General features: G+C 44.6%; 1 protein-coding gene across 1 annotated transcript; it reads left to right on the top strand.

Annotated features, from left to right (window-relative positions):
* Positions 1–36096: 36096 nt before the first annotated feature.
* Positions 36097–110928, top strand: LOC111071648 (homeobox protein cut). The gene is made up of 8 exons (XM_041596171.1): positions 36097–36877; positions 77677–78999; positions 94477–94965; positions 95007–95032; positions 95133–95296; positions 97202–98224; positions 106950–107436; positions 107552–110928. Exons 1-8 carry the CDS (start codon positions 36755–36757, stop codon positions 110889–110891), a joined length of 6975 nt encoding a protein of 2324 aa, XP_041452105.1. The 5' UTR covers positions 36097–36754; the 3' UTR covers positions 110892–110928.
* The last annotated feature ends 33251 nt before the right edge of the window (positions 110929–144179 follow it).

Here is a 144179-nt window from a genome sequence, read left to right as displayed (position 1 = left end):
AAAGTAAAAAAAAAAAATGTAATTCCCACAGTTACTTACCTCAAGCCAATCACACTAATCACACAATCTTTTACCGATGCCATACGACGGATTCCCCCCTCAGTGAACAACAAAAACGGGGGAAAAAATCGCATGAAACCCTATAAGGAAATAGCCGAAACACCTCTACTGGTGCGCACCGACCGTTCCCCACATCCAATGATGGGCCCCGTTGCATTTGGGAAATTTCAATAATTGAGGCTCATTAAAAGTGGCCGGATAATGGGAGCCCCGAAACACTCGAAACACTTCAGACCACCTAACACTTCCGATTATGAAATTTATTCGTTTGACAAAATGCCATAAGATACACTCGAACATGTAGTTGTTGTTGTTGTTGTTGTTGGCACTGCTGGCAAACAACGGTAATCATAACATGGAAATATCTATAATGTAATTACGGCCGAGATCGAGGTGACTGCGAGTGCGACTGCGAGTAAAATTAACTGAACATCGCATCGCGTCTCCAGTGTTGTTGTTGCCGTCGTAGTTGGAAAATCAAGTAAAACGCCGAAACGATCAGAGCCAACAACGAAGACGACAACGACTACAACTACGACTACGACTACGACTCATTAAAACAATTTTAAAAAATAATACAAAATAATTACAATAAATTATGATTACGCTTGACAGTGACAGTGGCACTGGCCACGAATGCTGATGCGTTCCCCTACCCCCGTCTGCGTCTGTGGATACTTGGACGAGAAGCGACTCTCGACTTCGACTCCCGACTTCGACTCCCGACTCCGACATCGACATCGACTTCGATGGTGGTTGTGGCAGCACCGCAACACCGCTACAGGTGCAAGTGGGAGACGGCGTCACTGGCTGGTGACGATGAGCAGGGAACAACAACAGAAGTAGCAGAGCAGCAGCAGCAACACCAGAAGAAGACCAAAGACGACGACGACGATGACGATGATGACGACGACACCCAGGAATCACTCAACTGTGGCCAAAAAGTTCGTTGTTCATTTGCGCTCGACTCGGGCTTCATTATGCGGGGTAGTTTCAATTATCTAAGTGGGGTATATCAGACTGGACTAGGTGCTTAAAGGTGCTTAAAGTAGGTACCATCTGAAAGATGGAAGAGGCATCTGCTTCTACCATTTCGTTACCAGGGTTCTCGCTCACAGGGTAGCAACAAGTCGCCCCATTTCGCACTCAAACGTAACATTCTCTGATGGTTGCTGCCATTGCTCTCCGTGTGCACTTCACTTCTTCGCTTTAATTCAATTCAATTTGGCCACAAAAATAATTACAAACTGTCCAGGCTAACGCGCAGCGTGTGAGAGCGCCCACTGGTGTGTGCTTGTGGCGCCGCCCAGCGCTGATGACATGTACTACCCGGGGGCAAGGGCACGCACACACAAGACTATAGCTACTCTCTCACAGGTCACACAAATCTGCCGCAGAGCAGGAGGACGGAATTTATCAGAAGGCCATTAAAATCAAATTGAGGCGCAGACAAGCGACAAACAAGTCCATATATGAGGGAGTAGATGGAGATTGAAAATGGAGATGGAGATGGAGATGGTGATGAATGTCGCGGAGATGGAAGCGGAGGTGGAGGTGGGGTGTCAATGCTGTGTTGTCGAATGTGATGGAATGATGGACATGTGTATTGGGGGGCAATACATCAGCGGATGCTCGATGCTCTGTCAAATGCATTCCTGGCCACATAAAAATCTTCTCGAATCGTTAAAAATGCATCATCATCAATTTTTTATGCATATTTAATGTAACAAGAGGCTCGCGAAGCTTTTGTATCTTTGCATTTGTATCTGTATGTCTGTGTGTCTGTGTCTTTGTCTGTTCGGATGGGGGGGCCAGTTGATTCCCAGTTTAACTGCAAAGTGCGACATAAAAATTGATTTACTTTCAACGTAATGATTTGGGCCATATCGAAGACGACATTATGGCTCAATTAGAGGCGTTAAATCGGTGACCAGAATGCCCCGTGGCTAGCGAGTGGATGTGGCTTGCGAGTGGAGTGGAGTGGGGTGGGGGGGGGTGTAGCTTCATTCGGATATCCTTGCATTCGATGCCTTTGTCGGCACATGTCGGCGGCTGTACCTGTTTAGCATGTCGGTTAACCTCAACAGGTAATCCCTCGCCCTCTTTCTTCGACCGCAGCAACAAGTGAACGCGATATTTCACAAGCAAATAATAAAAAAAAAAAAAACGAGAGCACATCCATCCTCTTCCTGGAAGGCACATCCACATCCTTCGACTGTTCGGCGCTGCTTTGTCGGTGAAAGTTCTGATCGCATCTCGGCCTATCAGCGAACGCATTTCGATGGAAGTAATCTGCTATTTGCCTGCGACTCAAAGCGATTCTACTCCACACCCCACACCCCACCAGGCAGACAAACCGAGTGAACCACTTTGATTTCCGGTGTTACGAGTAGTCTGTAGTCCAGCGAAAAATCTGCTGCTGGAACAGGCGGCATAATAAGAGACAAGTGGGGCTCGGGCCAACTTTCATAAATTAGTCATTGAACCCGGCAAATGGCCAGGCAACAATGAAACAAAAGCAGCCAAAAATCATAAAAATAATAAGCTAAATGCGAGCGTAACAACAAAAGAAGGGGCACAACTAATTTTTTTTATAGTGTGAATCTAGCGCCAAAGCTTAAAACAATATACACGCATCCGAGCCGTCGAGTCTACGCTTTAATAACTTTGGAATCTCTTCGAGTGCGCTACACTTAAGTCCCTGGGGCATATGTGCATACAAAAATGTTACTTGAATTTCAGTCGGTAGGCAGCCACGTGGCCATAACTCAAATTCTTTTGATTTCAGCTGAATCTGTCCCGAAATTCGGACTCATTGCTCTAGATTTTTATGGGTATCTTTTTACACTAAAACGGATTCCTGGTAAACAGAATTCTTTTCAGATGAGCCCCCTCCCTGCCGCCGTTTTGGTGTGTACTTCATGTGAATATCTTTTGGAAATTTTTTAAATTTTTCCCCAAGGTATACGAGAATTAAATATTTCTGGCAAGATCATTGAACTATCCTGCTCCTCGTTTATTCTCTCCATTAGTGCACATATTTATATACTATCTTCTAGTGCTCTCTTATATCTGTGAAGTGAAATGCCAGCTACTCCCCTACGATTTACTCAAGACCCTCACTCGGCCAGTCCCCAGGCCCAGTCCCAGGCCCAGTCAAGTGGGCCAAGAGAAGCCACCCACCAGCAAATGGCGGCACTATGCCCAAAACCGAATAATATTTAATTTATGCAAAACAGCAGCAACATTAAGCGGCTATAACCGACCTGGATGTGGCATTATATATGCTGCCGCTGCCGCTGCCGCTTCAAGTGAAATTCAGTTCATGAGCTGCGGGTGCAGGGCGGGAACGGAGACGGGGAACGGGGCAGCACATTTCCCCATGTGTTTCCCAGGGGCTACGCTAATTAGCCAAAAACAAAAAACCCCAAAATAAAAAATACATAACTAACAATGAGCCTAAAAAAATTTGGATAAAAAAAAAATATTTTCATTTCTTTCCATTTTTCCTCTCTATGTTCTTGTTTTTTTTTTTGTTAGTTTTCTGTTAACTCATATTAGAGGCATTCGTCCAGAAAACGAAATTCCAAAATGGCGCACAGAGATATGTGATACAGAGGGGGAGGGCGGAATTATAGGGGAAGGAGGGCATGGTATGGTATGGTATACTACGTGAAGCAGGTGGAATTTGAGCAGAGCAGCCACTTGAGCAGAGCCTAGAGATAAGACAACTTGAACTCCGAGACTCCGAGAGTGCCACTGCCACTGCCACAGACCCGTGCGTGGCATGACGGCAGTGTGGGGAAGGTAAGGCCCTACGCTTGGCTGAATGACTGAACTGACAGACGAGTGACTGACTGACTGACTGACTGCCTGACTGACTGAGTCTCTGACTGATTCGGCTTATCCGCGGCAACTGTACGGCAGCAACCACACACAAAAGTCGCCAGCGTATTTAAATTCTTCGCCGTTTTTTTTTTCGGCTTTTCAGTTTTTCGGCTTTTGGGTTGCTGCTCTTTTTGGTTTCTGTTTGGAAGCCCAGTCGGTGCTGTGATCCATGACCAAGACAGCAGGGCGGCGTCATTTTAATGATTTGCCAAAATAAACTACAACTTTCTAAAGCGCCAGCCCCGTTGGGTCAAAGATCGAAGAGAAGATCAAGATCATGTGGCAAGGAAGCCCCCAGTATTGACACTATGGAGTACTTTAGGTGCTGCAAACAATCCAATCAATAAATTAACCCTATTGGCCAAGCTGTGTCTGTTCCAATGTTTAATGTTGTAATTCTGTAAATAATATTTATTATTTTTGTTTCGATTAAATTTTTGAGGGATTTATTTTTGGGGGGCGACAGAGCGAAGCGAACGGATGTCGCTCACAGGATGTCTTCAATAAGCAAATGATCTGCATCAGCAAACTGTAGCTGTGGCAGTTTCTGAATCTGAATCAGAATCAGAATCTGTATTTTTTTTATTTGTATTTGTGTATTGTATTTGCACGAGTGCAAAAGTGTATCTGCATCTGAAAGAGCATTAGCATCAACAAGAGGCTGGCTATTGCAACAGACAGCAAGAGCAATGCATTTTTAGTGTAAGCAATAAAATTTACTTTTATTAAAGAAAAACGAACCGAATTCAAAAGAATTTTCTCGCGACTTGTTTTGGCGCGTCGACGAGCGACAACGACAACCGACAACGACCGACCACATAAATTTCAAACCACCTACACATAAATTTTTGCTAGATACCGGTACAAAAAATAAACTGCAATAATCATAGCAGCAGCAACAACAGCAACAACAGCAACAACAACAACAGCAAGTGCAACTGTCAACTATTAAATGACATTTAACATGCCCCCGAAGTGGTGTGTGGATCCAACAGGGTGGAAGGAGGAGAGTGCAGTGCCACAGCCGAGGGTGGATAAGACACAAGACTCTGGCTCCCGCTGCCTCCCTCCCTGCTCTACCCGCTGTTTGTGCCTGTCATCGTCGAGATATGGCGGCATTAGTTTCTTAAAATATCATTTCAAATTTAAAATCAAGTCATCAACAGCCAGTGCTCTCCGTTCTGTTCTGTTCCGTTCGGTTCGGTTTTATTCCCCAGACATCCAGAGATTTGAGGCGATTGCAACGCTTTTTATCAGGGGACTAGAGAAATTTCAATTACAATTTATGTATATGCGATCATCTTTGTATTTTTAGACACATCTACTCGTACTCGTACTACAAATGTATGTAATCTGCACCGACTACAGACTAAAGCGGAGCTTTGAATGGGAGGAGAAATTCATTCCATCCCTGGAATGGCTGATTAGAATTGCAAAACTATGTCTCCCCTTAACCAATAAATAGTTTGCCAGATTTATTTGTTATTATTATAATTATAATTAACAAAAAAATTTAATTTTTACTTGTTGACCTTTCGCAAGATGAGCTTTGTACCATAAAGAAAAATTTAAAAAAAAATTAAGTTTTACGGACTTAAATTTAAAAACAACGGACCCCCCCTAACTAGCTGTACTGAACTAAAAGTCGTCTCATTCCGACCAATACGCATTTGACAGTGAACGAATTCGATTGAAATGTATGCTGATCCTGCACAGAAACCATATCTATCAAACGATGAAGAGAGAGAGAGTCGAGAGTCGAGAGTTGTGGCCATATGGAAGCAGCACGCCATATGAGCATTACCATCAGCCCCAGCCCCAACCCTAGACCCAGTCCCATTCCCAGTCCCCGATCCGGCGGCACATTATTCATTATTTCGAACAACTTCATCAGCGGCAGGACAGGGAAAACAAAAGGAAAGCCAACGAAATAAAAGGCAAGGAAATAAAAGGCCAAAGAAAAATGCTTGCATGAAGTATTTTCCACATATTCGATGAAAAATTAGATTTGTTTTGCATACTAGGGGATGTGTAGTGTGGTGTGGGGGCGGATGGGTGGCTTAGGGGTGATGCCAATCCCCTAACCGCCCAAAAATCGTTAGAAGTCGTCGTCGCCGTTGTCGCTGTCGTTGTCGTTGTTGTTCCTGCTGCTCTCTGGCCTCGTATTTTGATTGATTTGAATGTTACGTTGAGTGCGCTCTGCTGTGCTCTGCTCGGCTGAATGTGTGACTGATGATTGATGGACTTGGCCAGTACCCTGCACCCCAGCACCCAGCCCTAACCCCCGAGCGACACGACCCTCCAAGAACCCAAAAAAAAAATATCAAAAAAAAAACTGCACATACAAATACATTTTCTTGTAGCCCGAAAACAAAAAAAAAAATACTTCCGATTTCCACAAGAAAAAAAAGAAATGTAATTTCCAGGGTCTGACAGGCGTATGTCAAATTCGACGACATGCGAATTTTAATAAACAACAAATTGGCAGCAGCAAAAAAAACCCCAAACAGAAATCAAGAAAAAAATAGAAAAGAAATGGAAAATAAATGACGAGGTCTTAACACTCTAATTGAGAAAGTTTTTGGCTAGTTATTCAGTGAATCAGAACTCGTGACTATGTGCTTAATGGATTGAAAGGAGTAGACCGGTATTAAAGTATCGAAAGGCACACAAAATGTTACTTAATAAATTCAAGCATCAGGCATAGTTACTGTGTCAGATATAAATATGTAGGTACGAGCATACATAAGTATATGAAGTTTTCGGGTATGTTTAGTGATTATAGATTTAGTGTTAAGTTAAAAAATTGTATTCCATTTGTGAAACTGCAATCATTGGAAATGTATTGTATGTATTTGTAAGGACTCGAAGATTCTTAAAACTTTAATGGAAATCCAGTTTATTGATGGCGTTTTGATACAAAATTGTTCCAGTTTTCCAGGGATAAAGCTAAGAGTTATTCTATAATGATTACCTGCAGGATATTTTCAAGAAGATTAATTTTGGATATTTTTCACAGCTACTTGAATGTATGTGGGTAGGTTAATAGCTGTTAGATTTATATAAATAAAAATATGGGTAGGTTGGTTAACTTAGGCTGATTAATATAGTAAAAGTGCAAGCATAGCATAACATTGAGAGAAACAATTGAGAAAAGGTTTATGTCTTAGATTTGAGCTGTTTGCATATAATTTTTTAAATATTTACCAGCAGCTTTCACACTCGACAGCTCCCACTGCAGAAGTTCACGCTCTTCCCACAGTCGCCGCCTCCTTTCGAAAGTGGCAAAGGGAATGACCATAAAGTAAATGTTCTAAATAATATTTTGAAGTGATAACTCGCCCCAGCCCCCCCAACTGGCTTGACCCACTGAACTTTCTCACTGTCTTGCTTTATCCATCTCTGCCTCAAGTCTCTGGCTCTGTCTCTCTCTCTTTCTACAGTCTCCATCTTATATCTCACGTGTGGGAGCGCATTTCACACACACTCAGCTTGGCGGACACTTCCCCGCAAACGGACGAGTGCCGGATGTGGTTGCGTAGAAAGAGGTGACCCCCGTCTTCCGCCCCGCCACTCGAGTGTGCAGCCCTTGAGATTCACCGAAAAAAGTCAGTGGCAGTGGCAGTGGAAGTGGCAGTGGAAGTGGCAAAGGCAGCGACAGAGAGGCAGAGCAAAATGTCAGCGGCATGCAACGCTACTTTCTGTTTGTCTACGGCCGCTCCAAGCGACTAAAATAATAACAATAATAGTACATAATACTAAGTCAAAATGCCAACTTCCGAAAGACGAACTCCGTCATTACTCCATTTTTACCACAATTAAAAGGTAGCAGCAGCAGCAGCAGCAGCAGCAGCGAGGCAGCCGCACAGACAGACAGACAGACCGACCGACCGACCCCAGCGTCTTTCGAGTGTCTGGGTGAATGTCTTTTCTATCTTTTCCCCAGTTTATTCCATTTCATTTTATTTATTTTTTAATTTCCATGTGTAGACCTTTCCTCTCGCCACTTTTTGTGTGTTGTTTGCCTTCATTCGGTTTTATTTTTTGTTTTTTGTTTTCTGTTTCGGTTGTCTTCGGGTCTCTTTTTTAGCTAATGTCAACTTCCGTGGGGCAAGATGGGGGTCTGGTGCGACTGCTGGGAACGGGAAGAGTATCTGCAGGGTGGCAGAGGATGCATGGATAAATGGTGAGGTGTATGGAATACTCATTCAGATGATTGGGCATATTGATATAGCAGGTGTGTACTTTGTTCCAAGAACAGAAACATAAATAACTCGTAGATGGATGTACAAAAGGAACGATTCTTAGTTGCATTTTAATATGAATAGAATTAACTTAAAATAGGCTGCAGGAAACAATTACAAAGATGCAGGAGAATACCATTAAATTATGTTTAATTGATTTAATCAAAGAATTTATATATACACATTATAAGACCTGAGAGAAGATCAAACGATACAGGTGTATCGTATGTATGTATAATAAATAGATGAATTCGCTTAAATATAAAGTGGATACTTTTAAAAATTAAAAAAAAAATTAACTTTCACAAACAACAAGGAATTTGCCCCATCTGCTCGCACAGATTCAATGAACAATAAATACACCGATCCCTGCCTCCATATTTGCATATAATTATTGAAATATATATTTACGATTAGCGAGATAAATAGAGGGAAAGGCATCCATTATCATATCATTCGGTGCTTCCCCTTTTCCATTGCAAATTGTTAACCGCGATGGGAACCCAGACTCAATCCAATCCAATCCATTCCCGAGTTCAGCCCCAGTCCCAGCCCCAGCCCTAGCCCACGGTTCGTGCGTGTAAAGTTTTTTAGTTTTTGTCGAGGCATTGTATTTCGAAAGTCGCTTAACTGACAATTTAAACGAAAGATAGATGGAAATCGAGGAAAACGCGATGCGCAGCACGCAACGAAGGTTGAGGGGACAGCCGGGTGAACACGGGGAAAGGGAGTGCGAGGCCGTCTGGTGGAAAGTCTATAAAAAAAAAGGATTCAATATAGAAATTAATGTTGAGCCGCCTCCCAAGGAATCACCAGCCAGGATGGGGTAACAAGAATGCCAAATGAATTACGATAAGCAGCAGGCGGCCACCCACCAAGGATAAACAAGGAGAGCCCTCTAGAGGGGTGTGGAATGGGCGTGGGGGAAAGGGCGTGGGGGAGACCACCAGCGAAAGGGGAGAAAAATTGCACCAAAATTAATAAGAAGTCGAAAAAAAAAAAATAGCCCACACAGGAAAAGAAAACAGAAATTCTTGAAAATCTTCAACCAAAAGATATCCTGATTGGTTGACTTCAAAAATACTCTGCAATGAAGCCGGAAAATATTGAAATCAGGCAAAGTAACTAAATATAGTTTTGGGTGAATCTAAAAATTGAACAAAGATTGAGACTAAATCTAGAATTGGATTCCAATTGGAATCTGAGAATTTTATGGAGAAATTTGCAAAGTAATTTGCAAGAAATCGATTTAAAATTTAGACAAATTATTGCCAAATTTAAACTTGAATGCGAAAGTAAAGCCAAAGAATTTTGTGCGATCTACTAACCTATCTATCGGTACCTACCGATCACCCCTTTGGCATTTTCCTTGCCCATCTGCCATTAAAACTTTGTGCATATGCCCTACGCCTTCGATGATAGCGCACCCATCGCCCCAGCCAATGGGCAAAAGTAAAAAATTATTGAAAGTTTATGAAAATAACAAGGGAAGAAGGAGTGAAAAAAGAAAATAAAACAGCAGCGTAAAAGAAAAGAATAACCCAAAACACCCAACAACAATTGTTGCCGGTGTTGGTTGTGGCTTTCATTCTCTTCGGTTCCTTTCTTTTGCTTTTGCTTTTCTTTTCTTTACTTTTTTTTTTAACTACAGCAACAGACGGTGTTTGGGGGAGGGGTAGGGCAGTGGGGGATTGGAGCACAGGATGGCATATTGCAGCCTTTGATTCCTTTTCATTTATTTTCTCCTCCCTGCCATTCCTGGTAAAGGATACAAGCAACCAGTAACAAACCAAACCAAAAAAAAAAAACAAAAAACGAAAGAGAATGAGAAGGAAATTTTATTGTTACACCAGAAAAATAACAACAGCAAACGGGTGGCCAGTGCTGCTGGAGGGGGTGGGGTGGGGGGGGCCAGACCTGCAGGGCGTCGCATTTTGGCTACGTTTCCGTTTCCGTCGAAGACCGGAGTCAAAGTCCAAGTCGAAGCCAAAGTCGAGCCATATCGAAGGCGATTACCCAAGAAGCAAACCAGTTGAAGAGGGCTGGTGGGGGGCTTAAGCAATCCAAAAAAAATAAAAATAAAGACAGAGATGGCAGTAGGGAATTAGAAAGAGAGAACGCATATAACCAAATGGTTGAAAAGGAAATTATAATAACTTTTTCTTCGCTTTTTCTCTCTCTCTTACTGGACTGCTGGACAACGGCAGCTGGCGGCCAGGAGGGGTTAAGGAACATAGGCTATTGTCAGAAGGGTGAGGGGGAGGGAAAACGGGTACACGAGTTGCTGTTTACATTTTTAATAATGCAAAAGAAAAACCAAGGAAAAAAATGAAAGACGCCAAAGAAATCGAATTGACTTGAAGGAAATTTTGAAAGGAAACGCAAAAAATTAAAATTAATTATTGAACAGTGGCGGGCACGGGCAAAGGGGGTGGCATTCAAAGCGAACTACAGGCATAGAGTGAGATGCAAGCTTTTGATAGCCATGGGCGTAGTCCAAAGCGGCTAATTGGGTGTACCAAAAACCACTTTTAGAGAAGATTTTCTTGTTCCAATTGGCGCATCACAAGCCACTTTTTTTATTTGATTAATCCTGAACCATGAACGGCGTCTTAAACTGAGATCCACTTAAAGAAATCCTCCTTGAATTCCTCCCAATTCTAGGACAGAGATTTTCCTAAGAATAAACCATGGAGCTACTCCACATGTAGGCCCTTAGAATCCCCTTTTCGACCGCTGTAACTCCTCCAATGACCTCAAATAAAATAAAAGGTTACGAAAACGGCCGCCACCCCCTTTGATTGCCACACCCCAGCCTAGCCAGGGGCCGCCTGACTCTTTTTGCCTGCCTTTTTTTCAGTTTTTTTTTTTTTGCTATAATTTACCATTTTTATTACCCAATTTTCTGCGACTCAAATTAAAAATTAATTATATGCAACAACAACAACAACAGTCAAACGGGAAACTCAAAAAGGAACAGAAATAAATACAAAAATACAAAAAAAAAAGAACGCAAAAATCTTTTTTGATTTCTTGACGACGTTTTTTACGCTGCCCCCTTCCGCCGCATCATTACTGTTGTTGTTCGAAATAATTCAATTAAATGACGCCACACGATGATTGCTCTCCGAAAGAGAGAGATGGGGGTTGACGGAGGAGGGGATCTATGGGCGGAGGGGGCTGATATGGTTAGCTGCCAGTTAAAATTCACGACGCAATTAAAAACTTCCTGATTAAAGCCCCCGAAACAAAAGCCACACGAAAGAGCAGACAGACAGACAGACAGACAGAGAGAGAGAGGGAGAGAGAATCAGATCTGAAATGGAATCTGAATCCGAATCTGAATCGACTTGAGTACTCACACTCGTGCACTTACAAAAATATCAATTAAGTGAATGTGAATTTCAACTTTATTTGAATTTGAATTTATGATGCCATTTCCGAACATCCACTGACCAGACCCAGAACCAGAACGAAGCTGCCAAACCCAAGTCCCGCATTCTTATGTACATATGTATCTCCAAGTAGCAGCTACTAATTAATAATGGAGCGGTGTGGTGGTGGGGGGATATAACTTAATTGGATTGAAGGAAGTGACACTCGGTATGTGGCAAAGTGGAGCCACAACAAATCGAAAGACGTTAAATATCAAATCATATTTAAAATATGTCATCATGTTTGATAATTCTTAAACATTTAAATAACGAGCTCAAAAATGGCCTACAAAATAGATTCATAATAGACAGATCAGTGAACATGGCCAGTAAAAGCTCAAAAAAGAGTCCTGCTAGTAGCCCAAAGCCAAAACAAAATAATAAATTAAAGTAACAATCAAAATATCACTAAAATAAACAGGAAGTAATTGTGGGCACGCACTCCTTGCAGCTCAAAGGAGACTGGAAATTCAAAGGAACTTTAAGAAGCAGAAGGACTGCACACCAGATGAACCATATCCCCAAATAACAAAAATCACATGCTCGCTCAGTCTTTTTTTTTTGTCTTTGGGATTCGAGTTCGGGGGCCTGTGGCAACAATTTCGAATTAATCATTTAGCAGGTAATGCAATAACAATAAAATATTATTATTAACAACCAGTTTGCCCCCGGCTACTGCTTGGCTTGTCTTGAGTGGTTTCAACAGTACACCGAGGTACAGTCGGTGACAAATGTTGGATCGACTGTCTGGAAGTTTTTTGGGGGGGGGATTGGTCGAGAGCGGTCAGCCTACTGGCAGCACTCACTGTGGCCCAGTCATGACAATAAAGCAAATAAGAGTTGGTGGAAAAACAAAAAAGTCACCAGTTTATGGCAGCAATTAAGTAATTTTTTAAACACTCTCCGCACTTGGCCAACACTCCAACAGTCCACCACTCCCCGTCCTAAGTAAAACAAATATGAATCTCGTATCTGGTTATAATTTGTATCTGTATCTGTAAAGCTATCTGTATCTGTAGCTCATCTGTGTGTGTGTGTCTTACTTGAGCAACAGCAACAGCAGTAGCAGTAGCAGCAACAAAAGATTGTCATAAAACTGCCAAAAATATACGTTAATTACCTTTTAAAGGTTTTTCAAATTAAACTCGTTAAAATATGAATCTCTCTCTCTCCTCTCACTCTCTCTGTCCATCTCTGTCTCTCTTTCTCTCGCTGTGCTTGTCTTTTAAAAAAGAGATGGCACTATAGACAGAAAGCACCGTTCAGCCAGAGATCGACTGTGGGCACGTAGAGCGGTGGGGGGAGAGGAGGAGGGTCTGGTCAGGTCTGTCCATTGCATATATGGCAGTATGTACAATGTACATACATATATACATATGTACATATATAACGTGTGAAGTTAATTAAACCTGTGTACAGCTTTATTACAAAATATGATTTTGGTTCACACACACACAGCCACACAAGAGTGAGCGAGATGGACAGTACTGTCCAAGTGTTAATATGCCGCACAATATGGCGGTTTTTCATTATTTTTATTTTTATTGTTATTTTTTTGAGCATTTTGAACTGTTTCGAGTTTGGTTTTCATTTGTGGCCAAAATACAATTGTTATGTCAATTCGCTGGAATTTCGGCATAAGGAAATGCTTTGGGGCAAAAAGCCGGCAACATTTCTTGAACACAAAGTTACAATAAATGGAGGGGAAAAAACCACATTAAATATCTAGCCTCATAAGCATTTAGCCAAGAGCCAAATCTCAGCCAAAAGCCACTGTCAAAGGATTCATTTTGTTGCTTAATGTTTGGTATGAACAAATCTGCAGCACACTTAGCAGAAGGAACTTCCAGCAATACCTTTGACATATAAGAACCATTGGACCTCTGACCTTAGCAGAACCCTCTCAAGAGAGAGAGAGAGAGAGAGAGAACGGACTGAGAGCAGGCCATGGCATCATCACATGCACTGACATATGAATACGAATATAATTAATAAATGAATTGCATGTTAACAATAAAAGTTAAGAGCACCGACCAAAATGGAGCAAAACGAGCGCCAAACATGTGAAATGTGAAAAGCAGCTGAAAACCCATGAAAATGACGACGTCCTCAGTCACATGCATGGATGTAAATATACTATATACATATGTACATATTCCACAATATATATCCGAGTGTGAGTATGTGAAGGGAGCTTGCAGGTTCCGTTCAGTTTTCAGTTTCGGGTATCAGGTTAAAGCCACCAGCAACAACCGCGAATAGTTGGTAATAATAATGAACGAAACGAAACGAAACGATACCAAAACGATGTGAAACGCCTGGCTTTGACTCTGTGCTCTGGGCTCTGACTCTCTGGCTTTCCCTTTGCCTTTTGCCTTTGCCTGTTTGCTGGTGCAAACCGAGCAAACCAACGAAAAAAAAAAAACAAGAACTAGATTAATATCTCCCTCGAGTCCTTTTAGTCAAGTTTATATACATATGCCAACACACACCCACCACACACATATATATATTTTTATGTGTGGAAGTTGCTTTGCATATGAATTGTATGCGCTTCATGGGTCCAGCAATGGAAGGAATCCACTTTGGAGTGCCGCACAAGTCATGAAATCATGAGGAGCCATCTATCGAATTTTGGATATAGCTAAAGTTTTCGATAGATATCGATAGAGTGCTGTCAAAGACAAAGGGGGCAATGATTGATGCAAAACATTGTGGGGAAATATCTCAAGAATTATGCTCGTTTTTTTTCTGATCGATTTTCATATAAATAAAAATGATTTGCATGGAGGATGGATGCCAGCAATTCCAATAAATGCCTAATATTTCAAATGGCTTTTCTTTTTGTGCCTAAAAATAGCTAAAACCACTCCACTGTCCTCGTTTGTCGTCGCCGAAATTGGGCCCTCTTCAGTCCAAATGGCAACGAATGAGTTCTCGCATGCAATGTGTGTGGCGGCGGGGCCACATCGACTTCGTCCTCTATTGGCTCCACACATATGCAAACACAATACAACCGAACAATCGCATGTGTTTTGCGGGGCATAAGTATACACCCCACCATTAACGCCGATTACCAGTGACGGGGCTGTCCAAAGGGGTGCGCCAAGGCAAACTGCTGCACAAAAAGGTGACCCCCCAGCAGGCTGAAGATTGTTTCCAAGTTTGGGTAGAGTCCCCTTTGGGTCTACGCCACTGACAACAGCAACAGCAACAAGGCAACAGCAACGAAAAAGAAAGAACACAAAAAAAATGAGTGCCACAATGCCGTCGTTGACTTTATTCGTATTCGTTTTAAATGAAAATTAATTTATGCGAATCGATAAGCCGTCGGTTGGCCCAAGCATACACAAGGGCGGCGGGGCTCACAGGGTGGGCGGTGGAGGGGTAGACGGGTAGATTTATACGTAGGTAAAACCCATTTAGTGTCCCCTAAGCTGGCCTGTAGGTGGCGCCCGTGGTTCGATCATTCGGGTCGACTTTTACCTTTCGCGCCGCCTGCCAACATTTCACAGGAGACCTGTCAACCCTTCAACCCCTGGTCCCCCCCTCCCACCATCCGCCCCGTCCATGTGTGTGCGTGTCCCAATGTCGTGTCCCGTTTCGAGCAGCAACACCACCCCCTGCTAGAACACCCCCCTGCCGGACTCCTGACTAACCAAAAAATGGTTAGTCACTGGTCAGTCGAATGGTTAATTGAAGTCATTTTTCCTAGACCTCGTTTACCTGCGCCGTGGACTCGACTCGCCTCGACTCGACTCGCCTCGACTTGACTTTTACCACCAATTGGTCATGTGCATTTTATTATTGAAAGGTGATAACAGCCACAGCCACAGCCATAGTCCTGCGTTTGGGGGTGGCCCGAATGGTGTTAAATGGGGTTAAGTACAGCGGTGCGTTTGGGCATGTCCACCATCTACGAGACTCATGTCGGGGCATACCACAGACCTAATGGACAATGCCCAGTGGTTGGGGTCACCTTTTGCTGTTTTTTGTTTTCGGTTTAGGTTTTGCCCTTTAGGGATGAGAAATCTTCTTTAAAAGCAGTTCAATTGCTTAGATTTATTACATTTTAGTGTTTAGTCATGATTCAAGAGTGAATCATTAGGATTCTCGATGTGTACATCGATAAGGTAATTAATTTTTTTAATGAATTTGAAATATGCCACAGATCAGAATGTGTCATTAGTAATAATTAACAATAATTATGGATTATGATTATCATCGATTATAAATTAATTATTAATTGATTTATTATTATTCATTTTTTAATGAATATATAGCTTATAATGATTACGGTCCCTGGTTATAACTTCTTCATATATTTTTCTTTCACATAGTTAAAGAATTATGTTATTTTATGAAGTTTTTATTTGATCACCAAATATACTGTTTTCCAGATCGGATCGCTGTACCACGAGAGCTCTTCCTCGATGCTTCAATTCCAACAACAAAAATAGAAACAAAATGTTTTCTATCACAACGTTTTTTTTATGCCTATAGATCATATTTATTTCCTATAATTAAACTCCATTTAAAACCAAATTTTTCCCCGCTAAAGCTATAGCCGAAAAGAAAGTGTATACACCCTTCTGTCAATAAAGAGAAAAATAACCATTAAAATAGTTACACCATTCTCAAAAAAAAAAAACCCAAAAGTTTGCACTCAAAATAAACAAATTTATAGAAGTAAAAAAAAGGCAGCAATGTTGCTTCTCTTGATTATCGCACGTCGATCGGCCATAATGAGAATCGTTAACCCCGAATGGAGGCCCCGAAGAATCGATAGTCAAACCGATGCTGATCCCGAGGCCTGAGGGAATACCGACACGTGCCCCCGATGGCAAAAGCTTTTGACGGAGTGGCGGTGGAGGTTGGCGGTGGAGGTGGAGGTGGAGGGAATCGCGTGGATAGCCTCCGCCGCTCTCTGGATGGGCATCAGTCCAGTTCTGCGTAAAGATTCCCATCGTTGGCTTCGGGATGTGATCATGAGATCTGTCCGAATGCAGCGCACGCATAAGTCATAAGAGATATATGTATTTGAGTGGCTGTGTGTGTGTGTGTGTGTGTGTGGATCAGGAGGGAGCTGAACTTAATAAAAATTATTATACCTATATGGGTGATCACGTACGCCAAAAGAGGCACAGATAGGCATAGAGAGAGAGTGAGAAAGAGAGAGAGGGAGGATAGCGATAAATTTTAACTAGAAGAAGCACACAAAGCAAATAAGCTGATGACAAGAGAAAAAGAAGAGCAAAAGATGCACAGAGATGACTGAGAGATAAGAAATGGAGAGCCAAAGGCAAAGGAGAAGGAGAAGGCCTCTCCGACTTGTTTCAACTTTTTCCCTTAATTATACACGGCTCAGCTCTCAATGGATGTGGAAGTGGAAGTAGAAGCTCGACTTGGAGTTGGAGTTGGCGATGGCACTGGAGTGGGAGTGGGAGTGGGGGGCCTTATGTCACGTAATGAAAATCCTCCCCCTCGGGGGCTGGTCAGGCATATGTTAAGTCAGTAATAATGTAATAAATATTCAAATTACACTTTTCTCTCTCACATTCGAGTGGGCCATATTTCCATTTCCATTCCCATTTCGAATTTCCATTTTTCCACCTGGCCATCGAGTGGTCGGTCGTCCAGTGGCCAGTGGCCGAAACAAATAACCAAACGTCAACATTAACACAACTAAATGTATATATCAAGGTGGACAGCCCCACCTCGCGAGGGGAATGAATGCCAACTGAGGCGAGGCGAGGCCTGATAGGTCCGCCGCCTCAAAGCGCTCCTATGGGTTATACTCGCACATGAGTATATATGTATGTATGTATGTATATTTGTGTGCATGTATGTGGGTATAGGTATTGGTAAAACAGTAAGCTATGGCACATTTATAGTTGCATTATGCTAATCAAATGACACCCAATGGTGGCATATCGAGTCCCAAAGCCGCGAGCCGCGACCCGCGACCAGTCCAACCACCCACACCACCACCACCACCACCACCACCACCACTGGCCCTCGCTCTCCGTGTTCTTTGCTCTGTGTGTCCACTGAGCTGTGTCCCCGCACTCGGGGGTTGCTTTAGTCGCATTTATTTTGACATTCAAGTTAATAGATCGGTTTTGGCTATAAATTAGCATTTTATATAGGCATAGGTGTGTATAGTTCCACGAATATATACTATACTATACCATACTATATATATACACAATTACTATATTTGTAGATGTTCGTGTGAGGGTCAAGTGGCAGTGGCAGTCAAATGAGTTGCTTGGTGGCGGGTTTTTCGCCCTCAGAGAAAACTTTTCATGACTCTTTTGGGGGAGTCCATTTGGGAAGTTAACTATGGCTAAAACAACTCAACCAATTAACCTTAAATTTGGTTCAGATAAACCCAATCCAGCAGTGGAGATATTATTATTATAATATTATATATTATTTTATTATATATTAAAATTAAAACATATAATATTAAAATAAACTTTTATTATTTATTAAATTAAAAAATATATAATTAATGTTATTTTAAAATGAAATAAATAGTTAAAATAAAATAAAATAACTAATATAAAATATATAATAATATTAATATGAATTAATTTAAGTTATTTAATTATTTATTAAAATTAACTTTAAATTATTTTTTTTGGGTTGTGAAATAATACTCATGCTACTTTATTTTCTGTTCCTTTCCGACTCTCTATCATTCATTTTGCTTAAGAAAATGCAGAAATGTGCTTCAAAACCCACCCAAAGAAAAGTAAACCCTCCCCTATAAAGTGTTTAGATCTGCAGCAATTAAACTTGAACTTGACCACAACCAATCACCTCTCTGTCCCGCTTCAGCTGGCAAGCCACTCTAGTATCAGAAATATTTCACACATATTTTTAGTTACTTTGTGTAGCCATCAAGTGGCATTGATTCCCAGCGACCTTCTGGCCTTTGTTTGGGCTAACGAAACTCTGAACTTGAATATCAGCTGCTGGCATTAACATATGAAACAAACTCCAACACACAGGCAGCAGACAGCAGACAGGAAGGAAGCAAGGATCAATCAATAGGAATTTCGGTTATGTAAATGATGAGAGCCGTGGCCCAGAACTGCAGAACTTCATATTTCCATAAGCAAATTCCATCTGGAGGCCATCGAGATGGCGGCCTGTCAGTGAGTTATTGAAACATTGAGCCGCGTAGCCGCGCAGCCAGTGAATTGCACGGAGGTTCGCTTCTCGCAAGCAAAGAAAAGAAGAAGAAGACGACTGCATTTATAATTATGAGAAAAAATGCGCTGGCCATAGGCAACGGCAACGGCAACGGCAACACATCTGCACCCATTAGAGGAGACACGAGAGGAGGCTGGCAAAATGTTCTCGGTTCTCGGTGCTCGTTTGTCGTTTGTATTTTCGAACATGAACGGGGAAAATAATGAAAATAAATAATATCCGCTGACTGGCATTGATATGCAAATGATCCGCATCGAACCACACCGCACCGCACCACACCACCGGAAGTGTATTGAAATCAACACAACTCCGAAGGAAAAGGTTTCAAGATCGCATCAGCCTCAGCCATCAACCCCCGAAAGAAATAGCAAAAACCAAAATAAAAAAAAACAGGAGTCTCTCTTTCAACCTTTAAAGATTATGATTATGCAAATCGTTCAAAGAGAAGGCTGCACGATCATCAGGATCGAGGGTTCGAGCGCTTCGGTCTTCGGTGGAGGCAAAAAGGGATTTTGGTATTTGGCAAATTTGCCAAAATCAAATTGATTGTTCGCCTTTGTTTCTTTTTGCGACAATTTCGAGTGGCATTTTGTGGTAATTGATACGAGAGTTCGCATCCATAACCGAAACCATAACCCTATCGATTCGCTTAACCCTTCTCTATCTGTCTTTCTGCCGCTGGGCGAATGTTGTGCGAAACATTTGCCAGGCCAAAGAATAGAAAGTTGGCAAAACAGTGCTGCAAATTTCCCCCAAATCCAAATCGAAAGGGTGAAAGTAACCCCTTTTTGGCAACGACATTTGGCTTGTAATGAGATCAACTTTGCATCGTTTAACAGTTGTTTTCGCGGGCCATTGTCATTGTCTGAAAGTGATATGATTTTCCCAATATGTGACACAATAAATTCGCAGGGGATTGTGCGCTTGAATGGAAATAAATCTGGGGTTTCGTCAATGACTTTTGGTGTGCCCGAAGTTCGTTTAATATTGGATTGGGGTTTTTATTTGCGTAATTAGAGTGGGTTTGAGGCACCAATCCTTTGCTCTTTTGTATGTATATCAATTCTATGATAATGCCTAAAAGTTTTCCATGCAGCTCAAAGGGTCTATCAACCATCTAAGCTCTTCAACTGATCTGATATGAAGATAAATCGACGCTATCTTTCTCTGAAACGCATCTGACGAATCGCTTCTAATAATCACCAAAAGAAACTCTCAAGCATATAAAACTGTTTGGATAGTTGGGCCTTGTCAGTGTAGATTATCTCTGGCTTATTTCCATTTTGTGTGCATATCTAGTCTGCTATCATATCTGCTGATCCTCCCAGACCAAGTTTTTATGGCTGCTCTACTTCCACGTACATCCATCTCCGCCATCTCTGCCATCCATAATCATTCGCACTCGCATTCGCATTCACATTCCCAGCCCAGATCCACATCCAGATCCCGGCACAGATCAAGATCAGCTGTCGATGGCTTTCGTAGTTCCGCTCCCAATCCCGGACCAGAACACAAACCTCTTGTCGAGGCACTGGCACAGGCCGAGGCAGAGGCAGAGGCACGCGCACTCTCTGTGGCAAACGTGTGTGAATTTTTTGCCATTCAGTTTTATTGAGTGTATCCACAAGTAACCTTCCCCCCACCCAACAACAAAAACAACAACAAAAAGAGTGGGGTTCACGTAAGCTCTTGTGGTCGCAAATGTTTGTCTATTGTTCTAGACTCCGACTCCGACTCCAATTCCGACTGCGATTCCAACTCCAACTCCGACTACGACTACGACTCCGACTGTTGCACGAAAATTAATTTCCAACGGCAAGTGCATTGGGTCTGTGTGTGTAGGGGTGTGTACATATGTGTGTGTGTGTGTTGTGGCAGGGTTGTGGTGGGGTGGGTAGTGGAGGGGGGTGTTGCAGATTTGCCAAGCGCTGATAAAAACCAGACGCTAAGGCTTGAAAAGGTCGTCGCTTGTGGTTGTTGGCCCCTCTGCTCGCTGCTGTTGTTGTTGTTGTTGTTGCCATTGTTGGGGCACAAACCATTTTCGCGGGCCGCATAGCAAAATGCACCGTTATGCGAACAACCAGCCACGAACGGCGGATGGCGGATGGTGGATGGCGGATGGAGGCGAAGTGCAAACTGTGTGGCGCTGCATTCGGCCTGCGTACTCGTGTATCTATGAGATACAAATGTGCAAAAGGCAAGTTTGCATATGCCGCATCTCACTGTGCCGCCTGCTGCATGCCGCCTGCTGCATGCCTGCCTGCCTGCCTGCCTGACTGCTGCCTGTTGGCCAATGTTATTTAGTAGTTAATAATGAGCATGTTGCCGCTGTCGTTGTTGGTTTTTCGCCCCTCTGCCATTCGCACTGCCACTTACCCTTGCCCGCCCTGTGATGCCACCCTCTCTCACTCTGTGGCAAGGTATGAGCGGGGTATTTAGGCAAGTGCTTGAGGCACATAATAAGTTCATTTTTATATGGATTTCGAACTATTCTGATTGATCGAAATTAATTGTATTTTTAATGACTAAAACAGATGCTAAATGTAATATCGACTGGCTGTTAAATAGACAGATATTATCAGAAAAATTAAATGTTTTCAGAGCAGAAAATACCAAGAAAAAGACAATACTGAATATTCTTTACTCTTCTGAGAATATCTCTGAGAATTAGGAGAGAGTGACTTTAAGACATCTTTCAATCCCAGAATCTTCTTTCATTTATTTAGATCTTTAACAAATAATTTCACGCATTCGAAGGATCCTCGCTGGCAGTCAGATCTACTCAAATTAAGCTACTACAAACCACCAGTAAAATAAATATCGTTTAGAGCGAATAAATATAATTTTCTATAATTATTCTGTCAAATCATTTGGAACTATTTCCCTGAGCAATCTGTATCCTGTTCAGCAATAAATTATCCGTAGAATAAAAACTATCACCAATCACACTACATCGTGATCTATATTCCATCCAGGGGACCTCCTTCCACGCAACTCTGGCTCTGGGGACTAGAGCAAGTACTACAGAGTAGAGTATTCACCGAGTGAGACCCTCAAATGGAGCCTATTTTCACGCACTTGTTGCCCGCGTATCGGTGCGTGTATCTAGCCTGATTAACCCACCTCCCTGGTCGCCTACTCCTCCCCCATACCCATGAAGAGAGAGCCACGCTACCCATAAAAGGACAGACGTTGCCTGCTCCTGCATAATGGAATATTGCCTGCGTGTGTGTGTGTGTGTGTGTGTGTGTCTGTTGCACGATACAAAACTCAAGGACATGCCGCTTCTCACGGCGCGTTGCCCCGTGTATGGTTATGCAAATTTGGGGCAACAAACCGAATGAGATACAATAATAAAATGCATTTGGCGATGGGCCATTGTTCGGCAGAGTTCGTTCCCACAGGCCAGGCCAAGCAGGCGGACGGAGGGATATACATATAAAATGTATTTAAATGGAGATGGGAATTGGAGCTGACGGAAGGCAGGATGGCAGAATCGGGGTCACCTACGCATTGATTGGCTCACGCACTTGTTGTTTCGGCCATTAATCAATATTACAAATTGTCTGTGTGGCTTTGAAATGAAATGACTTTGGTTTTTATGCTAATGTGCCCTCTCCAGAGCAGGACTGAGTATTTCCCGGCTAAATGCCTGAAAATGCCAATAAATCACATACTCGTATACGAGAAATGCAGGACAGAACGGCACAGGACGGCACAGGACGACTGGCAGTTGTGCGGTTGTTTTTCTGGTGGGCCGCCACTCTTGTCTCTCTCTCTCCTGCTGACTCTGCTTCACTTCACTTGTCAGCGGCATCATTAATAATCCTTTACTTGTGCGCCATAGCCATAGCCTACTTAGCAGCGTCTTCGCTTGAGCAAATCAAGCAACACACAGGGGCAGGGCCCCATCCATGTACATGGACATGGACATGGAACAGGCTATGGATCTGCGATGGAACTTGGGTTTTTGTGGACAGCAACAGACGAAGGTAAATGATGCAAATAAACAAATGTCATATGCGACTCGGCGGAAACCCTTTTTCGACTGCTGCTGCTGCTGCTGCTGCTGCTGTCAACCTCAAAAATGTCATTAGGCAGGACGTGCTCTCCTTTCCACTTTCATATCCATTTTCTTGCTGCTTTCACATATGCTCGATTCATGTAATTCGATTCGAAGAGCGAGAGGGAACCCCAAAGACAGGCCTTCGCTCACATTCCTTGATTTGGAATTAATGCAAATTAATGATGCTCCTTGAAATCGGTCTTTGAGAGCTCTCTCTCTCTCTCTTTCTTTCTCTCTCTGTGTGTGTGCAATGAAATGGTGTGTCTGGGACGCTTGCAAATAGTTTTTTAATGATTTTCATTCTTTTTTTAGTGTGGTATATTTCCTGGCAAAACATTCGTGGGAATTCGTATGGAAAGCGGGCAGAGATTGATACATTTATGTGATCACATCTTCCACATACATATAGAGAGAGAGAAAGATCTCTTGAGCACACATGTATCCCTTGAGTAATTGTCGCAGAATTTTGATGACCCCTTCAGCCACTTTTTATCCTAGAAAGCAGCCCTAGAAAGCAGCGCTACACGAAAATTCTTTGCACATATATTTTTTTTGATATTCCTACCTTTTTTTCTGCCTACCCAATAGCATATTTTTCAATACCTTTAAGCCACATGCCCGACAGCCCAAAGTCCAATCACTCAAGCCAAATATGTAGAAAAACTGATCTCATCTGATATGTGAAATCTGAAATGCCATTCCCGACGCCAACTCAAGTACAATCCACGGGCAAGTGGCACTTTAGAGATATGGAAACCAAACAATCAAATCTGAATTATTATATAAGCCATAAATGGGAAGTGAAACAACAACAAAACAATACATACCAACAACAAAACAACAACAAAAATGTGCGAACGTATCAAAGTCTAAGCGGGGCAATTTATAGTTTCGACTCATACTCCTCTCCATAATAAAGGTGGTGAGCTGAAAGGGAAAAAAAAAATGTTTGTGTATCTGGGAAGCTGAAACGATTTCAAGAAGCCCCATTAACCTCAATTAGTGACTTTGGCTATGAACGAGATGCAAAACAATGGCAAACCAAAAACTGAAAACAGAAAACTGAAAACAGAAACTGGAGCTCCAACTGAAACAGAAACAGAAAATATACTACGAAACACAAAACTCGAACTGAAACTGCTAATTAAAATAATGTCAATAAAATTGTTGTCCATTATATGGCAGCCGAAAATTGCATCTGAGGCCCCCAGACAAGCGATTGCCAAATGGCGGGCCGAGAGGGCCAAAAGTCGAAAGAAACTGAACAAAAAATAATCACAACCTGGCCATAAAACTCAAAAACTCGAACTCAAAGTACAAAGCCAGCCATAAACGAAAAGCGAAATACAAAAAAAAAAATACAAAAAAATTGAAACAATAAGTAAAGAAGTTAACGTATAAGTATACAGTATACCCATATGGCAGTAGGTACAGTGCGTTTCACAATGCACATGGTATGACAGAGTCAAATATGAAGTGAAGGCCATTTACTCCACTCACATAGTAGATTGCATAAATGATTAATAAATGAAGTCTGAATGATTGGTCATATGTAGCAATTAAATGGATTTTATTTGTCATCGATAATTATCGATCGTAATCGAATGTGCGGCATGGGGTATCCAATTAGTCTTTAACAGATTAAAATATAGAAAATTATAGAGATACAACCAATACTTCCGCTTATCGAGAGGCTATGAATAGAATATTTTTTTTTTCGTTTCAAAGAAATTTATTGAATTAGCCAAAAGAAACCAAGGAACGAATCGAGTGAGTTATCGCTGAAACGCACTGTCCACAGTCACTCACATACATATGTATAATTTGATATGTCTGGTGCACACACATACACATATAAGCGAGTAAACTGAACAATCGAACAAGAAAATATTCCCACAAATTTCGTAAACTCAAGTCTGCAATTGCTGCTGCTGCTGCTGCTGCTGCTGGCAGAGCCAGGCTAATTATTAGTTAACTTGTATCTTTAAGATACGAGAGTCAGGTCGCAGCATTGCTTAATAGACCAGAACACACACTAGACTCTGCTGCCTCTGGTCTCCCTTCAAAGCAGGCCGCCCCCACCCTACCCCAGCCCAGCCCAGCCTTCTGCCTTCTGCCTTTCAGGCCCATCTGCATCGCGCCCAGTGTTGTCCATTGTCATAACACGTTTCCGTGCTGTTGTCGCTTAGAGTTTTGTTGTATCTCATGGATGCACACACAAAAACACAAACGCAGACACTCACAGATACTCAGACAGAGCTAGTCAGACAGTCAGAGAGTTTGTCAGTCCATCCAATAGTACAATTCATTGGCTTTCCCAGCGTTGTCAAATGCATGATTTTCACATGTATCTATTAGATACGTTTGTATCTTTTTTTTTTGGCATACTGAACAACCCCAGCAGCAGCCCCAGCAGCAGCCCCAGCAACAGCGTGTCAATGCGTAGCAAACGACACAGTTTACTTCGAGCCCCAGCCACGCCTACATTCGGACAAATTATATGTATGGACTGCAGCAAGTAGGTAATTTTCCAAGAAAGAAAATCTCTCTCTCTCTCTCTCGCTCTCTCGTTTTCTCTCTCTGTGAATCTGTGGGAAGCAACGTGCATCTCAATTCTCTAATGAGAGCAGGGCATGTGTTCGTTGGATAGGGGAGGGAGGTGGGCGCGGCGAACAGGTCAGAGGTGGGGTCTAAAAGCTGACAGCTTGCCCAAAAAAAAAAAGCAGAAAAAATAAAAAGGCAACAAAACTTCAAACGATCATCACTCGAATAGCAGAAATTTGCATATTTACAACTGATGCCAGGACGCAGATACAGATACAGATACACCAGCCACGCGCACAGTGGCTCAAGGGTCAGTCGAAACTGGGTGTGTGGCAAGAAAAGAAAGTGGCACAGTAAAATTTCTCTTAAGAAATTGCGTTTGAAGTGGTAAAATATCACAGAAATATTTCTCACATATTTTGGAAAAACTTCAAAAATCATTCAAGTAGTAGCCCCAACAATTCTGTAACTTTCCACTCATAGCTGAGGCATGCAATCAAATCTGAAGATATTCAATAAAACGCGAACTGTTGGAAATAATCTACACGTGTACAGCTTTAACAATTAGTCTGAAAATACTATGGCTAAATCGTTACAAAATATAAAGAAAACTTTACTTCAAATGGAATTTTTGCAGCAACGAATGTACAAATTTTTGCTCAATTCACAATTTTGTCTGTCTAGTGGCACTACCTGACACGTGCAACCACTGTGCATTGGGGAGGGTTTGGTGAGAGGTTATTGTAGTTGTTGTTGTGTTGTTGTTCACTCATTAGGGAAAGGTCAGAAGTGGGTTGGAAAAATCAAACATTTGTGCAGTTGATGTTCCCGCAGGACGCGCCACAGCTATCTGTAATGCGTTATGAGTATTTTTATTTGTTTTTGTATCTGTATCTGTATATTCCGGTGTATCTGCCATTGCTAGTTGTATCTCTGATGGTGTTTTGAGCCAGTGGCATATGCAAGAGTCATAAATCGTACCTCTGGTTGCTGGTTGCTGGCTGCTGGCGCATTCGACACCCGCTCTGATGATGAGCTATGCGTTTTCTATGCAAATCGCAGCAGGCAGCTCCGCTTTCCGCCTTTAATTGAAATGCAAATGCAGAGGGAGAGCGGAGAAGGAGAGCGAACTGCTTGATATACAGGAGATTGGTGACTTGCGTCCATTGTGGTGGATCCACGATGGATCACGCTCTCTCAAATCCACAAAAAAAAAGAAAAAAAAAACACGATCAAATGCAAGCGTAATCCAAAACCCAAAGCGGCCACAACTGCCAAGCGGATAGCTGACGTCGGTTCTATGCGCCTGCATCTGTATCTGTATCTGTATCTTTTGTTTGGCCAGATATCCAATAGCCACATCTATGCCCAGGTATCGGTGTCCATTAGACGTAATTAGAACGAAAAGCTCTAAAAATAAAAAAAATAAAAAAAAAAAAACGTTACAAAAAGGCAAAGATGAAGCAAAAATATTTGTATGTGTTTGTGTGCAACTGAAATGCATCTGGCGGATTCCAATTAAAGACGGATCCATGGAACGGCAATGGCAACGGCAACGCCAGCGGCAACGGCGCGGCAACGTCAACGGCGCTTACCCAGGCGTTGAAGGATGATGTTTACCAAAGCGAAATGCGATCTATATCTTATAACTTGGCCGCGTGATCGTGGCTCCCGATGATCGCGACGTTGCCAATTTTCATTGTAATCGAAACTTGAGGCAGCTGCTGCTGCCCTGTCGCTCCTGTCGCCCTGTCGCCCTGTCACCCTAGACTCAACAATATTTACCACCCCGTGCAGCGTCTTCGCCCTTCGATGATTATAATAATTTGGACGCGAAGAAACACAGCCATAAGAAATGAAAAAATGTTGCCTTTGCCTACTTAGGAAGTGGGACGGGCAGCCAGTTCCTCTTCTCCCCTCCACCTTCCTCGTGCACCTCCTCCTCCTCCTGCAATATGCAAATTAGCACGAGCCCCGGGTACACACACACAGACATACACACACCCGGTGGCCCTTAGGATCGAAATGAACCCCTCACGAACGAACACCACCCCTTGAATCGCATCACATCGCATCGAATCGAATCGAAAGGATCCCTTTCAGCCTTTCAGGCTCAAGTCGTCGGAGGCCTCCGCGAAGGTGAGTCCGAGTAATGAGCAAAGGTGTTTAATTGTCGCAGGACCCATTTGAGGGAATGAAATGGAATTGTTCCGCTCGCGGAGCAGCTGGAGAGCGATACACACGGGCGGCAGCAAGTGGGCAGTGCCACGCAGGGAGTCCATCAACCCTCTTGAACTTCATTTCCATTGCCGTTAATATCAATCGAAATGGGTTGAAGGGACTGTCTCGAGGCATCGGACAATGTATAAATAACTGAACAAAAAAAAACTGTATTTCTTTTGATCAGAACTTTGTCTGCTAAGATCCGTAGATGTACGAGAGTATCTGGCACGAAATTAACCCAAGGGGAAGCTACATTTGTATGTATCCTTTTGATCATAGCTTTGTCTTTCTCTTCCTCGATTTGTGGCACACAAAAAAAACTTAAAGAAACTTTTTATTCATATTAAGATTAATTTTAAATGGTTCTCTTTAATTTGTTTCCCACTCCCCACCCATCTCCACAGAATTTATGGGTACCAAAACATTTTGCACCCCTTTTTGCCACCTGTTGATTTTGCACAACCACCCCCAGCCCCCCCCCATCTCATCCACCAGTTTTGCATTGCGTTCGACCTGCGGCCATGTAAACCATTCTAGGGAATCATTTATCTATTACGCAATTACAACGTGCAACAAATGCCGCCTGTTGCTGCTGTTGCTGCTGCCGCTGCTGCTCTACCCCTCGCTCCCACCGTGTGTCCGTGCCACCACCACAAGGGTTAAGGTTGCGAAATTTTTGTGTAAATTTACCCTTGCATTGGTGTGGGGGTATTGCGATTTTTGAGAAGAGTTTGCCAGACACGAAGGTGGGCAAATCAGCATTAAAAGTTGCGTCGATATGTCCATCTTTTTATTTTCAGATTATTTCGCTGATTTATAGCTCCCAGGCTGACAAATCGTATAACTACATATGTCCAATGTGTGCCATAAGAACAATGGATCTGCAAGGGTATTTAATGCTTCGGAGTTTTAATATCTTTGTGTTTCTGTTGTGGCACGCACTGTTAGCACTCACCTCACGCAACACGTCCTTTATTTTGGGCACCCTTTCCAGCATTAAACACTCTTCAACACTTTTCATGGTCATGGTCTACGCCCCTCACTCACTTTCTCCACTCCTCTCCTCTTTTTTACACCATTCTACAACCTTCGGAACAATTCTTGAGGCTCATTTTTAGCTCATCCTTCAATCTCTTTCTTCGCTATTCTCGTTTAAGCCTCTCTGTCACAGTTCTGTATTCTTCTCTCTGTTCTCCGCTCTTTTCGCACGCCTTTCTACAGCTTGCTGTGCAGGCTCCTTTAACCACTCTTCGTTACATTTTCTAGCACCATTCTCTTCTAACCCCCTTCTGCTGACTCCGCTGTGCAGCAACTTTCCTCCTACTTCGTGCTGCTCTTTCCCTTTTCTACGCCACTGTCTCTCCTTCTGGCTGGGGTTCTTCACCCTTTGGACCACACGTACACACATCCCCTGCTATCATTAACCCTCTCCATTTCTCGCTTGCTCGTTCCCCTTATCAGTCTTCCCCGTCGAATCGTGCATTTTGCAACACCTTTCGCCTGGCCCTCGCTTCCACTCACTCGGCACCACACGCATTCCTGTTTCTTTCTCCCTTCCAAACGTACTCCACACTCTCACTCTCTCCTCCATCCGCCTCTCACTCACACTCTACTCTGCTCGCACGCACTCTACTGCATGTGTGTGTGTGTGTGTGTGTGTGCATTTGCAATTATCGTGCGTTTATTGCAAAACAATGCAAATACAAATACAAATACACAAGCAAAAGAGAGAAAAACCAAACACAACAAAAGGTCCAGCTTTATCAACTGTTGCTTCTTCTCTCTGCCTCTGCCTCTGCCTCTCCCTTCACCCTTCTCCTTCTTCCTTTTCGCACGCATGTCGTGTGCGTTTTCGTGTGCATGTGTTCCGTGTCCGTGTGTGTGTGCGTGTGTTATGCAATTTGCTTTTGTTTTTGCTGCTGTTGCCATTTCTCTCGTTCCTTCGCCTTTATTTTCGGCAAAAAAAAAAAGGTCAAAAGGCAGAGCCGCTCCTGCTTCCGTGGATGTCCTGCGGCGACGCAACGGCGCTTCTAACGCCGCTGCCGTTGCTGCTCCTGTTGCTGCCGTTGCTGCTGCTGCTGCCCTAACTGTAATTGCTGTCAATCTGCCACTGCCACTGTCGCCGCTCTTCCTATTGTTGTTGTTGTTTTTTTTGGTTTGCTGATTTTTATTTTTATTTTTTCGAAAGGGAAAGCAAAAATTTCGGGGTTTTTTTTCCTGTGCGATTTTTCATGTTTACGTCTAATTAACAGTAATTAACGCATTAAATGGGCGTGTGTACGATTTTCTTTTTGTTTTTTTTTTTAGTGAAAGTGTTTTTTTTTGTTAGAAGACAGGTGGACAGGGTGAACATGTGCACGCGGGTTAAGGGGTAGCATAGCCCTTTAACTAAAAGGAGAAATTTTTGACTATTTTTATAAAGTTAAATTAAATGTAAAAGATATTTTTGGTGCTCAGTTAAGAAATATTTTCTGGTCTGTATATGTTCTAATTCAGGAGCACGGTTTCGACTGTTGATAGAACAAAATAACAAGAAATAAATAAACATCGCAAAATTACTTTGCAGATAGAAAATGACATATTTAGTACGTTGCCAGTTGTTTGGGGCAAGACAAGAGCTGATAAATGTTGACAAGATACTGAATTAACTTTAAAGTTCCAATTTAGAAATGAATATGATTTCATTTTTTTCCTCTTTGCAGTAGATAATTGAAAATACTTAAAAAAAAATTAACAAAGATAAATGTTCCCCACTTAAAAGATTCACTGCAAGTCCCCAACCCTACCGTAGGCACCTATCAGATACCCCCACACAACCCCTTTTGGGCCCATCGCTTTGAAAACAAATCAAATCAATTTGCTGCACACACAGATACGCACACATACGGACACATGTGTCAGCGCGCTGTCGAATCAGCCAACCAAAAAGAACGCTAATATGACACTTTAACAGTTAGGCCCCATACACACACACACAAGCACGCACACACGAACAGCAGCACAACTAATCAAAAAACACGAAAAAATTTGTCAGCTTCGGAGAACGAAACTTTTTATACCCTGGATGGACCAATTGTTTCAATGGCAGTGATGGGATTTTGTATCTGCTTTGAAGGAATTTTATGATATGAGGAAAAAAATGAAAGCTTTTTTTTATATGTACATATGTACATATATATTTACTCGGTGTGGATCAACTTTGGATGAGTTTTGGGGCCACAAAGCAAAGCCTTCACAGGCCGCTGCTGATATTTAATTAAGCTATCGGACTATTTTAACATTTAAAGAGAAGAATCTGTGCTAGTAAGTCTTAGGGTTATATCTTCTAAAATATGAGACCAATGGGCCTGCTATATACTCCACAAAAAAATGATATGGCTCCGATGATGGTTTGTTTCAAACATGCGATCTCGCCAAACCCGTCATGCCCTCTCAGTGCAAGGGTACTAAAAAAATCATAATTTCAATCGGCTTCAAACAACAAAGATAACGAAAGAAAGAAAGAAGCAGAGAGGACGCAACAAGATGAGCTATAGAGTGGGAGGGAGAGGGAGGGAATGAGAAGAGCAGCCAAGAACACGCATCGGCACCTGCATAGCGCGCACTCTTTTACACCTATGCAGCCAGACCCCAAACGCAGCAGCAGAGCCAGTGGCAGTGGCAGTGGCAGCGCAGCAGCAGCCAAAAGAAATAAAGCAAAAATGTATGGTATAAAAAAAAAAGTAAAGAAAAAAAACCGAAAAGCTGAGCGCAGAAATCAAGAGCCGCACTCAAAACGAACTCAAGCCTCAGTCGCAGTCGCAGTCGAGCGCGTGCGCGCATCGAAAGAGAGACCAGCAGCAGAGCAGAGCAGCGCCAGCAGCAGCAAACAAAAAAAAAAAACTTAAAAGCAGAAGAAATCAAAGCCAAAAGCTGTTTGAAAAAAAAAAAACAACAAAAAAATAAGCCAAAGAGAAGCCAACACATGCAACCAGACGGACAGAGGGAGAGGCCGAGAGCCAGGGCCCAGAGCCCAGAGCGAGATGGAGCGAACTTAAGCTCAATTCAATGGCGTTTTGGTGCGAGCGAGTGAGCGTTTGCCTTAACTGATTACAACAACAGCAGTGGCAGGGGCGCTGGAGTAGAGAGAGGGTCGGGCCGGCCGGGCGCACCAGCTAGAAGTAGTAGAAAAACCTAAAGAGAGCGGGAGGTGGTGGGGGGGGGGGGTGGGCGGTCGGTCGGTCTCAGCAAATTTGTTGCGATGCTGCGTCGTCGTTGGCGTCGTTGACGCTTCGTCTTCGTTCGATGAATGATGTTGGGGCTCCACACTGCTTCTGCTACCTGCGCAGCGACAGCGACGACACACACACATGTCGTGTCGTCGCGTCGCTCGCCCCTCGTGTGTGTTGTCCATTGACGATGTCGTTGTCGTCGTCGTCGTCTGCTGCTCGCCAATCAAATGGGGCGGGGCCTAAATGGGTATTTCTTTTTTTTCTGCCTTTTTTCTTCCTCCTCTTCTTCTTTTTTCTGTTTCTTTTTCTCCTCAATTGGTGTTGGTGTCTGTCGTGGCGGCGCTGCCTTTGTGAGTGTGTGTGTGTTAGCAAGTGTACCTGTATGTGTGTGTGTCGTGCGATTTGGTTTTGGTTTTTATTATGGGAATTATCGGGAATTGAGCGAAACGACTTGCTTGGCCTGTCACACGAATGAGCGCGAGCGACACGAACGTCGCGCGACGTTGGGTGAGTGGAATGGGAGAGAGAGAGAGTGTGAGTGTGGGTGAGAGAGTGGCTGAGTGAGTGAGCTTTTTGCACCATCGACGGCTAACGGTTAGCACGATCTGAGGGGATTTAACTCTTCAGAATCTGTGATATCGGCGGCATAGTCTTTGAACTTTGGAGAATTTAGCAATTTCTTAACCCTCAAATAACATTCAATGAACGATGATATTCCAGGGTTGATACAATAAGTACATAAATACGACCAATAATCAAATTTTATCTTGGGGAGCTGAATATAAATACACAATGTGCATGTCTACAAATATACTACCCTGTACAATATCAAAGACAATATAAACAATAAGATAAGTAATGCCCATACATTTCAAAGATACAGGGTTTTTGTAAAGAATTTTTAATTTAAGAATTCTTCCCCTCCTTAACTTTATTAAACAAATTTAAGGCTCAACAAATTTGGGCAAACCGTTTTCGGGACTAAAATCAGTGTTTTGCATATTGTATTATATTTTTAGATAAACGACCTGTCGTTTAATGGTTTATTATCGTTTAATCGTTTTCAAAAAATCGAACATCATCATCGAAAGACATTTCAAAATATATCATATCAATATTACGAGACAAGAAAATATTCCAAACAATCAGGAATTGAAAAAACTTAAGGCCCAATCAGTTATGTGCTTCTATGTGGCTGGTGGATTTTCCACTCAACTCATGTTCGAAAGAGTGGCTCTCTTTCGAACTTGTTTCGGCTGCGACCCCTGTGACCGCTTGCAAATGCAATTCGAACTCAAACTCAAAAGGTTCTGTGGCGCGCTCTAGTGAGAGAGAAAGAGAGCGCTCTCCAGTTTTTGAGTGAGGTTTGGCCTTTAATGTTGTTTTTTTTTTTTGAGTGGTATTCGTCGGTGAGTGATTCGTCCGCAATCTTATCAGACACTTGTTCGAGGGAGTGTGGACCCGTATCCGTCCATCCATCCATCCATCCAGCTATCCATCCCATCGATTGTCAATCACATGTGCACAACTGAGAGGGAATGAAAGCTCTGCCGCTGCCCCCCAAATGGTTGGCTGAGAAAAAATGTAATAGCAGAGCGGAGGAGCAGCACAGCAGCAGAGCAGAGCAGCAAAGCCAGCGCTAGCGCCAAGAGCCGAGCATCGTGTTCTGTCTTCGTGTGGGTGGCTGCCCTTGCTCTCGGCTCCACGATGCGGGCACCGTCGCTCCTCTTGCAAAAACTGCAGCTCCGACTGCGAATAGGTGTAAGCTTCACCACCAGCCCCTCACCGCAATCCACTTATTGTTACTTCGCGGGCATGCAGGGTAGGGGAGGTAGATGCATAGGGTTAAGGTTGCATTTGGCCTTTGCTTTTAGCTTCGGCTGTGGGAGAGTATTTCTACTCCATCCATTGGAAATCGAAGGAGCAGAATTTTGGATTTAAAAGTATTATAAATAAATACGTATTACCTATTCTCTATTAGTATTAAAAAAGATCAAATCTTCGATCGAAATAGAGGTAGTAAAATGAAAAATGAATTTTTAATTACAAGAATCTCCTGTTCAAAAACTGGAATAAAAGTAATATAGTAATAATAGTTATAGTGGGGGATATATCAGGCATTTCTGGGAGCATGGAAAAAAGTTACAAAGAGCAATTATAAGATAACAGATATAGGGTATATGGAGCTCTCCGATCTATTTTCTCTAAAGAATTAGCTTAGAAATGGCTATGCGTGGATGAAACATTTTCTTATGGATGAAAAATGTAACTACTTTATTTAAAATATTATATATGAATGATTATGAAATCGATGATGGGAATTATAGAATCATATGATTCAAATGAAGAATAAATATATCTTATATCGGATATCTACCTAAAACAGAGCATTGTTTTTGTTGTTATTTGTGGAAAATTTTGCAGGAAAATAACAAGAAATGATATATCCCAAATTTCTGAACTAAATTATAAATACAAACCAAATATATAACTAAAAATACTTGCACATGGAATTCCAATTTCAGCTTCAGTTCCAAATTTAATCAAGATAATGGGAACCCGCAAAGATTCCTAATACAATTTTTTATTGACACCAAAAAGGTAAAGGAAAATACTGCAAGGTTTAGTTACATTTCTCGGGCTTAAGTCCAACAGAACTCCACAGCTTCCATTCCTTTGTCCTCCGACTCGTCGTTCCGCCATCGAGAAAATATCCGAGGAAATCCCAGACGCAATAATAATATCCCCCTCCACCCACAACACCCTCACCACAAACAGTACAAAAAAATACATAACGGTAATTCATAAGCAAAAACAAAAACAAAACGAAAAACAGTAAAAAGAAATCACTCACGAAAGTCAGCCACAAATCTCTTGCTCTCTCGCTTACACTCACTCACTCACTCAGAGAGAGCGCTCTCTCTCTCTCTCTGTCTCTCCGTTGCACTCAATCTGCGGCTCAATAAACAAGAACTACCAAAGAGGGCGGCGGTGGGAGTGGGAGGGAGCAAGTCCCTATAAGTTTTTCCCAATAAGAAAAAAGGCATTGCTCCACCAGCAGCAGCGACGGCGACAGAGGCCTGGCTGGGCTACAAATTGAATGCCAGAGCAGGGAGCAGAGGCGTCGCTGCTGCTGCTGCTGCTGCTGCCGCCACACATGCAAGAAGGGCTCGCTCCCCCTCACCGAGAGCGAGCGAGAGGAGAGTAGCGCCAAGAACGGGTCTTTTTGAATGAATTTCAATACATGCAGCTGACAGCAGTTATCAGTGGCAGTGGCAGCCAGCAGTGGCAGCGTGGCAGCGCAGCGCGGTGGGGCAGACAGCGACGGCGCAGAAAAATGCTCCAACAACAACAGCAACAAGCAGCAGCAGCAGCAGTCAGCAACACAGAAATCAAAAACCTATTGAAAGAAAAATCAAAAGCAGCAGGCAGCCAGCCAGCCAGCCCAGAAACTCATTGAGTGACTCTCGCTCTGGCTCTCTCTCTCTCTCATTCTCTATCTCTCTTGAGTGGAACCAGAGTCTGCCTCTGCCTCAGTGTCAGTGTGTGTGTGTGCGAGCTGCGACGCAGCGCCATGCCGCCGTTCGTTTGCCGTTCGAGGGTTGTCGCTGCTTCGTTGATTCTTTCCGTTTCATTCTTTCCGTGGTCGTCGCCTGCGCCGTGCGTGTGTGACTGAGACTGAGACCCCGTTGAGAAAAAAACGGAACGGAGACCCGTAGACCGTGGACCGTAGAGTTGTCGAGTTGTGTCGTACTACGCTCCACACAACCAGCAACAACAAATATTAAAAGAAAAGGCCGCCTCGCCCCCCCAACCATTCGCTCTATGCGTCAGTGTGTGTGCGTGTGTCCAAGGTGTGTGTGTGTGCGTGTGTGTGTTTTGGTCTCCGGTTGCACGGCACACACGGTATAAACAACAACAAAACGAAAACAAAAGAGAACGAAAACCCGGAACCGGACCCCAAAAAGGAGGATAGATCCCCCAAAACAACATCAACACAATTGGAAACCCTCCAAAAAAAAGATACGAAAATCTGTTATTTTTTTCAAGTGATTTTTCTGTTTTCTGTTCAACAAAAAAAAATCAGAAGAATGTGCGCGTGTATTAGTGTCGAGTATAAGCAACAACGACAACAACAGCAACAACCTGAAACATGTGCAAAATAATCAACAACAGCAACACGATCCACAACAACAACAACAACAGCAACACCAACAAACACCATCCACAACAACAGCCGCTTTTGGGTGTCTAGGATCAGCAACAACAAACAACAACAACAACCAACAGCCATGGCCTAAACTCAATAATCAACAACAAAACCCAATCATCAATCAACAATCAACAATCTTCCCCCCTAACACATTCACTCACTCACTCTCTCACACTCTCTTCTTGCAACAAAAAGCTCTTCCTCTCACAACAAAAAATTGCATTTTCTATGGAAATTGTTGGAAAATAATCAAAATCAACAACAACAACAGTTATTGAGCAACACAAATAAGAGAGGAAAAATCAAAAATAAAAAAGCTTTGGGTTTTTTCAAATGTATTTTATGAATTTTTTTGGGCACGTAAAAAGTAATTACAACAATACACCGACAAAAACAACAACAAATCAGGTGTCAAATGTGATGTGTGACTAAAACTTAATCAAAACTAACTCACTAACAAAACAAAGAAACAAAAAAACAAAACTGAAAAAACCAAGTGGAAAAAGTGGGAAAACAATTTGCGGCATTTAAATGCCAGGCCTTAGCCACAGATTTATTGGCAATACCAACACCAAAAACAACAACTGCAACACTTGCAACAACAACAACAAAAATTGACAATCGAATTTTTGGAGGAAAGCCCACGAATGCAGCCAACATTGCCACAAGCCGCTGGGACAGCCGATATGGATCTGACGGCTGTTCAATCAATCAACGATTGGTTTTTCAAAAAGGAGCAAATTTATTTATTGGCACAATTTTGGCAACAGGTAAGAAGAAACCACCAAACAAATCCCATCCAAAAAAAAAGTGCTTGTCCATGCCGAAGAAATTATGCAAAAATTAGGAAAAAGTGTCGTCGTTTTCCAAGATCTAACATCAAATCTCCGAAGAAATATTTTTTTATTGGGGCTATCTTGTGATAGGAGGTTTATCCAAATGATATCAAGCAATTCTGTAGTTGTGGGCCCCCCAAAAATAGTTCTTAATGAGCAATGAAATGTTATGTGTTTGGTAGATTTTTGTTGCAACAGAAGCCCTGACGCACAGCATTTAATTAACCGAAGTCTAACCATATCCATAGAGTCAAGCTACAAAAGTTCTCCTTAGTGAAATGATATCCAAAGTGTCAACAAGTTCTCCTGAGTGAAATGAGATTCCCCAAAAAAGCCATCAATGAAATCTGAAGAATGCTTCCATGTTTACGAATATCATTTTTTCTTTTGTTTTTGCTTCTTATTTTGGGAATTATTTTTGGGTGGAAAAATACACCAAATTAAACCCAAAACAAAAGGAATAATATGTCGCCAAATGTGTTCGATTGGTACAAAAAAAAAAGTATCTTTCAGCGAAAGCTGCTAACCTCAAGTAATGGATGCCATGGAAATTTCACCCATCAACAAATTATTGGAATTATATTTAGGGGGTTCAACTAGCCATGAAATTATTTAAAAGAAAACTCTGCTGCAAGATGCAAAATGTGTGGCAAGGTTCTCCCACAACCAGGCCTCCAGAGTGTGGGAGCCAGAGAGGGGCCTTAAGTTAACTTTTTTCACTAATTGAGTTTGCGTGTCTGTGGCAAATGTAAGTTTTATTGTGGCTAGCATTTGTTGCCTGCCTCTAATTTGTGTTGTAAATTTATTTATTTGCTGTTCCCTCGATTATTGATTTCTGTGTAAAAAATGAAATGCAAAATGCAACAAGCAAATAATTTAGTGAACAATTTATTGCATGAATAACTTCCTTTTTTTGTTTTTTGTTGTTGTTTTGTTTTGCTTTGTTTTTGAAGCAGACAAGATCGTCAGGCAGACAAACGGATACCCTCTAGGGAGGGGATTCCGGATTGTGAATAGTGGGGCGGGGGCGCGGGGTGGAGGATGCCCAGACGATGTTGAAAAATTCGCTGGCTTCATGCCAATGTCTGAACAAATAAGGCCCTGCCCCTTCAGGACCAGACATATGAATATTTCCCTTTGGATATACGAATATAGAATGAATATTCCTTAGATATACGAATGAATATTCTCTCGCTGCTGTGGCAAGTTAATTATGTTTTGAGGGGCACTTTTTAATTGGAAGAGAGAACTCCATCTCCACCCGATTGATCCTCCAAAAAAAAGTGAAAAGTGAGGGATTTCCCGTGAAAAATAATAATCTAGTGGGGGATTTTGCCGTCGGCAAATGCAAATATTTGTGTACACGATGAGTGGCATGTTGCAAACAGAAAAAAGCCCCCAAAACCATTGTCAGAACTCGTTAGTAAGAACTCCCTCCTCCAATCGTTCAATCTCCGCTTCTCTAACGATCTTTTGATGATCGATTGCCGCTCTATGAATCAATATTTGGGGCCTAAACAAAATTAGAACTCGATCCCCACATCCCACCACACACACACAAAAAAAAAAGGTAATTTGCTAATCCAAAAATAGAAGTTTTATTAAGTAAATTAAAGACAAATAGAAACAGAAAAGAATATTTGCTCCCCTCCATTCGACAGCTGTCCAAAGACATTCTTTTTTTTTTTTCTCTCTTTTTTTCTGTCGTGTTTTTGTGTGTGTGGTATTTGTGGGTATTTATTTATTTACATTTTGTCTGCAAAATTGACACAAATCGAAATCGAAAAAATGTGCTCGCATTGGCATTTAATATTTTTCGGATTTCGAATGTGGGGCAGCCCCAAAATAAAAAAGAAGCACAGAAATTAATTTCCGTAATGCAATCTATAAACTTGACCCAAAGACCCGAAAGACAGAAAAACGGAACGATGGAGGGTTCTACAATTACCAGCAAAAAAAAGAAAAGAAAAAAAAACAGAATTGCAGACTGAAAATTTGTCATTGATTTGTGCTGTGATCCGCAAACTGGAAAACGCGGGGAAAAACAGAAAAACTAATTGCCAAATGCAAACGAAACAGAAACCGAAACCAAACCATATACAAAAAAAAAGAAATATAAAAAATTATATATGATGATAGAAATTCAAGTTTTTTGGGTTCCGTTTTAATCAAATTTGAAACCGGTTCAGGGTTTAGCCACCACCACACCACACCACACAGCACACACACACACCATCCATATCCGAGAGATACAGATACAAACAGGAGGCGCCGCATTGATGATAGTTTATAAAAAGTTTTTAATTTTCAAAGATGGCCGATGGATGTGCAGGATGGCATTTGCATATGCCGAAAAAATCGAATCGAAATGAGCATCAGCCATGGCCAACCCTTGGGATGTCCACGCGGGCTTAAGCCGTTAGATACACACGGTTACAGATACACAGATACAGTAGATACGTAGATACAGATCGCTGCGTGTGTCGTGTATAATTTTTAGCGTTTTAAGTGCAATTTACCCCCGTTCTCGTTCTGTGTTTCGTGCTGTGAGAGAGCAAGCTAATGAGTCAGAGAACCCCCGAGTAGGAATCATTCAACCACCACGTCCACCCACACACACAGAAAATATACAAGATACAAACACAAAATATATACATACATTATTTGTGAGTTCTGTTCAATCGTTCGATCGCTGGAAAGATATGTTAATATAATTAAATTAATTTGTCAGCGCGGAAATTAAAACACAACGAAAAAAAAAAGACCCAAACAGAAAGACCGCTCACACAAAACACACACAGATGCATGGACACAAATTGTATCTATGGGATGCGACAAGCGATACGAATACGAAATGAAAATCGAACAATTAAAAGCTTGTGGTGGGTGTAGTCTGAACCCCCGAACCCCGAACCACGCTCTGAACCACGCCACAAATAATTCCAAATAAAAAATCATTTGAAAATTATTATTAAAAATTGAGTTCATGAACTGTGGCTCTCTATAGATGTATCTGTATCTGTGTGTGCGTTGATCAATTTTTATATGATGATCATTTGATGTTCTTTCTCTTTCCGGTTTATGGCATTAATTATGAATTTGTTGATGAAGCTAATTGAAGCTCTCACTCTCTTTGTCTCTCTGTCTCGCTCTCTCTCTCTGTGTGCGGCATGTGAAGAAGTGTCCTCACTGGAACTCTGCATTCCGAATGCATTCTCGGGAACTCGAAATTCCAGCCATCAAAACTCTGACCCCAAAAACTGTTGTAAACGCTTTGGCCAGTAATTAGTTAATTTGGCATCAAATTAGTGCCATTCGGAGTGCAACCATCTATGAAATGAGGCCTCTTGTAACTCTGATTTCAATCATTAAAATGGTCCACAAATTTCTTTCCCATTTCATCTATTAGAAAATTATTACATGATGGAATAGACTTATTCATGGAATATGTTTGAGTACCTAAAGAACCAACTATCACCAAATCTTTGTCACATTCAATTGTATACAAAAAATAAGTTAATTTAAATGGATTAGAGCACTTCCGATGCATCCGTTCATTGAAAAACCTCAAGTAACTAAGAAACTGCACAGCTTTTAGTCTCGAAACTTTTTTCAAATTCAATTTTCAATTTTCAATGAAAATCCTCAGCGAACTCAGCTTGGAACCATCCAATAGTCTTTAAACTTCGTGACCATTCAATCTATGCAAATATTAGAATATCGAAGTAGGTTCTAACCATTTCGAGGCTTCCGCTCATTGAAAACCTCACGGAACTCAGCTTTCAACTCTCGGATACTCGTGAAACTTCTCTCACATTCAATCCACACAGTAACGAGCACATTCCGAAAGATTTAGATGAGAAGCTCAAGTCTTCTGGCCATCAAATCAACCTAAAAAGCTTCACACATGCCAATGGCTGGGGATTTGGGGGGAGGAAGAGGCAGCCGAGACGGGGAGACACGACACTAATTGAGCATAAATATCATAAATATCATAAATGCTAAATGCGCGGTGTATTGCGTGGTGTGCATCAATTGTCATTGCATCATTAATTCCGCATCTAGACGAACCACCATTCATTCCCCGTTCCATGTTCCACAAAGGCATCGCATCTCTCTGGATGGAGATGCCAAAAAACCCAAAAGGAGGAAACGAAGAAAAGATTCGACGGCTTTTGTGTACAACTTAATAACAACTAATTGTCTTTTTATATGCATATACGCGAGTGCGAGTACACAGCACATACACATACGAGATACGATACGATACGATATAGGAGCTCTCTAAACCGAAAAGATCGAGCCAGAAAGAGCAAAGGAAAGGTAGGGGAAGGGAAGGGAGGATAGGATGGATGGGATGGGATGGATGGCAAACCTGTCTTGAAAATCTCTTTTGTTTTTTCTGTGTGTTGCTGCTGATGCTGCTGTTGCTGCTGCTGCTGCTGCTGCTGCCGCTGCTGTCTTTCATCTTTCAGTTGTCAGTAATTTGTGCAGCTCAATATATCAGTCGATATCTTATGAGTTTTTAATTTCAGGTTTCTCGTACTCTGGCGATCTATGTGTCTCTGTTGCTGTTGCTGTCTCTGTATCTGTCTCTGCCTCCAGTCTCTCCATCAATTTGATTTCCTACAACGGAGCACAGAGAGTTTTTCTTTGCTTGAAAAGGACAAATCGTTAAGAGAACCTGATGTTGGAGGATATTGAATAAAATATCATTTTGTGCACGCCCCTTTTTCGAGAACTTGACTCTGAAATGTCGGATGGGAGATGGGGCATGAGGCATGGGCATCGGGCATGGGGCATGATGATGATGAGTTTTGAAGTTGCTGTTTCGTTTGGGGTTGGGTTCCTTCTTCTTGTATTGGCAACATTTTGTGCTGTGATCGATACGGTTGAATGCAAAAAAACAAAACAAATACAAAAAAAGGAACGAGTGCCTCTGCTTGCATCTCGGCATTCTCAGAGATCTCTGTAGATCTCCTTCAAAGTTTGGTTTGTTTGAGTAATGACCAAACGCCTGGGGAGTGCACATTAAAAAGGAATCATCATTATTGGCAGATACAGCATGGGGCAGGAGCACGGAGCACGGGGAAAGGGGCAAGGGGCAAGGATTTTATTGGCAACATCCATTAAGAGATCTCTCCCCTGTCTTTCTCTGCTGTAATTTGTGGAATTTTGTGCTTTGCCTGCTTTGGTGTTTCAAATGTTTTTACAATTTTTTATTGATGCTTTAATTAAGTTGTTGGATTTTGCCAACGAAAACACCGACTGCACACACGCCCCCACACGTTAGACCCTGCTCCATTGCCCAATGCCCACTGCCCCCTGCCCCATGCACACCGCCCGTGTTGCAGTTCTGTCACCGTCTATGGGTCTGCCTCTTGCTCTCCTTTTTATTTCTTTTTTTTTTTTTATTATTTTTGGCACGACATGAAAATTAGTTTAGAATTTAATTCGCTTTGACTTTTGAGTGCTTGTTACCATTTGCATTCATTCCTTTACCCTGCCCTCCCGCTCTCTGGCCCACTGCCACGCCCCTTTTTTGTGAGTCGTTTTGTTGTTGCTTAATTTGATTTTATTGAAATACTATTTGATGTGGGGCATAACTTTTCCTATTTTTGCTGTTTATACGCGTAGATTTTTCAAACTAAAATCAACATTCGCTCGCGTCCCTCGCGTTTCTCTTTATTTGCTTAAGGAAACGTATCCAACAGACACAAATGGATATCTATGGCATGATATGTGTATATGTATACGTATATGGATATGGCCACAAATCATACGCCAGAGATTTTCTTGAGTGTGGAATTGTTGCTTTTCCACTAAATTTCATGCCTTTTGAGGTGTTTGATGGGCCGGTTTCCTCCTGGAAATGTTAATATTATGATCAGTTCTTGTTGTTCCTTGGGATTTCATACAAATTTGAAGAGATTTACACAATGTTTCCTTTTATTTTGTTTAAGAAAATTAAGGGTAGAATTGATGAGAAACGTCTGCCAATAACTAGTTTTCCACGGGGTTCAAAGACCCACCGAATTCATTGCGATTAATAGTTATTTTCTTTGGATGTGTTTTCCCTGATACTCGTATCCCACCAATCGCTGGACATATGTATAATAATCCTCTCTAGAAAAAGAAACTCGTTTGCATGTCTCTGGGTAATCCTTTGCTTTATCGTTCGATTAATTTAATGCGTGCCATCCCAGCCCATCCCATCCATCCATCCGATGGTTCCGTTCTGCTGTCTTCAAGAGAACTCTACGCTTCTTTTCGCTCTGACCCTCGGAAAGGGGAGATGTTTGACCCTTTCGAATTGGTGGTTGCACCACACACAGATCGTGTCATGCAGGAAGGGTTGCCTCCCGGGGGTTGGGATTGGCTTTGGGACCATCTCTCGAGGTCCTGTTTCCCAGTTCCTGCCTATAATTTATCAGTTGGTATGCAAATGAGTTTGATTTTGATTTATTCAATGAGCTGAAGCACAATTCCCAATTTTTTGATATGAAAAAAAAAATAAATAAAAAAAACGAATCAAACGAAAATTATTCGATGCGTTGTACGCGACCCTTTTTTTTGTGGACAGCTGGGATTAAATTCTCGATTTTTTAGGTCTTTTTTGCGCTGCATTTTCTAGTTTTCATGCCGCTGCCACTGCTGCGCCTGCTGCCCCGTTGCATGCCACAAAGGCAAATCAACGCTGCGCCTCATTGCAAGGCAACAGACGTCAAAAAAAGGAGAGAAAAAAGCCAACACACAAAAAAAAATATATCTGCGAGCGAGATCCACGCAGCGGCGGTGGCGATCCACGAGATGCGTTTTGTATCTGTATGTGTGTCTGTGTCTGTAGCTGTGTCTATGTGTGTGTGCCCCGTCTGCCCCACTCAATCATAAAGCATTGGCAGGCGTAAATCAAATCAAGTAGCAACGGTTGCAGTTGCACACACAGAGTGGAGTCGGGAGTCGGTAGATGCTTGCTGCATGTTGCACGCACAAGGCAGGCGGCAGGCGGCAGAGGCAGCGGCAGGCGGCAGCGGCAGACAATGATTAAGTAGGCAAAATACACACACTCTCTTGCCCCCGTCTTTCCGTTCTCCCGTTTCTCCAGTTCCCTCCATTCCCTTAACCGATTCCCGATTCCCTTGGTTTTTTTTTTTTTATGTTTTTAATTATTACCGTACGGTGCCTGACAAAAGTCTGCGGCCCAAAACAGTGACAAACAATGCACACATGTGGCTACCAGTCAGTCCCCCTCTCATTTTTTATCTATATAAAGTATATAAAAATGCATATGTGTGTATAGCCCATTGATCTGAAGATCTATGGAGAATCTGTAGAGTTGAAATGCATGTGTGCCATTCGCTTAGGGGATATTTAAACAGCAAATCATGCTATTGGATCTTCTAAATCATCTAGATTTTTATGTGTTGATATTTACTCGAATGCCATAACTTCTTATCGACTTGTGTTTTGTCCATCATCTTCTTCGCATATCGTTTTCATCTTTCCATTGAAATGCAACTTGAACGATTGATAGAAAAAAAAAAACTCAACAACTCAAGAACTAAAACCTACTCCAGAGCCAGAGTTCGTTGTTTTCAAGAGTTCGATTCTGTTGCTCAGAGATCTGATGGATTGATACGGGATATGGGTTGTATGATGAGCGAACGAATAAACGCCTACATATAAATGGGAAAAAATTCTCATCAAGCGAGCGAACCCTCTCCTGCTACTGTGTTGAAGCTTTCGATTGCAGTCTCTGTTCAAACTTCTTCTCTTCTCCTTCTCTGTCTCTGCGATGCCACCAATTCATAGGTTCACTGCTGACGATGCTTTTTCAAGTTCCATCTTCTGTTCCAGCTTCTGTTGTTCCCCAAATAATGCTTAAACATATGAATTATTATATAGATCAGCTGCAAATGTACACCACATGAGAGCGGTGGTGGTGGAGGAGGAGGAAGGAGGGGAGTAGGAGGACGACAGATCCCACAGATACTTGAAAATGTTCGCTGTTGTTCGGATCTCGTCTTCTGTCTTCTGTTTTACTAAATACTCTGGCTGTTTAGTGGCATAGAGTGGAGGGGGCTGGGAAGGGGCAGACCATCAACCGTCGACCGACCGTCTCTCAAGCGATCAATGTGATCAATCGTGCTTCAATTTTTCTTCTTTTGAAAATGAGATTTCATTTCGGTATCGTGCTGCTGCTGCTGCGCTGTTTCTGTTTTTGTCAGCGGAAATCTTTTGTTGCCTCTCAAGTGGCATGGACTCCTCCGCTTGTGTGTTGTGTTCGTTGTGTTGTATTATTAGCTATAGTTCAATTTTTTTTATATATATTTTTTTTTTTTGTGTGTTCCGTACGGGAGTGCGGGTGTCGAACTGGGACGGGGGTCTCCAACAAGTGGCAGTTGAACGGTTGCTAAGTAGCTCGGATAATGCCACAGCGTAATGCCCACACACCCCCGCCTTCAAATAATTGAGTGTCAATTATACACAGAAGTCGGAAAGGAGGGAGGCGGAAGGAGGAGAGCACCCGTCTCTCTTGAGAAGAGTTTTTCGATGTCAGCTGTTGAAAATATTAGGGAAAATTATGGGTGTAAATATTATGCATTTCAATGGCTGGCTGTTGGGATGGGGATATGCTTGGGGGGGAGGAGACAGTCCGTCTTTTAATGTATTTTCTCCTCTCTTTGGCGGAAAAACATCTTCATTTATTAATTTATGGCCTCTGCGTTTTCGGGGGGAATATGTGTGTGGAAATCTTGAGTATTTTTCAAATATTTTCCACTCTGGTCAACCGCAATAAAGGGGTGTCGAAAAATTGGAAACTCTACAAAGTCTACATGGTTCAAAAAACTCTACAAAAGTTGTCTGAAGCACTTCATTTCGTTAACTTTTTACCCACACACTTAATTTTAGGCATTTCGCGGTCTCTAAGCAATGTCTACAAACTCTCCAATGTGAGGGAGACTCCTCAAAATGGGAAACCGATGATCTCAGTGCAATCTTTCTTTTGATTTTATGCATTTTCCAGTAACTCTAAAAAGTCTACAAACTCTCCAAAGAAGAGAAGACTCCTCCACATGGCAAAAAGATGATCTCAGAGTAGTCTGCATTTGATTTTATGCATTCGCAGTAACTCTACAAGGTCTCCACAAAACTCTCCACAGCCAAAAAATGTGTCTGTTGGCCACAGACATGCCGCATGCACATATAGATATGCATAAAATCAAATTGCACTTGTTGGCAGCCATCGTCGGTCGTTGGTTGTCGGTCGCCGTCATCTCCGTCTCCGTCTCCGTGTCGTCTCTGTGTCGTGGGGGCACCCTCTCTGGGGAACATTGGTGGAAGAGGCTAATAAAAAGATACAATTTTCGCTGCTGCCATATCGAACGACATAAAAACTGATCGACAACGACAAATATAACTCGGTGAGGCGGTGCGGCGGTTGGGTTTTGGGGCGGCATCGCCAGCAAAAAAACAACAAAAACGAGGAAGAATATAATGTCCACAACAAGCGAATGGTATGACTCTGGTCTCATGGTCTGGTCTCTGGTGTTGTTGTAAATTTTAATGATCTGTCATTTCGATTTATTTTATTTTCAACCGAAACCGAAAAACCCCGAAAGAGATAGCAACAGAGAGACAAAAGAAGCGACTCTGATCACACAGAGTCGGATCGTAGAGCGCACGTCAGCTGCATATTAAATTAAAAGGTATTATATTGTACTAAATATATATATACCCGCTACCTCTACCACCACCATCAGGGGAGGGGGTTTGGGGACACATGCGACACATGACGAAGTGATCTGCTCCGGGTCTGTTGTTCGATAAAAATATCCACAACACATCGATAGAATTTGAATTTTTCAGTTTCGGTTTCAGTTCTGTTTTCAGAACCGAAGTGAACTGAACTGAACCCCTCCTCTAACCATTTGGCATAGTTTTTTTTTTCCGTCGGGGGGCCCCATTGTTGGGGAACTAATTCTTCGCCTGTGTATTTTCTGATTTGATTCGATGGGAACTAGAGCGCATTGCATGCCTTTGTTCTTCTCCTACCCCTCCCCCATCCCCACCGTTTGCTGTTTCCCACTGTCCCCGCTACATTATAATTTTTTTTTTTTTGATATTTTTCCGTTTATTTTATTTGTTTTTTTGATTTCACAATATTTCGATCGACCAAAGAAAATAAATTTTAAAAGAAACAAAATCAAAAAAAAATATAAACGATAATTTTCGAGGCTTTCAGAAGAAATGAAAATTTATTGAAAATTCGAAAATCACTGGCGCAAAAGACAAAGGAAAGCAAAGTTTTTGTCATAAAATTTTATAACTTTTGCGCTAAAGAATACACAGATATAAATATATGCATACATATGTATATATCTATAGATTATTTGTAGATACAATATGTATCTATAGATGCTGTATATCTGAAAGATTTCGTTTGCTCGTTGAGTAGGATATCAGTTGTGACAATTTATTGTGATTGCCAATACTCTGCTGCCTTCTGCTGCTTTTGCTTTGTGTGGGGGCGTGGGCCCATTGTTTGGGATTAGTGTGTGCCACACTGCCACTGTTAATTTGTTAAAATTTATTTCAAATATACTATTGTTTCTCTGGACCTTGTCTCTCACTCTCTATCTCTCTCCCTTTCTCTCTCTCAGTCTCAGTGTGTGGCATGTTGCTGCTTAGAGGGCCGGGGTAGGGGTCTGGCTGATAGTTTTGCTCATTTTGGCCCTCGCTATCTGGGCCCATAAATATTTAAGAGGTCATAAAACGTACCACCCCACCATTCTCATAATTGGCAAGCACTGATAAGCCCTCCCCCTTCCTATAATTATGATATAATATTTTTTTTTGGGTGAAAGTTTAGTCCCTTGCTTTCCAGCTTAATTGCCAAACGATTTTTGGTGTGGCATGTGTGGCTGGCTCATGAGGGTTGCATGGACATGGACATGGACTCTAGACTCTGCTGAAGTGTGTGTGTGAATTTCTATTGAATTCTGATGTTTGGGGTTCTGTTCTGTTTTTCTAGGGGGTTTCAGATAGATCTCTAAACCGTTTATGAAGTCATAATTTTCTGTCATATCATCATCCCAGAGATCGGTGGCACATTGATAAGCCCCCGCGCACAACAGTGGCAGGACCTGTCTCCTCTCTCCTTCTCCTTCTCTCCTTTCAAGTGTTTAATTTGTGTGTCTGTGTGTTTCAACGGAATCTTTGGCTTCGATGTGTCATTAACCCCCACTCAAGGAAGCAAAGGGAGGGGGAAGCAGCGGCATGCTGTGTGTGTGTGTGTGTGTGTGTGGCATTAACTGCTTTTTGGTGGCAGTGCCCCAAAAACTATGCCAAAAACTTTCAAGGACAACCATGCATCCACAGGGTGGGGGATGAGTGGAGGGTGTTGCGTTTGCGGCATTTCCTAGACACACTCACACACATGCTGCATGTTTCGCTCTCTCTCTCTCTGTCTGTCTCTTTCATTTGGTGGCGCCACCGCAAAACGTGCGTAATTAAAAGTGTTTCAGTGTGGGGCGGCTGTGTGTGTGTGTGTGCGTATGCTTATGCCCCCTCCCGTTTACCGTTCAAAACTTCACTCTATTCCACTCTCTTCCTCTCTTCTTGTGAGAGCTTTAACTGTTGCTTGGCTTTAAAGTTGTCTCAAACGGAGACATAGGCCTCCACACAACACTCTCCCACTCTCTGCCACCACCCTAGACAGGACTCTCTCCTGCTGCTGCTGCTACTGTTGTGGCATATTTGAAGCTCAAGGACGTGGCGGCTCCTAAGCTTAAGACACAAGCAACAACAACAACAACAACAACAAAACCAGCCACACAAACACTAATACAAAAGCCAGCATAAAGTGCCTCCCCCTCATCGTTTGCCTGCTTTTTTGCTACTAATTTTTCCTAGAGAGAGAGAGTGAGTGAGGTAGTGAGGGACGAAGAGGGAGACCTTAATTTACTTCTTGGGGGGACAGGCGCCTTACACTAGGCTACAGCTTTTTCGACTCTTTTTTTTGCCTGCTTTTCCTTTAAATTTAATTTCTTTTGCTAGTTTTTCAGCCAGGCAGCCAGCTGTCGGCTTTTGCTTAGAATTTTCGTTATTGTTTTGTTGTCTGAGGTTAGTTTTCACTGCCGCCATCGTCGTCGTCGTCATCATCGTCGTCGTCATCATCGTCGTCGTTGGCGTCGTCGTCGTCGTCGTTGGCGTCGTTGGCGTTGCCTCTTGGCACATTTTCCCTGCCAGCCAGCCTGCCTGCCTTTGCTGTCTGTCTGTCTGTCTGTCTGTGTGTTTGTGCGCCTTTTACTGTTGGCTTTAATTAGAACATTTCACTCTTTCGCCTGCCAGCCACTGGGGGGTGGCAACAGTTGGGCGACTTTAAGTTTTTAGAGACAGTCCGAAAAACACTCGCCCGACTCCCCGTTTCGACTCTCGTTCTCTCTCTCTCTCTTTAAAGCCGAAGCAAAAGTCAGGGCCACGAGAAATAACCCTTTTTTCAATGGCATTCTGGGGTTAATGTATGGAATGCCACAAGGGGCATGGCATGCGGGTGGTCAACGCTTTAGGGGGAATGGCGGGACATGCCACTTAATTCCGGTTTTAAATAAAATTTCAGAAAATAATATCCAACGATAATTAACCTTTTTTTTATGTTTTTATTTCATTGCAGGTATGTGAAAAAAAAAATTAAAAGTGATCGATAACAAATCGATAGGAAAACGATATTTGAATTGTAGAAAATATCGGTTTTAAAAGTAAGTCACATAATTAATCGATTGAAGTACGTTTATCGATGACATTTCGATTAATAATCGATATACCCCATTGAACTTTTGTTACACTTTTTTTTATTCCGAATACATATGGAATTTGTGAATGTTATTAATTTTGTGTGTGTGTGTGTGTGTTTTTGTGGCACTTAACGCGCACATCTGTTGGACATAACACATCCCCTGCCACACATGCCCCAGCCCAGCCCCCACGTACGCGAGAGCGCATCTCATTGAATTCGTTGCACCATGGCCCTCCCTCTCAAACACAATATGATGTGATATGATATGATATATGGCAAAAGGCATCAGCAGCAGCGGCAGTCACACACCTTTTCGGGGACACGGACCCCCAAAAAAAAAAAAAAAAAAAAAAAGACAATCTCCTGGGAGGAAACCGAAACTCCGAAAATAGAGACAGATCCCCGTAGCAGAGTTTCAGAAGTAGAGTTCTCGATGCTCGGTGCTCGATGCAGTTCTCTCCCTTAATTAGGGGAATTCCATATTTCATTGTGGAAGTAACATAAGTCCACATTCTGATTTATATGCACGCCCGCGCATTTACACTTTGTTTTTTCTTTCTTTCTTGTTGTTGAATCTTCGATCCACAGCAGAATGAATCTCTTGTACTATATGCAAATCTCCAGACCAAACAAAAAATGAAGGGAGAAATCAAATTAAAGGCAAAAGGCATCGTCGTTGCATGCCCCTCAATTTTTAATTTGAATTTCCGTTCGGCATAAAAACAGGCACAGGAAGAACACAGAGAGAGAGAGAGAGAGAGTGTGTGGAAGACAGGGACTGCTGCGCCTAATAAATCTATAAAGTGGCAAACGCAAGTACACGCATTATTACTTTGATTTTTTATGATGGAAGAGGCACACCACACAGGAAACAGACCCCGAGATCCCACACACCACACGCCAGTGGCAGTGGCAGTGGCAGAGTCGGAGAACAATAAAAAAAAAAAAATAGTAGATCTCTGGCTTCTGTGTGTTTCGACTTTTGTTTCATTTGCTGATTGCCTTTGATTTTTCGGTGTGTTGTGTAGCTTCCAGCCTCAGCCTCAGCCTCAGTCTCTGCCTCAGTCTCAGTCTGAGCCTCAGCTTTGCTTTCAATTTATTTTGGACCCCGCGACTTCCGTTTGTTCTACATTGACATGCCAAAGTCGGGCTCGTAGTCGGTCGTCATCGCTCGAGTCGTCAAATCGAATTCAATTAAGTGTCTTTCCGCCGCCAACGTCCGGCGCTCATCTCCAGCGACTCGCTCAGTGGATCGCTCAGTGGAGACCAAAAACTGATTTACCAGTTAAACGCAACACTTTTTCTGGCTGAGGCAATTGATCATACTAATGATTATTATCTGGCCGTAGGAAACCCAGACCCAAACCCAAACCGAGTCGCGTTCCGCGTCTCTCTCTCTCTCTCTCTCTCTCTCTGATAATTGAAGTCAACTTTAGGCTGAAGCTTAGGAGGCTGAAGCTCATTGTAAGATTGTTTAACTACCGGATGTTTTAAGCAGCGTCGATTGCCATGTGTGGTTGTGGATTTTCTTTGATTTTGAAATATCGTTATGGTTCATTCCCCATACAAAATTCAAGGTTCAATCGTATCAAATATGTTGAGTAATATAAGTTTATTTGCTAGAGATTTCGTTGGAATAATTCCATAAGCAAATAACCAGAGATTACGTCGTTTCCGTTAGAACTGAATTCATCATTGATTCGCTGTCAAAAAATGTTCCCATACATGAAATGACACATGTATCTGCCTTCCTCCAGTGACCACAATGGAGAGGAGGCTGAGTCGTAAGTCAAGTTAGCAATAGCCACTGAAGTAATCGAGTTACGTGAGAAGGACACACACACACAGATAGGGGAAAGGAGGAGCAGCCCGACCATGGAAAATCATCATCAGAAATAGCGACTGGCAAAGAGAGGGCCAATTTATTGCCCATGTACAGCGTACACAGCCACACACAGCAGCTCCCCATGCAGCCCCCTCCTGCCACCCTCCCTATATAGTAGTGCCATCATATATACAAATATCTATATCTACAATCCATGCATACATATGTATGTACGTACGTATCCCTCCCGTTCCTCCTGCTGCCTTCGATGGTTGTATATAGCAAAAATGGCAAAAATCCTGCGCGCGCTCTCGAAAAGAAATAAATTCCCTTATATTTTTCTTCCTTCTGTTTTTTATTTTTTTATTTTTATTCTTATGTGCCGCGATTGCTTCTTCTTCTTTTTCACCATCTTTTTTTCTTTGCTTTTCCTTTTGGTTTTTCTTGTTTTTTTTTTTTTTCTATATATATTTTCCTCCCGATTTTCATTTCTGCTAACGCGCGCAATCAAGAACAGGAGCTGCACACACACACACACACACATACAGAGAGAGAAGGAGAAGAAGAGAAAGAAAGAGAGTCGAGTCGAACTCCTAGAACCTCCCTCCTTCCCACCACACCAAAACCCATCACATTTCCTCCCATTCCCCTTTTATTTTTCTTGTCTTTTCTTTCGCTTCGAGTTTCCCCATTTTTTTTTTTGCCCTGTTCTTCCCACACATATCGGGAAATATCCTTGAATCGGAATGCACACGGGCTCCTCCCCCACAGAACCACCACACACTCCCACTCCCCCATCCCTTAACGGCCCCCACAACCCCCTTTTTCTGCTGGCAATCATCCCTACCGTACAAAAATCTATACACGTCAGAAAAGAAAGAAAGAAAACGAAACCCGAAAGTGAAGATGAAATGAAATAAAGCAGCAGCTGGAATGAGTGTTAGAGCAGGATATAGGGCTAGAAGGGGGTGGGTAGGGCAGGTCTAGGGGATGGCTTTAGGGGGGGGATACAAAAAAAGTATAGGGAGCGCATAAAAATTGGCAGCAGTTTGGGGGGCCAGCAGCAGCAGAAGCAGAGGCAGTAGCCGTTGTCGTTGGGTTCTCGGGGCAGACAGCATCGCAGACAAGTAAACTTTTTTGTGCCTCAAACCTTCATTCTTCCACACACACACACAACACAGTCCCTCCATTACACATACACACATACACAGAAAGAGAGACAGCCAGCGGAGGAGAAGCTCTAAAGCTGCCATCGTCTCGACCAAAACGACAAATGTGAAAGGACATTGTCGTCGTCGTCGTCGTCGTAGTCGTACTCGTCGTCGTCATCATCATCGTTGTAGTCCTCGGCTTTAGAGTCCCTGTCCTCAGGATCCTGCTGTACTCCTCCTTCTCCGCCTCGTCCTCCTGCCTGCTGCTTCCTTTCCAGCTCGTTATTACGACGAGGACGAGGACGACGCCTGCAATGACTCGCAGAGCTTGGGAGTCTCTGTGTCTCTGTGTTTGTGTCCATGTCCATGTCCGTTCGACGCTCTGAGTGCGTCGACACTGACTTCCCCTCACACCCCACCCCCTTCCACCCCTGGCGCCACCACACCTAAAAAAGACCTTGCGGCAATCCCTCCTCTCCCGTACAACGCCCCTTCCTTTTTGTATTGGCAGGACTTTTAGGGGATCTAAAGGGGATTTGTATTTGTCTGTGTGCAAGGACTCGCTGCATCCAGCAATCGGAAACCAATCGGAATCGGTAATCGGAAGACACTTGAGAAAGGGCTCAAGGCAAAATAGGAGCCCAACCCCCTAGAAAATGTCGAGTTCCTTTAAATCTTAAAGTATCCTTGGGATAGACATTGGGGCGTGCAGTTTACCAATCGGAATCGGTTGTCGATATTATGATATGATATTATGGGGGACCATTGATACCTCTAAGGAAATACCCCGGATAGACCTTCAGCAGAATCTGTAATCGCTTATGTGAAACCCTTTAGGATCTAGCGGACAGTCATATGCATGTGGGCGCCACAAACTCATAGACCGAAGGTCTTTCCTTTGCTTTTTCTGCCACACATGCCACATGCCACATGCCACATGCCACACTACGAAACTATCGAGAGACAACAACAACAACAATATGTACCTATATATACGATACGATATATAAGTAACTATAAACCAAAAGGACTACGAGGACGCCACAACGAGGAGGAACCGAACGACGTTGGGTCCTTTTTATTTTATTTCTTTTTTTTTTATCCCCCTGAATGACTATGTGTGTATGTGTGTGTGTGTGTGTGTGTTGAGCAGGGAGGACCCTCCTATGTACGTCCCCCATTTTAGTACGTTTCGTTTCGATTCGTTTGGCTCGGTATTTATCGACCAATGATATTGGAAATATGTCAGGGAGATGCGCACAAGGAGCCGGCATTTGCTGCGCTTCGGACCAGGACAGTGGAAGGGGGGGAGGGAAGCCCCCCCCTGGGGTTTCTGAAGTAGTGATTGGGTGGTGGTGGGGACCTAGGCTATCCATCGGTACGTATGCATCGATTCGGGCACCTTCCTACTGCCTTTTCGGGGCTACTTTTTTTCTGCTCCTTCGTCCTGCTGCCATTCCATGTGTGTGTGTGTGTGTGTGTGTGTGTGTGCAGAGAGGGATGCTTGCCCCCACACACACTCACACACACACACACACACACACACATGTCGTATCGCTGTCGAACGCCCCTTTTGCCGCTGCTGACTGCGACGCTGACAGCAGCAGCAGCAGCGCCAGGCGCCTGCCTGCCTGTCGTTTACCGTTTATTTTCCTTGTGTGCCATTTTGATTGGAAAATCGCTACGCAATTGGAAATTTTTGCTATTGGCTGTGCGTTCGATACACATACACAATACACACATACACACACCTATACAAGCAGCGCTGCCGCTGCCCTCTGCCGCTCTGTCGCTGCCTTGGGGTTGGCGCTTTTATGGAAAATCAATCAGCAGCAAAAAACAAAACAAAAATACAGCTGTAGTAAAAAAAAAAGCACTCAAGTGCGCTCTCTCTCACTCTACATCTCTCTCTCTAGCTTTTCATCTCCCTCCCTCTCTCTCGCTCTGGCTGCAAGCTTTCGTCCAAGAAACTGCAACAAAAATTATTTATTTGTGGTTTTTTTCTTTCTTCTTTTTTGTTGCCAGCGAGAGAGAGCGCGAGCGAGCGAAAGCACTCGAAATAAGGCTCAATACGAAACGAGCCATTGAGTGGAAAGTGTGAGAGAGAACCTGAGTGAAAGAGAGAGAGAGCGCCTGCTCGAGAGAGAGGGTCGTTTGTTGCAGCTGATAAGACACACACACACACACAGCATATCTGCGGAGTGGTTCAATGTGTGTTCGATAACCCAGAGCCAAATGAATGAAAGAGCAGCAGCAGCAGCAACAGCAGAGGGAGAGAGTCAGAGTGGAAAAGCAGGGTCGTCGTGTCTGCTGGCTAGATGAAGAGGGTGGGGAGCAGGGCGGAGCGTATCGAAGGGAGAGGCCGGCACACGCTGGCTGCTGGTGCTGGCTGCTGGTGCTGCTGCTGCTGCAGGTTTCGACACTGCATTGAGTTCGAGTCCGTTTTTTGGTGGAGGGGTCGCACTCGCATTCGCACTCTCTCTCTCTCTCTGTCGTTCACTCTCTCTCTTTCACTCTCTCTTGCTCTTGCCCGCATGTGTGCCTGTGTGCCTGTTCCGGTGTGGCTGTGTGTGTGTGTGTGTGTGCGGACATCGACTGCGTCGCCGTCATCATGAACATCATATATAGATAGATTTTTAACAAACCTGATTGGATGTTATTGACTGGCGCACACACACACGGCCACCCGGTCGATGATTCGTGCGCCCTGCCTGACTGGTTTCCACACATACTCGCACACACGTCTGTATCTATGTGTGTGGTCTATTGACAGGCGGCAGCGGCGGCGGCTGGTGCGAGTGTGTGCCTCGTGTGTGGAGGGGCCAATGGACAAGGCTCTTGCCTCCCACTGGCCCGCGTCCCGTCTCCCCCACCATCCTACATACATACATACATACATATGTACTCACATACATATAAACAATTCATGTACGGGCGATTGGTGGTGCTGCAGAGTGCCGATCTCTGTGATTCACTTGGCTCTTCGATCCATAACTGATTCATTCCACAAGATAATCACAGATAAGCAGTGCAGGCAGTGATTCATTTCAACTAAGAATTTTTTATTGGTTCGAACTTCGAATCATTACATATCTCGTATACTCGTATTTTGTGGTCAGATCTGTGTGTACTTTTCGGGGTTTGTATTGCAGGTATGATTTCGGGTCGATATATCATTTAGTTACTTGAGATCTATAACACTGATTGGTTAGGTCTAAGCTTTACATTTTCGCATACTCCTTAATTCTCTTTAAATTTGTACATAAATTGAGTTGAGTAAATCCCATCTCGAGTTATAGCAAAAAGTCGGAGAAAGTCTGCACTCTGGAGATTTACTGGCGATTGAGTTCCTTAAGGTTTTCTCTGCTTCTAACACGATAATCTTTTTGTTCTTTTCAAATATCTTTAATTAAGTTCCCAGCTTAATATTCCAAAAGTTTTCATCAGTTTATCTCCTCATACAACTGAGTTACTTGGGGGTTTTCTCAGCTCCTATTGTGCCAATATTTGTGTTCTTTTTAAATATCTCTGACTAAATCGCCAGCTAAACATTGCTTAAGTTTTTATCATATAATGTCCTCATTTAACTGAGTTCTTTGATATTTATACCTCCTAAAAGTTCCCATCCCAGAAATGGCTATGGCTTAAGCAAAAATTAACAACCATATCGATTGTTGTTTGCGATGCATTTCACATATTTAAAGCAATCAGTTCGTTAGTTTCCAGGGCTAGCTAACCAATTTACAAAATTCGTTAGCGGCAAACCCAACCCGAACCGAAGCTCATCTCTGCCAGAAGCTGAGTTACTTGAGGTCAACTTGTGGTGCCACAGCCTCGCTGTCGTTGCTGCCTGTGGCTGTTTCCTCGCCCCTCTGCACCGCCCTATGTACTTCGTGTGTGTGGTGGAAAAACCAATCACAAGTGGGGCCCGAAAGGCGTTGCCAATATTATTGAAAGCAATCCATATAAAGCGCACAGCTGTAAATACAGTTACAAGCACGGTATATCTCTCTGTGTGTGTGTGTGTATCTGTATCTTTGTGTGTGTGTGTTTATGTGCGAAAGGTTAACAGCTTTTCGTGCTCGTTTGGCGCTGGCAGCGCTGCTCGTTGCCTTTTTTTCCATTCTTTCTTATGCTCCCTACACACACACACACACACACACCGATACATGGCTACTTGGGGCTGGCGCTCGTGCTCGTCGCTCGGCGGGGTTCTCGTCCAATCGAATTCAATTGACGCACAAATTTTTATGTACGGGCGCAAAAAAATAAAATACCCAAAAGCAAATGGAAAAAGTAAGGGGGAAAAAGCAGAGAGGAAAATCCTGCATCCTCCTCTCCAGGCTCACTCTCAACCCTCTTCGGGCGCCCAATCACCCAAAAACCCACCACTCCCCCACCCCTACCTTCAGCGAAAAACCCCGCCATAAAAACCGAACCCAAAACCGAAACCAATCCAATTTGGTATTGTCCCCCCTATGGGTTCTTTTTTGTATTTTTTTTTTTTTTTACTTGTTTTCCCCCCAACCAATATTGCCTCTCTCTTTCGCTCTTCCTCTCTCTCTCTGTCACTCTCTCTCTGTCTGTGTGCTGCTGTCCTTGTCTGGCCAGTGGCACCCGAACCGAAGAACCGAAGCTTCAGTTCGAAAAAAAAAATGAGTGAAAAAAAGCAACACAAAAAACCAATGGAGTGGGATGGGGTGGGGGTCTACCGTGGAGGCAGACCAGACAGCCATAAAACAGAGGAAGAAGCAGCAGCAGCAACAGCAACAGGGGAGTGCAGAGGGGGGTGGCATCCTTCGGAGAGGAGGGGTGGCTGGGGTGAGAAAAAAGAATTTACAAGCCAAGGCGATGGCAGGGCAGAGGCACTTTCACTCGACTCAATGCCGAAGACGACGACGATGAGCATCGTTGAAGCCTTAAAGCTGCCCCAAGGAATTGTCAACCAAACTCCCCACAATCCCCCCTCTCCACACCCTTAGTACAGGGAAAGCGAGAGAAAGAGAGAGCAAAAGCGAGTGAAATTTCTATTTTAGGGTGGAAAAAAAATAAAAAAAGGAAACAAAAAAAAAACGAAACGAAACCGAGAAAAAGGAGCGAAATACATACGAACATCGATTTCGATTGGGAAGCCATCAAAACCTAGAACAACTATGGAATGGGGCAAGGGGTCGGGTGCGGGAGGGGGGGGGGGAGGTAGGATGTGGCAGAACACCCCCCCCTAAAGGAGCTTCGTTTCGTTTTCGAGCTCTTCGCTTCGTGTGTTTCGCCTGTCGATGTCGGGATGTCGTTTCTCTCTCTCTCTCTCTAGCGCCCTTTAAGCTTTGGTTTTTTTCCCCTCCTGCCCCCCTCCGCAGGACCCTCAGTGAATGCGTGTATGTGTGTGTGTGAGAGTTTCTTTTTCCTTTTCCTTTTTTTTTGTCGTGCGTTTTGGGGCATTGAATTGGGGGAGAGAGAGCGAGAGGTTGAGGCAGTGGGTGGGTGGCTGTGGGGATTGGGATTGGGTGTAGAAGGTTGACAAGTTTCATGCCAAAGGCGCCCAACCAGCGATGAGGAAACGTGGGGGAAGGCAAGGGGCTGTGGCACAGGGTGTTGGGGCGGAGGTTTGAGGGGATGTGGCGGCACGTCAATATATTATATACATGTGTAGGGAGGCGCTCCCCAAGAGCTGCTTCAAGAGCAGCAGAAGCAGCAGCAGCAGCAGTAGAAAAAAAAGAGAAGAAATTGTGTGTGGGGAACGGAGGAAGGACGAAGGATGAAATGTAATCAAGTGCACACATACAGAGACACTGCTCCTGCTGCTCCTCTCTCCTCTCGCTCTCCCTCCCTGTGTGGCAAGTGGAAAGCGCTCGACTGTAGAAAAATAGTAGCATGCTTTTAGGTGCTAAGCAGCGCACTCAACGATGAGAGGAGAAAGGAGAAAGGGGCTGCAAAATGTACGTGGGTGTGTGTGTGTGTGTGTGTGTGTGTGTTCGTTCGTTATTTATGTCATTATTGAATATGCGTTCGAGGCGCAGCCAACCCAAATCCAGGCAGGCCCTCTTTAGACATGTGTATCTTATGGATACACAGATACACATAGCCACACATCTTTAGCTACAGATACAGATACAGCTTATGTACCACACAAACACACACACACACACACACAGATAAAGTGAGAGAGAGAGAAAGGAGCAGACATATCTTTATGGCATGCGTTTTTATGCTTATTCGATTTTATTCGAGTGCTAGCAGGCAGCCACCGATATACAGATACACAGATACAGATACAGATACACACACACATATAGCACGCGGGCAGTGGGGGGGGGGGATACACAGATACATTTGTTGGAGCATCAGGATTTGCTGATGCTGAAGCCGATGCTTCCTTCCTCCTCCACTCCACTTCACTTTTCCATTTCCATTCATTCTGCATCGCATCGCATCGCATCGCATCGAAAGCACAGACTCCCTCCATCCCTCCCGTCACGATTTCTTTTCACTTGGTAGATTTTTCTTCTTTTCTGCTTTTCCATTTCTCGTTTCCTTTCATTTCTTTTTGTGCCACTTGTGCTCCGCCCCGTTTTATTGTAGGGATTTTGCCTTATACATATGTACATATGTATGTATTATATGCACATATATATTGTATATCTATCTATCGGTATGTGTATAGGTTTATATATCCCCCTCCACCCGATTGTATGTATAGATAGGATGCGATATATAGGAATTTTTTCGCTTTGCTACGTTTCCTTTCTGTATTTCATTTCATTTCGTTTCGTTTCGGATTCCTTCACTTCCTTTGCTGTTGTTATCATTTCGATACTGGGCGCTGGCCACTGGCCACTGGCTACTGGCCACTGGACCCTCTAAAAGGGCATGCAACAGGGGAGGGTCTTTTGTCTAAACTCTCCACAGGAGCATGGACTCGTTGGGAAGCTTTTAAGTTGCATTTTGGTGATGGAAATGCATTGAATTATGGATTTCAGTGAATGCCGAAACTATCCACAAAAAGTCTCCAATTCTCCACAGAAGGGAAATGTAGGTTTGACCATAAACTTGTCATCTTAAATGCGTAATTTTATTGTTTTTGTTGAAAACTATAGTCTCCAAACTCTCCACTTGAAGTCTCCAATTCTCCACATCAATAGTTTTTCATGAACCTTCAAATTATACAACTACCGATCGAATCTTATGGTTTTTCGATACATTTTACGAGTCTCCACTCTCCAATATCTCAATAGCACCCGCCTTTGTCCAACCCACGCCATGAAAACCTGTTCATCAGCTCCCCATCAGCCACCGAAACGAGCTCCAGGGCAATCTCTACACGAAACGAGAGCACGGCACACACAGAGTACACACAGAAAACTACGCACCAAAGTAGCTCAAGGCTTTCACACCCAACTAACTAGCCTGAGAGCTAACCTACGCCATTGCCTAATAACAGCGGGCCACATAGTAGAGCCACGGAGCCACAATGCCGTATACTTGTGCATATATCTGGCCGATTTCTTACAAATCATTATATGATCGCGTATAGCCCTCCCCATAAATCTTTCAACATGTTTAGCCAACAACTAAACAATTTATGACGATTGTCTCTCACTCGGAAAGAGTGTGTGCGTGTGTGGTGAGTGCGGGTATATGGCACGCCGATTAACTGATATCATGGCTATATCTATATATACGTATTATATCTCGTGCTCGTCAGCCAGATATGACTGCCACTTCTTGAATTGCCTTTTGGAGGCTCTCTTATCTGTGGATGTCTCTGCTCTTTTTTGTAATTCATTTTTTATTTATACACCTATTTGTTTGTCCACTAAGCAGGCGGTGGGGAGAGATATACACGTACATTTATATATGTATATCATGGGGCGATAAGCAACAGATCTTATCTGTATATACTATACATTATATGGAATATCTATAGCTATGGCTGTTTCTGTATCTGTATCTGTATCTAAAGACGGTTGCTGGTTGGGGCGCTTCGCTTCGTTGGCCGACCAATAGACGACATTCGAGGGTCTCCACTTGACTGACTTGATTACGTCTCTATATAAATATGGCAGCTGTATGTCTCTCTCTAGATATCTTAAGCACACATTCGACTCTAACTCTTCATCTTTATCTGCCTCCTGCAATGTTTCTGTTTCTCTGTATCTCTGTATATCTCTGGCTGTATTTGTATCTTTAGCAATATTTAAACATTGCCGGATTGCCACACACAAGAGAGTCTTTCCGAGTGTATTATTATGGCTATTATAACACCTGATTCCCCAACCCAACCCAAAGCCCCTCCCCTCTTGGGCGGATGGGGCTGCTGTTGGAAAATTGATAAAAAACCAACAAGAATTTAATTTTATAATTATGATGATGATGATGTATTTGTTTAGAAATGGTTGCTGCCGCTGCTGCTGCTCTGCTTCTGCCGCTGCTCTTCTTCTTTGGCTCCGTCTAATATTCGTTTCCCCTCCTCTTACTAATTCCACACACACACATAGATACTACTCGTACACACACACACTTAGAACTCTTAGAGAGAGAGAGAGAGAGGACTACAGCTTCAGTAGCTGCCTTGCGATTATTTTATTTCATTCGTTTCTTTTTTTTTTTGGGAGCTTTAGATTTGATTTTATTTTGCCGTTTATCACAAAATGCTGCGGCCATTGCGTGTGTTCATACACGTTCATATGTACATGCTGACATACATATGTATATATATATTAATCTGTGCATATATATTTGTGAAATATATTTGTTTGTCTGTGGCTGAAGTTATTTTCGCGCTCAGAATTTTTTGTCCAGTGATTATCTACATCAGTTGTTAATTGCTATTTGACGCGCTATATCGGCTACCGACGTATATTCCCTGCCAGACTTCTTTTTTATTTTCTGCTCCGCGAGCCAAGACCCACAATTTCCATTAGAAGTTCAAGTGCAACGGAAGCCCATAACTCGCGTCATTGATGAGGGCATTTCCCTTATTAATTTCCAGTTGACATTCGACCATCAAGGAACTGTCCAATCGACAGCTTCTCTGCAGTGACTGTACTGCCGAGGCAGAGCCAAAGCGGAAGTGTCTATAAGAATGTGATTTCGTAGTTATCTAGTAGTGCTACAACATTCATTTTAAATGTGAGATCTTTTTATTTTTTTTGTGTATGTGATTTGTGGTATTTTCTTGGAATTTATTCAGTATTTTGTGGCGCTAGTAAATCAATTTACACGATTACTGAACCAAAAGTGTTTCCATAATTCTGGTTGGGGTATTTTCCTTAGTATATAAGCTAACTGGGTATATTTCATTATTTATTTGTGGTATTTTATAGCATTTTTTGTTCTAATTTAACTCATTAAATTTCATAATTAACCAAATGTCTTTACTCTCTTTTGTCATTGCAGGTAATTTCAATCAACCAATACGCCTTCAACTACTTTGCACTCATTCAAAATTCGTAAGTTTATTATTTTGGTTTTTGTTTTTTGCTGTGTTTCCGTTCCCCCGAATCTCAATCAACGACAGACAACAAAACGACAACTTTTCTTGTGGCCAGACACTCTGCTCCACTTACTTTTAAGGTAGAGAGCAACTAATGATGTTTGTCGCGACTCGCGACCGAAAGGCTGTGATGCCTCAACGGGGCCTTATAATGATAACTACACACACACACACACACACAAAACACACATGAATCGGTGGTTTGGGTTCCTCCTGGTTCTGTTTTCAGATTCAGAATCGGTTTGGTTTTTCTTATTTTCCTTCTTTTTTTTCTTTTTTTTGCCGCACATTTCATTCATTTGCGTTTCATTCATGTTGTCGTCGTCGTCGTCGTGTGGCTGTTGCTGTTGCTGCTTGTCCTTTCCAGCCAACAGGCCTCCTCGCAACCTCGCATTCTCTTTATGCTGCTCTCCGGCAACAAAATATGTCAAAACTTGTCTCGTCTGTCTGCCATTAGCAGCAGCCCAGCCACAACAGGCAGAGGCGGCCAGCCCTTGGCACAGACAACAACGAAACACTACGGAACGCCCACACAAAAGTAGGCGCAACAACGTCATCATGCTCATTACCCAACCACATGATGATCCTCTCATTGTCATACCGCCGAAGAACCTCAATTTGCAGACCCGTTTTTTGGGTTTAAAGATTTTTACACTTCTTTTTTTTTTTTTGTTTTTTTTTTTCCTGTTCAAGGCTAAAAAGGTAGAGTACGACGAGCAAGGGGAAGACAGGAGAGCTTCGCCTTAAATGTAATTTATGTGCCATTTCACAATAGAGACGCGACGCCTGATCCTTGGGGGCACCAGCCGTTGCACACGACTTGATTGCAGCTACTGTGCAGACGAAAGAGGAGAGCGTTCCTTCATTCACAAAAAAAAAAGATCTACCTCTTAGCCCCCAATCTTTCTCTCTCTCTACTTCCCTCCCTCCCTCCCTCAATCTCTCTCTCTTTCTGGCATTGAACGCCCCCATATAATATACGAGTGTCTCCTTCATTATATGCAAATTTCAATTATTTGCACAAATCAGACGCTCAAGATCTCTTCAGGCCTCAACGACGACGACGACGACGACGACAACGATGCATTATTATCAACCCCTTCGGCACGGCATACCCCCGCCTGTTCGATCCCTCGCCCCCTATCCGATCCCCCACCAGAAGAAGCAGAAATATTGTTCAATTTCGAACATTTTTCTCTGTTCGGTCGCGCTTTATCGGAGCAAACAGGAAGAGGCCATAATATAATTTATTGTATTAATGCTTTCGGAGCAGCGTCCCGCATAACGCTTGCTGCCTGCCAGCATCGTCGTCATCATCATCATCGTCATCATGATGATGGAACCATCATCGTCAGAGTATTTTAAGAGTATTTGTGTGTGTTTGTCGTTCAATGGAGAGCCACACATTTCATTGATACCCGCCGAACAACAGCAGCAACAACAAGAACTAAAAAAATGCCAAACTTTTTTCTTATATTATATTTTGTGTGCTGTGTATTATTATTAATTTAAACATAAACATGGATTTCCTGTTTGCCCGCGTTTGTCGATATGCAAAACCCAGAACAAAACCCCGCGAGAGAGTGGAAATACAATCATTATTTTTGGGCAAGCGGATCGTCGAAGCTGTTGATACTCTTGCAGATCGCTAGAGTTATTCGATTTGGGCAGTGACATTTGAAGATAAATCTTTAGAAGATGTAGAAGAATCTTTTTCGTTGGGAGTATGATCAAATGTTCAATAAAACGCGATTTATATATTTCCAACTCTTCTGCAAATATTTCAACATTTATCTTTACCCTCGCGGCTTTTCTTCCAAATTAAAAAATCTTCACACACAGAAAGGGTATACAGAACAAAAAATAAATAAAATTTGCGCTTTGACTGATTCTTTGTGGGGATTTTTGTTCTGGTCTTTTTGCATACATAATTCATTCGATCGAATTTCACATTTTTGTGTCTGGAGGAAATTAAATGAAGCGTTCTTTCTCTTTTTATTGTTGTTGTTGGTGTTTTTGTTGTTTGCGGATTTCGTTTTTGATGATCATCAGGCAGAGGCAGGCAATTCCCTCATTGAATGCGTGGGAGCATTCAATTTTGATTTGCTTTCGGTTTATGGCCATATGAAGGTCACAGTTTCGACTGATGGAAAGGAGTGGTTGGGATGGTGGACCGTTAGGAAGCGGCGGGGGCATTCTTTGAACTTGTCTGCGGTTATTCTCTTCCCTCTGTTTCCTCTTCTTAACTGGTGTATTTTCTTTAAGCCAGTGGGCTGCATATTCCCTCAACCTCTACGCACCATTGTCCCTCTGCCCCCGGGCAGCACTGCTCTGCAGGTCTGGATCACTGGGCAGCATTGTTTTCTATGCAGATTGAATGGGCAGCACTCTCCAGCACAGATCGAAGTGTACTTTTTGATCTGCTTTCCCCTTTGACCTCTGTTTGACATTGAAAACTCTACTCTCACAGAAATTTACCCAAAACCGAAATGTTGCTGCTGCCCCCCTCCAGAAATTTTCGCGCAACCTGCGCATGTTGTTGACATTGCGGGCAAGGGGCATCTCCCAGTGGCAACTGCAATTGACACAATTTTGCACACATAGAGACAGAGGGAGGGTATGAGTGAGTGAGAGAGAGGGAGTGGGGAAGACAAGGCCGGCCGGCTGGCATTGACCAAATGCACAGCAGAGCACAGCACGTGGCCTGGTTTTTGGTCTCGACGCCAACAGCCAACACCCAACACCCCCCCCCATCTGTGTATCTGTATCTGTGTGTTTGTGTCACCGCAGCATACACATGCAATTGATTTGTACTTTGGGGTCAGGCCCCCAACAACAGCAGCAGCAGCAGCAGTAACAGCAGCAACAAGCGAAAAGAGCAAAGAGCGAGGGTATCAACAGTTTGTCGAAGGCCCTTCACTCTCTGCCTTCTGTTTGCCTCTGCAACATGAACACACACAAACGCACAGGGGGGCAACAGGGCACCCCCCCACACACACACACAATGTGGCATGGCATCCCTTTCTGCCTGTTTTTTTTGCCGGCTGTCATTCTGTTATTTCCCCCACAAAGAGGCGACAGGAGGAGAGAGGACAGCATTTGGTAGGCTTACAGCTACGAAATATCTATTACTTTACGGTTTTCTCTGGCTCTCTGGCTCCCTGCCTCCCTACCTCCCTACCTGTCTATCTTTTTGTCCCTCATTTTGCATCTGTAAGTACATATCTCAAAATACAGGTCAGAAGCAAAGGATTTCCATGGCTAAAAAATTGATATGAGTGAGTGCTTCCTTCAAAGAGAATCTCAATTCGATTTTCACTGCTCTTCATTCCATTCTACTCTGTCATTCATTGCCATTGCTTTCTCCACTCTGTTCACCACTGTCCTTTCCATCTTTTTCCACTATTTTGTGTATTTTGTCCTCTCCACTCTTCTGCTCCTCTGCTGTCTGCTGTTTTCAATTAGTGAAAATCGAATTAATATTGTAATACTTTAATGAAATAATGCATGCCATGCCAGACAGAGGGGCATGCCGCACGGGGCATGGCGCGTGGTGCGTGGAGTGCGAGTGCGAGTGGAGGCGACAGTTATTTATGCGCAAACGACAAGATGAATCTGAATATGCGAATGTCTCTTCTGTCTCTTCTGTCTGTCTGTCTGCCAGTCTGCCACTCCGCCAAAAAGTCCAAAAAAAAAATAAACAACTTAAGTTTATAAAAATAAACGAAGAGGCATCCACAGACAGCCACAGATAGAGAGAGCGAACGAGCGAGCGAGAGGAGTGAAGTGTAGAAATATGAAGAGAAGGAGTTGAAGATGCAACAGACTGAGGGGCGTAGGAATGGTGCGGGGCGACTGGGTGTAGCCCTTTTTGTGCGTGTGTGTGGTGTTGCAACATTGTCAATCGTTGGGGCGGTGGTGACACCCTCTCGAATGCTGTATGGTGGGGGGGGAGTGGCTGTGGCAAGGTGTGGAATGCGTCTGTTCTGACAAGAATGGATATGAATATGCTAATTATCCGGAAAATATAGATAGAATAGCTAGAACAATAGAGAGAAGATTGAAGGAATAAAGATTTTATCAGGATATTTATCGATATAATAAATGCTAAATCCATAGTTTAATCGATAAAATATAAAAGAAACGCGAGCTCTTAATTGGTTTTGTCGTATGAACTTTGAAATCAAAAACCTTGAATTTCCTAGTCTAAAATTCCACTCTAACTTCATCTCTTGTCCCCCCCCCCCCTCTTCTCGCTATCCATCTCTCTCTCTTGAATGAATCCTTATAGCCATCAATCAATCATGCCACCAGTGTAACAATTTGTTAGAACAATTACTTCCAAAATGCTCTTTACTTCTTGGCATGGCAGCGCATGGCAGAGATTCCTTGACAGATCGCTCTAGATTTCAGTTCTCTTCTTCTCGTTATTTATTTATCTCTTGCTCCATTTCTCTCTCTCTCTCTCTCTTTCTGTTTCTGTCTGTGGCATTTATATAAATTATTGGCATAAATGCATAACGGCTGAACAATTGAAAATGCAATCAAGTGTTGGCCAAAATGGCGCTGCTGCTGACTGCCTGCTGCCTGCCTGCTTCTACCACATCGTTGTTGTTGTTGTTGCATCTCTTGCCAACGACGGCGGCAACATTTGCATGCCCCAACCAGCAGCAACAACAACAATAACAACGTTGCCAATTAATCAAGAAATTCTTAAATAATTATTTGCCTATTTTTATAGTCGTGGCAGCGACACAAGAGGCAAGAGAGTGGGCACAGAGGGATGGATGCACCACCATATAGTGGGGTTGGCTGAAGGCGGCGTGGTGGGGTAAGAGTCTATCAGTGGTGGCAGTAGGGGTAGGGGTAGAGGAGGACGGGGGGCTGCCACATTATAGACAGCCGCTGCGGCTGACTGAGTGACTGGCACGACGACATCGTCTGTTGGAGTGTAAATTTGTTGTTTTGGATACAAAGTATATAGTATTTTGATTTACATATACAAACATATATGATGGTTCAGATCTGCTCACATGTATTTTTCTGTGTGTATATGTATGTATGTTTTTATGTTCATTTTTCTGATATTTTATATAGGGAGAAAAAAACACCATGCACTTTTCGATTTTCATTTTCTGTGATTTGTGGTCTCTGCCCCTGTCTCTCCCTCTCTGTTTCCATCTCTTTCTGTGCTCTGGTTCATTGTTGTTGCAAAAATAAGTTGCACAGCCACAGCCAGACCCCCCCCCCCCTCCTCTCTCTCTTCTGCCCACTCTCCCGATATGTGCCTCCGGGCATACAAACAAATTTCTATGAAGCATTGCAGTTAGATGAGCCGTTTAGTGACAGTCAAGTCGTTGGAAGGGGCACAGTGCGAATCAGTGGCATGCTTTTTTTTTTTTGTATATGTATGTATCGAGTGTTGCCCCCTCTTGTGGGCTGTGTGTGTGTGTCTGTCTTGAGTGCATTGCCATCGCCATTTGCGGGTCGACTAATAATAATAAATATTTTTACAGAAATTAATTAACAGCAACAGACACAGCAGCAGCAGCAACAACAGCAACAACAATGGGCAACAAAGTGTTGAAAGAAGTCTGCCCATATATCGGGTGTATATATCTACATATATGTTCGATCTTTGTGTGCTTAAAGGGTTGGATATTCCTAGAATTTCTTGGGCGGAATAATGCGCATTTCAAGTGTTGATTGAGGGAGAATGGATGAAGATCTATAGAGTAAATGTAGGATCTACGATGAGGAGTAGAAACAACTCAGGGGAAGAGCATATAGACCGAAGATGGGAGCCAAAGATGGGAGCCGAAGACGTTGCTCGCTCCCAGTGGATACCCTCTGAAGGATGCATTCTCAAGATTGTAACAGTGAACCTCCAGTTGCCACTGTTAACTCACTGTTAAATACTCTGTTAACCCACTGTCACACAACGAAACTCTCTCTCTCACTCACTCTCCCTGTGTGGCAATTACTAAAATTCAAATTAAGTGGCAGCACACACACACACATACCCACACATATGCACCCAATCATGCCCCTTGCCCCAAAAAAGCGAATGCCACCCCAAAACGAAATACCAAAATGCCGCAACTTGTCTCGTTTTGTAAATAACAAATCAGGCATTTATAAATGATGTGAGCATAAAATTTTCGGGGCACCCAGAACCACCAAACCCCCGCAGGACTGCCTGCCACAGGACTCTCGATGCTTAAGCCAGGACTCGGAGCACTTGAAACAAAAGCCAAGGCGAAACGGCAAAGGCAACTCTTTGGCAGCTGACACGCGCTGCTGCTTGTGTTGTGTTCCCAACAAAACTGTCTCTCAACTTAACTCAACTCAACCACCACCCACACTCCGCCCAATCATGCCCCATCAGAGCCAAAGGACAACCAACGTCTTCGTTCTCGTTCTCGTCCTCGTCCTCGTCTTTCGGTCCTTGTTTGTGCCGCGCCGTCTTCATACGTCTCTAATAAGACATGATTGTAATTAATTAAATTAATTCGTTTCGGTTTTAATACACGAAATGTTTTTCGATTTTGCCAAAGGACTCCCCGCGCCTCTAACTCTCCCTCCCTCCCTCACCCAACAAAGGGATGTGGCACAAAAGGATTGGGCAAATGAAAGCGAAGAAGAGATTTCTGATTTACGTTCTCAAATATTTGTTTGTCACACACTCTTCAATGGATGGATGGATGGATAGATGGTAGGTGAGGGTCTGAGGAGGAGGAGGTTCGACTATCTATCACTCCAACAGAATATCAACCCACTCAGCCACCTGCCACTCCCACTGGCGCTCCCCCTACCCGCCCCGCCTCGTGGTACCCTTGGCAAACTATAAAATGTTGTCGATTTTGATTAGGCAAACTTGACAGGCAACTTTCTGGGAGGACTTACTGTGGGGGCTGGCTGTGCGATGGCTTTTCATTAAAAATGCCAACTGAGTTTTCTCTGTCTTCAGGGGTTGCTCTGGCATCCTTCCAGCCCAGGCACTGGGTCCTTGGAGTTGCCTTGGTTTTTGATTGGAGCAGAAGCGGGAGCAGGAGTGGAGCTATGGCGCTATGGTGGAACTGGCAACTGGGAAGCATAATGAATTGACATTGATTGGAAATTTTGATTGAAAAAGGGTCGTCCTTCGTCGTCGCTGAAGACGAAAACTTGTGTTTAATAAATTGCTACAATTTTTGGTTTAATTAAGAGATTTTTAGATAGACCAGAAGAAAGAGAAATAGATCCCTCTTTGGGCGGTGGCCATGGGGGGCGGGCGGTGTAGGGAGTATTGATTCAAACATTAATTCGTTCATTTATATTAATGCTTTGGTCTGATTAAAATGGATAAAGGACAGCACAGACAGCTCCTAGAATGGCAGCTAATTTTCATATATTTTAATGAGATTTTTCATGGCACAACTGTACCTTGTTTTCCCTTCCCTTTCCTTTTTCTTTTTTTGGGGCTACTAAAAAATCATTAATTTCGTTTAGATTTTAAAATGTCAAAATTTATGTAGCACACACACACAACCCTTATGTGGCAGCACCCCCTCTCTCCGTCTCTTTACCCTTTGAGGCCCGCATAAAAATGTCAAAAATTACAAAAGAAGGAAAGCTTTTTGGGGGTTGGGGGGCAGGAGACTTCTAATCATTATTTGTATGGCCTGACCGCCACACATCCTCCCTTTATTTTGGGCAAGAGACCCACATATATGAGTTATATTTATTTGTATTTGTCTGGGGCATGCCACATGCCCCACTTCCCCAAACACCCTCCCACCCCCTCTGTGATATCCTAGTGCTATTTGGTCAGTGTAATGCTTAATTATTTACTTAACAACAACAAAAAACACACACACAGGAAAAATGCCAGCAGCCGAAAAAGGCCTACGAAACAAAGTGACCAAAAAATAAGGGTGTAGGGGTAAGGATGTTGGGGTTGGGCCAGAGGGTAGACAGAACAATGGATCCCACCCACACACACACCGAGACCATCATCATCATCCTCCAACAGAAAAAAAAGGGTCATCCACATATGTATGTGCGTTCATTTTTGATGTACGATTCGTCCATGTGCGGTGTGATGTGGAAGGGGGGTGGCAAAAAAAGGTATGCATACGTTATGTAATAATAAGGATAAGCCAAAAAATTATTATTACTTTTGGTCACTCATTGAGGGGCGGGGCATGGGGCGTGGGGGATTCGAAAGGAACAACAGAATTCGAAAAAAAAAAAGGGTTGACCAGAACCAGAGAACAAACCGTATGCCAAATGGCATACGAGAACTGCGGAAAACAGGGTTAGCAAATACAATGTATCGAAATCGATGATTAACAAATTTAAGCCAAAAATTTTCGAATTTTTAGGTGTTCCAAAAGTATTATGAGCATTGTTGAAGGACCCATCATTTCTGATCTAAGAGCTAAAAAAAGATGAAGAATTAAAATGATTTCTTAGGAATTTTTTGAGTATTCATTGGAATTGGACAATTTTTAATAAGTTTTAAGTTGTATTTGTTAGTTATTCTGCAAGGATCTTCGTCTAGGATGATTCCAGTTTTTTCTTGTATTTTTCTTTTATAGCTTTCTAGGTAACTTTCCCTTCCACTGATCCTTTGCTAAATTTAAAGATTTATTTTCCCTTAAAGATCGTGCAAGATCTATTTGTCAGCTTAAATGCTGCCTCAAGTGGCAAGCCTCCCCTGGGGGCCTCAGTCTGTCTGTCTGTCTGTCATGTACATAAGTCCAAAACTTTTGACAGAGCTCGAAGCGTTGGCCCCCATGCCACCAATGCCTTTAGCAATTAGAAATCGTCTAATTTGATGCACGAACACACACACACACACATACACATGAATTTGTAAATGTATTTTTTGGAGTGGCGAAACATACAAAAAAAAAAAAGGAGACGACTCCACACACACACGCACAAAAAGCGAGAGACAGACATGAAATTTTTCTTTGACACTTTTCCCAGAATATCCACCAAAAGCCTTTGCCTGCCCCTGCCCCTGCCCCTAACCCTTTCCCTTTTTGCCTGTCATATGACGCATTAAAAATCGAAGCCAACCCCTCTCCACAGTTTCTCACTCCTCCTTGTTGTGTGTCTCTCGCTCCAGGACGGGGGGGATTTTGTGTCTTCTTCTTTTGCTTCTCGTGTGCTTTTGGCGCACGCATTAATCCTTTTTTCCAGCATCTTTTCCCAACACACACACACACTCGTATGTGTATATGTATGTATGTGAGGCACGCGTGTATATAATCCTTTTTTACAGCGGCCCCCACTCCCACTACCCCCCCTCATTCATTCCTCATTCAACGCTTCATCTTCGTCAGCAGCTTCTCGCATATCAAAGCTAATTTATATTTTGTATAGCATACATTTGGGCGTGCACGCAGTTTTCTGTTACACACGCCCACACACGTCCCCCCCCTCTACCGGTATTACACTCTAAAACCCCCTCTCTAGCCCCACCCAAAACGCTCCTTTCCATCACACTCTTAGATCACCCCATCTCTTACCCTCTTGCTATCACACACCCAGTCGCTCTTTTGTTTCACTGCCTGATTTTTGATAAGTAAATAGAAAATTTTATAAAATTTACATACACATGTGTGTGGCAGAGTATTTGTGCGGGGTGGGGCAGGACAGTACATGTGGCGGTAGGGGGGAGGACTGCTTGTGTGGGGTGGAAAAAAAAAGAAACAGAATTTTAAATTAGAAAATATTAGTTAGCCAGAGCCAAAATAAAAAAACACACACACAGAGACAGAGAGAAAGAGACGAAAAAGCAACAACAACAAAATATGAGAGTAATAACGGTACACAGTCGAATGTACAGTTATGTATTTGCATGTGTGTCTGTCTGTCTGTCTGCCTGTGTGTCCTGTGGCCATCCTCCCCCCGCCCCACACACTCCTTCCTTCGCACTCAACTGTACTTTGACTTTATCTTGTGCTGCCTTACATCCCGCCTCCGCCTCCGCCTCCTCCTGCTGTCTGCCTGGCTGCCAACCTTTCTCCAGCTGCTTCTTATTTTTGCTTTGCTGTTGCTGCTGCTGCTGTGTGTGTGTGTGCCACTTGCCTCCTCTTTCAGAGGCAGGCAGCAGCATCAATACATCATTTTCGTTTCGTCTTTTCTGTTGCCCCCTTCTCTCTCTCTGCCCCCCTCTCCCCCTCTCTCTGTTGATTTTCATGCCACTCTTTTCAATCTTTTTTGCTGCTTTTTTGTTGCAGTTTTTTTACGTTGTGTTGGGGAAGGGTTTCTCTCTGTGTGTATTTTGGGTATTTTTTGTTTAATATTTAAATAAATAATTAGCAAAAAGGGATATATAATAGTATATGATATGTATATATACATACACATGTATGCATAAGCATGTGTGCGTTTGTGTGTGAGAGGCCCCCAGTTCCTTCTCTGTATACATGTGTGTGTGTGTGTGCGTTGCTAATGATGTTTGAAATTGTAAAGCAAATGCAAAGGCATGCCCCGAATCCAAAGAATAATACGCTGGCATGGGGGACATGGGGGACATGGGGCAGGGAGCGCACTTTCAGAGAAGGATTCGTATTAAGTGCAGAAGAAGCAGCAACAGCAGCAGTTGGGGGAGTAGCAGCAGCAGCTGCAGGAGGAACAGTAATTAATGGATAACAGTTGAGCAGCTTACCAGTAAATATGCAATGCAGGGAGGGGATTATTAATCAAGTGGTGGAATGGGAGCTTCAATGGAACGGTCCTAGCGGTAGGAGATTCACAAAGTGCATATGCCTTGTGGCATTCCTGTGCTTTTTCGCCCAAAATCCAAGCGAAAATTATCAGTAAACGAGTGAAATTAATTTATATCTTGAATATTTATCGATACAGAAGCAATAAATGTTGATAAAAATAAATAATAGTTACAGAAACAATAGAAAGATGATTTGATGCATAATAAATAAATAATGCTTATGAATTTGATACATACACATGTAAATAGATAAATTATTACCATTATGTAATTATCGATAAATATTGATAATAGTAATTAAGGAAACAAAACAACGATAGATGGATAGATACAAACTAAATAATAGATAGATGATAGTAATCTATAATAATCGCTAATTAATCGATAATTATCGATAGGTATCGATAAATGATTGCTCTCATTCATTCGTTTTTTATATCAATTATATCGGCTCTGTATCTGTTTTGTGCTCGCTCCCCCTGCTCCCATCTTATGGCTGCTCTCTTCCTCTCTCTCTCTCTCTCTCACTCTCTCTTCTTTTTCATATCTTCATTCCTCATGTTCTCTCTCATTCCACTCAGCTGTCATTTGCGTATCTATGTGTATTCTTCACAAACATAAAGATATATATCCTTCTACTCTTTGCATTTGTTGTTGCTGTCAGGGACATAAGCTCTTCTGCCACACACACTCACACACACACAGCTCACCTCCCTCCCTCATGCCACTTAAACGGTGGGCCATGCCACGGCTTTGTCTATGCGCCTAATGTCAGGGCTACAGATTTTTCATACACATACACACACGCACACATGGCCATATTGAAACCCCTTCTGTCACCCCCCCCAACCCTTAACTTTTAAACACTTTCCTCCTGCTGCCCTTCCACGCTTGTGCTGTGCTCTTTCTTTATATTTTTTTCCTTTCTTGCTCTCTGGCATTTTCTTATTCTTTTGGGGCCCCCGCTTTAATGTGTGTGTAATTGTGAAAATGCTTCCCACACCCCCCTTGCGATTGGGGCCAAACCAACCCCTTCCTTCCTTCCATGTCCCATCATGTCATGTCATGTAGGCGTTCAAGTGGCATTGCAGGGGAAACCCAAAACCCCACACTGCCACCGCCACTGCGCTTCAAAGGGAGTAAACCCCCCCCCATCCAGCCCCCTGTCATATCAAACACACAACCCCTGGCTGCATCAACATCATTTGTTGCAGCATTGATTTGCTTTGATTTATTGTCCAAAAACCGCACAATGCACTGCAATCGTCTTTGCCGCCGTTACCCCTTCGAATGTTGCTGCTGCACAGTGAAACAGAAAAGAAAAAAAAACACACACACAAACTGAAAAAGGGGTTGCCCCTGCGGCAACAAGAAGGCTCGCTGAGGCACTCGAGAGCTTAAGCTGAAGCACACAATTCATAACATTGCCTTCGTACTAATTACAAAAAGTGCTCTACCCCCTGAAGTCCTGACAGCTGCTGCTACTGCTGCTGGAAGTTCAAGCTCCTGGAGTCCTGGAGTCGCCCCTGAGCTAACGCGCGCGCGAGTCTTGAGGCAGCCACGTACACACACACGACAGAAAACTCACTTCAGACAAACAGCTTGAGACAATGCCGCATGCTGCAACTCCACATGTGGAAAGGGGCAGTGCAGAGAGGCAGCGCAAGAGTTGACATGTGCCAAGCACACGACAAACAGCTCGACGACAGCAACAACACAGCACAAAAAAATATAAAAAAAAAGGAACTAGCAACAGCAAACCGGGAGAGTCTCCCGTTGCCAGAGCCAATAGTTGATACAATTCCCATTGAAAGATCTCTGGCATTTACTCTTACTGCCAGTTAAAGTAATGCTAACTGGCGGTTAGCTAGCGTGCCGATGGGGTGGGGTGGGCCAGGCGTCCCAGCATTTCACTTAACATTTTTTGGGTTTGTGCGCGCGAGAGATTTTTGTGTGTGCGTGTGTGTGTGTGTGTGTGTGTGCCGCTCCTTTGAAGTGGCAACCAGGCCAAAAAATATTAAATGAAACCCAACAAAAAATGCTCCAGGAGTGGACGCTAAAAGGGTGCTCAATACGGGGAAAGCCTTTACTGCCATAAGCTGACCACACACACGAGGCATGGGTCATGGGGCATGGAGCACGAGAGCCATTGAAGTGAGCCCCAAAATACAAAAAAATACAAAAAAAGAACGGAACGCAACGGTTTGGTTCGGTTCGGTTCGGTTTGAGCCAAAGCCACCCGCATTTTAGTTAATTAACTCATTTGGTTGGCCGTACTGACTGCTAAGCCGAACGGACCTCTCGAATTCGGGGCACACAAAGGAGAGCTCCTGCCTCCTGCAAACCTTTCACCAAAGTTTCCATTAATTGATTTGCCAAAAAAAAAAAAACAGAGATAAAGAGAAACGAGTGGCTCCCAGACAAGAGAGCGAACTATTTTCCAAGAGACGGAATGTCCAGAACAAGTGTTGGCATTCCCACGGGGATTGCATTTCATTTGAGGCCAGGGCCAGGGCTTGGGCCAGGGCCCAGGACCGACCCGCAGTTTGAGAGTCGTCGCCTCAACCACGCAGTTGGACAGCCATTGATCGATTCCTCTACGGGCAAAAAGTCAACCCAAAAGAAATGTGAAAAAGTATCCTTCGCTTCGTCGTAGTCATCATCAGCCATTATGAAAACAATTTTCAAGCTTAAGCAGCTCATGGAATGGCAACAAACAAACAAGCCCAGAACTGCTACAACCACCGGGAAGGAAACCCCATGCCCATGCCCATGCCCATGCCCATGCCCAACCACAGGCACATTCACAGGCCCAGGGCCCGGGTGTCCTGTCTCTTCCCAGTCTGCTGTCTGTTGTCTGGGTTCTCGAATGTCTGGCATTTGAAAGGACACGAAAATGCAGCAGCTTCCATGAGAGGCAACCGCTTGTGTCTGTTGTTTGTACTTAAGAGCTTTTAAATATCATAAATATATATTTGCACTCCGCAGAGAATCACTCCCACCCACAGCCCACCGACATAATGATGATGACGATGACAAATACATGCCTGGAAGGGCATAAGAAAAATGATTTGCTTTTCCCAGGGATATTGTCATTAAGCGATAGGACAAAACCCCCTTCCCAGCCACCCACCGCCACAAGTGCATCGATTGTTTGGGTGGGAGCGCTGAGCAGGGTTTTTTTTTTTAATTTTGCTTAACTCTAGGATCAATATCCTCAAATATGCACACAACATGCATGTTGTTTTCGCGATTCTCGTGTATTCTCTTTGGCAGCTTTCGCTTGTGCGTCTCGAGCATCAACATGGAAGCGATGGGTGCAGCTGGGCGCGAAGAAGTCTAAGAAAATATTGGGCGTAGAATTCTACGTTTCTAGCTTAGAAATAGCCCTTAAAAGGCAGTCAAGAATCGGCATTAGATTTCCTCTTCCAACTCTAACTGCAAAACGATTACAGGGAATGGGGAATGGGAATGACTATCCTTACAGCCCCAGTCCCAAAAATAGTGAGGTCCTTACACCCTTTTCTATGTAACGACTTCCTGCTTAACTTCTTCATCGATATGGAATAGAACTTGTGCCCAAAGAACCGCTGTGGCAGTGCCAGTGCCAGTAGCAGTGCCAGAGTTGCAAGAGACAGCATTTTGTGGCGGGATGGGCTGCCATCGACTAATTTCCAAAGTTCTTTATTGCCTGCAACGCCCTGTTAGACCCCAAAAACTGTCCCTACCCCGCCGCTCGCCCATCCTATGTTGGTTTGTTTTTTGTTAGCTTCCGGTATTTATACAAATAAAATTGCACAAAAACCCCAACCTAACCCCAACTCCAGGGCCCATTCGAATGTGGGGTATGTGGGGCCCAACAGCAACAACAAGTACAAATCAACATGAAAATCGAAGCCAAAGAGCCGTAAAAGTCATTGCCATTTGTGGGGCTTAGATTCTGGCTTTGGGGTCTGCCCTGCCCAGCCCTGGAGGAAGCCTTAAAACTTGTCGGGTATGGTGTGGTGGGAGGGAGGGGGAGGGGAGGGTCCTGGAATCCCAGACTAATTTGCCAAAAAAGTTTACACCGCATATTTTTGTAACCTTCCTCCCTCCCTCTTTCTTTTCAACTGTGATTTTTTTTTTTTTTTTTTTTAATTTTCGATTGCTTCTGCGAGTATCCTTGATGGCAAAGGATTTCCTTCCCTTTCCCCGTGAATCTTTAATGCCAATGGTACCCCTCCTCCCCTCCTTCCCTTGCCGCATTGAAGGTCAGGTCTCCTGTTCTAATGTTCAAGTTCCAAAGGCTTATCGATACGAAGCGATAAACTATAAATTTGTTGCTTCTCTTGGTCCTGTTTTCTGGAGCTCCTGTTTCTGTTTCTGTTCCTTCCGCTTTTCCTAGTCCTCCTGTTTTCTGGAGCTCCTGCTGCTTGTTTTTTGGGTTGCTAATGCAGACGGCATTACCCATGGAATGTTTTTTAAGCCTCCCTTCCGTCTGAGTCCTTGGAGTGTGTATGTTTGTGTTGTGTGTGTGTCCTTTTTTTTTTTGCCACTTTTTGGGGCTTGAAACAAAAGTTTTTGCAACGTATTAATTTGGCTAAATTTAACCCGTAATGACTTTAAAAGTAAAATTAATGAGGGTCGATAGTTGTACGTACGGTGAAACTTTTTGCCCAATCGTTTCGTGCAACAACATATGTGTGGCAGCTCCATAACTAATCTCCGCATCCCCTCTCCCCCCTCTCTGTTCTTTGCAGCGCGCTACCCTTGCCGAGAAGGAAGTGAACACACTCAAGGAGCAACTGTCCACCAGCAATACGGATCCCGCCAGCGGCAGCATCCACAGCGACAGCGACAACCACAACCACAACACAGGAGCAGCAGCAGGCGGAGGAGCAGCAGCAGCAGAAGGGGAAGCAGGAGTGCAGGAGATCGACGATTCGGATCTGGAACTGGCCAGCGGTGGCGGAGGATCTGGATCTGGACATCAACTGAATAGCTCCATTGTTGCAGCGGCCATCACGCTGCAGCAGAACGGCGGCAATCTGCTGGCCAACACCAATACGCCGTCGCCCTCGCCGCCGTTGCTCAGCGCCGAGCAGCAGCAACAGTTGCAGAGCAGTCTGCAGCAGAACGGTGGTGGTGTCGGCGGCGCCTGCCTCAATCCGAAGCTCTTCTTTAATCACGCCCAGCAAATGATGATGGAAGCGGCGGCAGCTGCCGCAGCAGCAGCGGCGGCGGCGGCTGTCCAACAGCAGCAGCAGCATCAGCATTCGCCCCTGCATTCGCCAGCAGCAGAGGCAGCAGCCGCAGCGGCGGCTGTGGGACCCACAGATCATCAAACAGTGGCCGAGGCCACTGCAACCACCACCCACACAGCCACCACCACCAGCAGCAGCAGCAACACCACCAATAGCAGCGGCAGCAGAAGCCGTGGCAGCCTCCACCACAACGAGGACGAGGAGCAGGACGACGAAGACGATGAGGACGATGAGGAGGAGAACGCCTCCATGCAGTCGAATGCAGCGCATTTGGACGATGATGACGATGACATGGAGCTGGAGCCCCATCAGTCCCTGGAGGCCATCGAGTCTGCGGCAAGAACTGAACCACACCAACAACAACAGCAGCAGCAGCAGCGTCAGAGGCATGTGGCTGGCGATGCAGGAGATCTGGAGGAGGCGTCTGCTGTAGCGGCTGTTGCGTCTGCCACCGATCCAGATTCAGATCCAGTTGCAGATGATATGGAAGCTAGTTTAAATGTTAGCAATAATCACAATACCGATAGCAATAATAGTTGTAGTCGAAAGAACAGCAGCAACAACAGCGTCGGCACTGGTGTGGCACTGCGTGATAGCAATGATGATATGGATGATCCACATGTGGCCACATCGGTTCATAGTGCCGAGGATGATGACTGTACCAATAACAATACCAATACCAGCAACAACAACAACAACAAAAACAATGGGGGAAGCAGCAACAACAACAACAACGAGAAGCGCAAGAAGCGCAACAACAAAACAAACAGCAACAGCAACAATCAGCCCGCTGTACAAATAGCTGCCAAAGACAAAGAGGTAAGCTATAGTCCCCTAAATTATATTAAGTCCCATATTTATATTATTGGCAAGTTGTCAGTCCTCTGGCATCTTCTTTCTGCTGAGTTTTCATCTCAAACCTAAATGACAGCAAGACGAAGCTTCGTTTCACGCAGAGATCCCAACCGAGGGGTAATACTGCATGACGCGCGACACGTTAAATGACAAAAAAGATATTTTATTGAAAGATTTGAAAGATTTTAACAAGCTGAAGTCCATGAAGTGGCTTTAAGATCTAGGTTAGGCTTTCATATGATAAAAGATATATATTTGACTTAGGAATGACGCATTGTGGGCTTATAAACCTGTTCCAGTTCCACTGTTCCAAATTGATGCACTGTTTAAAGTGCCCATAAGTGAAAGGATGCCTTCATTTTGAGGGAAACGATGCGACTTCATCCTACTATACTGGAACCACATTCAACCCCAGGGATCTGCCTGAAACTGCAGCCATAATCCTTCCTCTGGCATGGCTATACCATGGAACCCCCTCCCCGCTCCGCTCACAGAGCGAATTTAAGTGACTTTTTAATTTAATAAACTAGAGGTCCGTCTGTGCCATGCAACCACCCCCGCTCCATCATCATCCGCCTCCGCCTCCTCCACCCACTGCAGACAATTACCCAGCGCAATGAAATGTAAAACCGTTAAGATTAGACAAACGTTGCCGCCCACAGCTGGAAAATTCCTGAAGGGAAAAGGATGCAAAAATGAAGAAGTGTAAAAGGGGGGGGGGATAAAGGGAAAGAAATTCCAACCGCAGACGACGACGCACGACTGACCCTCTCTCTCCCCTTTCCATTTCTCTTTCCATTGGCCTTGCTCCCCCTCTGACCAGCCAACACGCACAATTGAGAAAACACTTGCACAAATAAGCAAACACCCCCTTCAGGGAAACCAGGCCCCCTCCCCCACCCATCCCTTTGGGTGGAACACTTTTCTTGTAATTTTCTAGCCAAACAGTAAAAATGTTGCCCCCCAAAACAGAAACAGAAACAGAGAAACAGAAACCGAAACTGAAACCCAAACACAAAAAAGAAAAACAAAAAAAAACCAAAATACAAGGCAAACAAATGAGCGACAGAGAAACAGAGGACAGGAAGAGAGAGAGAGAGAGAGAAAAGTAACGGGACTTTTGACTTCTTCTTTACACGCCCAAGAACAAGCAGAAGAGAGCAGAGAAGGAGCAACAAAAAAAAGAGAGTAGGAAAAGGAAGGAAAAAAAAACAAGGGGCAAAAATACAGCCAGTCCGTGTGGATCTGGGAGTCAAAAACCAACAAACAAAAAAAAGGCAAAAAAAAGAAAAGTTAAAACGAAACTTTTTCACAGGGTTTAAGAGACGGATGGTGGCTATAGAGGGGGTTCCAGAGTGGATAGGATAGGGTAGGACATGGACAAGAAAAACGGACGACGAAGGACGAAGGACCAGTGACAATAGAAGGAGTGGGTTGGGTGTAAAGTGATATCATTAAAATATTGACAAGACAATTTTTACGCCTACAAATTTGTTGAATGCCTTTGTTTACACTGTCGGAAAGAGTGGAGGGGGAGAAGGAGAGACAGCAAGTGAGTGCAACAGAGAACGAGAGGGAAAAGCAGCGGCAAAGAGTGTTAGATGGATGGACCCCCAAGGGATGCCATAAGAATGGGTGTTGGGTGCACGAACAGAATGTTCAGAATGAGGGGTATCAATGGCAGCTCAGAAAAATCACCTTCCATAAGCGGACACCTTTGTATTTCTGCCCGCAACCGTGGACATTCTATCCAGCCATGGGCATTCCATGCAACTCTGGACATTCCCTGATGCTACTTTCAGTGCAGCCTTTTTTTAGCTTTAACCAAGAAGATACCACTCCAAAATGAAACCATCTCATAACAGCTCTTCCCTACCCCGGATGCACCCATTCCCTTTGCAAAACTCCAACCCCTAGCAGCCGCCCGCCCCGACAGAGTTTCCTTCTAATTTCTCTAATGCAAAACGTGTGGCATCCCGTTTCGGCGCGTTGCACTTGCCACACCGCATTGAATGATTGCTTATCGCCTTGAAAGAGCAACAACCCACATCCTCGCCGTGCTGCACCCCCCAAAGAAAGCTTCGACTTGAAGTGTTTTGTGTGGCTTTTTGTGTGCGGATTTGAAGGAGGATTTGAGGGAAGAGCTGAACTGAAGGAGGATGCATTTCAGCATCAATCATTATCATTTGCCATTAAATGCAGCAGCAGCAGGCAGCAGCTTCCATTAGCAACCCCTAGGTGTTGTTTGCTGCAACACAAATTAGAAGAAGAAAAAGAAGAAGCCCAAAGTCGAGTCGAAAGCCTCCAAAGACGAGCAGCAGCACAGCAGAGCATTTCTTTAATGTTTTATCACTTCACTTGGCCAGACACCCAAAAACCCAACCCCCACTCGTGACGCGGCTTTTGCTTTTAGCCTGCGTTTTGTTTGCGTTTTATGCGCGTTTTCTTATTTGAAATCCATTAAAAGCTATTTTTGCCGCTCTGTCGCTGGCTCCTGCTGCCTGCCTGCCTGCCTGCCTGCCTGCCTACCCGCCAGCCTGCCTGCCTGCCTGCTGGTGGGCCCAAGCTCATTAGTTTGATTACTGGCGCCCCGACCCCAACCCCTGGCAGTGCCACCGCCACTGCCACCTCTGGCATCCATCCCCTCGCCCTCGCCCTAGGCCTAGTCCTAGGTCCAATCCCCACCCAAACCACACCAGCAGCAACATTCACTCCCTCATTCACATGCAGGCTGTGATAAATGCACTCGCCTGACAACTAAATCACTTATGTGAGTGCATCAGCGGGTGTACGAGTGTGAGTGCATCCATGAGTGTTTGTCTGTCTATAAGCAACAGATTCAGATTCAGATTTATCTGTTACACATGTTCATAAATATGCGACAATATTTTCTGTGTCCTCGAGCGTCCAAAAAAGATGATCGACAGGAATGAGATGCTGCGGAGGAGAGGCGGCAGCAGAGCGGTGAGGTGCAGTGCAGTGATGTGCTTTGCTTTGCTTTTCTTTGCTGTGCGGCTGGCGTTGGCTGCCACAGAAATTATGTTAAATGGAATTGCAACAGTTGTTTGTTGTTAGAGTCACTAGAGTGCCACACTGCCACACCACCACCACCCCCCCCGGTTCGCTTTGGGGTTCCCATCTGGCCGGATCCCCAGTCTGCAGTCTCTGCTATAGACGGGGATCTCTCTGGTCTGGTCTGGCTTCTGGCTTCTCCGTTTGTTTTGGCTATGAGGCATGTGTTTATTTTTTCGCAGAAGTGCATTTTTATAGACAAAGTGCTCGCCTCCATTTGGCCAGGGCTAAAATTAAGCATCGCAAAAACATACACAAACAAAAAAATTAAACGCTTAAAAAAGCAGAACAACAAATTAGCAAAATAGCAAAACTTCCGCTTCGATTTGTGGGCTAATATATATATTATATGTATCTGGACTTGGTTTCCCCAGAAACTCCAATGACACGTTCGTGGGCCAAAAAAAAAAATACAAAAATAAAAAAACAAGATTGTTTTTATCACGCGGCAAACAAAAAACAAGCAACAAAATACGGAACCGCACACAAAAAAAACAAAAAAAAAAAGAAGAAAACTAGAGAAGGGAAACAGAGTAGAAAAAATGTATATGTATATTAAACATTTTGCAACCGCAGTTTCGATTTCCGTTTCTTTTTGTTCTTTTTTGTTTGTTTGTTATCTGCATATATGTACATATGTATTTATAGAAATTCTTTATCGACACATATTTTCAACATGTACGTATTTATTTTATGCACTAAATGAAAAAAAAAAATAACAACAGAAAAAAAGCCACCAACGAAATCAATTTTTTATGTTTCTGTTTTGTGGTTAGGATTTTTGTTGTTTATCCTAACACTACACCCAATGAAAACAACACACACTGATATACATAGTGAGATATATGTATGTATGTCATTCATATCCGATTAGCATTGAAAAAACCACAGCACACACATCCATCAAGTGGAGAGTCAGTCAGGCACATTCCTTCCTTTCATTGATAAGTCCAGAAAGCCCTGGGAAACGATTTTTAGCAAGTGGACAGTACTGACCAGTGCATAGATCTGCTTAGAGTCTCAATTTATTGTAACTTCTTGCGCAAAAGAATCTCTTGGACAAGTGGACAACACTCTGGGACAGAGTAGTGCCCACCCCATCGGTCGATCGGGCGATAAGCATCGCGAGGGTCGAGCACACACTTCCCGTCCCGTCCCGTCCCGCATCTCACACACAGATCTACCCCCACCACCGACATGGGTCCAGCGGACCAGCATAATTTTTCGACCCCTCCTTTACGCTCTACAGATAGATAGATAATCGTAATCATAATAATAATAGAAATATGAATAATTTCTCATGCACAAAATTCGATTTTGTGCTTATCATCGCGTGACGGCGGCGACGACTCCTCCATCGGAATATTCGTTTTGATTCGTTTCGATTCGATACCAATGATGAGCAGCTATCAAAATTAATATAACACGCATTGATGGATGGTTTTTGCCTCAACTAATTAGACTAGAATTTAAATAGAATTGATCTCTCGCACATATGTACATATTTATGTATGTATGGTATGGTAGATACGCGAGGAGAATGCATAAGTGAGTGTACTTGTACTTAAAAGATAGTTATTATTAACTCAGCTAATCTACGTCAGAGGCAAAACCCCACAGCAGGAATTTTTGGAAGACCGCAGCAACAGGCAGTTGGGCGTTGGCGTAAGGGGGAGTTTCTTCCGTACGTGTCACGGTTTTCGTTGACAGATCTGAATATTTGGACACACGCTCCATGCCCGACATGCCGAAAGACAATGGACCAAAGACAACAACATACACTCGGAGGGAGAATGAAATTTTATTTTTAAATGCAAATCAAGCGGAAAATCCATCAAATGTCTAAGGTCTAAAATTAAACCCACTCAAACAAACAGAGCCAAAAACCAGATCAGGTCTCTTTTTTTATTTTTTGCTGTTTGTTTCATACAGCAACTGTTAAAACATCTCATCGATCCGATCCCTATGCCTGTCTGAGAATTTCTCACTGGCTCTCTTTTATTGAGTTCTCTCTCTCTCTCTCTAGTCATAATCTTTGATTAGAAACCAAGGCAAGAGGCAAGGCCCACCAAATTATTTTAGGTTTCTATTAATTTAAATCTCATTATGATTAACCGCAAAAATAGAATAGATTTCATATTTTGATTCTCATATTTTTGTTGTTGTTTGTTGTTGTATGACTATGGTGGGTTTTTATTGTTTTTGTTTTTGTTTGTTTGCTGCTTGTTGAATGTCCGGAACTTGAATTGAAATTGAAATGAAGCCGAACCGAACCGAAATTATTGGCGATTATTCGAATTTAGTATGATTTTTTCCAATCGAAGCAAAAGTTCAATTTAATTTTTACTGTCTGGGGCTGTCTGTCGGATGTGCGGTTGTTTGCTGCCAAAATGAAGCGGGTAAGCCATGTTGCATGTTTAAGGGATATTTTGTTTTAAGTGGGGGGTACAGCCTGATTGACTTGTCCATCGAATCACTGATTCATTCCGCCCTACCGCCCCACCGCCCACTCCCCATTATCCCCAAAAGAGTAGCATTTTCTTGTCATTAGTTTCAATTCAAAGAGCAAATACATCATCAGTATGAATATAGCTCGTAATGTGTGTGTGTGCGCAAATACAAATAGAGGGAATACTGGAATACACAATTGCAATTATTCAATTCAAATCAATCAGCATACAGATACAGATACACACTTTTGCAGATAGATTACTGGAGACATTGAGCTTAGTTTAGGACTGGACTCGGGACTCTCTCTCTATCTCTCTCTCTCTCTCCTCCGGGGACTGTATGTCTATCTATCTTTCTGTCTGTCTGTCTGGCGTTGCCTGCAATGATTTCTGTTTTTTACATTCGCCTACTATTTTGTTGTTGTTGTATTTGTATTTGTATTTGCTTGCTGCCTGTCACAGCAATTTCTGATTAAAGGGGGAAAAAAAAACCAGTCATTATCATATTGTACAATACACAGTACAGTATAGTACCCCCCTCTCTGTATCGCCCATCTTTCTTCCCTCTCTCTCTCTCTCTCTCTTTCCGTGTGTATGTGTGTGTGTGCCCCACAAGTCAACAGCCCCCTGCCTCGTGGCCAGCTGCTGTTTTTTTTTTTTGACCAATTGCGGATAAATTCAATTTATTTATCGCATATGGATTCTGATCAGAGAAAGACAGAGCGAGAGAGCGACTGTAGATTACACTCTATATAGAGTGCCCTCTCTTTCTCCATGTACATTCGTCTGTGCCACTATCTAGCTCTCTTTCTGTTGAATGATTACTGCTGCTACTGCTGCTGCTGCTGCTGCTCTAGTGGATGGGATGCTGCTCCTCTCTCTCTCTCTGGCATTTGTGTTTTGAAAATGTGGGTAAATGTGTGATTTTGATTTTTTTAAATTGATTATTTCCTTATTTTCGTTTGCGGTCTCTGCCTCCCCTGCCGCCGCCGCTTGCCACTCTGTTGCCATTGTGTTGCGTGAGTTAGTTCAGTAGTCAATTTGAATTACGAGTATTTTCTGGTGCCATTGTCGCTCAGTGGACATCAGCGGATCAGCAATTGCTGATTGAGGCTGAATTGAAAAACTTTCCCCACGACAAGAAAGAAAAAGAAGAAAAAAAAAACAATCCTATGCCCCATGACACGGCACAACAGAGGCAGAGGCAGTAGTAGCTACTGACTGCTTAAAAATCCATTTGCCACCTCATAAATGTGCAACAAGAAATATGGATAAACATGAGTTTTGGCTGAGCACTGGGGGGGGGGCTTGGGGCGACTCCTATCTAATTAGAGGCCATTAAATCCCTGACAACCAGAGAAATGCAATTGGCAAAAAGTTCAAATTGGAAAACCCCCCCCCCGTATGGGGCATACGCCTGATTTATGGCCAACAAATAAGCAACAAACAGCCAAGCAGCACCTGGGGGAGGAAGGGGTGGGAGTGGACCTGCCTGCCTGCCTGCTAAATGAATAATCTACCAAGTCTTTGGGCCCCAAAATCTCATGTAGCCATCAATTTCCCTTAAATATATGTACATGCATATGTACATGCATGGCTGTATGTATGTATATGTAGGTGGAAATCTGTGAAAATTGTCAATTTCGATTTCATCTTGTGGCACCTCCGGACACTGAGGACTTCGTGACTCCGTGTCTCGGACTTCCAAGTCAATTACAGGCATGAGCGGAAATTCGAAAAATTTCAATTAGAAGAAGGAGAAGACATCTTCCAACAGACTGTCAATAAATCAAATTTAATTTTATACATTTTTATTTATATAGATATATATTTTTTTTTTATTAATTTACCATTAAATTGAGTTTGCAGATACTCCTACTCGCATACCCCGTATTCCCCGCGCACAGTCATGGCTAAAAGTATCTGCTGCTGTTGCTTGGCTGTTGCTATTTGATTAGCTTTTGTTTCGCTTTTCTTTTTGTGCGCGTTGTTTGCCCAACCTTCAGCCTTCCAGCCAGCATCGTGTGTTTGTACGTGTGACAGAGACGACCACAATCTCGTGATAAAGAATTTTGTACATCTTCCTTCCTTTCTATTTTTTTTTTGTTTTTTGTTTTTTGCTGTAAGATTTTGCTCAGATTAAGATTGGGGAAGAGCAATTACTTAGACAATTGATTTCAAATTAAAAAAGAGAGAGAGAGAGAGAGCGAGGGAGGAGATAGCCAAACGCTCATAAAAAAAAAACAGACTCGTAGAAAATGAGGAAAATATGTCATTATTGACGCCCTAAGGTCCTGCATTTAAGTTTCGGCCATCAAACGCAGGTCTTCAGACACCTCCCATCCCCACACCCGCCCCGCACCACCCCAAATTGAACAATTAAAAAAGGCTAAGGCATAAAAATCGTTCAATTTGGGGGGAACTGGAGATGATGTTGGAAATGGGCGGTGCAGGGTGGGGCCCTAAATGCCTTGACTTTAATTAGTTTGCTATGCTGTCGCTTCAATTTTGATGCAAGCTAACCGCGGACGTTGCCATCGTCATCAACCGCATCCTCCAGCCGCTGAGAAATCTCCAACTCAACGCAAATTAAGCGTCGTCAAAATAATTGCCGTTTGCTCGGTCAAAATGCGACCAGACCACCACAAAATGACAGTGGGGCGCATCGAACGTTAAGCGATTGAATGTTCTACCTTTGATTGATCATTTTATCAATGATTTATCTATCGATTTTAATATCGATTTTTGTGCCTTAAACATTAGTTATCTTATTTGTATGTATTGTAATAGATCCGAAATAATTTATTGCTCTTTACCTTCCGATTTGTTTATCCTTATCGATAGCTTATAAAAACCCGTCGATAGTTCTGTGCTTGACCCACTGTCCATTCCATTTCATACCATCCTTACCCTATTCCATTCCATCATTCCATTCCGTTTCCTGCTCGCCTTCCGAAGTACCAGCTCCAACCAGGCGGGCAATTAAAATAAGCTTTTGCCATATCTATGTATTTTTTTCCGACTTCTTTTTTCGGATGGTGGCTGGAGGTTGGCGGAGCAGCAGGGGAACGTGGCTGTGGGTTTTTGCATTTCCAGCGGCATTTTCCGCCCGCTTAATAGAAATGAAATTGTCATCAAATGAAGATTGAGCTTACAGCCCGAGACGCAGTCGAGTTAATCGATGCACAGACACAGCGATGACGATGACGATGGCGATGAGGGGCCAAATTCAATTAGAAGTTGACGCTGATGTTCAAATCAAATTAGAGTCCCCCCTCCCCTTTCCAACAGTCCTTCCTGTGTGCGGCTTTTCTTGTTGGTGTGGGTTCAGTACAGAATTTCTGTTGCTATTTGCTTGGCGGCTTTCATACAGAGACATCGATATGGGGAGGGCCTTCATTCTGTTTGCTCCGAGTTGCAGCTGTCGTCGGTGACTTTGTGCCCCCAGACCCCACTGCTTAAGTAGCTTTATGTGTTGCAGTTGCAGACACCTGCTTAACCCACCAATGAATCCGCACAACATTTCAGCAATACAAAAATACCAAAAAAAAAAAAGAACTCGCGAAAAAAAAGGACAACTGCAAGCGGAAGGAAGTTGAAACCATTAGAAACTGACAAACCCACGAAATGGTTGGAGGTTGGAGCATATTAAGGTGTTGTGCGGCACTCTCTCTTTTGTCTGCCGCACTGTCTCTGTGCCGCTGCCACTGCCACTGCCACTGTCCAACTTTCAACATGATGTGGCATATACCATCCCGAAACCCGAACATCCGTTCATATTTTTATATCCCCGAAAATACTAAACCCCCAAACAAGAGCAGAAAACAAAAACAAAAAAACAAATGCCACACAAAAGGCACACAACAATGACAGACCTGTAGCCGAAGGACGAGGACGACCAAGGACCAGGATCAGAACGGTACTGCTCTGCCTCTGCCTTACGAATGTTTGCTCGAGAGATGTTGATTGGCATTACGTGGATGGGGATCCAGGGGACCAGGATCCACAGTCCAGGGTCCATGTCTGCTCTGCTCTGCTGTGCAGTTGGAGTTGAAGCCCAGGATGTCAAGGAGGATGCGGGCACACACAAGAGCAATGCTCCGTGCTCATAAATTATTGTCTAGACTATTATTTTAACGTTTTTTGATTATGAAAGCACTCCCACCCAAGCCCCCACTCCTCAGTCCGTTCTCCCCTTTCCCTTCCTCCTCCTTAACCCTTGTCCGCAATATATAAAATAAAAATCGGTGTGTTATAACCTTTTTCTTTTTTTTTTTGTATATATCCTATTCCTGTTCCTGTGCTTTTTGCGTGTGTAGATATCATATCAATAAGCAAAAGGATTAGACATGTGACTGGGCTCCGAATACATCCCTCCATCCCACCCCCTCTCCACGCTCCGCAGGGGGGCACAACCCACTCAAGGGCCAACATTTTTTGGGTCGTCGTCGTCGTGGACGTCGTTGAGTGCTTATCGACAAAAAAACAAAAAAAAACAAAAAAAACCAGCCAAAAATTGAAACAAAATTTTGATATTTTTTTGGGGCAATATGAATAAAAGTCAAGTTCACATAGTAGAGCCGTGGAAGGGGCAGGGACAGCCAGACAATTATTAAGCAAAAGTTTAACGAATTAGAAACAAAAGTAAGCGAGTGAGTGGGTGGTGGCAGGGTGAATGGGTGGACGCTTTGATTAAAAATATACGCAAATGTGCCGTCATTCATGTATGATGGAAGGATGGATGAAAGGAAGAAAGGAACGATGGCGAGTGTTGGTAGGAAAAGAAGAAGCCCCCACTTAAGGGTTAAAGCGCAAAGCAACGGGCCGCCCATTCCCACGCGTTCCACTCGTTCCAATCTTGCTCCTTTCGCTGGGGAAAGACAATAAAATCGAAACATAAATCGAAAATTGTAAAATTCTAATAAGAAAATGTGCGCGGGACGCAATCACACGAAGGGGGTGGCGGGGAAGATGAGTTGGTGGTTCGCTGGAAGTTGTAGAGGGGGGATGGTCCTGGGAATTGTAAAGCTGTCAAATTTTAATTACAAAACTTTATAATCCAAAAAATACAACAACATCAAGCGGCAAAGGAGGCGAAAGAGGGCGGACCAACAATTGAGTGCGAGAGAGAGAGAGAGAGAGAGTGCGAGAGAGAGTGGAGACGCACAAAGACACAACGGAGTCAAACAAATTCGCGAATTGCGTGCCCCCCAGGGGGCACCACCACGAAAAACAGACATCCGAATCAATTCAATAACTCTACCGTCGTTCCCTGTGCGTGTGTGCGTAAATAACTGAATGACTGACTGACTGACTGACTGACTAAATGAATGACTGTTTGACTGACTGACAAACGAAGCAATCGGCAACGAACGGAAAACTTGACTGACCCCCTTCCACCCCTTTTTTTTGGTGGTTTTGGAGGGGCGCCTTTCCGTGCCAACTTCAACTTGCAAAATGTTTGATTTATGCCTTTGAATTGTTGTAAATTGGCATTGCCACCACCACCGCCGCCCCATCCATCCAACGTGCCCCCTACAGAACCCCACTACTTTTTTCCGCCCACCCTGAGGCAATTGACAAATAATGCGAAAATTCCGGGGGAAATTACCTGCGATTTAAGGTCTTTAAGCTGATGAATTGTCTGTCTGTCTCTGTCTGACTGTTCGGGGGGCGAATGAATAAATGAATGAATGGCTAAGTGAATAAATGAATCGGTGATTGAATTGGTGAGTGTATGGAGTAAAAGTTGCCTGCACTCGTAGATCACACTCACACGAGTGCACTCAGGGCGATCCATGCCACTTGAAGATCACTGCAAATGAATCATTTTTCGCTCTGACAGGACACACCCTTCCCCCACCCCAGATGTGACCTCTTTCGGGGGTCTTTTGTTTTTGCTTTCCTTTCGTTTGTGCTCTTTGTTATCGCTTGTTGCAAATTGCCAACTTGGGCATTGCCAGATGCAAAAGAAATGCAAGAGCCACGGCAGCAGCAGCAGCAACAGCAGCGACAGGCGACACAAAAGCCCCGGCGTCAAAGCTCTCTGGGGTGCACTTGGCAGACTTTAAAGCTTCCATCCTCCACCGCACCATTCCTGCTCCTTGGCAGAACAGCGACTTGAAACAATCAAAAATCAATGACAACAAAAAAAAGAAAGAAAAAAACCTAAAATTCCAAATATGGAAGCGATATGTGGCCAGCATTGTGAGCATGATCGAAACTTTGGATACCCTCGAGGATCAATTTTGTTTGTTTAAAGCAGCGTAGACCGATTGACAGATTATGCAAGGCTTAGAAGCAGTTCCTTTAGTTCCTTTCGCTTCTCAAATTCAGCAAACCTCAGAAAAGGGTATTTGTATGCCACAAAAAAAAAATAAGAAAAACATTTGACGACATTGAGACAATCGATGATGCTCTGGCTCTGCTTCCCACCGCCCCCGCCTTCTGCGCTGTGTTGTTGCTTTTTACTCATTTGTCTTTTGGCTTTTTGGAAATTAACAACACAACCCCCTCCGGTCACCCCACCTGCTGCTGCTGCTGTTACTGCCGCTGTTTCTTCTGCTGGCAAAAGTTACCCCTTTTTATATGCGCTATCTCTATCCATCACCCACTCTTCAACTTCCACTCTCCCACTCCGCCGCATACATCCACTCCCACTCGTATATCTACAATATATATATTTTAAAATTTTTATGCCCGAATGAATTTTAATTCCTTTGACGGTTTTTGCTGGCTGCCTGCCTGCCTGACTGCCTGGCAGCTGACGGCCTAAAAGTCTGATGATGCTTTTGCTGTTTGGTAGAAAAAAAAAAAGAAAAAAGGACACCCCCTTCTGAGGCGAGAGATGCTCTCTCTCTCTCTCTCTCTCTCTCTATCCCTCTGGCTGTGTCTTTGTGTGTGTGTGTCTTTGATTGCTTATTGTTAATTTGTATTTGTAGATTGGTGTATCTGTGTATCTCATTTGTGTGTGTGTGTGTGTGTGTGTGTAATGGTGCTGCTGCTGCTACTTCTGCTGTTCGCTGATTAAACCCTTTTTTTAGAGAGAGACCCCAATCCTTGAAGCGCTGTGTTGTGTGGAAAACCCTTTGCCTCATGTGGCACACACACACACACGCAAAGGGAGAGAGACAGACGCATAACCTTAATTCCTTTTGGCATTTTATGCTTCCTTCATCTCCTGCTTGCCTCCACCTGCTGCTGCTGCTGCTTCTTCCCACTGCCACTGCCACTGCTGCTGCTGCTGCTGTTGCCAATTGTGCGACGTTTCTCGTCTTTTGCCTTCGAGTGTTTGTTATTGTTCTGCCTGCCATGTGTGTGTGTGTATCTGTGTATTGACTGCTTTGTCAATTGTTATGCAAAGGGTAAAGCCAAAGGGTTGGGTGGGTTTTGGGTGCTTGGCAATTTTGTTAATTACAAATCGTTTGCTTTTCGCTCGATGCTAATGTTCACTTACTCTCTCTCTCTCCCTCTCTCTCTCTCCATCAATTTTTTAGCCCGATAAACTAAGTCAGAGAGACCTCACATATGACATCCACCCACCCCCACCCCTACCTTTATATGATCCACCTCTGGCTCTGCTCTGGCTCTGCTGCCTGTCCAGCCTTTGTCCGAGCCCATTGCTCATGGGTCGGTGGCAGGGGGCCATGAAAAATGTAAATTTTCATAATTTTACAGTCAATACGGAAGGGAAAACCAACCCCCTCCACCACCCATCTCTAGTTTACCCCTCACGAGTATTTGTTATAGTTTGTTTGATTGCTGGCTCCACTCTACGCCACTCCACTCCACACCACTACCCATTCCGATCCCTGTGCCCATCCAGCATCCAGGACTGGGACCATCCCACAGGCAGCCTCATCAACCACAGAGAGTTGCAAAAACTTTCTGCTTTTCAAGGGTTGAAAATGATTTCTGCTTTCTGTGAATTGGTGGGACAGGGGGCAGTAGAGAATCCATGTTGAAAATCCAAAAAGTTGATTTATCGTTTTAATATTTCTTTGGCGCCCAATAAGAGAGAGGGAGAGAGCGAGAACTCTGTGTGTCTAAATACAACAAATCGAAATGACAATTTTCACGAGATGGCAGCAGCCGTGCCCAGTCAGAACCCTTTCCCGCGCCTTTCCAGATGATTTTCCCATATGATTTGTGATCCCATGCGGGTACAGTTGCCAACACATGTGACTACATACACACACACACAAACACAGTTTATAGTATTGCCGGGTAGAACAGAAAGGATGAAGAGCCAGGAACTGCCGCTAATTACGTTTATTTAAGAAAAGCTGCAAAAATTCCGTTTACTTTTCTTCTTTTTTTGTTTTTTCTGAGCATGGCATGGCGGTTGTGTCTGTCGAGCAGTTGGCAATTAGAAGCCACCCCCTTCGAGCCGCCCAGCACCCGTCAACGAGAGCTCACCGCACCCAAAAGATTTTTATGCAATTAATTTGAGTCGTTTGTCGTCTTGTCATGTCTTCAGACCCAATGGCAGGGGGCAGCCTTTGGGGTTGCTGTCGCGTCTTTGTCCCGTATGCTAATGAAAAATCGAACACGCATGTGGCATGGGGGGGGGGGGAGGGCAGCTCATTGCCTGCCCTGCCACATACTCGACTCCGAACCCTTTCACGTGTTCATATGTGTCCGTGTGTGTGTGTGTGTGTGTGTGTCCTTTGATTGATAATAGAATTAACGGGGCCTGGCGGCTGTTTTGCATTTTTCGGCATGCCATCCATATCCATGGCATGAGGGAACATGTGGCATGGAACACACTCACACACACGCATGCATCCATGCATGCATGATGCTTTTTTAATGCCAATTATGTATTATTGCCTCTACCAAAAAAAAAAAAACAGGCCATTGTTTATGGCCAATAATCATCAGTGTTCAGTCCCTAAGCCCCCCCGGCCCAGCCCAGCTCACAGTGGTTACCAATCCACAATTATTGATAAAATAGACACGAATCCTCCACCTCCCTTTGATAGGTGCGGGGGACATAGCCACCGTGTGTGCTATGTGTTCCCATGTTGATGAAATTATTGTTTTATGCCTCTGTTCGACACAAATCACGCAGTGACACGCAAATTTGTTGTTAGAATTATGTTGATGGGGGGAGGGGGCATCCCGTCAGTCAACTTATTTGATTAACATATGGAACGGGAGAACACCCCCAACCCTGCTTCCTCGTTAAAGGCTCGATATTCGATGCCCGATGGCGGTACAGTTGCGCGCAAAAGTTGTTTTTCCCTTCCCACTGGCATATGCTTCAATTAAAAACCGCGCCATAAAATTAATTTTAATCACATAATAAGAAATACACACACACACACAGCATACACAGCATACACGTTGCCACGCCCACCTGGCTGTCATTAAAAAATTTCGTTGCATGCCACACGGCTGCTGCTGCTGCTGTTGCTGCTGCCGAAAAACTTTATCTTGTCAACTTTTGCCGAACAAGACGACGCAGGGGGTGGTGCGGAAAGGGGATGGGTACACACGCACACACATACACACACATCCATCGTATGTTGTCGCTCGACGCACTTAAGAAAAATTCCCTTGTCAAATTTGCCAATTATCATATTTTCATCAAACAAACAAAGTTCCTCCTGCAGAACAAAAAGGATGCAAGAGCGGGTGTGGGGTGGACTGTACCTGGCGGCGTTTGTTGGGTGGTTTTTACGTGGCTGGCGGGGCGGGGTCGGTTGGCAATCACCGCCAACCGACATTGACGTTGTTGTTAATTTTATTAAAAATTATTTTATAACTCTCTCAAAACTTTTACCCAAAAAGGGAGTGGGTGAGAGGGAGACATGTGTCTGCCATCTCGATAAAATTTAGAAATACAAACCCTTGAACCCAACACTAATCTTTGGCAATTCTTTTTGTTGTTTTTTTTTTTTCGTTTTTGCTCCAGATTAAAGCACTTCTCGACGAGCTGCAGCGCCTGCGTGCCCTGGAACAGACGCATCTGGTGCAGATCCAGCGCTTAGAGGAGCATCTGGAGGTGAAGCGGCAGCATATCATGCGCCTGGAGGCACGCCTCGACAAGCAGCAGATCAATGAGGCTTTGGCCGAGGCTACCGCCTTGGCTGCCGCTGTCAATGCGGCTGCCACCAATAACAACAACAACAACAGCCAGAGCAGCGACAACAACAAGGTGAATGCCGCCTCTCCATCATTGGAGGCAGCAGCATCAGCATCATCCAACGATCTGGATGCCACCCAGGCCTCAGTCCAGGCTGAGGACGATGAGGAGGAGGAAGAGGAGGATGACCACCATCAGGCCATGCTCGTGGACAATGACGAGGGAGAGGAGGCTGCCTCTACCACCCACCAGCACCAGCAGGTCGATGAGGAGGACGATGATGAGGAGGATGAAGATGCCGAGGATCAGGATCATCATGCGGTCATGTCAAACCAAACCACAGCCAACGCAGACAGCAGCGAGCTAAAATCAAAAAGGAACAGCAGTGAGTAACCATCAGCCCATTCCATCCATCCATACGCCCCATAGTCCCAGCAGTATTTTTATATCCTTGCTCTCTTTTTTGTTTCTTTCCCTTCCCGCAGCAGTCCTTTGGATCTGAATGTTCTGAGTCCCCAGTCGGCCATTGCGGCCGCGGCCGCTGCCGCAGCTGCCGCCGCCTGTGCCAACGATCCCAACAAATTCCAGGCCCTGCTCATGGAGCGGACCAAGGCCCTGGCCGCCGAGGCCATCAAGAATGGTGCTGCCAGTGCCAGCGGCAGCGGCGGTGACTCTGCCAATGCGATCAGCGAAGGTGAGTTCTCAAACTGTTTTTTTTTTTTTTTTTTTTTATCTGTATCTACATACTTGTATGTTTCGGTTTCTGTGTGTGCGTGTGCGCCTGTGTGGGACTGTACTTCCGGTGCAACGGCTGCTGTTTGCCTCCAGCGCCTGTCTGCCACACTCCTCTCTGTCTCTCTCTCTCTCTCTTGCTCTCTCGCCCTCTCTCGCCCTCTCTCTCGCTCTGTCTGCCTGTCGATCAATGGCCCTTCTTATCAATGGGGACCTCCCAGTCGAGCTTTGATTTTGATCCGACTGTTGGTCGTTCTTTTATGGTTTGTTTGAGGCAGCGTTATCGCAGGCCCCAGCAGGAGGAGGAGGAAGAACAGCCGCCAGAAGAGGTGGTAGAGGGCAGGGGGTAGAGGCAGCGGGGATCGGGAGGGTAGTCTGGCGCCAACATTTATGGCCCATTGGGGGCAAACACAGTCGGAGTTGCAGTTTTCTGTATATTTTTTTTTTCTTTTTTTTTTTTTTTTGTAAATATTTCAATTTATTTTCTTTGCCTTTCAACACACAAGTAAAATAATATTTTTACTTGCAACGAGCGATTGATGTGTTGTTCGATGTGGCTCTTCTTCTTATTGTTGTTGTTGTTGTTGTTGTTAACGTTGTTGTTGTTATCGTTATCGTTGTGCATGCTTATCGATAGATCCGACCACAAAAACGAAAGAAAGAAAGAAATCAAAAAAACGAAAAAGGCAAAAATCAAACAAACAGACAACACATTCTTCTCACTCTCTCTCTCTGTCACTGTCTCTCTCTCTCTTTGTCTCACACTCTGTCTGTCTCTCTCGCTCTCTATTTAAATATATATAATATAAACTACCTACATATATATATATATATCTATATAATCCATATATACACACACGATTCTTTGTTATTTTGTTGCACCAATTGGCGATAAAAGAACGATGCTTGAAAAGTGATGAACAAAAATAAGAAACCGAATTGAAAATCAAATCAAAAAATAATAAGAAAACAATAGAAAAGAAAAGAAAAAAGCAAAGAAATAAGAATATACAAATTTGGATTAATTTTTGGCGTTTTGTTCCATGGATGTTGTTGATAATATGAAAAAATAAAAATAAATAAAACCCCCTCATTATGATATTGCCACCAAAAAAAAACACAAAACAGCAGCAACAAATAGCACAATTTGTCTGTTGTTTCCCGCAGCGATGCCGCCGCCACCAGACGAGGCCACATCCTTCGCCGCCGCCGCCTCCTCGACAGGAGCAACACGCAGCACCTGCCCCAGGAGCAGGAGCAGGTGCCGCCACATCCCAAAACCAAAACGAAAACCAAAACGAAAGTGAAACGCATGAAACCGAAACGGAAACGGAAGCTGCAACTGAAACAGAAACTGAAACTGAGGCAAACGATGAGCAGGCGGCCATAGCGCGTCCAAAGCAAGAGCTCGAAGACGACAATGAGAATGAGAACGAAAACGAAAATGAGGATGAAGATGATGAGGATGAGGCAATCTTGCAGCCGCCCGCCACACTCGAAGAGCAGCTGGTCAACAGCTACTGGCGACGCGGCTTCGAGAGCCCCAATCCACCGCCGCCCAAGCCTGCCACAACAGTTGCCAACATGCCGCCACAGGCACAGCCACAGCCAGGGAGCAAAACGCCAACAATTTATCAAAATGTTAATGCGGGGCAGCAGCCACAGCTGCTGCCGCCACCGCCGCCGCCACCGCCAACCTTGCAACAACAACAACAACACTACCAGCAACAGCAGCACGGACCCTCGTCCACAGCGTTGCTCAGTCAATTGGTTAACTCCACTTTCTCACATGCCAATCACTCCTCCTCCTCCTCTCGCCTAGATGCCGGATCCCATCCGCACCACCACCACCAGCAGCAGCAGCAACAGTCGCATCACCAGCATCAGCACCACCAGCAGCAGCAGCAGCACCACCACCTCCAGCAACAGTCGCAACAACACAGCAGCGTCACCAACAGCAGCAGCAACAGCAGCAGCTGCAATTCGGGTCCAGGCAGCACCACCGACGGCGCCCTCAACCACCATCACTCGCTGGGGCATGGCCACCACCTGGTGGGCCACAATCCGCACGGCCTGCCCCACGGCCATCCGCACGGCCAGCTGCTGCATCCGGCAGCAGCCCACCACCTGCACCACGCCGACTCCAACTCCTCCAGCGCCAATAGCACACCCAGCAGCACCGCCCAACTGGCGGCCAGCCTGGCCAGCACCCTCAACGGCAGCAAGTCCCTGCTGCAGGCAGCCGCTGCCGCCAATGCCGCTGCGGTGGCAGCCGGTGCCGTGGCCGAGGACAACAACAACGGCTTGACGCCCAATGCTAATGCAGCGGCGGCAGCAGCGGCCATGGCCGCCCACGCCCAGCATGCGGCGGCCTTAGGACCGGGCTTCCTGCCCAGTCTGCCGGCCTTCCAGTTTGCTGCCGCGGCGGCCGCCAATCAGGATGGGCGCGGACACTATAGGTTCGCGGACGCGGAGATGAATCTGCCGCCCGGCGCCTCGATGGCCGGCCGACTGGGAGAGTCGCTGATACCCAAGGGCGATCCCATGGAGGCCAAGCTGCAGGAGATGCTGCGCTACAACATGGACAAGTATGCCAACCAGGCCCTGGACACGCTGCACATCTCGCGGCGCGTACGGGAGCTGCTCTCCGTGCACAATATCGGACAGCGGCTGTTCGCCAAATACATCCTCGGCCTGTCGCAGGGTACCGTCTCTGAGCTGCTGAGCAAACCAAAGCCCTGGGACAAGCTGACGGAGAAGGGACGCGACAGCTACCGCAAGATGCATGCCTGGGCCTGTGACGATAACGCCGTCATGCTGCTCAAGTCGCTGATACCCAAGAAAGGTGAGTGGATTAGCTATATCCTACCATGTTTATCCAGCAAAAACGGGCTGCAGTTGCAGGTTTAAGACAGGGGCTTAAGAAGTTTGACAGCCGCCACAGTGGCGGCCTCGGGGCGGGGGTAGGAAGGGTAGGGTTTTTGAAGGTTTATTTAAAGGTTATCTCATATCCATTCCAATCCATTCCAATTCATTCCATGTGCCGCGATCATTGGAACTAGTTCTCCAAAGATTGTTCCAATCCCAAATGTGTTGTTCCATTCGCATGAATCGCTTTAACTTCAGCTTCAAAATATTTTACTCTCTTTCTCTCATTCTCTTTAGCGCGTTCTCGCCCTGTCTCTATTTCTTACTCGCTCCTCTCTCTCTCTCTCTCTCACTCTCTCCGTTTGTGGCTTATGGCGTTTTTCATTTCATTTGGCCTGCGGCCAAAACATTAAATTGTGAAATTTTAATTATTTTTGATTTTTGCGTATAATCAACGTGCCAACAGCACAGCACTGCCACAGACACAGCCACACACGCCACACAGTCACACAGTCACAGTCATAGTCACAGCGACAAACTTGACGACGCGCAGAGTGGTGCAGTGTGGCGAAAGGGGGTGGGCGGTGCCAGTGCCACCGGTTGGGCCAGGCAGGGAGGCAAGCAGGCTGGCTGGCAGGCAGTAGAGACGGACGACACTCTGCAGACAAGAAAAGAGACATTATTTCAGTGCATTTCGAGCGGCCATTTGCCTGTCGCCATAAATTTTACCAAATTCGCACATTAGGCGTGAAAATGAACAGGAATTTTGTTTCGTTTTTGCATTCCATTTCATTTCATTTCATCTCGTTTCATTTCGTTTATGTATCGTTTTTTGTTTGTTTTTCCATTGTTCCCCTTTTGCCCAGCTCCGTTTCCATAATGGTACGATCATTCAGTCAGCCGTTTACTCGTGTTGTCTGTTGCCTTGGTTGCTGGCTATTCCGCCGTTTCCGCATATTGATTAGTCATCAATTTTATGGAACCCCCCAAACCCAAACGAAGCCCCCACACAAATACAAACGAGTATGTCAATGCAAAAGTATTTTTAAAGTGCCAGCAGGGCACGCATGCCATCCGTTCAAATACCCATTCCATTCATTCCGTTCGTATTCACACATTGCTGCAACCCACCCATTCCATTCGTTCCAACCCATCCACCTGGTGGCCAGGGATATGCGTGTGTGTATGTGTGTTTGTGTGGGTTGGAGGGTGGGGGGGGGGTCTAAGTGCAGGCAAATGTTGACAATTAATTTATGACGATTACTCATGGAAGCTAAACTAACTGTAGCCTATAACTGTAACGGTAACTGTAACTGTAAACTGTAACTCTGTTTATGGAGGGTGTGGCGTGGGGTAAATCCACTTTTTTCTCGTTATTTTTTTTTCCCCCCTTTTTTTTTTGCCTTTCCAGTCCCATGCTAATTATAAGCAAATATGGGGGTTTTAGCTATTAACAGATCTGTTCTTTGGATTATTCCACCCACCTACCGCACACAAAAACCGGGGACAGAAGACACCATTTAGCCTTGCCTACTGCTAGGGGCAGGAGCAGACCCACCTGCCACCCGCCACCCGCCGCCCGCCACCTGCACGTGGGGGGTGTTTTATCGTTGTGCCACTACTACCTTCTGTCAACTCTGTTGGTTAACAATACTTTGAAGTCATTGTGGCAAAAGTTAACCCAGGATCCGCGTCAATGAATTTTGAATTGTAATTGTTTAAAGCGCGTTATGAGCGAAACGGCAAAACGTGGGCGGTTGGATGGGGGAGGCGTGGAATGGTGGAGTAGTGGGTGGGCTAGTGGGCTATACGGCAGAGGGAGGAGAGTGGCAGACGACTGCCGTGACAATTGGTCTGTGAAAGGCTTGAAACAAAATACAACAGAAATAAAAAATCATAAAATAAAATTCCTATATATATATGTATATTTATGTACATAAATTCCCTATTGCATATATATATTTATATATATATAAATAACGTACCAGCAGCAACAAAAACAACAACAAGTTGCAACAGCCACCTCTGTTGCTGCCACTGCCTCAGTCGCTGCCTTCAACGAGGCATGCAAAACGTTGACGTGCCGAGCGTTTGAAGTCGTCTTTGTGGTCGGTCGAGGGTGGGGCGAGAGGCACTGCCAAGCGATGGGGCAGTGGCAGTGGCAGTGGCAGGATTGTGTGGCGGCAGGGGTTGAATGGTTATAACGTCTAGGGTTCTGTGTGTGTGTGTGTGTGTGTGTAGGGCCATGAAGGAGTGGGAAGCACCGCCCGCCCGCCCGGCTATGGGTTGACGCAAAAGTTTTTGCGTTTTCGGTTTGCTTTTCCTTTATTTTCCCTAGGTTCTTCATGTTTTTGTAACATTTAACGACAATTGTTGCATATTAAACTGTACAACTTTCGGGAGGGGGGGGGGGGTTGACAGCCATGGAAGTGGTGAGCGGTGCAGGGGTTGGGGCTAGTGCACTGCACTGATATCTGAGACATATCGATAGAATGGTAAGGAGAATACTTATCATTAATCATCCCCTTGCCTTGTCGATGGCTTACTTATCCACACAGTAATCGCTCTTATCGATATCATTTCGATTGCTTAATACACAACTCATTCCACTGTGCCTGCACTTCAGTGCAAAGTTCTAGTCAGAGTGCACAAAAAACCAGTTGACAGGACTTTTTCCGAATAAATACGATGTCAGAGGATTTGGGTGTGGCAGTGGATGGGAGATTTTTTTTCGGAATAGAGCGGCTGAGGGTAGGACTGTTGGACTGTTGAGGTAGCACCGGGTTAAGTGCTCAATTGAAACTCATTTAGCCTGGCCAACGCTCAAAGCCAAACAACACACAAAAAACTATAAAAAACAAAAACAAAAAGGGAAGAGGGAAAAATTACTCTGCGTATACGTAATGACAAAAGAGAAATGCTGAAAGAGTTGTGGGGGCGGGGGGGAGGTGCTGGTGCCATGGAGTGCTGTGGCGGAGGGCGGGCCGAGGGGGGCCAGCCAGCCATTATAGCAGCTAATAATACTAGCATATTAACACATAATTTCTGAGCAGACATCGCCGTTGTCGTCTATTTGTTTTAGCCAGGCCAACGCAGGCCAAAGCGGCGGAGAGTGCGAGTGGCCAAAAATAGAGCCGCAAGAAAGCAGCGCATGAAGCGCAGGGGAGGAAGCCATGTAGAAGCAGCAGGGGCAGGAGCAAGGGGCACGGGCAAAGTGAGAGACAAAACAAAAGCATTCCAAACGCCAGAAGATGCCGGTCCGACTGCCAGCCTGCCTGCCTGCCAGCCGCTTGCCTGCCACACATTTATTTGCGGCCGCTTCACAAATTATTTGTCACAAGCCATAAAGCGCGCCATGCATGAGTATATGTGTATGTGTATGTGTACGTGCGTGTGTGTATATCTTACCAATACTCTCACGTGCTACTGCTACTGCTGCTGCTGCTGCTGCTTCGATAGAGAGGAGACATAGGCATGCGATCTGGTCTGACTAAGTGACCAACGGGGCGTATCAATTCCTTTGCTTTTACACGATTTTTCGGCCTCATCTTTATTGTATTTTATTTTATTTGATTTTATTTATACACAAACACACTCACACGCCACGATGCGGCCATTAAAATTGTTCATTGAGTGGCATCGCATAAGTGTGGCGACTCATTGCGGTAACAGACAGACAGACACACAGACAGAACAGATAGGCAGGAGAGCAGCACTGTCAGCGGGAGTGGATGTGAATGTGGATGCAGATGGCCTGCGTGGGCAGGCAAAACAATACGCATAAATTAGCATAAAGCTCGCTCAACAATTCTCATAAATCTGGCGATCACCTACCAAAAACGTACAAAATACTAGAATGAAGAACTAGAATTCTTTAGAACGCGAATCATTGGATACCCTGGATTATGTAGGATACAACCACAAATTGTAGAAATTCCGACAAGTCTTTTATAACCAAATAAAACAAATCATCATGCCCCATCTCCTTCAAGGGGTATTTCACAGAATGAACACAAAAACAGAAAATGGGGAACAAAATTTTTGTGAAATTTATTTTATTTTTTCATTTCTTTGATATCTTTTGTGATCAACGAAATGGGGCAATCAGGCATATCACAGGGGTACGCGAATGAGGTGCGCTGGGGTGGGGTGGGTTGGGTTGGGTTGGGGCGAGAACTGTAGGGGCATCGAAGAGTAATGGCCTCCGATCAAGGAGTGCTAATTTGATGGGGTTGGCCAGAGGTGTGCGCGGAAGCAGCAGGCACAAAATAATACTATAAAGCAGAATAAAAAAAAATTTATACCTACTAGAGAGGCACCAGACACGCCTCATTGCCCCCCGCATATAGGGGGAGGTAAGTGGGGAAACTTTTGGGTTGCTACTGCCGGCCTTTGCTGCCGCAAATTAATGTTGCACATGTCGTGTTCGTGTTGCCAGTTCTTTTAATTCTTTTTTGCTTCTTGATTTTTGTATTTCTTATTTTGCATATAAGGCAGCTAATTACTTTGTAATGAACTTTGACAAGAGCCAAAGATGGAGAGAAGGAGTGAAAGAGAGAGGGGGAAAGAGATAGGGAGTGAGGAAGGGTTGGAGATGGAACAACAAAGCGAAATCATGACGAAAACAAATTAAAATGCAAGACAAAGTTACTTCTGCTGCTGCTGCTGCACGGGGCAAAATGTACCCCATACCATTCCCGGCATTCCAACCACGCGTTCCAGCCATTCCGCTCATTCCACCACCTGCACACACTCACTCACACAGCTGTTGCCTCATTCTCTCTCTCGCTCTCGCTTAAGCGCTCCTTCTTCTGTCCTTTCTTTCTGCTGCCTTCTACTCTCTCCTGTCATCGGCTCTGACTTCTTCTTTCCTCCCTCTCTCCTGCCATCACTCCACAGCCTTTTCTCATATTTTCTGCTTAATTGCAAGACAAACAATGTGTGAGTGCGACAGAGCCAAACAGTGAGAGACAGAGCTAGGGAGAGATAGAGATAGAGAGTGAGTGACGGGGGAATTTGAAGGTGAAACGTTTTTTGATAACAGGTGAGAGACTCTGCAGTGCAGTGCAGTCCCAACCCCCAACCCCAATCCCAACCCTGTCGAAGCTCTTCAATTTTCCATGCTACGTTTGCCCTCTGCTCATCCAGAATGAAAAGAAGCTACCAATTCATTCAGCTCCTGGTCCTCCAGCTACTGCTACTCCTACTGCTACACCTACTCCTCATCCTTTTGCTTCCCACTCATCAAGCTGCTTCTCCCAGCCCCCTTTCCTTTTCTTGATGTTTTCTCTCTGTGTCTCTGTGTTTTTTTTTTTTAATTGACACTTTTGCTAATACCAAGCAACAACAAATGGATAACTGACAACAGCAACGAGAAAGGAAAGGAGCAAGTGTGAGCATGGGGTTCTCACTCGCATGCGATGGGGTGGTGGGAGGAGGGAGAAAAGAAATACAAATGACTGGCATTTTAATTAGAAAATTTTTCTTGCAATTAATGCAAATTGCGTGCGTGTGCCAATTTCAATGTGCCGTTCAATTCCACCCATTCCCCACACTAACTGACTGTTCCTGGGGGGGCTGGGGGTTGGGTGTTTGGGGGGGGTAGTAGAACGGATGGGTAGAAACGAACCCTTTCGGTGCGACGCGACATGTTGAAGTATGATTACATATTTGTGTGCTGGCAAATATTTATTGTATTAGAATAAAAAACAAACGAATCAGCCCCACATGGCAACCCCCACCCCCTACACACACACACACACACACGGGAAAGCCAAAGACGACAGAGGAGGGGAATGAGACAGAACTGGATAGGAGTATCGTATCTCCTGTAGCTGAAGCATCCATCCACTCATATGTCTGGGCTTCTTGCCTCCTCTCTGATTTGTTATAAAAGGCAAATATTCATCAGGCAAATTGTTGGAGCGAGCGAGGGGGCCGCAAGACCGAGATGGGTTAGGATAGATTGTCATATAGAAAAATATACAAATACAAATATATCTTCTCTCTCCCCCATATAATATGTACAATCGTATTCGTATTTCGTATATATATTTCCATGCACGGATACATATTCTCATTCTCATTGGGAGGTAGACAAATATGATAGCTCATATCTGGGGTCCGGCACAAATCCGAAATCCCTTTGAATGACAATTTGGTCAACATGTTCCTCTCTAATAAATTACAAAAAAAAAAAAAAATACATTGAGGATTGGGGAACAAAGCAGAAAAAAAAACAGAATGTAAATTGCAGACAAAAAAGTGGCCATCCATATCTACATATATCTATATATATTTATATATGTATATATATATATATGTAGCTGTATCTGTAGAGTAAAAATTTGAATGATGGCCATAAAGGATGGCCGCGCAGAGGTAGCGAAAGTTGGGCCAAAAAAAAAAAAACTGCGGGCAATCCGAATCCGTTATGAAGGTTGGGCGCCCGCCCAGAGCTTTTGTCTGCGCCAAAATACGCCACACGAGACGCTTAAATTATGGATTAAAGTGCAGAGGCACCGAATAAAACTTAAAGATACAGCTACAGCGGAGCAGCAACAATCAATGCTGTATGCACAAAGAAAAGGCACAAACAATTGTCCTTTGGGGGCAGGAGGAGGGGGCTTAGGCTATCCAAAACTAAACTCAAAAGTGAGAGAGCAAGAGCGAACTTTAATCTATGAACTGCAAGCAATTCCTCTCTAACGGATGTCCCATCACCACAATCTTCCACTAAGACCGCTTAAGCTGTCTGTGTCTGTGTCTGTCCATACCCACATTCACATCCACATCCATTTCCATTTCACTCTATTCTTTTATATCCTGTTCCAATCTGTGGGCTCTGGCCCCGGATCTACTACGCAGCAGCCCCATGGTCTGGGTCATTCCAGGTGTCATCAATGTCATCTTCGACTTTATAACACAAAAACACTTTGTAATCCCCAAATGAAGCGACGACAAGGAGTCACATAAGGAAAAAATTCACACAAAAATCATTTTTCCAATTTTTATTCGACCAAAAAAAAAAAGCAGAAGTAGAGAACATGGCAACGAATCTCGATGATGATGGGTAGGGAACAGAACAGAACTGGACTGGACTGGAGCACGTTAAGAGTGCTCCGATCTATTGTAGTTGGCCATTTTATCGCCTTTATCCATCTATCTCTGGGTGTGTGTGTGTGTGTGTGTGTGGTCCTGTGGCTAGGGCTACCGCTCCCACTCTCTCCCTCACTTTGAATCTCTCGCTTCAATGGCTCTGTCCAGAGGGGCTGTGGTTTTACTTTTTTGTTTGTTTGAGTGGTGGCAGGTGGGGTGGCAGGGGGGGTGGTACATTTGTCATTCATGTGTTGATTTCCGTTTCCGCTTTTTGGAGCGATTCTTGCAGTTTTATTTGGGCATTCAAGTGTTTGCTCCTTTGGGCATCGATTATGCTTGGCAATTGTAAAGCGATTTTCAGTTATTTCATTTCGCAGTCCACAGCTCTCCATTTCGCCCAGCCCCTTGCCCCCCCGCCCCCACTGCACGTTGAACGTGTGCGGCTGATTGATGTTTGTGCTGTGTGGCAGCCACAAAACATGCCGCAGGACATCACACAGGAAATTCTATGGTCCCTTGTTTTGCGGGGCGAACCACTTGTGCGATTATTTTGCAATTTACCACTCGATTCTCTGTACTTCTCACTCTCTCCCACTCCCAGTCCCACTGCCACTCCAGCTCTCCCGCTCGCTCCCTCTGTCTCTGTGTCACGTGAAAAATGTAAAAAGCCAAAAAGCAAAACGCTTCTCCATTTCAATTGAATTTCCTGCAAAAACAATTTTTCAGTTTTCGTGCCGCATATGAAATAATTTTTTTTTTTTTTTGCTTGTTTTTTTTTGTGTGTGTGTTTTTTTTTGTTTGTAATTTTTTGCATCCTTTGCTCTCAATTGCAATTGAATTCATTCATTTATTCATTTCGTTTATTCAACTCCTGATGGTCGCTGCGACCAAACTCCCGCTTCGATGAGCAGCCTCCCCACCCCCACAGTGCGGGGACGGGAGACGGAGAACGGGGGGCCAGGCGCGTGCCAAATTAGCGCATGCTCTCCTGCATCAACAACTATTTCAGTGGTGGTAGGGGGGAATGGCAGGGAAGGGGGCTGGTAAGGGGCACAAATATTTGTTTTTTTTTTTGACCATTCATCGTTTGGCGTTTTGTGTTGCCTGAGAATATAATTGAGCACCCACACCCCAAGTCTCTCTGCCTTGTGGCAGCGACAAACCGCTTGCAAATTTCTGTCAGTGTGTGCATGTCCATGGGCCATGGATTTTCTCTCAGTGGTGGGACACTTGATGGGGCACGTTGGGGCCCTTTCAACTGCAGCGCCGCTTTATGGCCACAAATTCGCTTTGGCTTTTTGAACGCTTTATGGCTTAATTGGTTTTCGGTTTGGACTCGCAGTCGCAGTCGCAGTGGAGTGGGGAGGCTCTGGGCCTGTGCTTGGGTCTGGCTCTGAGTCTGAGTCTCAGTCCATGTTCATGTCCTGTCACAGCCAATAGAGCGAACCTTAATAAATGAGCTGAGAGCCCCCCAAAAGCCCGAAAAGCCCAAAGCCCAAGCGGAGCCCACATAAACTTTACAACCTTTAATGGGATGTATATCCCCCAGCAGCCTTTACGATCGCCCTCTCTAATCCTCTCTATCTCTCCATCTCTCTCTGCAGATTCGGGACTGCCTCAGTATGCGGGACGCGGCGCTGGCGGCGGCGGCGGTGGCGATGACTCCATGTCAGAGGACCGCATTGCCCACATCCTGAGCGAGGCCTCCTCGCTGATGAAGAGCACAGCCGCCCAGCAGCAGCGGGACCAGCAGGACCAGCAGCGGCGACACGCTGGCGAGGATACGCACAGCAACGAGGACAGCAAGTCGCCGCCACAGAGCTGCACATCGCCGTTCTTCAAGGTGGAACAGCAGCTGAAGCAGCATCAGCACCGGGAGCAGCAGCAGCAGCACATGGCCTCCGAGCAGCGGGACGCTGTGGTGGCCGCCGCCCAGCAGCAGCACCAACAGCACCAGCAGCAGCGGGAGCAGCGCGAACGGGAGCGCGAACAGCAGCAGCGACTCCGCCACGAAGATCTCGCCCAGGACAAGATGGCGCGACTCTACCAGGAGCTGATAGCCCGCACACCACGCGAGGCAGCCTTCCCCAGGTGAGTAACAGCCAGAGGAACCCACTCTGGGTTGTCTCTGCGGGGAACAAGGGACCAAGGGAACAAGGGAACAATCTCTGACCTGCGTCATCTCTTCTCTTCTCCGCAAAAACAGCTTCCTGTTGTCGCCGTTCTTTGGAGGAGCCGCCGGCATGCCCGGTGCGGCCAATGCATTCCCAGTTCCCGACGAGAACATGCGCCACGCCTTCGAGCGGGAGATCGCCAAGCTGCAGCAGCAGCACCAGCAGCAGCAGGCGGCCCAGGCCCAGGCCCAAGCCCAGGCGGTGTCCGGCTTCCCCAACTTCTCCAGCCTGATGGCCCTGCAGCAGCAGGTGCTCAATGGCGCCCAGGACCTCTCGCTGGCCGCCGTCAAGGACATCAAGCTGAACGGACAGCGCGGCTCGCTGGAGCACAGCAGCAGCAGCTCCAAGGACGGTGACCGCGACGATCCACGCGACTATCCACAGTCGCTGCACGGCCGCAAGTCCGACACCCCGGCCCCGCCCGCACCGCCAGCCCCGCCCTCGGGCAGTGCCGGCAGCGTGCCCGGCTCGGCCAACAGCCTCGCCAGCGCCAGAGACGGCGTTGGGGCCGGAGCAGGATCCGGTGGAGCCGGCAGCCATGCCAGCAACTCGGCCGCCCCCAGTCCGTTGAGCAACTCGATCCTGCCGCCGGCACTGAGCAACCAAGGGGAGGAGTTTGCGGCCACCGCCAGCCCACTGCAGCGGATGGCGTCCATCACCAATTCGCTGATCACCCAGCCGCCGGTGACGCCGCACCACAGCACACCGCAGCGGCCCACCAAGGCGGTGCTGCCGCCCATCACCCAGCAGCAGTTCGATATGTTCAACAACCTGAACACGGAGGACATTGTGCGCCGCGTGAAGGAGGCTCTCTCCCAGTATAGCATCTCGCAGCGCCTCTTCGGTGAGTCGGTGCTGGGCCTGTCGCAGGGCTCCGTCTCCGACCTGCTGGCCCGCCCCAAGCCCTGGCACATGCTCACCCAGAAGGGCCGCGAGCCCTTCATCCGCATGAAGATGTTCCTCGAGGACGACAATGCCGTGCACAAGCTGGTCGCCAGCCAGTACAAGATCGCGCCCGAGAAGCTGATGCGCACCGGCAGCTACTCCGGCAGCCCCCAGATGCCACAGGGGCTGGCCAGCAAGATGCAGGCCGCCGCCCTGCCCATGCAGAAGATGATGAACGAGCTGAAGCTGCAGGAGCCCGCCCAGGCGCAGCACATCATGCAGCAGATGCAGGCCGTGGCCATGTCCGCGGCCATGCAGCAGCAGCAGCAGCAGGCGGCCGCCGCGGCCGCTGCCGTTGCCGCCCAGCAGCAGAGCCAGCACCAGCATCCCCACCAGCACCCCCATCCCCACGCACATCCGCACCAGCAGCACCAGCAGCATCAGCAGCACCAGCAGGCCGCTGCAGCCGCCCAGGCAGCCGCCGCCCTGCACCACCAGAACATGCTGCTCACCTCGCCCGGCCTGCCGCCCCAGCATGCCATCAGTCTGCCCGCCTCGGGCGGCGGTGCTGTCACCTCCGTGGGCGGTGGCTCCAATGCCGGCGGCCAGGGCAATGCCGGCGGACCCGTTGGGCCACCGTCGGGCCCGGCTGGCGAGAAGAAGCCGATGCTGATGCCGGTGCATGGGGGCGCACATGCGCCCAATGCGATGCGCAGCCTGCACCAGCACATGTCGCCCACCGTCTACGAGATGGCCGCCCTCACCCAGGACCTGGACACGCACGACATCACCACCAAGATCAAGGAGGCGCTGCTGGCGAACAACATCGGGCAGAAGATCTTCGGCGAGGCGGTGCTGGGCCTGTCGCAGGGCTCCGTGTCGGAGCTGCTCAGCAAACCGAAGCCCTGGCACATGCTCTCGATCAAGGGCCGGGAGCCGTTCATCCGGATGCAGCTGTGGCTGAGCGACGCCAACAATGTGGAGCGGCTGCAGCTGCTCAAGAACGAGCGGCGGGAGGCGAGCAAGCGGCGCCGCAGCACCGGCCCCAATCAGCAGGACAACAGCAGCGACACCTCCAGCAACGACACCAACGACTTCTACACCAGCAGCCCCGGACCCGGCTCTGTGGGCTCCGTGGGCGGTGCGCCGCCCAGCAAGAAGCAGCGCGTCCTCTTCTCCGAGGAGCAGAAGGAGGCGCTGCGGCTGGCGTTCGCCCTCGACCCGTACCCCAATGTGGGCACCATCGAGTTCCTGGCCAACGAGCTCAGCCTGGCCACACGGACGATCACCAACTGGTTCCACAACCACCGCATGCGGCTCAAGCAGCAGGTGCCACACGGCCAGCCCGGCCAGGACAACCCCATACCGAGTCGGGAGAACACCAATGCGACGCCCTTCGATCCCGTCCAGTTCCGCATCCTCCTCCAGCAGCGGCTCGTCGAGCTGCACAAGGAGCGCATGGGCCTGGGCGGTGCGCCCATACCCTACCCACCGTACTTCGCGGCGGCCGCTCTCCTCGGCCGCAGTCTGGCGGGAATACCGGGCGCCGCTGCTGCTGCAGGGGCAGCCGCCGCCGCGGCGGCTGTTGGTGCGGCCGGTGTCGGCGTTGGTGATGAGCTGCAGCTGCAGGCCCTCAACCAGGCGTTCAAGGAGCAGATGAGCGGCCTGGATCTGTCCATGCCGACGCTGAAGCGCGAGCGCAGCGACGACTACCAGGACGACCTGGAGATGGACGCCAGTGGCCACAACATGAGCGACAACGAGTCGCTGGAGGGCCAGGAGGCGGAGGACAAGGCCGTCTCCGAGTACGAGAAGGTCCTGCAGAAGTCCGCCCTCGCCTCGGCGGCTGCCGCCTACATGAGCAACGCGGTGCGCAGCTCCCGCCGCAAGCCGGCAGCCCCCCAGTGGGTGAACCCCGCTGGCACCACCACCCCCAATGCGGGACTGGCAGCGGCAGCCGTCGCAGCGGCAGCAGCTGCAGCCGCTGTAGCGGCACAGTCCGGCGCCGGGAGCGAGAGCGAGCGCATCATCAACGGCGTCTGTGTGATGCAGCAGGGCTCCTCCGACTACGGTCGGGACGAGGCTGATGGCAAGTCCGTGGAGGCTGGCGGCGGCGACTCGGAGCACGAGCACGCCCAGCTGGAGATCGACCAGCGGTTCATGGAGCCCGAGGTGCGCATCAAGCAGGAGGAGGACGACGATGAGGAGGAGGACCAGCAGCACCAGCAGCTGCAGCAGCAGCTGCAGCAGCAGCTGGATGGTGGCCTCGACTGCGAGGCGGAGAAGAAGCTGAAGGTGATCAACGAGGAGAAGCTGCGTCTGGTGCGCGTCAGCCGCCTGAGCAGCAACGGCGCCCCCGGCCAGGTTGACGCCGAGGAATCGTCAGCGGCCTGTGTCGCCGCCACAGGAGGAGCTGCTGGCAGCGGGGCTGTGGCAGCTGCCCAGGCGGTGGCCAGTGTCGCGCCAGCAGCCGCGTGGAACTACTAGGACAGTGCAATGATCAACGATGGAGAGGCAGAGGCAGAGGCAGATGCAGAGGCGGAGGCAGATGCAGTTGGCGATGGAGATGACCGTTTACTTGTGATTAAGTTTGGATGTTTAGACCTAGACGTAGACCTAGACCCAGGACTCGCCTCGAGCGAGCTAGATATATCGATACATACATAGCACCTAGAACGTAGCGAACTCTATATATACATATATATTTTTTTTTGTTTTTTTTTTTAAATCATATTACGTACAATATAATACAATACAATACAATACCTATGGGACTTAGGATAGGATAGCCTTAGGTCTGGTTGCCCCGGAGTTGTAATAATTGTAGCTAAAAGTTTAGAGACGCTATGCGAGGAGCGCAAAAGTATTAAAAGCACCCCCATCCTCCACCACCCTATATCCCCTATCTATACCCCCAAAAAAAAAAAAAAAAGGCCCCCCCCCACTGACTTGCCCAAGAACTTTAACCAAAAGCCAAGATCCAATGATAGCGAAAGAGATCTTGCAAAGATTTTTTTTGATTTGTTTCTACTTGAAGACTGTAAGCGAAGGCGGTAGGATGGATAACTATATACACATATATATATATATATATTTTTTTTGTTTGTCGATCTATTATTACCACGATTATGATTAATTAATTAATTATAATGAATTATAAACTATGAATAATGATGATGATGATAATATCGATTTCGGAACTAGGGCTACGCACATTATTCAATGGTTGAGTGTACATACAGACTAAAAGCGAACCGGATATGCCGTTCTGTACATAGACTCCTCGCGAGGCATGATCTTACTTTCGTTATTTCGTTCTTCCTTCGTACTCCACCAGATCCTCCTGATACCCCCTTAGTCCCGGACTTGTTAAACTATCTTTTGATCTCAAGCAAAAACACATACACACCACACACCACACACACACACACACACACACACAAAACGAATGGAGAGACGAGAAGCGATTAAACAGAAGCAGAAGCAAAAGCAATTAAGAAACGAAAACCCAAAGTAAAAGATAGTTGAAAGCAAGGAAAATGCTGCGAGGAAAATGTTTGCCCCTTTCCACATTTTTTTTTCTTTTTTTTTATATATAGATATATATATATAAATATATTTGTTGAATCAAAGATCATTGAGAAGCTGGTAAGAGAAACGGAGGAAAGATATAGTAAAGAAGAGCAGCGACGCGATGCGATGCGAGAGCAAAACGAAACGTAAAATATATAACAATAAATTTTGTAAATTTTGAATTTACATAAAAATCACACAAACACAAACACACACACACCCCCCACACACATACACACACACACACAATGATAAAAAAAATTGAATAATTCATAATTATAGCAAAAGTAAAACCGCAAAATGCACTAAATTATTATTTATAATCTACTTACTCTATAAATAATTAATGCATAAAAACATACATATACATACATATACACATATATATAGACATATATGAATATATGAAAAATCATATGCGTAGAGGGAGAATCGAGGAGTTTATCAACGTAGCCTAACGATAATTTAAATTCGCATTAAACTCTAGCATAAATACCAACAATTTCTTCTGTGACACTCAAATATTTCGAGATGGAAGCGTAAACAAAATACACACACACACACATACAAAAAAAAACTTTAAAACACAAACCGCATATCGTACTAAAGAAATTATATAAAAAAGAAAAATAAGAAAATTCAAAAAAAAAAACAACAACAAACAACATAAAAACCCTAATCTAAGAGAGCCAATTTTTTTTTTGCCTAGCACCTAAGTTTACAGATTAATCGTAAAATTAAACAAATTTCAAAAATAAAAACCAAAAGCAAGAAAAAACCACAAAAAAATATATGAATCTGTTTTCCTAAAAACGAACAAGAACAACAAGAAAAAAAAAACCAAACCAATTTTTAAGGAATATTTAATGCAACCTTTTTTTTCCTAGGCTAAATATTTAAGCGTAAAAATCAATTTCTCAAAACCAAAAAGAACATATACAAAATAAAAGCAACAACTAACTAAATTAAAGCTACACGAAAAGAAACATTTTTGCATAGGCCCGAAATTTGCCGCGTTATTATTATTATTATTATTATTACATACATATATATGAAAAGTAAATGAAAAGGGTGAAGACGAGAGGTGAAGAAGGAAACGAAAAAAAATTACCAACATATACCAAACACATTTCAAATACCTAAAAAAAAATACAATTTGCGTCTTCAAAAAAAATTTATTCAAGAATAAAACAAAACAAAAACAAAACGTAAAGCAAAAATATTAAGCCAATATTTAAAAAAATATGCAAAAGACAAGTGTGTCAGCAAATCTGTTGAGATCTTCTTTAATTTATATATATACATATTTTTATATTTTTTTTGTATATATAGTTTTTCCAATCGACATTTCCTTTCCTCCTGTTTGTGTTTAAGTTAATGTGTTAAATACTTTGCATTTTCATACGCTTTAGCTAATGGATAAATTACACCTAATATGGATATGATAAACGATACATATATATAGAAAGTAAATATATATATATATATTAAATATATATACAAAATATATGGAATACAATGATGATGGTGGGACCGGGCACACCCCTGAGAAGACCCCACCCCAAGATAACCCACACGACACGATGAAATTGTTCGCAACTTTTAGTTTTAATTATTTCGTAATACACAATTTTTTTGTCTTCGTATTTTTATTATTATTATTATTGTAATTATTATAGTATATATATATATATATATGATATATATGATATGATATATATATATATATTGGAAGGAACGAAGTGAAGAAAAACAAACAAAAAACAAAAGCAAACAACATACCAATAATACATGAACATGAACGAAACTTTATCAAATAAAAATGTTTTATTAAACGAAAAAAAAAACCCATCGAGAATCCTTTTTTTATTTCCCACAAATTTTCCACAAGAAAAAAAACCAACGAATCCTTGCTCCGAATCCAAATGGCCTTTTGATTTCACTTAGCAAATCGGATGCCGCTGAGGAACGAAAGTACTCGCAATCTCTTATAAATCTCGTATCCCTTCCTGACCCCCCCGCCCACAGCCCACCCAAATACACACACACTCACACACACACACACTCACACACACACACAGACACAGGTACACGCAGAGGTTGGCTCAGATGTAGCATACTTTAAGGGGAGCTGGAAATGAGAGAGCCCTGCTCTACGAGTATATACTTACATACATACATATGTTTATATATATATAGCATTTTTATACATACAACATATATATATAGTCACATATATATACATACATAATACGCGGTGCTAGCCAAGTAAATTAAAGCAAACAGATAACTTCAAATAAAGCAAAATATATTGAAGCAAAAAACACACACAGATATTGTATACAGATAGATACATATATGGTATATATAGTCACGTAGGCAGATGAAATTTTTTGCATAGGTATCCGTAGATCCTTAGGCAGGCAGAACAGAGAGGGAGAAACATACGTAATTAATTTTAAACTCAATCAAGCAAAGAAGCAAAAAAAAATTAAAAGAAACACACACACACAGACACACATAATTGATAAAATCAAAACTTGAGCTGTAAATATATACAACATAATTATGGAATCGATCTTAGTAATTATGATATTATGAAAAATATCCTTCCAGTTTAAACACACAACAACAAAGAACAGGAGAGAAATATACTCAACTTTTTATACTCCAAATGAAAAGGTACTAAGTAATGTATTGAGTAATGCAGTTTTTTTTAACTCAACTTTTGTAGAAAGTTCTAAGGAGAGTTACATACATGCATCTACATATATATGGATATGAATATGAATGAATTTAAGCCCATGGTGATATACACACACAAAAACACATACACAAAAATAGACACACACACCACACACATACTGATACGATTATACAATTTTTAATCAATGCCAAGTATCCTCCCCCCTCTCGTTGAAACGTTTAGCCATCCTGTAGCTGTACATATGACAAAGAAAAAAAAAAAAACATAGTCAAACTTGAAATTTCACGACCAGGAAAAGGAGTGGAACCTAAGAAACAAAAAAGGAAAACAGAACAACCAGACCATATCAATATTATGTTTAAACAAAAATACGAATAATATGCGAGTTATTTTAGCAGACACGAAACCGAAGCCGAAAAACAGAACCCAACCCAAGGGGGGGCACCATGTCTTGATATAACCAGATAATGTTAACCAACTGATAAACCGATATAGTATATACATACATATATATATATATACGAAAATAGTTGAAAGATAATGAAAATGAAAATGAGAAGAAGAAGAAAACCCGTACGTAGTTAACACACAGCGATTCTCCGACAGTCGGCTAAAAAACCCCTCAGTTTTCCACCAACAATGAAATGATCTTAACGAGAACCAGCTCCGTTTTTCAGTTTGAAATCCGCCCAAAACAAAACAAAAATAAGAGCAATACAAAATGATGATGAGAGAATGAAATTTAACAGCAATTAAGATTCTTAAGCAAATTAGCAAAATGTGCCCAAACAAAAAAAAACACCAAATACAAAAAAAAAAAAACAATTAAAACCAAAAAAAAGCAGCAAAAATATCAAAAATATACATATAAATGAAATTAAATGCAAGAAAACCATACATAGATATATATATTATATATATATAAATATACATACATACATACATAGATACTTAACTTAAGCACATACAATTTTTGGCAAACCTCGAAACCATTTTCTAAGCTCTAAGAAAATCCAACAAGAAGAAAATTAACCCCAAAATAAGCAAAAATTACACATACACACACACACAGCCACACATACTCACACATTTTTTTTAGCATTTCTTGAATAAATGCACACGAAGCATTGAATAAATAAAAGGCATATTTTTTTTTAAACCTAAGCTAAATCGTAATTGATCTTTGATTTAAATCATTGAAAGTACGAGTACTCCATACGCATACAGCTGTGTACTCCCGGAAACGAGCATTTTGCAAATAAAATCAAATGAAAACAGAAACCGACACTGCTGCAAAAACAATTATCAAAAACAAAAAAACCAAAACAAAAAATAATTATATTATACAAAGTGGCAAAGGAAGAGACGGAAACGGAGACGAATAATGAAGAGACGCACGAAATAATGCAAATATAAATAATAATAATATGATTAATAAATTAGTTTATATAGCATGTAATACTGAACAGAGAAATCAAATTCAATAAAGACGAATCTACTGTATTCCAATCGGATGGCTGGTATTAGTGATACGTCAGGGGTTGGGTGGTGTTAGGATCTGGAAGAACATATAACAGGATGGAATTTTTTAGATCTAGCCCATTTTCAAATACGATTCTTCCGAATGATTCTAAGATCATAATACGTATGGCGAGAACTCATCAGAACCGTTTTAAAACAGGATCTCGTATGCATCCTGGGAACCCCTTGCAAAGCTTTGCACACTGTTACAAAATAAAAGAAATATCAAAGCAAAGCTTAATATACATATGTATATTTTTAACAGTTTATTTTTAAAGGGAATTTGCAAATTTTTTCTAGACATCGAACTTAAACGAAAAGGAACGTGTTAGTCGCTTCTGGGGACGCGGCTCTTCTTATACCCATACTCAGTCAGTATATACATTTTAGAGCTTATGATTTTTTAGAATTAAAAAAATAGTTTTACATATTTTTGTTACATCTGTTATTTACATCTCCTCCTACATAGTTATTCTCTACGATACTGCATTTTCAGTTTAATCGTATCTTTGTAAGTGTGCTTGCCACAGATTTTCGTTCTTTGTGAGGGCGGAAGGGGGCAAGAAGAAATTTTGAAATACACTTGTAGCAGTGTGATATTACATGAGTCTGGAAACCAAATTTGGTTACCCTAACTCTTATAGTCTCTGAGCTCTAGGCGCTCATCAAGACGGACAGACGGACAGACAGACTAGGCTATATCGACTCTGCTATTGATGCTGATCAAGAAACTATATATTCTTTATGGGGTCGGAAACGTTTCCTTCTCTGCGTTACACACATCAACTTTTACCACAAATCTAATATACCCCTTAACCCTTTTTTGAGTACGGGTATAAAAATAGCCAGAATTCGCTATAAAATAGCTGAATTGGCAACAGTGATACAGTAGCGCCATCTGACGAGACTATTGTGTACTTTTCTTCTTTTTGTTTTCTATTAGAAAATTTTCTTGCACTGCTTTCAAGCAGTTTTTATTTCATAGCATACAGCCCTTGTCAGTGCGTAACAAGGCAAAACCAAAGCTGGCTGCTATGAAACGGGGAAAAGGAATCATTGTTTCATTTTTGCATGAAACTACCAATGAAATAATGAAACGCAGTTATCGGTATCAATGAAAGAACAAAGAAACTATCAATAAAACGAGAAGGAACGTGTGAGTCGCTTCTGGGGACGCGACTCTACTTATACCCGTACTCAGTCAGTATATACATTTTTGAGCTTATGATTTTTAAGAATTTTAGAAAAAAAAAAAATTTTACATTTTACATTTTTTTGCTACATATGATATCTACATCTACATATACAATGTATATTCTACATCTAACATGTAGATTTTACATGTTCCAATTAGATTCTACATCTCCTCCGCAGGGGTTGCTCGCGCACTGAACGCGGCAGAGTGTGCGAGCGAGAAGGAAAATGAGATGCGTTGTCGTCGGCGGGAGGGGGGGAAGCAACTGAAAATTAATTTCTTCATTCTGGCTATAATTATGATCCGATCTGATTCAGATTCGGCAATCTGGTAGATATGGGCATTTTCTACGATACTGCGTTTTAGTGTTTATCGTATCTTTAAAACTGTGCCTGCCACAGATTTTCGTCCTTTGTGTGGGCGGAAGGGGGCGGGGCGAAATTTTGAAATACACTTGTAGCAGTGTGATAACACCCCTGAGATCCAGGCGCTCATCAAGACGACGGACGAGACAGACGGACAGACGGACGGACAGACGGACATGGCTATATAGACTCGGCTATTGATGCTGATCAAGTATATATACTTTATGGGGTCGGAAACGTTTCCTTCTCTGCGTTGCACACATCCACTTTTACCAACAATCTAATATCCCCTTAACTCTTTTTTGAGTACGGGTATAATAATGAAACTGTTATACATAATTTATGTCTAACACAATTTGGAACAATTTGCCAACATTGCAATGCAGAAAAGGAGGTTTTCCGCCCGAAAAGCAACAAATGACAGCCATCGGACAGGGGAGTAACAATTACAATACCAACCTGCAAGTAAATCGCAACCCGTGAAAAGGTATTCAGCGTGTCCTTGCGAGTACCGTGCACTGGAATTAACTTTTTTCTTCCTGCGCATTTTCCTGCCCGAACACACTTTAGCTCGACTCCTCGTAGCTCGCTCCCCTGTTTGGCCTGGCAGGTGAAGCCAAGCAGCAGAAGCAGCAGCAGTATCGATATGGCCTTGTCCCAGCAGGCGCCCATTCAAAATTCCCATTGTCACAGATTCGTATTGGTGTTTCCCTTCAGTTTTTCGATATCGATTCAGTCTCACGGCTTTTAGAAAAATTTTTTGATCAAAATTGCTTAATGAAAACATAAACTTTTTGGTTCCTAATCTCTCTCACATCACTTCTGCAGCGCAATGAGCAACGGGAGTCACGCGTTGCCGCCAAACGGCGATGGCGATCACGAGGGGTCGTCCCCCTGGCTCGCCCTCATGGACACGGATGCGATAGAGGACAACTTCACGGAGCACTATGGCGCTGATGATGTGCCGATGAGCTGCGCCAGATAATGGCGCGCTACAACGACGCTCCCCCAGGTGCCCAGGATGTCAATGCAGAGGTAAGCAGATGGCAGTCCCTCGCTCAGGATGATAACAATTCGGCGGCCTCACTGTCGGATACCGGCTCCGTGCTGACGCTTAACCCGTCGCCGGCCAGCACCAACATTGCCGAGCAGTATGAACGACAGGATCGTGATCGTGATCGCGGGGAGGCCAGACGCCACCTGCACTCGGCACACAGCATATCGAGGGTGAACCTAAATGGGTTGCCGTCTGCATCCCATAATCTGAGGACCATTGACTCGTTACCCTATCTGCTGGCACGGCCACCCATAGCTGGCCATTTGCGTGAAATAGTCAACGCGCCGGACGCCAGATCCGTCCTCGCCCGGCCCACCGCTCGATAGATCGCCTCGCCACATGGGGCTGATGGGCAGACTGAACAAGGTGCGGCTGCTGGGCGAGCTGGTGGAAGTGGTGGAGTCCGTGCAGGGCGAGGAGGAGTTCTGTGAACAGCTCCACCGCCGACTGATGGAGTTCCGGCGAACGGGCTTTCGCGACATGGAGCCGCTGATCTTTAGCAGCGATGAGCAGGCCGAACTGGTGGGACAACCACTGGAGCGATACCACTTCGCGGAGGCCATTGCCTACCTGGACCAGAATATGCGCCTCGACAGGGATCTCTATCAGCTGGCTGAGGACTCCCTCAAGCGGTTCAAGAACCAACGGGCCGTGATGCACACGCGGGCCAGTGAGGCACAGAACAAGTTCTATGATCTGCTCGATCAGCTCGTTGAGGGCGAGAACTGCAGCGATATGAACATTGTAAGTGTATTGTTGTCCAGTCGCTTCCAGTCCAGTCTATACCGTATATACTACAATGCTATCCCATCCCATCCTCCGCAGAGGGTACGCAGCGAGCTGCACGAGTTGTCTGGAGCCCGAAAATGTCTGCGCAGGGTGGTCAATCAGATGATAATCCATGCCCTCTCGGAGCGAACCTACAGCGAGGTGAGTCCAGTCCACATGTCCACATGCCCACTCCCTGCAGCTCTAGCTGATCCGCAACGTACACTTTCCAGACGATGCGTATGATCAAGTGCCTGGTGGGCAAGCTCTGCGTCCTAATGACATTCAAGAAGGAAGCTAAGCACCTAATTGACTTGCTAACCGACCAGCTGTTATTCCTGAAGGTGGGACTCTATCGCCAGGGGGAGGAAGTCTTTCTCGATAGCAGCATAGAGCAGGAGCGAATCAGCGGCCATCTGCTGGAGCACGTTGGGCAGCGCACCGAGGGCCAGCGAGGGACTGGACGCAGCTCCACCACGGACCAGCCGGTCCAGCAGAGCGTGGGCGAGAAGGCGACACGCCGGCACCTGAACCTATGTAGCATTAGTTAAATAAAAAGAACCAACATAAGCTAAATCGTAATTGATCTTTGATTTAAATCATTGAAAGTACGAGTACTCCATACGCATACAGCTGTGTACTCCCGGAAACGAGTATTTTGCAAGATAAAATCAAATCAAGGAACAGAAACCGACACTGCTGCAAAAACAATTATCAAAACGAAACAAGCACCAAAATAATTATATTATACAAAGTGGCAAAGGAAGAGACGGAAACGGAGACGAGTAATGAAGAGACGCACGAAATAATGCAAGTATAAATAGTAATAACATGATTAATAATTTAGTTTATATAGCATGTTTAGGCCTAAAAGTAGGCAGCGAGCAAGGAGCCGAAATTCACCACTCTTTGGCAACATCCCATAGCTAAGGTTCTTTGTAATAGTTCTAAGCAACATGAAATCAATTGGAAAATATAAGTGAAAGACAGAAGACGCCCACGAGTTTTTGTTCTACCCACCGACTGGTTTTTTTCGCGGAACAAGCCAACCTCTACCAGGAAAGCCAACCCACCCCAGAACATTGGTCCTTCGAGCCGGATCTGCTCTAAACCAAATTACCAAGCTCGCCCCAGCACGCATCGTTGGATTTCCTAAGCCAAAAGACCAGATAAGTTATATTGTTCCATATTCATGCACATTGCCAAGTGGCAACTCCTGTGCAAATATATACTTACCGTACTGGGGCCCTCCGAACACTCCGTTCGATTACACTACTCGACAAAATCGAACTTTTTTTTCCTCAAGGATCCAAGCCGACTTTTTCTGATAGATATGGGGCTTAGAAATGGTTTGATGATATTTTTTTTTTCTATGGCAGAACTTTTTATACCCGTACTCAAAAAAGAGTTAAGGGGTATATTAGATTTGTGGTAAAAGTTGATGTGTGTAACGCAGAGAAGGAAACGTTTCCGACCCCATAAAGTATATGTATATATTCTTGATCAGCATCAATAGCCGAGTCGATATACCCGTTTGGCTATCTTTGCTCTCCTCTACCTTTTTTCCACTGACCTTAACCGTTTCGTTGTTCGATGATTTCAGAGCACAATTCTAACTCTTGATTTGGTTTTTAGCAATGCCACGCGGCATGCGCGCAAAGCCCTCGCTTAACCGCTTACCACCCGCTAAATGCTACCCGATACACAGCTTACCCGCATATACCCGCTACCCGCTATCCCCTATCCGTAGCTTACACAGCTTACCCGATACCAAAGTAAAAGGCGGTGTGTTCCCGACGAACAGGAACGGGTCCCAAATATTAAGCAAATGGTTATTCAAATAAAAAAAGAAACGGCTATGGTTTTCAAACACACAAAAAAAAAATTTAACACACGTACATAGTTATTTACTTACATAAAATATCTTGAATAAACTTAATACATACATATATAATATTCCCAACATCGCCCCTCAAACACATAAAATTTATAGATCTTGGCCACGTAACCGAGGGGCAATCCGCATCCGGAATGCACAGGGCAATGCTCATCCCGACGAACAGGAATACCTGCACTGTTGCCACCAGGATTTTCTTGAGCATGCCCCACTCTGATTCGTCCACTCGCGGTGCCGCTCTGACCTTCGGTGGCGGTTCCTCTTCCTGGGTGCCGCATGGCACCTGTGGGGGATGGCGAGGAAATGGCTGTCAACAGTAGCTTTTCCACCATCGGCGTCCATCATCCAGTGTCGGCGAAGTCCATCCATTTCGGGATTCCGTTTTATCGGGAATTCCGTTTTCGGGCATTTCAGGTTCCACCGGGTGGCCATCGGAGGTCAGGCATGTCACCATCGAGTGCGTCGACTGGGCCGAGAGGATAGGGGGACTCAGGCAGGACTTCATCGACGGCGTTGCAGTGTCATTGAGGCTCAAGCAGGACCCCATCGACGGCGTTGCGGTAGCATCGGAGCTCAAGCAGGGCATCGTTGGCAGCCCGTTGGCGTTCGAGAAGCGGCCGAAACTCTGCAACCTGGGACGAGGCGTTACTCTCGAAACGTGCTCAACGTTCCGGAATCCGACCTGGCTGACGGTCTGCCGGTTCTGCTTGCGCTTGCGCCTGCAGTTGACACAGTAGCAAGGCTGCATGGAGGGACTGATGGATGTGAGGCTGTCGCATGACGTTGGTGCCGTTGGCGGGCCCCCTCCTTCAGTGCGGTCCCCCGGATTGATAATGGCCCGTATTTTGGCCTGCATCCGTTCGTTCATCAATCTCAAATTCTCCATCTTCCTTTTCAGAAATCTCTTCCTGTGCTCCTTTTTAGCAGCGGAGGACTCCGAGGGCCCCAGCTGCTTTGTCGTGGCCTCTTTTCGGCTTGGCCTGACCGTCTCAATGCCAACGACCGTCTCGTTCAGCAGCTGGTAGCTATCGTTTAACGCCTCCACGTCCCCTTGGTCCCAGGATAGTGCGCTCCAGCTCGCGACAGCGGACATCTGATTTTCATTCTGATTGATGAGAACATCGTAGGTCAGCTCGGTGATATGGGTGGCACGACTGTTCGTCGCCGACAGGTACACGAAGCTGGAAAGGTGCACCTCCCCCCTGCGCTGGGCATGTGCCAGACCGATCTGAGCGACCAGTTCGCCGGTCTCCCCACTGCCAATGGTGCTGGGATTTGCGCTGCCCAGCACCACCAGACTCGGCCCTTCGTGAGGATGAGGCGACGCCTTCTTGTTGGGCACTGGCCGAGCCAGTGGCGTCTTCAATTTGTTCACCTTTGGTGGGGGGGGCCTGACCTCGGCTGAGTCCTGCGACGCGAGGCAGAAAATTCCTCTTTGGCTGGCCAGCGGGTGGATGTGAAGCCAGTGCCGGAGAGGGCGCAGCCGCAGCAGATTGGGCTGCTGCCATGGTCGGAGGATGGGAATTGCCAGGCCTACTGCGAGTGGCCATTTGAGATAATAGTCAGACTTAAATTTTTTTAACAGACCGAAATTTTTTTTTACGCTAAGTCAAATAAAAAAAAATAAATAAAAACTACCGAAATTTTGTTTTACACTAAGTCAAATAACAAAAAAAAAATATAAACTACCGTACAGGCCAAAATGAAAGAATGAAATATTGCCCAGCCTCAAATCAAACGATACGAACAGAAAAGTAAATGCTAACTAGATGAAATACTTTTCCAAGCAAGTAAAACACATGCAAAATCTATTGATTTTTGTCAGTTTATGTTTTGGGAGAATGTTTTGTATTATCCTTCAAATTGAAAGCAGCAGAACGCCACACTTCTGACTTCGAAGTCCCAGCAACTTCTGATAGATACGCCTAAAGGTAATCCCTTGACGGTATTTCACTCATATGCCTCAGAAAGCAGCACAGAAAAGCTCTAAAACAACTCATAGAGAGTGTGAAATTATCTACCTATAATACCTTTAATACATAATCCCATATTCAGAACACTCCCCGCTCTGCTCTGCTCTGATCCGATCTGATGAGCGGAGGAAAACCTCTGAAAATTAAACTGCTTTTTGATTTTTCCAGTGGATGCTTTTATTGGTTTATTGGATTGCATTTCTTTTCTTGGCGACTTCTTGGCGACTTCTTGGCGGTCTTCTTCTTGTGCTGTTCTTCTCTAGGTCTTGCTCTGGTCCTTGGGCTTGCCCTTCAGCTTGGACTTTAGCTTGGACTTAAGCTTCTGGATGATGGGATACTTCTTGCGGGGCGGCGTCTTTGGCAGTGCCTCACAGACGATGGGCTCAAATCGATCCCGATCTCGCCCGCCCACGGGCAATGACAAGTCCTGGGGCATCTGTCCGGAACCAATCGGCTTCATGTGCGAGGGCGAGAGAAAGCGTCTGTCCAGATGGTAGCCGTAGCCGCTGTACATCGGCAGACCGCGGTCCATTCCGCTAATGGGATTGGCGATGCGATGCCTCGTCACGATGTCGGTGCCGGGTATTTGGATCTTCACCGTGGGCCTGGAGCCGCGCATGTTCATGGCGGACGGGGCATTGCCGTAGTTGATGCGCAACTCTGCACTTCGGCGTCGCTCCTCAAGGTCCTTGCGTCCCCGTCCCTGCTGCATCTCACAGGACATCCAAAAAGCCAACCGCAATGCCAAAGGTTTAATTTGCTTTTTTTATACCCGTACTCAAAAAAGAGTTAAGGGGTATATTAGATTTGTGGTAAAAGTGGATGTGTGTAACGCAGAGAAGGAAACGTTTCCGACCCCATAAAGTATATATATTCTTGATCAGCATCAATAGCCGAGTCGATATAGCCATGTCTGTCTGTCCGTCTGTCCGTCTGTCTGTCCGTCTGTCTGTCTGTCCGTCTTGTTGAGCGCCTAGATCTCAGAGACTATAAGAGCTAGAGAAACCAAATTTGGTTTCCAGCCTCATGTGATATCACACTGCTACAAGTGTATTTCAAAATTTCGCCCCGCCCCCTTCCGCCCCCACAAAGAACGAAAATCTGTGGCAGGCACAGTTTTAAAGATACGATAAAACTAAAAACGCAGTATCGTAGAGAATGACCATATCTACCAGACTGCCGAATCTGAATCAGATCGGATTATAATTATAGCCAGAATGAAGAAATTAATTTTCAGTTGCTTCCCCTGTCCCCCCTCCCGCAAACGACAACACAAGTCATTTTCCTTCTCGCTCGCACACTCTGCCGCGTTCAGTGCGCGAGCAACCCCTAGCGGAGGAGATGTAGAATCTAAATGGTACATGTATAATCCACATGTTAGATGTAGAATATACATAATATATGTAATAAATGTAAATGTAAAATTTTGTTTAATTCTCAAATTTAAAAAAATCAGCGGCATGGCACATCCGTAAAGAACAGTGCAATAGTCATCCCGACGAACAGGAATCCCACCACCGTCCCCATCATGATTTTCTTGAACATTTGCGGTGCCGCGCTGAGCTTTCTGGCAGACTTTGCCCGTCCCCCGGCCAAACGTGTCGTCCGCTTCTTGGTCTTGAACCGAGGCCCACGGGTACTTGTCGTTGGCTGTTCCTCTGTCTGTGTGCCGCATGGCACCTATGAAAGGGGAACAGCCATCAACAAGTGCCCGTGGGCCTCGGTTCAAGACCAAGAAGCGGACGACACGTTTGGCCGGGGGACGGGCAAAGTCTGCCAGAAAGCTCACCAGTCACCACCATCGGCGAAGTCCATCCAGTGTCGGGAATTCCGTTTTCGGGCATTTCAGGTTCCACCGGGTGGCCATCGGAGGTCAGGCATGTCACCATCGAGTGCGTCGACTGGGCCGAGAGGATAGGGGGACTCAGGCAGGACTTCATCGACGGCGTTGCAGTGTCATTGAGGCTCAAGCAGGACCCCATCGACGGCGTTGCGGTAGCATCGGAGCTCAAGCAGGGCATCGTTGGCAGCCCGTTGGCGTTCGAGAAGCGGCCGAAACTCTGCAACCTGGGACGAGGCGTTACTCTCGAAACGTGCTCAACGTTCCGGAATCCGACCTGGCTGACGGTCTGCCGGTTCTGCTTGCGCTTGCGCCTGCAGTTGACACAGTAGCAAGGCTGCATGGAGGGACTGATGGATGTGAGGCTGTCGCATGACGTTGGTGCCGTTGGCGGGCCCCCTCCTTCAGTGCGGTCCCCCGGATTGATAATGGCCCGTATTTTGGCCTGCATCCGTTCGTTCATCAATCTCAAATTCTCCATCTTCCTTTTCAGAAATCTCTTCCTGTGTCTCCTTTTTAGCAGCGGAGGACTCCGAGGGCCCCAGCTGCTTTGTCGTGGCCTCTTTTCGGCTTGGCCTGACCGTCTCAATGCCAACGACCGTCTCGTTCAGCAGCTGGTAGCTATCGTTTAACGCCTCCACGTCCCCTTCGTCCCAGGATAGTGCGCTCCAGCTCGCGACAGCGGACATCTGATTTTCATTCTGATTGATGAGAACATCGTAGGTCAGCTCGGTGATATGGGTGGCACGACTGTTCGTCGCCGACAGGTACACGAAGCTGGAAAGGTGCACCTCCCCCCTGCGCTGGGCATGTGCCAGACCGATCTGAGCGACCAGTTCGCCGGTCTCCCCACTGCCAATGGTGCTGGGATTTGCGCTGCCCAGCACCACCAGACTCGGCCCTTCGTGAGGATGAGGCGACGCCTTCTTGTTGGGCACTGGCCGAGCCAGTGGCGTCTTCAATTTGTTCACCTTTGGTGGGGGGGGCCTGACCTCGGCTGAGTCCTGCGACGCGAGGCAGAAAATTCCTCTTTGGCTGGCCAGCGGGTGGATGTGAAGCCAGTGCCGGAGAGGGCGCAGCCGCAGCAGATTGGGCTGCTGCCATGGTCGGAGGATGGGAATTGCCAGGCCTACTGCGAGTGGCCATTTGAGATAATAGTCAGACTTAAATTTTTTTAACAGACCGAAATTTTTTTTACGCTAAGTCAAATAAAAAAAAAAATAAATAAAAACTACCGAAATTTTGTTTTACACTAAGTCAAATAACAAAAAAAAAATATAAACTACCGTACAGGCCAAAATGAAAGAATGAAATATTGCCCAGCCTCAAATCAAACGATACGAACAGAAAAGTAAATGCTAACTAGATGAAATACTTTTCCAAGCAAGTAAAACACATGCAAAATCTATTGATTTTTGTCAGTTTATGTTTTGGGAGAATGTTTTGTATTATCCTTCAAATTGAAAGCAGCAGAACGCCACACTTCTGACTTCGAAGTCCCAGCAACTTCTGATAGATACGCCTAAAGGTAATCCCTTGACGGTATTTCACTCATATGCCTCAGAAAGCAGCACAGAAAAGCTCTAAAACAACTCATAGAGAGTGTGAAATTATCTACCTATAATACCTTTAATACATAATCCCATATTCAGAACACTCCCCGCTCTGCTCTGCTCTGATCCGATCTGATGAGCGGAGGAAAACCTCTGAAAATTAAACTGCTTTTTGATTTTTCCAGTGGATGCTTTTATTGGTTTATTGGATTGCATTTCTTTTCTTGGCGACTTCTTGGCGACTTCTTGGCGGTCTTCTTCTTGTGCTGTTCTTCTCTAGGTCTTGCTCTGGTCCTTGGGCTTGCCCTTCAGCTTGGACTTTAGCTTGGACTTAAGCTTCTGGATGATGGGATACTTCTTGCGGGGCGGCGTCTTTGGCAGTGCCTCACAGACGATGGGCTCAAATCGATCCCGATCTCGCCCGCCCACGGGCAATGACAAGTCCTGGGGCATCTGTCCGGAACCAATCGGCTTCATGTGCGAGGGCGAGAGAAAGCGTCTGTCCAGATGGTAGCCGTAGCCGCTGTACATCGGCAGACCGCGGTCCATTCCGCTAATGGGATTGGCGATGCGATGCCTCGTCACGATGTCGGTGCCGGGTATTTGGATCTTCACCGTGGGCCTGGAGCCGCGCATGTTCATGGCGGACGGGGCATTGCCGTAGTTGATGCGCAACTCTGCACTTCGGCGTCGCTCCTCAAGGTCCTTGCGTCCCCGTCCCTGCTGCATCTCACAGGACATCCAAAAAGCCAACCGCAATGCCAAAGGTTTAATTTGCTTTTTTTATACCCGTACTCAAAAAAGAGTTAAGGGGTATATAAGATTTGTGGTAAAAGTGGATGTGTGTAACGCTGAGAAGGAAACGTTTCCGACCCCATAAAGTATATATATTCTTGATCAGCATCAATAGCCGAGTCGATAGAGCCATATCTGTCTGTCCGTCTGTCCGTCTGTCTGTCCGTCTGTCTGTCTGTCCGTCTTGTTGAGCGCCTAGATCTCAGAGACTATAAGAGCTAGAGAAACCAAATTTGGTTTCCAGCCTCATGTGATATCACACTGCTACAAGTGTATTTCAAAATTTCGCCCCGCCCCCTTCCGCCCCCACAAAGAACGAAAATCTGTGGCAGGCACAGTTTTAAAGATACGATAAAACTAAAAACGCAGTATCGTAGAGAATGACCATATCTACCAGACTGCCGAATCTGAATCAGATCGGATTATAATTATAGCCAGAATGAAGAAATTAATTTTCAGTTGCTTCCCCTGTCCCCCCTCCCGCAAACGACAACACAAGTCATTTTCCTTCTCGCTCGCACACTCTGCCGCGTTCAGTGCGCGAGCAACCCCTAGCGGAGGAGATGTAGAATCTAAATGGTACATGTATAATCCACATGTTAGATGTAGAATATACATAATATATGTAATAAATGTAAATGTAAAATTTTGTTTAATTCTCAAATTTAAAAAAATCAGCGGCATGGCACATCCGTAAAGAACAGTGCAATAGTCATCCCGACGAACAGGAATCCCACCACCGTCCCCATCATGATTTTCTTGAACATTTGCGGTGCCGCGCTGAGCTTTCTGGATGACTTTTCCCGTCCCCCGGCCAAAGGTGTCGTCCGCTTCTTGGTCTTGAACCGAGGCCCACGGGTACTTGTCGTTGGCTGTTCCTCTGTCTGTGTGCCGCATGGCACCTATGAAAGGGGAACAGCCATCAACAAGTGCCCGTGGGCCTCGGTTCAAGACCAAGAAGCGGACGACACGTTTGGCCGGGGGACGGGCAAAGTCTGCCAGAAAGCTCACCAGTCACCACCATCGGCGAAGTCCATCCAGTGTCGGGAATTCCGTTTTCGGGCATTTCAGGTTCCACTGGGTGGCCATCGGAGGTCAGGCATGTCACCATCGAGTGCGTCGACTGGGCCGAGAGGATAGGGGGACTCAGGCAGGACTTCATCGACGGCGTTGCAGTGTCATTGAGGCTCAAGCAGGACCCCATCGACGGCGTTGCGGTAGCATCGGAGCTCAAGCAGGGCATCGTTGGCAGCCCGTTGGCGTTCGAGAAGCGGCCGAAACTCTGCAACCTGGGACGAGGCGTTACTCTCGAAACGTGCTCAACGTTCCGGAATCCGACCTGGCTGACGGTCTGCCGGTTCTGCTTGCGCTTGCGCCTGCAGTTGACACAGTAGCAAGGCTGCATGGAGGGACTGATGGATGTGAGGCTGTCGCATGACGTTGGTGCCGTTGGCGGGCCCCCTCCTTCAGTGCGGTCCCCCGGATTGATAATGGCCCGTATTTTGGCCTGCATCCGTTCGTTCATCAATCTCAAATTCTCCATCTTCCTTTTCAGAAATCTCTTCCTGTGCTCCTTTTTAGCAGCGGAGGACTCCGAGGGCCCCAGCTGCTTTGTCGTGGCCTCTTTTCGGCTTGGCCTGACCGTCTCAATGCCAACGACCGTCTCGTTCAGCAGCTGGTAGCTATCGTTTAACGCCTCCACGTCCCCTTGGTCCCAGGATAGTGCGCTCCAGCTCGCGACAGCGGACATCTGATTTTCATTCTGATTGATGAGAACATCGTAGGTCAGCTCGGTGATATGGGTGGCACGACTGTTCGTCGCCGACAGGTACACGAAGCTGGAAAGGTGCACCTCCCCCCTGCGCTGGGCATGTGCCAGACCGATCTGAGCGACCAGTTCGCCGGTCTCCCCACTGCCAATGGTGCTGGGATTTGCGCTGCCCAGCACCACCAGACTCGGCCCTTCGTGAGGATGAGGCGACGCCTTCTTGTTGGGCACTGGCCGAGCCAGTGGCGTCTTCAATTTGTTCACCTTTGGTGGGGGGGGCCTGACCTCGGCTGAGTCCTGCGACGCGAGGCAGAAAATTCCTCTTTGGCTGGCCAGCGGGTGGATGTGAAGCCAGTGCCGGAGAGGGCGCAGCCGCAGCAGATTGGGCTGCTGCCATGGTCGGAGGATGGGAATTGCCAGGCCTACTGCGAGTGGCCATTTGAGATAATAGTCAGACTTAAATTTTTTTAACAGACCGAAATTTTTTTTACGCTAAGTCAAATAAAAAAAAAATAAATAAAAACTACCGAAATTTTGTTTTACACTAAGTCAAATAACAAAAAAAAAATATAAACTACCGTACAGGCCAAAATGAAAGAATGAAATATTGCCCAGCCTCAAATCAAACGATACGAACAGAAAAGTAAATGCTAACTAGATGAAATACTTTTCCAAGCAAGTAAAACACATGCAAAATCTATTGATTTTTGTCAGTTTATGTTTTGGGAGAATGTTTTGTATTATCCTTCAAATTGAAAGCAGCAGAACGCCACACTTCTGACTTCGAAGTCCCAGCAACTTCTGATAGATACGCCTAAAGGTAATCCCTTGACGGTATTTCACTCATATGCCTCAGAAAGCAGCACAGAAAAGCTCTAAAACAACTCATAGAGAGTGTGAAATTATCTACCTATAATACCTTTAATACATAATCCCATATTCAGAACACTCCCCCTCTTGCTCTGCTCTGATCCGATCTGATGAGCGGAGGAAAACCTCTGAAAATTAAACTGCTTTTTGCTGAAAAACTAAAACCTGATCGGATCATAATTATAGCCAGAATGACGAAATTAATTTTCAGTTGCTTCCCCTGCCCCCCCTCCAGCAAACGACAGCGCAACTCATTTTCCTTCTCGCTCGCACACTCTGCCGCGTTCAGTGCGCGAGGAACCCCGAGGGAAAAAAAGTAAAATCTAAATGGTACATGTACATTGTACAATCTACATGTTATAATGTATAATATATATAGATGACCCGGCAAACTTCGTACCGCCTAACAGTCAATGAATGTCGTGTTACTTTTTAGCTGAACTAATTTAGGCTTTGATGAACGTAAAACAATGATACAAAATAATATATTTATATAGGAGTACCTACGATTTGATTTTGAATTATAATATTGAGGTCATATACATCTTTATTTTTAGCGTCCAAAATTGCTCGCTCACTTAACCATTTAGTATTTTTGTGGTTAGCAATGATATCCGGGAATACTTTGTTGATAAGCTCGTCTTTTGATACGAAATTGCAAAAATTTGGAGGAAATGAAATCAACCGCTCGATTTGTCAACAGGAACACGGCCATTACCGATAGTCAGCAATTGATTCGAGAAATCATCAGCAGATAGATCGTTCAACAATGCAACTCTCATATTTACAGACAGTTGAAGTTTCTTTACATATCGCCACAGATTTGATGCTTTGAGGCAAGCGTTTATTTCGTCGGCAGCAGTAGATCTTGGAATGACTGGTAGTGTTTGTCGGAAATCGCCAAATAATAAAATCATTGCACCACCAAAACATCTGGAGTCATTGCGCTGTTCCGTGCACAGAGTTTGATGCTTGCACAGGATATTTAGAGATAATTCAATCTTTCCAATTGTTTGATATTTCCACGAAATAGCTGACACGGCAAACTTCGTACCGCCTAATAGTCAATGAATGTCGTGTTACTTTTTAGCTGAACTAATTTAGGCTTTATTTTCATTCAAGCACTTTGTGGTAAACGACATTCTTTGTTTTTTGGTCAGGCGCAAGAACAAATAAAGCGGATGGTTTGCCGACACGTGAGCATGCCACGTACAATTGACCATGAGAAAAACATTCATTTTCTAGATTGAGGCCACAAATAGTCAAGGATTGGCCCTGTGATTTGTTGATCGTCATGGCGAAGGCAAGACGAATCGGGAATTGAATTCGTTTAAACTCAAAGGGCATCTCCGTTTGGATCATCGGAATCCTTGGAATAAGAACTTCCTCATCTTTAAATTTTCCTTTAAGTATCGACGCGTGAATAACATTACTCATCAGTTTTCTTATCACCAAACGCGTTCCATTACACAGTTTTGGTTGGTTTAAATTTCTAAGCATGATGATTACCGAGCCAACTTTAAGTTTTAAATTGTGCGGTGGTAAACCAGGCACATCCAAGGAGTTTAAAAATTCAGTTGGATAATTAGTGGCTTCTTCTTCGTTTGTTACACAGTCGATAGATTTTAATGAATACAGAGAACCTGCGATTTGATTTTGAATTATAATATTGAGGTCATCTACATCTTTATTTTTAGCGGCCAAAATTGCTCGCTCACTTAACCATTTAGTATTTTTGTGGTTAGCAATGATATCCGGGAATACTTTGTTGATAAGCTCGTCTTTTGATGATACGAAATTGCAAAAATTTTTAGAGGAAATGAAATCAAACCGCTCGATTTGTCAACAGGAACACGGCCATTACCGATAGTCAGCAATTGCTTCGAGAAATCATCAGCAGATAGATCGTTCAACAATGCAACTCTCATATTTACAGACAGTTGAAGTTTCTTTACATATCGCCACAGATTTGATGCTTTGAGGCAAGCGTTTATTTCGTCGGCAGCAGTAGATCTTCGAATGACTGGTAGTGTTTGTCGGAAATCGCCAGATAATAAAATCATTGCACCTCCAAAACATCTCGAGTCATTTCGCAGATCTTTTAATGTTCGGTCTAGTGCTTCCAATGCGCGTTTGTGCGCCATTGTGCATTCGTCCCATATGATGATTTTTGATGCTACTAAAACTTTGGCCATTGCGGAGTGTTTCGAAATGTTACATGTCGGTTGTTCAGTAGTTTGAAGGTTTAATGGCAATTTTAACGCTGAGTGAGCCGTACGGCATCCGTCTTACAATGTGGCCGCTATTCCAGAAGAAGCAATTGCTACCGCAATTTCGGATCTAGCACGTACAGTGGCCAAAATCAATGACATGAGGAATGTCTTCCCAGTTCCACCGGGGGCATCCAAAAAAAATAAGCCGCCATTTCCATCATCAATTGCATTAATCAGTGTATCATAGACTTCCCTCTGCTTAGGATTCAACAGAGGTACATTCGTTTGAACTGATTGGATTAGTTCATGTGGATCATATTTACGTTCACGTTCCAATTCTCTATTAAATGCGTCATTCATTCCGCGACTAAGGCAGCACAAACCAGGCGTTTCACCAGCAAACTTCAATGCTCCACAATGCTGGCAAACAACGTCCATTGGACCAATGCAAACTAAACGATGCAAGCTGTAGTCGTTGGTGCAATCATACAGAAACGCTGCTCGATTCAAATCAATACTTCTTGCACTGCGAAGATTGTTCCTTTGTTCATCTGTACGATAAGCTCGACGATTTCTCCTTTCTAACCTAGCCGTTTCAAGGGCTGCCTCTCTTTGCTCTTGTCTTTGAGAAGCACTAATTAAGGCCCTTCTTTGCTCCATACTAACACGTCGCTGTTCTCCATCATATAATTGACTCACGATATTCCGTTGCCTAATTGCATTACGGCTTCGCTGGGAAAGATTAGATCTTCTAGGACGCGGCATTGTTATTAAAATGTGCACTCGCATAAAACCACCAAACTGATTTTTTATTCCCTAAATTCCGTTCCTTTCCGATGATTTTATGTAGAATACTGTAGAATAAATCTTAGGTATTATTTTCGGGAATTTGACTATTTGACAGATTGGACAGCAAATGTTTGACATGGCGAAAGAAAATCAATGAAAACTCGATATTTGTAATAAAAAAATCAAAATCTATTGAAATGCATCTATTCATTGCGCATATCGAGTTTTTAAGATGTATTCTGCTATTCGGGACGGAAACAAATCCAACAAATCAAAAACCATGGCAACCGGTCCAGCCGTTCTCGAGTTATAAGTGTTGTAACAGACACGACTTTCTTTTATATATAGGTTAGGTTAGGTTGTCCCGGACGGCCCTCACGGGGCCACGCATAGGCCAATATGGCCCTTAGTTGTCCGGATTGGTGCGTATGGACCTTCTGAGTGTTTTTACGCGGTTTTGAAATCCGTGAGGATCGAGGAGAGTTTTGCAAAGGCAAGGAGTTTCGCTGGCGTCCTCTTGGATGCATCTTCCAGCGATGCCAGTACCGGGCTGCCAAGATGTATGTTTCTTGCCCTTGTGAGGGCCGGGCATTGGCAGATTAGATGTTCCAGGGTTTCGATAGCCCCAGGTTCATCACATTTCCTGCACTTGTCACTGTTGGTGATGCCTAGTTTGACTGCATGTGCTGCAGCCAGGCAATGACCTGTGAGTATACCAATTAGCATCCTACAGTCCTTCCGTGGTAGGTGTAGTAGGTATTGGCTGAGTTTACCATTGCTCTCCTTGCACATGGTTTTCGCGATCTTGCAGTTGGTGGTTCTCCTCCACCTGCTGCTGGCCTGTACGTGTGCCCTCCTTTCTAGATCGCTTTGGAGCGCTCTGAGGGAGACAGGCACGTTCTCAGTCCTCTCGTTTGCCAGCCCGACGCCTTAGCCAGTACGTCTGCTGTCTCGTTACCTTCGATGCCCTGGTGGCTGGGAACCCAATAGATCCGCACTGACTTAGTCGTGCTTAGGAAATCTAATGCCTCCCTGCTTGCCAGGACATTTTTGGAACTGACCGCTGACGACTGCATGGATCTTATCGCCGCCTGGCTGTCCACGAACAGGTTGATCACATTATGTGGGCGTTCCGTACATCGAGCAACCTCCGCCGCTTTCCGTATGGCAAGACTTCTGCCTGGAATATGCTGCATTGGTCCGGTAGCTTATAGGACAGCCTTATTCCAGGGTCTGTACAATATATGCCCGCACCTACTCCTTCCTCCATCTTGAAGCCATCCGTGTATATGTTGATGTGTTGGGTCTGGTCCCGACCCCTTTTCCAGTCGTCGGGTCCCATAAATGAGGTTGTGTTTACGTCCAGGCAAGTTTGGGGGATAATGTAGTCAGATATACTGGTCATGTCTCGGCCAATTGAACTGTGCCCGAATCCCTGTAGAGACATGTTTCCTGATGCTACTAAGCGTTGTGCCGCCTTTGCTGCAGTCAGTTGAGCGTGGATGTCCAGGGGGTCGATTCCGATTATGGTTTCGAGAGCTTTTGTTGGGGTTGACCTCAGCGCCCCCGTAATGCAGAGCAGTGCCTGCCGCTGGGTCCTTTCCATAAGCTTATTGTACGTCTTCTTTTCTGTCGCTTGCCACCACACTAAGACTCCGTACAGCAGAGTCGGTCGCACCACCGATATGAAGATCCAGTGCATTAAAGCAGGTGACAGGCCCCATGTGCTGCTGAGCATCTTCTTGGATGCGTATAGCGCAATGGTGGCCTTCTTCACCCTTTCCACTACATTGGGTCTCCACGCCAGCTTGCTGTCCAGTACTATGCCGAGGTATTTGACTTGTGTTTTAGGGGTCAGACTGGTTTTTTCAATTTTCGGGGGGATCCATGCCGGTACCTTGTATCTCTTGGTGAAGAGAATGAGGTCCGTCTTGTCCGCGTTGATACTGAGTCCTACTTTTCCTGCCCACTCACATATCTCCCTGAGTGTTGATACCATTATGGAGCTGAGGGTCGATGGACATACTCCCGTAATAATTATGCTTATGTCATCTGCATAGGCTGTTATTTTTGGGGCTCTCCTCTCGAATCTCTTTATTAAGTCGTCGACCACCAGGTTCCACAGGAGGGGCGACAGGACCCCACCTTGTGGTGTGCCTCTATGCGCCCCCCTCACCATGGAAGCGGTGCCCCACTCTGATTGCACCCGTCTGCAACTTAGAAGGTTCTTTATCCAGAGGTTGATTGCGGGATGTGTATTGGTCGCTTCTAGGCGGTCCATAATAGCGCTCGTAGTGACGTTGTTGAATGCTCCGGATATGTCTACGAACACTCCTAGAGCATACTTTTTATTATGGAGGGCTCTCTCGATGGTGGCTACTAGCGAGTGCAGTGCCGTCTCTACCGATTTCCCTTTGGTGTAGGCATGCTGGTTGGTTGACATCAGTCTCCCTACATCATTCCTGATGTGTAGATCCAGCAGCTTTTCTAGTGTTTTGTGTAGAAAGGAGGTGAGGCTTATCGGTCTGTAATCCTTGGGGCTCATATGGCTGCACTTTCCTGCCTTTGGAAGGAAGACAATCCTCGAGGTCCGCCATTGAATAGGGATATAGCCCGTGCTCAGGCAAGCTGAGTATATTTCAGAGAGCGATGGGGTGATCACGTCTTTGGTCACCTGTAGCATGGCTGGGAATATACCGTCTAGTCCAGGTGCTTTTGTACCCGCAAAGGAGTCTATAGCCCAGTGGATTTTCTTAGACGATATGAGACCTGTTGGGGGATGCTCTTCCTCAGTTGCTAGGTCCTGATGCGTTGTAGCGTCGGCAACCTCGGTGCATCCTGGGAAGTGAGCTTCCATTAGTGCTGTTAGGGCTTCTTCACTGCCCTCAGTCCACTGTCCATCTTCTCGTTTCAGCTGACTCTGTATGGTGGGTTGCTTTGATAGCAGCTTCCGAAGTCTAGCTGTTTCTGGGACTTTCTCGATATTGGAGCAGAAGTTCCTCCACGATTTTCTTTGTGCCCTGCGTATTTCCTTCTTGTACTCCCTGAGTAGGGTTTTGTATTCCTCATTGATCATATCCTCGTTCGCCTGTTTGGCGATTTTGAAGAATTCTTTGAGGTTGTTTCTTTGGAGCGATAGGTCCCGGTTCCACCAGAGTGGTTTGGTCCTCTTTTTCGTTTTCGAGGGCGGGCACGATGCGTGGTACGCATCCAGTAGTTCCCTGGATAGGGTCTCTAGGGACGTTTCTATGTTTTCCGGGGATTTCACTGTGCCCGGACGATTCGCGAGCTTCGAGGTAACTGTCTTTTTAAACTTTTCCCAGTTTGTGTTCCGGGGGTTTCTATAGACAGTTATCTTCGGAGAGTGTTCAAATTCGCACTTAAACTGGATGTACCTGTGGTCTGAGAAGGATGGTCTTTCAAGGACTCTCCAGCCAGATACCACCGTACTTGTTCCCGCTACGAGTGTTAAGTCTAGCACGTTTGAAGAGGTGGGACCTACAAAGGTGTATTCCTCTCCTACGTTTGCTACTTCTAGGTTAGTTGATAGTATGAAGTCTAGGAGGGACTCACCTCTATCGTTGATGTCGGGGCTTCCCCACACGTTGTGATGTGCGTTTGCGTCCGTGCCGACGAGAAGTTGCTGGTCCTTCGGGCTGGATTCCGCCACTAGGTGCATCAACTCTTCAGGTGGAGCCGGCCTGTCGTGTGCCATGTAGCAGGAGGCTACCATCAGGCGCCTTTCCTTGCTTTCTAGCATCACCACGGTTAGATCGTCAGTGCTGTAATGAGACATAAGGTGAGCATGGATTCCCTTCCGTACGAGTACGGCGGTTCTGTTCCTGCTTACCGATGGTGTATAGAATACGTTAAAATTTGAGGACTTTAGCCCGGCCACAGCATTGCCTGAGGCAACCCATGGCTCCTGGACTAAGGCTATGTCGGCGGGCCCTTGCTCCATGGCAAAGAGGAGCTCCGCCGACGCAATTTTACTCTTGTGGAGGTTGAGCATGGGGGCCGTTGGGTCCTCCTCCATTCTGGCGAACAGCGCATCCACGAGCCGCGCGTGCACCATCTTCCACCGCGCCGCCGTTATTTTGCCATTCTCTTCGCTCCGGTCAATGAGTGCCACGATTAAATGTCGTTTGGTCACCTCACTGACCTTCGCTTTTTGTGGACGTTTCGCCTGTTTGGGTGTGGGGGCTGCCACCTTGGGCCCGCGTTGCCGCTTGCTCACCGGAGTGTCGTTCTTGGCACTCTCGGTCGAGCGTTGCCTTTTGGTGGCGAGACTCTCCTCCACCTTGTTGGCGAATCCCTCCGTCGATGCCTTCATCTGAGGCATCTGCGAGAAGTGCAGCCGGCCCTCCTTTATCCGTTCTTCGGCCCAGGTCATTTTGGCCTTCTCATCCTCAGAGAGGTCCTTCCTGCCCTGGAGCCGTCCCACGATCTTGAGGGCCGCTTTGTAATGCGCCTTCGCCTTCAACCCCTCCTTGGAACGCTTCGGCCCTTCCCTACGCGGGGAGCTGGAACCTGGTTCCGGGGAGCGGAGAAGGCTGTCTTCCTCCGTCTTGGTTACAGAGAGCACGCTCTCCAGGTCCGAATCTGTATCGACCACGGCACCTGTGCGGCTCAACCTGGAGTGAGTCGTTTTTGTGGCAGTAGCATTGCAACTGATATGACCTGCTCCCGTCATATCAGAGGTGTGGCCGCTGGCGACACGCAGAGAGGATTGATCCTCCCCGTGCCCGCCGGTGGTAGCAGCCACGCTTTCCACCGACGTTTGGGTTGACATCCCAACCCTTGCTTCATCGTTCGTCCGCTCCATTGTTGGCCCAGAGGGTCCATGCTGGTTAATATTTTTCGGGGGGACCACCCCCTAGCGTTTTATGCCTACCCGCCAGGCACCTCCAGCCATGGCCATGGTTCAGTTCCCCCAAATTTTTGGTCGGGAAGACCTGGACCTGGCCTTGGCTAGACACTGCATTACCCCGGACAGAGCAAGCGGCAATGCATTACCCGATTCGGGATAATGCAGTGTCCATTGCCCAGCCGGCACCCTCTGGGAGGGTTCAGCTGGAGGATTATTTTATAAATAAAATAATAATAATATAGATATTGTATATGTATATGTATATGTAGATAACAGATGTAGCAAAAAAATGTAAAATGTAAAATTAAAAAAATTTAATGCTAAAATTCTAAAAAATCATATGTTCAAAAATGTACTGACTGAGTACGGGTATAAGTAGAGTCGCGTCTTTAGAAGCGACTCACACGTTCCTTCTCGTTTTTTAAGAATTTTTGAAAACTGGTATTTTTTTAACCTTTTTTCAGAGGTAGCGCCCATTGGGAACAAAGCAAACGAAAAAGGGTTGTACATTTGGTACCTGATCGCGTTCCTTTGTTCCCAATGGGCAGTTCGGCTCGCAACCTTCCAAAAGGTATTTTTGTTCATTTTTTTCATATTTTAGCTCCAAAGTCTCTCCATAGATTTTAATGAGCGATACCTTTAACGACGCCAAATTAATGCACCTATACATAAAAAAAGAAGACACAGGATATAATTTTTTTTCGACTTTTCTGAGTTTTTAAAGTCAAAATTTCGTAAAAAATAACGCACAAAAATCATCATTTTTGCATTTCAATGCTTTATATTTCCCAGACGGTAAGCTGAAATCACAAAGTGTTTCGGCTTAACTTCTAGCTGTCTTAATTATCTTTTCAAAATAGCAAAGTTTTTTACAATTAGACGTAAATACTAGAGTTATGTGAAAAAAACAAGCGCCACCTCCTAAAAAAGGTTAAAAAAAAATACCAGTTTTCAAAAATTCTTTAAAGAAAAGTTCTGCCATAGAAAAAAAAAAAATATCATCAAACCATTTCTAAGCCCCAAATCTTTAAGAAAAAGTTCGTTTTGTTCCTTGAGGAAAAATCGTGTTGACTAGTGTTATTAACGCCCACATCAGAGGCAAGTCCACAACTTATATTGCAATATAATACCTTTTTCTACTGCGTCCGATCGGTATCCAGCCGCCATATCTGCACATTTGCATATAGATATATACGGGTCCGTATATAGACTTGTACATAAGGCGCCATATTGGTGAAAATTTATATCTGAGAGTCAAATATTTTCACCAGTCCCCACATAAAAGAAAATCCAGTTTATTGTTGTTCCTGAGGAAGCTTCATAATTTATTTGTTGAATACATGTTCTCGCATACAATAAACACCCCTTTAGGTGTACATGCATATGTACATATGCCGGCATTTTTTGTTCCATTAACACAATTTATGACCACTTTTCCATAAATATACACAATATTTAAATACATATTGTTAATCCTCAACGGTCCAAGGTGGCAATAATATTGTTAACAAAAACAAACCCCATACATATTTACATATCCACAAGCATATGCCGGCACTTGAGCGAAGCTCGAGTGTACATACATACAGTTGCGAAAAAAATAATAGCATCCCTACAATACATTTTGTTCTTGATAAAAAAAAATGCGCTTACTCTTGCGATTTTTTTAAATTTAAATTTTTTATATTGCTTGGTATTCCCCATAAACAAAAACAGTGCTACCGCTCTTTAAATTTCTGTCTATATATTTTTTTTGGGATTTAAAAACAAAAACCCCCCAAAATTAGCGAAAAAAAATAGCACCTTTTTTTGGTGAATAACCTATATTTCGCGGAATCGTCTTTGCAGAATGCAACTGCTCATTATTTTTGACTAAGAACTCATTGTTTCTATCATAAAAGTTAAAAGTAATAATTACAATAGGACGTGGAAAGCACTGCACTACGGAGAAGCTCGATCTTATAAAAAAATTGATATTGGATGGAAAAACTTACAGAGAAGTTGGTCGATTGGTAGGATGCTCCAATAAAATAATTAAAAAACTCTTAAACTATGAAGAAAAGACTGAAACACGCGGGCGAAAACGATCTATGATCCCTCTTCATGTCAAAAGACTGATTCGTCAGAGCAATAGGGATCCCTTCAAGCCTGCTACTGAGCTTAAAAAAAAGCTTAAAATAAAATAAGCTTAAAGCCTGCAGCCCAAGAAAGGTACCACTTTTAAATGCGACACATATAATTAAGCGCATTAAGTTTGCCAGGGATCATGCAAATGCTACCCTTTGCAGAATATGAAGTGCCGCTCGTATGGGTCATCCAACAGGACAATGACCCCAAACACTCCAGCAAGAAAGCAAAGGAATGGTTCAGGGCAAACTCTGTGAACGTTTTGGAGTGGCATGCACAGTCGCCTGACCTGAATCCCATCGAAAATCTGTGGTCCGACGTCAAGAAGGCAGTTGCTGCTTCCAAGCCAACCACTATCCGATCACTTTGGGAAGAAATTAAAGAGTCCTGGTCCAAAATTTCCCTAAAACGATGCCAGGACTTATTTGATTCCATGCCAAGACGCTGCGCAGCTGTTATTGACAATAAAGGACACTGTACTAAATATTAAATTATTCATATAGATTTAGTATTAATAGTTAAAAATGGTTAACTAATGAATTCGTTACAAATTGCTTATTTTTTCAATTTTAAATTCATTTTTGAATAGTGGTGCTATTTTTTTTCGCCTAGTTTTATGAATTTTATTAAAGTTCCTTAAACATCTTAAAAACGTTACAAAAAAATATGATTTTTTTGTATTCTCAGGTTTGTTAGAGTCTCCCATTTCTAAAAACGTGCTTAAAATTTCCTTAAAGCTAAAAATGTGAGTTTGGCAATTATTTAAAAATTGCTTGTGGTGGTGGTGCTATTATTTTTTTCACAGCTGTACATACATAGCTGCAGAAATATGCAAGTCATATGTTATTCAAACTCTTACAACATATATAAAAGGATCTACACATAATTTAAACCACCAGATCGTTTCGCATCCGACGGTCACATAATTCATAAATTAGTATTTTTCGTGCACGCTACTACGTGGTTTATTTTTAAAATTCAAAAATAGTATTTTTCGTGTGCACTGCTGCACTTATACATATTAGATAATTATCAATAATTATATATTATCTGGTTTGTTCCATTCCACTGCTCCGAACTGTCCCGTTCCTATTGGTATATGTATATCGTCCGCAATAATATTTTCCGCAATTATTTTCTGGCTGCATAAGGGCCTAGCATGCCAATTGACACTGCCAAGGATAAAAAGCTCCTTTCTGTTCCGCTCGGGCACCTTAGAAGATCAAGGTCCGATCCGAGTCAATCCGCTGGGCCTAGGGTCTCATTGGGACCAGAACAAATTAATTCACGGGCGTCCCCCTCTGCAAAGCGCCCAGATTCAGTCACACAGCCCATTACGAGATCAGTCGGTCAGAACATTAAATTGCAAAGTATGTTTTCATAAACCACTTTCATTTCGGTGACCGATCGTCTCAGTCAGTTTGAGTCAAAATTCGCCTCCAACTCCGAAGTGTTACTGCACACGCTCAAAGTCCGACAAGAGCAGATTCGGAGCTTGTGGGACAAGGTCGAACAAGAATTCGAGCGCTGTTCAAGAGCGCTCTCTGAATCAGCTGGACACAGCGGTGAGAACGATACTGCAACCCTTCATCAAAAATATGACCACTGCTATGCGGCTTACGAACGTTGTGCAGCAACGCTTAGCGAACAGATTGAGAACGCTACGCTTCCAATGCGGATTCCAAATGTTGCCCATCAGCCGAGAGGCTGCCGGCTACCGCCTGTTGACACCGAAGTCTTTTCCGGAGATTATTTGAAATGGCCTACGTTCCGGGACATCTTCACATCGGTGTACATCAACAGTCCAAGTCTTACCAAGCCGAAAAAACTGTTCCATTTAAATACAAAAACGAGTGGTGATGCTAAGGCTATCGTGTCAAAGTCCGCGCTCACAAACGATGGCTTCGCATCAGCATGGGAAGCACTCGTCGGCAGGTTCGAAAACAAAAGACTATTAGTTAACAGTCAACTCCAAATTCTGTTTAATGTGCAGCCCATTTCTCACGAGTCTGCAGGCGCGCTAAAAGATTTACAAAGCACCATCCAAGGGTGACTATCGGCTCTGGAACTATCCAATATCTCCATTGAGAATTGGGATTGTCTCCTCGTTTTCCTAAGCTTCCAAAGCTTCCTAAAATCACATTGTCAGTGTGGTAACAGTCTCTCCAAAGCAAGGCAGATATTCCAGCTTGGGATGAACTGAATACTTTCCTGTTGGAGCGGTACAGAACTTTAGAGGCAATCGAAGGTTTAAGGCCCCAGGTAGTTTCACAGCTGGCGTTAAAGGCAACCAGAAAAGAACCCCCTAGCAAAAGAATGAACTCCTTTGAAACCACGGTCACTGCCAAGATTCAGACTTGCAAACTTTGCGCCAAGGAGAATCATCAAATCCGCACATGTCCGAAATTTTTACACATGTCTGTGCAGGAGCGATGCGACATTGTCAAGCAGCACAAGCTGTGTTTAAATTGCTTCGCAAGATGTCACCAACTCAAGGATTGCACTAGTGCGCATAATTGCCATACCTGCAAGGGGCGTCATCACACTCTCCTTCATCGTCCGACGAATTCCCAAGCAGGTGGTCCTGCAATAGGTTTGGACACGTCCCTCAATATACAGTCCACTTCTCTCCCACAAACGACGGTCCAAAATTATTTCTCGGCAAGCACACATAGTGTTCTTCTCGGCACGGCCATAATCCAGGTATGTTCTTTGGGAACAAAATATAAAGCACGTGCATTGGTTGACTCGGGGTCAGAAGCAACCTTCGTTTCTGAACGTCTGTTTAAATTGATACGACCCCAGTATCAGTCGGTTGACGCTCAAGTTTCGGGGCTCAATGGAGCCAATGCAGCCCAACCTCAACGTTTATGCCATTTCCATATTGGCTCTCCAATTAAGCCAAGAATCCAAATTGAAACTTCGGCTTTCGTCCTTACAAAGTTGGCAGGAAAGCTGCCCTCCTACACAATTCCAAAAAGTTCTTTGGAAGGGCTTCCCAATCTACAACTGTCAGATCCCAATTTTCACAAGAGTTCCCAGATAGACGTTTTACTGGGAGCTGACATCCTTCCATCCATACTACTAAAGGGGTCCTATACCAATATCTGTGGTACCCTTTTAGGCCAGGAAACGATTTTTGGCTGGACCATCACGGTTCCCATTTCCAACACTGGCACTCTTTCTCCACTCGAATTTCGCTGAGTCAAGAAGTAAGGTTGGAGAAACTTCTCACAAAATGTTGGGAGGTGGAGGATATCCCAGTTACACTGGTAAAAGAATCCGACGCAGCTTGTGAGAAGTTGTATCAGTAGACAACCACAAGGAGCGAAGATGGTAGATATGTTGTCACCCTCCCTTTTAAGAATCCTGAATCCATTAACTTGGGTCATTGAAGATCTATCGAATTGGCTCAGCTCCTTCGTAATGAGAATCGGTTAAATAAGAACTCATCCCTTAAAGAGCAGTACGATAAGGTCCTTCAGGAGTATTCGGACCTTGGTCACATGAGACCAGTCCCCCCTACAAACGGCCAAACAATTTTTATCTCCCGCATCATGCTGTCTATAAGCCAGATAGCACCACCACAAAGCTTCGCGTTGTGTTTAACGCCTCCAGTCCGTCTTCAAACGGCAAAAGCCTCAACGACGTCCTACATCCAGGACCCGTTCTCCAATCGGATCTGACGGTGCAGATCTTAAAATGGCGGTTCTTTGAGTATGTGTTTAACGCAGACATTACCAAAATGTATAGGTAAATCCTGGTGGATCCAAAACACACTCCATACCAAAGAATCCTTTTTCGAACAAAGGACAATGAGCTCCGAGATTTCGAACTGAACACAGTCACCTTTGGAGTAAACTGTGCCCCATTCCTAGCGATCAGAGTACTGCA

This window comes from Drosophila obscura, unplaced genomic scaffold (genome assembly GCF_018151105.1).
Source record: "Drosophila obscura isolate BZ-5 IFL unplaced genomic scaffold, ASM1815110v1 contig_97, whole genome shotgun sequence".
Classification (NCBI taxonomy): domain Eukaryota; kingdom Metazoa; phylum Arthropoda; class Insecta; order Diptera; family Drosophilidae; genus Drosophila; species Drosophila obscura.
Note: the sequence above shows the minus strand (reverse complement) of the source record. Positions and strands in the feature narration are given on the sequence as shown.

Coding starts and splice junctions, on each gene's coding strand:
- LOC111071648 (XM_041596171.1), top strand. CDS start 36,755: ATGCAGCCAACATTGCCACAAGCCGCTGGGACAGCCGATATGGATCTG. Junction 36,878..77,676: donor TGGCACAATTTTGGCAACAG/GTAAGAAGAAAC, acceptor TGTTCTTTGCAG/CGCGCTACCCTTGCCGAGAA. Junction 95,297..97,201: donor CATCAAGAATGGTGCTGCCA/GTGCCAGCGGCA, acceptor CCTCTCGCCTAG/ATGCCGGATCCCATCCGCAC.